The 103,653-nt window shown below is 40.9% G+C and overlaps 11 protein-coding genes across 15 annotated transcripts; 5 read left to right on the top strand and 6 right to left on the bottom strand.

Annotated features, from left to right (window-relative positions):
* Nucleotides 1-276: 276 nt before the first annotated feature.
* plat (plasminogen activator, tissue) lies at nt 277-14,489 on the bottom strand. Of its 4 annotated transcripts, none has more exons than XM_083783174.1 (15): nt 14,351-14,489; nt 8,743-8,817; nt 8,480-8,606; nt 8,090-8,224; nt 7,093-7,203; nt 5,809-5,983; nt 5,604-5,695; nt 5,275-5,452; nt 4,972-5,057; nt 4,691-4,765; nt 4,034-4,238; nt 3,794-3,930; nt 3,243-3,383; nt 2,324-2,472; nt 277-2,221 (listed from the first exon to the last, which is right to left on the bottom strand). In XM_083783174.1, exons 2-15 carry the CDS (start codon nt 8,803-8,805, stop codon nt 2,051-2,053), a joined length of 1,845 nt encoding a protein of 614 aa, XP_083639300.1. In that variant the 5' UTR covers nt 8,806-8,817; nt 14,351-14,489; the 3' UTR covers nt 277-2,050. The 4 variants fall into 4 exon arrangements, with proteins under 4 accessions (XP_083639300.1, XP_083639302.1, XP_083639301.1 ...); XM_083783176.1 differs by having other exon boundaries at nt 8,564-8,606; XM_083783175.1 differs by lacking the exon at nt 14,351-14,489 and adding an exon at nt 10,688-10,920.
* A 7,411-nt stretch (nt 14,490-21,900) lies between these two features.
* On the top strand, nt 21,901-44,925 carry ikbkb (inhibitor of nuclear factor kappa B kinase subunit beta). Its single transcript, XM_083783889.1, has 21 exons — nt 21,901-22,084; nt 22,652-22,790; nt 26,594-26,688; nt 29,043-29,163; nt 29,327-29,396; nt 31,228-31,316; nt 31,990-32,079; nt 32,679-32,803; nt 34,155-34,262; nt 36,524-36,653; nt 36,751-36,945; nt 37,567-37,681; nt 37,800-37,923; nt 38,635-38,786; nt 38,926-38,990; nt 39,480-39,580; nt 39,965-40,014; nt 40,185-40,284; nt 40,421-40,568; nt 41,693-41,863; nt 43,676-44,925. The coding sequence occupies exons 2-21, from the start codon at nt 22,686-22,688 to the stop codon at nt 43,733-43,735; spliced, it is 2,214 nt and encodes a 737-aa protein (XP_083640015.1). The 5' UTR covers nt 21,901-22,084; nt 22,652-22,685; the 3' UTR covers nt 43,736-44,925.
* A 2,746-nt stretch (nt 44,926-47,671) lies between these two features.
* Nucleotides 47,672-57,249, bottom strand: vdac3 (voltage-dependent anion channel 3). Of its 2 annotated transcripts, XM_083784901.1 has the most exons (10): nt 57,163-57,241; nt 54,196-54,360; nt 52,906-52,977; nt 52,560-52,609; nt 50,702-50,854; nt 50,216-50,268; nt 49,880-50,107; nt 49,567-49,717; nt 49,190-49,247; nt 47,672-48,786 (listed from the first exon to the last, which is right to left on the bottom strand). In XM_083784901.1, the coding sequence occupies exons 2-10, from the start codon at nt 54,353-54,355 to the stop codon at nt 48,695-48,697; spliced, it is 1,017 nt and encodes a 338-aa protein (XP_083641027.1). In that variant the 5' UTR covers nt 54,356-54,360; nt 57,163-57,241; the 3' UTR covers nt 47,672-48,694. The 2 variants fall into 2 exon arrangements, with proteins under 2 accessions (XP_083641027.1, XP_083641028.1); XM_083784902.1 differs by lacking the exon at nt 54,196-54,360 and having other exon boundaries at nt 57,163-57,249.
* A 2,507-nt stretch (nt 57,250-59,756) lies between these two features.
* On the top strand, nt 59,757-62,380 carry enkd1 (enkurin domain containing 1; the record flags this gene model as incomplete). Its single annotated transcript, XM_083783822.1, has 7 exons — nt 59,757-59,846; nt 60,163-60,390; nt 60,761-60,924; nt 61,016-61,171; nt 61,275-61,411; nt 61,557-61,693; nt 62,220-62,380. Exons 1-7 carry the CDS (start codon nt 59,762-59,764, stop codon nt 62,378-62,380), a joined length of 1,068 nt encoding a protein of 355 aa, XP_083639948.1. The 5' UTR covers nt 59,757-59,761.
* Nucleotides 62,381-62,904: 524 nt separating this feature from the next.
* On the top strand, nt 62,905-70,239 carry polb (polymerase (DNA directed), beta). The gene is made up of 14 exons (XM_083785000.1): nt 62,905-63,081; nt 63,409-63,466; nt 63,828-63,894; nt 64,426-64,500; nt 64,597-64,655; nt 65,001-65,050; nt 65,664-65,715; nt 65,843-65,897; nt 65,986-66,058; nt 66,143-66,213; nt 66,301-66,387; nt 68,155-68,231; nt 68,367-68,506; nt 68,649-70,239. The coding sequence occupies exons 1-14, from the start codon at nt 63,021-63,023 to the stop codon at nt 68,741-68,743; spliced, it is 1,020 nt and encodes a 339-aa protein (XP_083641126.1). The 5' UTR covers nt 62,905-63,020; the 3' UTR covers nt 68,744-70,239.
* A 448-nt stretch (nt 70,240-70,687) lies between these two features.
* dynll1 (dynein, light chain, LC8-type 1) lies at nt 70,688-73,205 on the top strand. The gene is made up of 3 exons (XM_083783631.1): nt 70,688-70,796; nt 71,874-72,016; nt 72,812-73,205. The coding sequence occupies exons 2-3, from the start codon at nt 71,885-71,887 to the stop codon at nt 72,947-72,949; spliced, it is 270 nt and encodes an 89-aa protein (XP_083639757.1). The 5' UTR covers nt 70,688-70,796; nt 71,874-71,884; the 3' UTR covers nt 72,950-73,205.
* A 1,795-nt stretch (nt 73,206-75,000) lies between these two features.
* On the bottom strand, nt 75,001-78,043 carry rpl6 (ribosomal protein L6). The gene is made up of 6 exons (XM_083784071.1): nt 77,872-78,043; nt 77,652-77,750; nt 77,099-77,242; nt 75,589-75,637; nt 75,288-75,472; nt 75,001-75,186 (listed from the first exon to the last, which is right to left on the bottom strand). The coding sequence occupies exons 1-6, from the start codon at nt 78,019-78,021 to the stop codon at nt 75,034-75,036; spliced, it is 780 nt and encodes a 259-aa protein (XP_083640197.1). The 5' UTR covers nt 78,022-78,043; the 3' UTR covers nt 75,001-75,033.
* Nucleotides 78,044-81,059: 3,016 nt separating this feature from the next.
* acaa2 (acetyl-CoA acyltransferase 2) lies at nt 81,060-89,160 on the bottom strand. The gene is made up of 10 exons (XM_083783809.1): nt 89,005-89,160; nt 86,229-86,395; nt 85,764-85,892; nt 84,540-84,656; nt 84,180-84,327; nt 83,638-83,813; nt 82,589-82,718; nt 81,765-81,835; nt 81,523-81,677; nt 81,060-81,401 (listed from the first exon to the last, which is right to left on the bottom strand). Exons 1-10 carry the CDS (start codon nt 89,018-89,020, stop codon nt 81,317-81,319), a joined length of 1,194 nt encoding a protein of 397 aa, XP_083639935.1. The 5' UTR covers nt 89,021-89,160; the 3' UTR covers nt 81,060-81,316.
* A 205-nt stretch (nt 89,161-89,365) lies between these two features.
* mrpl40 (mitochondrial ribosomal protein L40) lies at nt 89,366-91,555 on the top strand. The gene is made up of 5 exons (XM_083783299.1): nt 89,366-89,571; nt 89,751-89,834; nt 89,971-90,126; nt 90,230-90,311; nt 90,531-91,555. The coding sequence occupies exons 1-5, from the start codon at nt 89,510-89,512 to the stop codon at nt 90,756-90,758; spliced, it is 612 nt and encodes a 203-aa protein (XP_083639425.1). The 5' UTR covers nt 89,366-89,509; the 3' UTR covers nt 90,759-91,555.
* Nucleotides 91,556-91,685: 130 nt separating this feature from the next.
* cUnh22orf39 (chromosome Un C22orf39 homolog) lies at nt 91,686-95,082 on the bottom strand. The gene is made up of 3 exons (XM_083783300.1): nt 95,037-95,082; nt 94,254-94,421; nt 91,686-94,067 (listed from the first exon to the last, which is right to left on the bottom strand). The coding sequence occupies exons 1-3, from the start codon at nt 95,064-95,066 to the stop codon at nt 93,936-93,938; spliced, it is 330 nt and encodes a 109-aa protein (XP_083639426.1). The 5' UTR covers nt 95,067-95,082; the 3' UTR covers nt 91,686-93,935.
* A 394-nt stretch (nt 95,083-95,476) lies between these two features.
* Nucleotides 95,477-101,521, bottom strand: ufd1l (ubiquitin recognition factor in ER associated degradation 1). Its single transcript, XM_083783237.1, has 12 exons — nt 101,397-101,521; nt 101,047-101,179; nt 100,808-100,840; nt 100,590-100,711; nt 99,561-99,691; nt 99,299-99,371; nt 99,132-99,200; nt 98,926-98,997; nt 98,762-98,812; nt 98,474-98,562; nt 96,621-96,705; nt 95,477-96,529 (listed from the first exon to the last, which is right to left on the bottom strand). Exons 1-12 carry the CDS (start codon nt 101,397-101,399, stop codon nt 96,458-96,460), a joined length of 933 nt encoding a protein of 310 aa, XP_083639363.1. The 5' UTR covers nt 101,400-101,521; the 3' UTR covers nt 95,477-96,457.
* Nucleotides 101,522-103,653: the final 2,132 nt, after the last annotated feature.

The raw sequence follows: 103,653 nt of genomic DNA, 5'->3' as shown, positions 1-103,653 counted from the left end.
ATAGTTGATACGTTTTTGTCTTCACTTTCCAATGTCTAATAAATTGCTATAGCAGGCATACAAGCTGGAATAATCCAGATGGTCAATGATTTAACAGTTCCTCCTCCAATTAAACATTTTATATGTGGTCACTTGTGATGTTTTGGTGTGGTCAATCCAATATATTAGTAACCAGTTTAAGCAAATGGAAACAATCCTTTAATGTTCAGAAGAAAGAAAGAAAGAAAGAAAGAAAGAAAGGGAATAAAAATAGGAATAATTACGGACAAACTTAAACATTCATTCCAAACATAATTTATTAAAAAATAAGGTACATTTATGAAATGTGGTTAATATAGCAGTAATAATAAATTAATAAACTAAATACATTGTATCATACATTCAAGTTGCTACAAAATCATACAAAATACACATAAATATGAACTGAATACAAAACCTCAATCACCTGCAACCCAAGAAAAGGTGAAGCATTGAAACTGAAGTATACAACAATGGAGGCTGGATTTACCGTCAACAAGCATTTTGTTGTAGTATACAATAAATCCTCTGTTAATTTGATGTCTGAGAGTGTACACGTGACCAATAGGCACACGTAGTTGTCCATTTGGTTACATTTGTATACCCTCTGAGTTGCAAATGGATAAATGAATACTTAGGATTTTATTGTGAGAACATGTCCAAGTCATTTAAAATCAACATTGAAACAATATAGACCTACTTGCCTGGGCTCAACCCAGGCGTTAAGTGGTGCACGGTAATGAGCATCAAAAAGTTGATCCATGCTCTCCCTTTCCAACTTGTGTAGTGGATCTGAAAGGGCAGGACATACAGTACTGCAGCAAGCTAGAATGAAATGTACTCCATGGTTTTCTCCCTACAGCTGTCGGAACTATTCACATCTACCAGAGGACAGAGAGGGACCACAGTGAGTTTAAAGGGGAAAACCACTCATTCTCAACATTGATGTCATTAATATACCTTTGTTGTTGTGTAGATGCAATAAAAAGTCCCCCCCCCCCTTCTGTGTAGCCTAGAACTGTCTAGAACTACGTCTAGGTCTAGAACTTTGGGTCATGTGATCAGTGACATCACAAAGATGTACTCTGCAAGCCAAAAAGTACATCTTGAGTGGTTTTCCCCTTTAAGTGCATGGAAGATGCACGGCAAAATATTAATTAATTCAATAGTATTAATTCAACTCTGAGAGTGTATAAGAGTTGACCCGTCATGGACTATTTCTTATTTAGGATTTAGCAGTGTGTAATCTCAATTGACTCTGAACCAGCAGATAGTCTTATGATTAACATTACATGACAGAACCTCACAAGTTATTCTTTAAAGAAAATACAATATATAAGCCCTTTTGGGTAGCTAACTCATTCTTATATGAATTGTTGTGCAGGATAAAAAACAAATGTTTAAAGTAATGAGTGGAGATGTTATCTGATTTGCTACTGACTTAAAAGAAAATCTACATTCCACCAAACTAATATGAAGCCATTGGGAATGTGTCTGTGTCGCGTATATGCTGTAAATCCACATCTAACACACATTTTAGATGACATGTCTATTATTTCCCTGCTGGTTCTTTAAATGAACCTACAGTACACTGATAATCTACTCTCCAAACTGTGTGTCACTTAGGCTAGTGAAACGCAGGTGACCAAGAATGAAGTAGAGATGTGTAAAAAGAACAATACCAATAGACCCGTCTAGATGGCACAGGAGGAGTGTCAGGTAGTATATCTAGTTTCCTGTCCAAAACTCCAAATGTACAAAAGCATCCCTTAGGCAATGACCTAGCAAACCTGGAATTACAGAGGGGCAAACATATGAAAACATACGTATGACTGAGGCCCCTTCTTCTGTCTCTGTAGAAGAGGTTTCAAAGCTACATCTGATGTGACATGTATCCACTTAGTCAATGGATGTTTAGACAACAGGTAAGCAGGTCCGTGGAACAGATTCAGAGTCACATTTCACTCTGTCTGTTTCGTGCGATATGTATGGGGGTATATTCATCCCACACAGCATCCCTCACTCCCTCAATCTAGATATCAGGGTGTGCCCTCCTTTTGCCGTTTATCCAGTCAATGTAGCGGGTGACTCGGGTATACACCCCAGGCTTGCCCTTCTTGCCACAGCCGTCGCCCCAGCTGATCACACCCATCAGAGTCATCTTGCCATCCTTTGGACAGACAAGAGGACCGCCAGAGTCGCCCTGAGCACGATCAGTGAGAGAGAAAGACACGGTTAGAACTCAATTTGTACAAGCAAACAAACAGGAATCCCTGGACTGTTAAATATGAGTTCTGGTCCTCACCTTGCAGGCATCATCCTTCTCCCGGGTGTCCCCTGCACACAGCATGTTGGCGGTAACGGGGCGTCCGGACAACACCTCTGGGATACAACGCTCCTGTGGCCACAGGCGAACGAAACCTCTCTTAATGCGCGCTGAGTACTCTGCAGAGACTGTGGAGACAATATGTTTAGAGAGCTGCCATGTGTTCGTTCATAATGTAACACATTATTACATTATTAAATTACAGAAAGATCTGTTATTATTATTGTTCATGTTTTTAGTACGTTATGAGCTGATTACATTATGAGTTTTTATTACATTTAAATTATTACATTATGAGCCCTTATTACATTATGAGCACTTATTACATTATGAGTTGCTACATGTATGCTGTTTAGATGTTGTTTTTAGTGATTCTAAAAACGCCTTCTAAATCCTAACCTGCAATACTTCAAATATTTATATAGCAGAATATATTTTTTGTAAGTTTTGAATACTGTACTTATACTGTACAGAACCCCAAGAGGGGTTCCCGTCCAGAAGGGTTAGAACATCAAAAGGGGTTCCCGCCCAAAATGGGTAAAAGTACTTTGAGCTACATTTTGTGTGAGTGCAAAAATCTGCCTGCAAATTTGTCAACCAGAGGGTGGTGCACATTTTTCTCTTGTTAATAGTAGTATTAGTATCATATCAATGTTCATAGCCCAACCTTCCATACAGTACAAGACATAACTAAAGTTAGAGATAATACCATAGCTGATAAGAAACTACATGCTGTCCATACAGGTGCTTTTCAAATACAGAACAAAAGTTCAATTGGTTTATGAAAAAAAACAACTAAAATAGGCCTATCATGCTTATGTATGCCACATCATCGGACATAAAAAAGACAATAATGGAAAAGGTAATGGAATTTCAAATAATAAAGACATTTCCATACACTCTGTAGCTTTCCCATATCCAGAGATCTCGCACTCGGTCCAATCAGGCAGCACGAGCCCTGCTTCAGGTAGACATGCTGGCAAAACCTCTGGAGAGTTCACCGCACACATGCCAATGTCACTCTTCAACTTTAGAAGGGCTAGAAAGGGAAAAGAAGTAGAAGTGGAATACATTAAGGAAGAGGGGTAACACATTGTGGAGAATGTGGGATATGGACAAAGTGATTGATTTTACATTTTACAAGCTTAAAGCATACAGCACAACTGATTTGGTGGTGCTTTTAGTACAAAATATAGGTGATATTTCAACAGCAGAATGAACTAGAATGCACTCTGTCGAGGTGCCAACTTGCGCCTTGCGCAAGCAGAGCGCACAAGTACTGCTACTAACTAATGCCTATTACAACTGCTGATTGGCCGACGGACAACACCGACATACGACATACGACCGACATACGCAGCCGATTACAGTACTTGCGCGCTCTGCTTGCGCAAGTAATTACAGCTTAATTACAGAATTGATTACCTTGTTAATTAATGTTTTACTCACCAATATCATTGTCAAAGGTGTCCGGATCAAAATTCTCATGAAGCCAGAACTTCTCAACCTCAAAGATCTGCTCACTGCTTGAGTTCTGCTTGCGGAATGTTCTTCCCAGAACAACCTGCAGTTGCGATGCTTCATTCCTGAAATGAACATGGAATGCATTTGTACAGTATACAGTATGATTCATGGGAAACGTGTGTGTGTGGATGTCTTTGCATGATTGCGTGATTGAGTGATACCTACTTCTCCTCAAAGCAGTGTGCGGCGGTTAAGACCCAGCAGGAGTCAATGAGGATTCCACCACACAGCAGAAAGTGTTCCTTGTGCCGGGGCCGGTACGCATTGATGGCCGCCTGCCATGGCTGTTCGGTGATATCACTCTCCTGGCCTCCAAACATACGGAAGGAGGGACGACTCAGAGAGTTGTCTAAACGCTGGCCACATGTTGCTGCAGAGGTTGTAGTATGGAGGTTAGAACGAATGGACATCTTCATCTTTACTGTACGTATGACAGGGGTACTTGAACGGGTCCCCAGAAAAATGAACAAATGCATCAACCCTCTTTTATACTTTTGAAAAATAGCCTATTTACAAGCTCTAAACATTGCGACCCGTTGTGAGCTTGTAGATCGGCCAAATTCAAACAATGCTGAAAATCTGTTAAAAATGTGAAATAATGTTGGAAACACAAATCTTCTCTTATGACGGCCCTGTCACAGAACCTTTGTACATTGGGGTTAGTACATATCAATTTGGGTGTACTTGACATGAAAATGTTTGAGAACCACACAGTGCATGACATCGCCAATCAGTGGATGGATAGACATAACAAACATGCATAGGAAATCATGGAAATACTAAAGAAACATTCCACTAATGATTAATGTTAATGTGTACTACCTCTATTATTATTGTTAGTGGTGGGTCCGCGGGGGCCCAGAGGGCCCAGAGTGGTAATGATGATTGGACGCCTCGCTGAAAAAGAAAGATTATTTTTAAATCATTCCACATCTGACATCATTTATCGTAACACAGTTAGTTAATATGATCATTTCTATGTTAGTAAGTACCGCTAAATTTTTCTCTGTTGCCTTCATATTCTTATGATATTTTGGTGACATTTCCCATACTGTTTTGGCAACATTCTTTTTTGCAAGTCATGGACACATGAGGATACTCACAGCATTTCTTGATATTGCACTGCTCCCAGTTCAACTTCATGTTCTTGTAGACGTAGCACCATGGACTCGCGTCACCATCTGGGTTCCTGGGGGGTGAAGAAATGGGGATTATAAGTTTGTTGTTTAGGACACTTGATCCACACAAACAGTAATGAAGTAATGTGTGTGTGTGTGTGTGTGTGTGTGTGTGTGTGTGTGTGTGTGTGTGTGTGTGTGTGTGTGTGTGTGTGTGTGTGTGTGTGTGTGTGTGTGCAAGTCAGTGTACATTTTCTATTTATATAAAATATACGATTGTGTGTTTACCTGCAAAAGCTATGGCTGCCAAGCCCCACTTCCAGTGCGTTAGGTTTCCATGCGTTGTAGAAGTTGTTGCGTCTGATGAGGGGGGAGTCCCAGGGAAGACAGCGAGTGCCGGTCCTAGTGGCAGCTGTGGTGCCTCTGTAGGACTTGCCAGAGCCCTGCATGCACTCCCGGTTCTTATCTGCACCGTAACATGCACAGAATGAAGCGGTTATGTCAAATGACAAATAGGGGGATGTCTATGCAATGAATTTTACTATCAGGCACAATAGGGCAGGGGTGTAATGGGGACTGCATTTAAAAACTAAATCATGAAAAGTGAAATTGTGTACCTTCTGGACACTTGGGCAAGGTACAGAACTGCCAGTCGACCTGAGTGTTTTTGTAGACGTAGCACCAAGGAGTAGTGTCATTGTCTGGGTTTCTGAAAGTTAAGAGGAAACAAGGTTGACAGTGTGAAGAAGCCATCATTTGTCCTTCATCAGGAAAATCTCTAGCTAAATGATGCATCAAAGCTGATAGGTTGGCACTGCATACCGGCAGAAGTTGTGATTGCCCAGTGCTAGGCTGCTGGCGTCAGGTCTCTTGGCTGTAAACTTCCTCCCCCTCAGAGATGTAGAGTTCCAGTTGATGCACTCTGCTCCTGTGTGGCTGATACTCCATGTGCCCCGGTAGTCTACACCACGTCCTGCAATGCACTTCTCATTGGTGTCTATGGGGTAAGTAAAGACACAAGTTATTCTTCAGTTCATAAAGTAGACATTGGATAATTGAGATATGGCACCGGCCAAGCCCAAGACTTATAGGGTGATAAATGCCAGTGTGTAAATTGCAATTACTTTTAGATGAAGTCAACATTTGTGTTACTCAAAGAAATGTTAATTCAATTAAATGTATTTTCATTTGTTGTGACTTTGTCTTTTTCTAATAGTTGCACAATAGTTTGAGCAATTTGTGGTTTTAAGCAATGACCTAACAGACTATGATGATCATAAATGATATTGGATAATCTGGGTCTGGCATCTGAAAACTCATTATTCTTTATTTGCAATAATTTGGCCATGAATAGATGTTGTCAGCCACTTCTTGAGCCGTTGAGAGGGTGGAGTGACCGACGGCCTAAAAAAATGGAGCCCACAGAAACAAAAACTCTTATATGCCAACAATTCATTTTCTTTCCATAGTTTATTATCCTTTCTCTTTTCCATCCAGTCCTTGATGCCTATGAGTCACACAACAAGTCTGTTAGCCCTAACTATAGCCACTAACAAGGTCATGGAAGGGAAACTCTAATTAGGGTCGTGTCACACTTAACCGTACTATGGAGATGGATGACGTCAGGATTACAGAGTCAAAATTAGACCCAGAGAAACGTGGGACATAGTTGTTGTTTTTTATGGGGTTTTTTTCGCCTTTATTTTCTATTTTTTATGGAGGGACAGACAGTATAGGCTGACAGGAAATGGGGAGAGAGGTGAGGGGAAGACATGCAGTAAAGGCCGTCGGGATCGGGAGTCGAACCCGCGGCACACTGCCAGACTGGATTACCAGCCAAGGTGCCTGGACCACTGAGCCATGGCCCAGCGTGGGGCATAGTTTTATCAAAAGGATGAGCCATATACAGTAGGCTATTGCACAGCAAACCAGATGCACAACAAGAATTATGATCAGAATCACTTTACATAATTGCCAAGTTGTTTCCAATTTATGGCAAGTCTGACATTAGTCACTCACGCAGAGTCCAATATGCATATGCATGACAATTAAACACGAGTTACACACAAAAATCAAGTACTGTAATACATGATTGTTGATACTTACTGATCTCACACTGAGTCCCAGTGAAGCCTGGGGGACACTGGCATAGGTAGTCTGCAGAGTACAGAGCCTTCTTACACGTTCCTCCATTATAGCACCTCGAATCGTCACAATCTGTGGGAGACACATGAGGCGTTCATTTACTTTGTGGGTATGATTTAATTCCTATTTTATTAGCACAAATATGACCCAAAATAGATGTTTGCTAATAAGCCACAAGTGTTTTAGAAAGCCTCCATTAATTTGACCTTAAGACATCATGTCATGTAAGGTTAATTAAAACCGTGTTGTTTTGTTGTTATAAAGCTGCAGCAACATTGCCAATCCGCAATTGTCTTTATTGTTTAATAATTCCTAAAGGCCACATAACATCCTGATCACTGCTGGCATTCTGGTCTCACAGGCGGTTTGGCAGACTGAAATGTGGTTGTAATTTGTCAGAGGGAGGGGTCTGTAATGCGTCATAGAGTTCGTCAATAGGGGCCCGGGGGTGAATGCGTGTATGAGCTGCTCTGATGAGAGTACTCCTAACAGTCCCAGACTAAACTAGCTTTTTATTCTGACATCCCAACAGCATCTAGGAGGAATACAAGTAAGACAAACGTGGAAGAAAATCGAAAGATAATCGATAACATTGATTGACATACTGAGGTCTAATTCATGACTTTGTTGTATGACTTTGTCGCTTGTCAGGATGACTGCGTCACATGTAATATCTTGTATGCCAACATGTCATACGAGATACTACAAATTAGCCATGACCGACCGACCGACCGACAGACAGACCGACAGACCGACAGACCGACAGACCGACAGACAAATCAAAGTTCTGTTCAATGGGAATAAAGACCACACACAGAACGAAAATCTGACAGTAAAAATAAATACATTATCAGCTCATCAGGTCAGCTGCTTGTGTGATTGCATGAGCGTGTGTGTGTGTGTGTGTGTGTGTGTGTGTGTGTGTGTGTGTGTGTGTGTCTTGTCTGTGTCCACTCACTGATAACAGGCACAAAATGACAGCGTTCTCTCCCCCACTTTTCACAGAAGCAGTACTCCACACGCTGTTCCTTCCATCTCAGCCACGTGTCCCCATAACTACGCAAGGCTGATGTCTGACTATCCTCACAATACGCTACAGGTACACAAATATTCACACACGGGACAAAGACAGATGGACAAATGGACACATTTAAACTACAGTCATAAAAAATACAAACATGGAAAGGCAATCATTATCACATGTAAAAGAAGGAACATGCAAAAAAAGCGTTGAGGGACCACAAGAGAGTGGAGACAACTTAAGACACATGACAGACAACAGAGACAATCTAATTATGGTGATGGTGGTGGTGTTAATGAAGACAAAATAAATAGTGATGGAGCTCACAAGTGGGGTGAAAAGAGGGTGAAGGTGACTTGTGGACACGTATAATCACAAGGGTCCGCCTGGGTGGCTGCAGCACAATCTCACCTCTGAAAAAGCGTGTTCCTCTCTTAGCACGTTTGAGCTCGACCTGGAAGGGAAGGCAGATATTTTAGACTAAGCCATGTGGGTGTCAAATACTACTGATATTGTGTTATTAATATGTGCAAGCAAGTCACAGGTGAGCAGACAGCTTAAGATCCCATTTGAGTGGGTGTAGTACTTACATTGTCTGCTAGGCTGCAGCAGATAGCAGAGAGCAATATCAAAAGCGCCAATGTTCTGGCCATGATGACTTGTATCTGCATGGAATGGGAAAAAAGCACAATGACACACAAGTAAAAAAAAATAGATCTTTTTGAGTGGCGCCCCTCCTATGTCCATCTTTTAGTGTGCATATAAACACTAAATTAAATGCTATTGATAATGAATGGCCAGTTTTGAGTGCACAAACATTAAAAGCTGGACATAGGATGTGATTGGCCGGAATGAGTTGATGCATGATGATGTATGATGATAAGAGCGCCCTTCACTTCACACGGGTGTGATTTTTATAAAGCACTGCAGTATAACAGGACAATGCCTGAAATCCAAGAGGAGATTTCCTGGCGTTTTTTCCCCGGCAATGGAAATGTTCTATCGTTAATCTGTCATCCATACCAAGGACATAAGCTACTGTACAAAGAATAAGGAATAAAAAGTCCAACAGGGGACACCAATGCTACACTCTTTTCACTTCCTTCCTGAATTCCACCTTAGCCTAAGTCTTCCCTTGAGCAGGAGGAACCACGAGGGAGGAAAGGGTGGATAATATGTGGCACTAGTGGGAAACAGAGTCATTTCAAGTTCACTGAAGTTGCGTTGATTTCCTTTTCCTGAAGTAGTAGATAAGGAGTCATAATAGCCATTGGATTGGATCGTCCATGCGAATACATTTGTGTTTATGTTTGGAGGATGTTTGAAGATGCTAAACAAAGGTCCTCTCATGCAGTGATGCGCACACAGGTTACAGGCTGAGACAAATGGGTTACCAACTATCTATAGCACTGGTTGTTACAACAATGGGACAATACCCTGATAGTATGACAATGTGTGCAGTGGATGGAGTTTCACTGCACCTGCATGACATATTTGTAATCTTTATCATATTTACAGTTTCTCTTTACCACAGGGACAAAGTTGTGAGGAAACTTTCTGAAAACTTAAACACTGACCACCACAACGAAGGCAAAGCCATAACAAAACAAGTGTCCAAAGTCTGGACAACTGAACAGAAACCACAGCAGACATAACGTTTCTGTTCTGCACAATCTTGCTACAGTATGCAACAGATGTGAATGGATAAAGTGACTCAATAAAAAGGAGGGGAAAATTAAGGAAAATGAAGGAGGAAAATGAAGGAGTCCTCTTTGACTTTTCAGTCAAAGAGGACATTTAGGTTTCCTGTAGTCTCTAGTCTGTCTGGACACTGACCAGTTTGTGGAGATGAGAAACGTGGAAGATAAGCCCCGTTCACTCCTCAGTCAAGTGTGAGTAACCGTGAGTCACGAACTGAGGTTTGAGTGGGATGGGGGGTGGGGTGGGGGGTAATGGAAAAGGAAGGAAAAGGGGTGTAAAAGGGAAGAAAGACTAGAAGGGAAAATGGGAAAGAAAATGGGAAAGCAGTACACACAAATAACGAGTAGAGCCAGAAGAGGACTAAAACAAAGTTGCATGCAAACCAGCGTAAGAGCTTTTTTGATACACAGACACCTAACACACAATTGCATACACATACATGAGGTGCTGCACGCTTGTGTTGTTAGACACCTTTTTACAGACTGCTGCTTCTCCATTGACTCACTACCCTGTGGGTGACTGAGCTAACAGAAAACACTGTAGTGTTTTGATACACACACACACACACACACACACACACACACACACACACACACACACACACACACACACACACACACACGCACACACAGGCACACACAGGCACACACAGGCACACATGTACACACATGCAGAGCTCAGGAACGTAGAGGTAGTCTAAGCTCCCTGGCAACAAAGCTATACACAGTTCACTATGTTCATTGTCCCAGGAACTAGACCCTCCCCGAGCTTTAACAGTGAATGCCGTATAGGATTTCACCATTAAAACACACGCGCAAACGTGCACACACTCACCGTAATGAACACAGGCGTCTGGAGACTGGCCCTCGGTCAGGCAGAGGAATGATCTGTCACTCTGTTGTATGTTGTTTCGACCCCCTAACTGAACCTCACAGGCAGCTGATCAATAACAGCCGCCGTTCTGTTTCGTTTCCTTTTTTGTTTCCTTTGTGCAGCTGTTGAGCTGTGTCCCGTCGCCCCTCTCTCCACCACTGTCAGCTGAAAACATGTGTTTCCTGCTGCAGTACTGTCAGTTTTGTGTCCAGTGCCCTTGACGTTGACAAACATATATATATCCGCTCGCACACTCAAACCCATCAGGCGTTAACATATGTTTATCCCACCCATTCTAAGGTCTGTGGTATCCGTCACGCAGGGGCCCTTCTGGGGCGCCACCATGACCACCACAGGATTATCAGCAGCTTTTTGACAGCCCCACCATCCAGTTTGCCTCAATTTCAGCTGCATTTGTGGTCTGTCTTACAAGATAGACACAGGAATTTATATTATATAACGTACAGGCGGGCGGAAAAACGTCGGCATAGTAGAAAGGGGATTTCTTGTGCACTCAGATGTTTTTTTTATTGTATACAACATGCAGTTTAACTAATTTCCTACAGGGCATTAGGGCTGTCTGTCCCACCCAATGGTGGCTTTTGACTGTATTCTGTGTGACGCGTGTCAGTGGCTCCCTGGGGAGGTACAGAATTGCTGTGGGTTTCTTAGTAGGTCAAACATGACTGGATCATACGAAAACAACAGCAATGTGGGAGAGTTAAACTAGAGCTAGACTGTGAGTCAGCATCCACTTTGTTGCTTCAATTTAAAACACGTTTGAGTAGGATAATGCCAATAGACAGATAAACAAACAGCTGCATGTGCACACAATATAGTCTGCGTGCGCACACACATACGTACGCACGCACGCGCACACACACACACACACACACACACACACACACACACACACACACACACACACACACACACACACACACACACACACACACACACACACACACACACACACACAGAGAGAGAGAGTTCCTACTTCCTCCACATACTGAATTTACTCCATATCTTTGAACCTTTGTAATGGGCAACTCCCTAACATTATTCACTTCCAGTATTGTGCAGCTGCACAAAATGAATGGAATTGGCTTTGGGTGCCCCTGATCCTCGACTCTCTTGTGAGATGAGTTCAACAGCACATTACCAAGAATGTGTGATGATGATGCTGTACTGAGTTTGTATAGGTTGGTAGTGAGACATTCTTCTCACTTCCAGTAACATGGCCAGAATGTCAAGTCAGGGTTTGTGGGGTGAATAGAGAAATGAATGCCAAAACTGTTACACGATAAAGTTAATATTATAGAATATGCAATTGTGGCTTGATTTGGCTGAATTTGCACGGCCCATGGGGTCAGTAGAAATATGGCTACAGCAAAAACCAACTTGAGTTGAGATATTACCTTCAAATATCTCTCCACTTTCTATCCTGTCTCTCTTCACTTCACCGCTAGAATCAACTGATGTTCCTTTTGAAGTCTGCCCATTTACTCACTCTCTCACTGTCCACTCTCTGTTGAAGCCTTTCAGTTTAGCATTCTTAATCCTAATTTTACTTTGTTGTAGCAACATGGTGCAACCATTTTCGGAACACAAAGTTTAATAGACAATTAGAATATGGTTTTCTTTGGCAACAATCAGTACTTCATACATAGCATTGATAGCAATAGCGAACATAATATTATTTGCTAATCTGAACCCCATGATGCTGTTATGAACATAGAGAATAGAATAATACTGCTTCTCCCGACCTTTAATTACCTCTACCAATTAAAGGCTTATCGCTTGAAGCCTGTATGACAGTAGCTAAAACTAAACATGCAGGTAATATGTTTAGATATGAAGTTATGAAATATAACTTCAGTGGGTATGGTAAGCTGCTTGACAGGCCTTATCTTTGCCCCACTGGGAGCTTTCCATAATCCTTCATTGCAGTACCCTTCGCCCTTCGGAACAGAGAGCTGCATTGTAGCCCTTTGATTGTCATTCTACGCTCATGCACCCTTCATTAGGAACGCTGAAAGCAGCTATAGAACATACTGAAGACTCAGAGAGAGGACCACAAGAGGGGTGTACGTGGAAGGAGCAGGTGATGACATCAGGCACAAATAGCAGAAACTGGAGGAGATAATAAGCCGTGTGGAACAATGGGAGCAAATGAAAGAGAGCATACTGTACATCAGGCAAACAGAACGGGGAGAACAGAGCAGGGAGAAGAGTGATGCTTAATGTATGCTCCGCCGTACTGTTGAATCATGCCATCTCACAGGAATACAGAGACAGGGAGGGAAGTGAGAAGGTACTGTACATGGAATGACCATCCAACTGAAGGTCATACAATTAGTTGGCTTGTTCAGTCCTATACAGTAGATGTAAGGCCGGATGAGAAAGAAACGTTATTCAGATACACTTGTAGCAGCCATTCTAAAAACTCACCAAATAGTCAGTCATTGTCAAGAAATCTGACTCCATCATCCTCTCATCTTTCACACACATAGTGTATTCAGTACACTGCAAGCTTCTGTTCAATCTACACCGCTTTGACCTATGAGCTGCGTGGCTGTCTGTCCATGTAGGCCTGATCCCCTGAGTCACAGAAATCAGTCTGACCCCCCCACAATGCCCTGAGCCTGAGAGACTCACAAAGCCTATACTGACTGACCACACTGTAAAGAATGAAGATAATTAATGGCATGCTAATTACTTCCTCCCTGCTTAAAAAACCCTCAGACACAGCATCAGTGAGTGTAGTGTTGAAAAACTCACGTCATGATACATGCTGTGGAGTGGAATTCCAAGAACATGGCTAAGACAAGACGTAAGTAGGTCTAACCCAAGACTGTACCTCCCTGATATGTCGGCCAATGATCCTGTGCAGGGTTAGTCAAGTTCTGGCACTGGATGGACACACAATCGCCCGCCCGCGCCCGCGCCCGCGCCCGCGCACACACACACACACACACACACACACACACACACACACACACACACACACACACACACAGAGAGGTCTCTTATCAGTTTCTCCCTTTCACACACCCACACAAGCTCTGAATAGCGTGAAATTGAATTGAATAGCAGTGCATGTCACAGGCCTCCTCCTTTACTGCAATAATAGCAATGTGTTATTTTTTTAAAATAATGAAGCATCCAAAAAACAGTGCGAGACTCCAGAAAACTGGATGTCCTTCAGTTCAGCTAGATCTCACTTGTGCTGTCATTTTCTAATACAGCCTTCAATTCCACAAATCTGATCCCCCATCATCACCAGTATTAAAACGACTAAAAGTAAAATATGTTTGCATTATTTTTTATACAATTTGAAGATAAAATGAAAATAAAAAGAACTAAACTATCCAAATAATATGATAGTTGAGATATATATGACCACAAAAGTAACGATAGGAATTGTTAATTATTTATTATAACTGATGAACGCCGTTTTATGTGCATCTCCAATTACAATGCAAATTGCCAATCCCAACGCTATAAAAAGCATTAAGACAATAATGATCCGATCCCAGTCCACAGCTGATAAACAATCCAAATAAGTTCCGCTGCGCTAAAGAGGCTATTCCGTTATCGGTAGAAAGTAGAAACAGGTCTTACCGGACAATAATGTGCCGTTCAATTCTCGATATCCCTCAAGAATAGCAAAAGGTTCTGGAGTCTGAAATGGTCAATTGTCGCTCGGACTATGTTTGCTCTCCTCGTTCCCCCGTTTTTATTCGCCCGCTCCACGCATTCCGTCCGGATGATGATGGTGATGATGATGATGTAGCTCATGGGCGGTGTCAGTCACCACGGGACTGTCCCACACCACCACACCAGGTGGATTCTGAAATCAAGAATAGATGACGTCATTGTATCTATTTATTTTAGATATCATCTATCTATCTATCTATCTATCTCAAAATGTTACATGTTAAATGTTCTCTAGAATAACTATCACTTAGAACTAAAAAAACAGGTACATATAGGCCTATATATTGTTACTATTAATAATAATAATAATAATTGATAATAATTAATTATTACATTGCTATTGTGTTGAATCCATTCGGATTAGGAAGGAAAGTAGCTAAGTACATTTACTGAAGTACTGTAAGTCTACTACAATGTATTTTATGTACTTACTTTTATTTTCACTATAGAATATCTTCCCTGTCCATGACCACATCATAAATCACAAACACTACGCGCGTGCGCGCGCGCGCACACACACACACACACACACACACACACGCACGCACGCACGCACGCACGCACGCACGCACACGCACACACACACACACACACACACACACACACACACACACACACACACACACACACACACACACACACACACACACACACACACACACACACACACACACACACACACACACAGTATATGACATGGCTTCATGTGAATCATGTTCAGTCAGTTGGATGTTGCTACAAATTCAGCCTCAAACTCTCAAAGCTTCAGAGGGGGGATGCCTATCCCTATTCCAGCATGCTTTCAAGCATTTCAGTAAGTTCAAGATGAAATTCAGTAACAGTAATTGCAATGAATACTGTTGGCTACTATTGCAAGGGGAAAAAACAGTCTAAATTCTCCAAAACAACATCTTAGTAAAAATGATTACAGTGATAAAAAATATGTTATTGCCTTTGGATCCGTTCTGTTATCCTTCCTATTCAACTTTTTAGAACTTTCAGCTGTACTAATTGCTCTCTAGCAATCAATAAAGTGTATCATGTCCATCAGTCCAGTCTCTGAAGCTTGTTTAAAATCAACTGCCAATATTTGCAAATGTTCCCAGATGCCCTCCCTCAAGGAGTTGAAACACTGCATGTATCATCACTGTTAACCATGGACTTAAACCCTAGGCTACTACAAACAGACCTGAGTTATCTGCTATTTTTGGCTACGGTATGTTCCTCACAGAACATGAATGCTGGGGTTCAAGTGGTTAAAGACATTCCCTTCGCTTGAGAAGACAAAATGCCGCTTATGTTTTAGGCTGCAAATGCTGGTTGTGAGTTTGAATCCCGATCCTGACATTTGCTGCGTGTCACTCCCCATCTCTCCTGTAAGTCTACTGTCGTATAATAAAGACATAAAGCCCCAAAACAAATCTTTAAAAAGAAAAAGAAAACTAGATAAGACAAAAGGCTGGTGATACTTCCCAAAGCTTAGAGCAACATGAGATGCTGAGATTCCAGGTGACCATATATGGTAACTGTCTATAAACAAAGTGTTTCCTAGAAAATGACCTAAACAACTAATCTGATTGGGCCTTCCTCACACAAGTCACGTCAAGGAAACGTCACACGTAGAAGAGAACCGTGTACTTTATTCAAATGGTCTGTTTGTAAACATAGATTACGTTGTGGCATCAGAGGTGCTTTCCAGTATTCTTCAGTTTAAGGTGGTGTTTATGTGTTAGGCAACAAGCAGCCTGTGGGCCAGAACTGGCCCACGGCCCGTCAGAGTTTATATCTGGTTGGCAAATCATTTAGTAAATAGTTTACAATATGGGACAGTCTTATACTAGTAGACTCAAAGTGTGGTCTGGGGACTCCCAGGGTTCCTTCAAGGGCTCCAAGGTCCCTATAGGTAAATTACTGATTGAAACTAAATTGATCGTGAAAGGGCTACTAGTTACAGAGTGTGGTTGCCGCAGTGGCTTACATATGCCCCTCCCACTAATATTGACAGCCAATTACAATGTCGCGTCACCCCTGTGATCATGCGTAAGTAATTGGGAGGGGATTTAACCCCCAAAATTCATGTTTTTGCGACAAACGGTTACATTTCTCGCATTTGCGGCGCCCCCTATGGATGAAAAAAACAAAATTTATTGTGAAAGGGCTACTAGTTACAGAGTGTACAAGAATGTATTGTATGGGCCCAGGCCGTAGCGTAACGGTCTGGGCACCGGACTGGTAATCCAGTCGCAGTGTGCCGCGGGTTCGACTCCCGGACCCGACACGGCCTTTACTGCATGTCATCCCCCCATCTCTCTCCCGTTTCCTGTCAGCCTACTGTCTGTCCCTTCAAAAATCAATAAAAGGCGTAAGCCGCAAAAAAAATATCTTAAAAAAAAAAAAAGAATGTATTGTATGGTACACAGTTGTATACTCAACTAGAAAATTCACAATAAAAAAAAATTGCAGAGTGTGGTTGCTGCAGTGGCTTACATATGCCCCTCCCACTAATATTGACAGCCAATTACAATGTCGCGTCACCCCTGTGATCATGCGTAAGTAATTGGGAGGGGATTTAACCCCCAAAATTCATGTTTTTGCCACAAACGGTTACATTTCTCGCATTTGCGGCGCCCCCTATGGATGAAAATGGAATTGCTTTTGGTTGATTGAACCACCCCAGACATCTGATTTAAATTTGGGATGGATTGGACATTCCGTTGGTGATTTGCGGCATTTTTTGTAAAATGGGCCTCTCCCACTAACTTCGGATGACGATTACGGCCGAACGATCAAAATTCCGCCGTTCGAGTTTTCATCGGAAAGGTCCAGAGATCACGTGTACAGATTTTTGTGAGATTTGGAGAAAATATATTTTGCAAAAAGCAAAAAGTGTCAAATTCAAAATGGCCGAAAATCTATCATGGCGGAAATGGGCGTGGCCTATATGGGGAGATGCGTCATGACCCAAGGAATCCAGGGAAAAAACATTTTGATTTTACGACCTACGGTTCAAGAGTTATACCCCAAAACGTAAAGTTGGCTGTTATAGCGCCACCATGAGGCCGACCGGTATACTTCTAAGGTAATTAATTTTAGTAATTATTATGAATCTCTCCTCCAAGTCTTGTACGTATATCCCTTACGGTCTCAGAGGAAAAAATACTTGAAAGTGAGTTTTCGCATTTTCCCATTCATGTCTATGGGGAAATTTAATGCACTAATTAATTCATATCAATTAAACTATCCAACAAATGTCTTAGCAAAATACGAGCACACGATTCCCGATGTAGCCCGTCGTTTTGACATATGGCTCGACCACCCTCGACATGTGATTCAAATTTGGGATGGATCGGACATTCCGTGTGTGAATTATGGCGTTTTTTGTAAAATAGGCCCCTCCCACTAACTTGGGAAGACGATTACGACCGAACGATACAGAAGATCTAAATTCTGACTGTGCTGTTTTAATCGGATAGGTTGGCTGATATAGGCCCCTCCCAGTAATTATACCAGCCAATTACAATGTCAAGTCATCCTTTGTGATCATGCATAAGTCATTCAAAGAGGATTTCCCCCCCAAAATCATGTTTTTGCAACAAACGGGTATAGGCCCCTCCCAGTAATTTTGCCAGCCAATTACAATGTCAAGTCACCCTTTGTGATCATGCGTAAGTCATTCAAAGGTGATTTCCCCCCCAAAATCGTGTTTTTGCAACAAACGGGTAATTGTTTTTGCAATTGTAGCGCCCCCTATGGATGGAAATGGAATTGCTTTTGGCTCTGTGTTGATTAGGCCATCCTCAACATGTGATTCAAATTTGGGGAGGATTGGACTTTCCGTTCGTGATTTGTGCAATTTTTTGTGCAATAATAATAAATAAAAGGGTAGAAAAGCAATAGTATGGTTGCCCTTAGGGCAACCACACTAATAATAATACGGAAAGTGTTACAGTTACAAGAGTCTGGTTGCCCTTTCGGGCAACCACACTAATTATGGGGCTCCATGAATGACCTAAATTTGCAAACAAACTGGGGTTTCTTGAATTTAAAAATGTTGAGAACCCCTGGGCCATAACGTCCAAATAGAGAATCTACACCACCTGAATAATTCCTTTATCCATGTTCAGAGTGAATTGATTGATTGATTGATTGATTGAATACTTTATTATGTACAGTCAGAGTCAGACATTCAGCACAAACACAAAAAAGTCATGGGGACTGTAACAGTAACAGCTTTTTCATACAGTTTCTCTCCGCATCTAAGAGACCTTGAGCTGCTATACTATGAAAGAGCTTGTTTATCTCCAAAAGGGAGTCTGTCTCTGTCTGTCTCCAGATGTTCTTTTTTAACTTTTTAATTAACTAAATATCCCACAACATTCAAGGATGAGCCTCGAGCAGGGCCAAATTATCCATTGGGGCCGTGGCCCAGGGGCCCTTGGCTCTCAGGGGCCCTTCAAGGAAACTGGATCGCGCAGAACTGGGTTTGAGGCCCTGAAATTGGCCATTGATTTAGTTAAATTCAGTTAAACGTGTATGTTTCTCTGTCGCAAATAATTATACAACACTATTAAAAATTGAAAACTATTATTTAAACTTGGGTGATCCATTTAGATGCGTATTGTCAGGCTTTGGAGACTGAACTAGGCATATGAATTAATTTGGAGCATATTCTGCAGGCACACGCCGTTGTCTCTTGCTGCTGCTGGCTGTACAGGCTGCTAGTAGCGCTGGCCCGTCCCCGCAGTGCAGCGGTGGTACACGGAGACTCGACACGAATCACGATACATTATATACATTGATTCTGTGCGTGGTTCAATGATTGTGTGTTTCAGCCGCGGTTGGTTTGAACTTTGAATCGAGTGACGTGCGAACATTGCAAACGTGTCAAATAACTGTAGTATGCACGTTGCTCTGCAACCTGCTTTGCTGCCATGGATATTTGCCCCTCCCCTTCCCATTGGCTAGAGGCAGCATTGCCGTTGCTTGTCATCCCATTGGCTAGAAGCAGCCAAACGCGTCAGTAGGGGTCGATCTTGTCGTCTAACTTTCAGTAGTAAACACTAGTTAGGTTTCACCAACACTTGGTACACTGGTACAAATCTTAAGAGTTAAGACATTCTCAAGTTCTGAAATTCAGTAACATGCCGGGCATCATGGAGTGTAAGGCACTATATAAAATCACACCAGTGTGAACCAAGTGGTGCAACTCCCGTCTATTGGTTCTCTGTATCGTTTCAATTTGTATCATTCCAATTTCTTCTCTGTATCGTTCCAATTTCTTCTCTGTATCGTTTGCGTCCAGCAGGTGGCAGCCATGTCACATACTTCTCTCGTTCCAATTTCACGCATGCGCACACCACTCGTGCTCACACAGGTACATCACAAACAGGTACACGGACATTGTTTGCTGGATGTAGAAGTGGTTGCACCACTTAAAAATATATGTATACGTGGTACACTTCCATAATGACATCCTCCACCAATCATGAGACTGTAAATTGTCACATATAGCAATAATAACTATTAAGAATATAATATTGTAGCCTACATATAGAATAAAATAAAAGTAGTGCATGCGCTCTTGACTTAAGGGCAAGGCTTACTGAAACTAAAGCCAGACTGTGCGAGAAGCCAGTATTGAAGTCCACAAAAACAGAAGAGCGTGACAAATCAAGAAATTAGGCTCATTATAGGAGGATAAAAATAATATCAGTGCTGATATAGTGCATGAGTATATACCAAAATGTCCACACTTGTTCATTATGTAAATGTTTTCCCATCATGTAGGGTCATTAAAATTCTCATATTTTGATTTGTCAGTGTGCGAGCCTATATAGAGAAATCTAGCAAATTCTCTCTAAAAAGATTGTTTTGGAAGAAAACAATATTTTATCTGGTAGTATTCCATGAACAGGCTCAATTTCCATAGTGCTGAAAGATCTACATCTGGATGATGAGAGCAATATTGACAAATGACCTTTGAGAGATTGATTATGCTTATTACATTCAAATATAGGATGAATAAAAACACATCACATGTACTACATATTCAGGGGGGTCTCAACAGGGGGGACTCAACACTTGAAAGAGCATCTGCCCCCTTTTTTTCCTTTGTGTAATTGTTTATTTCTTTCCTACTTTCCTCCATACTTTACTACTTTATTCACAACAATTACCGAAACCATTCACAGTCAATATCGCAAATATCACACAGTGAGATTATAAGGCTTTTTACAAAAGTTGTGGGGCATTTTATAAATTAATATTATAATGATGTTAATAACATCTACAAAAGTAAAAATTGTACTGTAAATAAAAGGTAAAATGTTGGTTTAGGTCATGGAACACAATACTGATAGGCCTAAATCAAAATGTCAATCAAAGAACAAGATTCCTTTACAGGATCTCCTCACTGGTCAGCAAAAACACCTTGAAGACCTTAACAGGAGCCCTCGTACAAGGTTTCTTTGACTATGCATCCACCTCTTGGTACCACAGCACCTCAAAGGCCCTTAAAACAAGGCTCCAGACCTCCCAAAACAAACTGGTCAGGCTCCTACTTGGCCTCACCCCCCGAACCCACCTCACCCCTGCCCACTTTGACAGGCTGGGATGGCTTAGGGTCGACGACAGAGTACAGCATCTTGCAATGGGTCTGGTCCACAAGATTCGATACACCACCAAGATACCCATGTACCTGTCTAAATACTTCCTTAATGTAAACGAAGTCCACACCCACAACACCAGAGGGAGTGCAACAAACCATGTACAACCCAGATTCGGCACAAACAAGGGACTAAATTCTTTTCGCTCCTATGCCACCAAAATGTGGAACGCCCTACCAACAGTCATTAAGACATGTGAATCCCTTGACTCCTTCAAAACCGCTCTCAAAGGGCACCTACGGATGGCTGCAATTCGAAACTGGCCTCTGTAAAATCAAAATCCCCCCCCCCCACCCCATTTCCCCTCACTGTATATGTATCTTTTCCCTTTTTGCTTCCTATATGATGAATTCCTGTTCTGTTCTTTAGCTACATAGAAGTGTCTATTTGTATGTCTCTAAATGTTTTGATGAATTGAACAATGTGGACCCTGTTGTAAACAAGTGTAATGCTTAATTGGGTCGTCCACTCACAGTTAACAGTCTTTGTATTGAGTTTGTGCTTAAAATGTACTGTAAATTCTACAAACTGTTAATAAATATTTCAATTAAAAAAAAACCTTTTATTTACAGTAAACATTTTACTTTTGTAGAAGTTAACATCATTATAATATGAATTTATAAGATGCCCCACAACTTTAGTGAAACAAAATCTCACATGTGTGAAACCCACAAACTTTCAATACTTCTATTTCTTGATTCAGTAATCTGTAGAGCTATAGCCTGCTATGAAGCAGCTGTACTGTGCCTTTGGGGGCGGGTTCAGCGCGAATACAGGTTTACAGGAAATCTGACTTTCAGGAAGTAACAAAGTTTTGAGAGGTTTTGTCGCTAAACATTACTAAAGTAGGCTATTCGAGACCTTTAGCTCGTGTTAAAGCCAATATTGTGATCAATGCGTCATTTAAGTATAGCTGGGGATTTCTTCTTTTACACACAGTATATTCTAGACTCTGTGCAATCTACATTTCCAGGTAGGATTTAGTTAACACTACTGTATGTAAGAAATAAGATGATGTTCGTTCGCAATGGGATTTAGGCGCAAGGTATTTCTACCTTAACTAGTAAGTCATTTAGGCACGACAAAACGACAGCTTCAAGGAATGCATATTGGAATTGTGTAAAACGTGAAACCAACGCTATAATAGCACAGTAGTAGCTCATTCATTAGACAATTGTAATCCCGCATCATCCTGCAAACTGTTTCATGCATAGTTGTACGAATTTGTTGTTTGTGTGGAGGTATTTTACTTAATTTGACACGGCAACTGACATGATCTCATTGGAATCGTTAGATTTATTTTGTCAGTAGCCTAGTGTCGTGTATTAAAGTCCACGTGGGCTGGGCATCATGGGGTGTAATAATAAGGGGACAAAACATGCCCCCATCAGTCGTGATACTGGGCCGGGGGACGATCACCCCATCTGGTAAGGTTAGTCAGTGAAATCAATTTATTGGGGGGAGGGGGTTGGCGGGTTGTCACCTAACTCTCCTTGTGCAATTACATTATATACTGTAGCCTATTGTGTATCTGTGCTAGCCTTTATCAGGTTTAGGAAGCAGCAAGGCGAACCATGAACAGAGTACCCCTGCAGCAACAGCAGAGCTGTGGGTCTTGGGAGCTGAAAGAACGACTAGGGACTGGAGGCTTTGGAAATGTCACACGGTGGCAGAATAAGGTATACTGAGTTTAAACTCTAAATTAGAGTTTAATGCACTTATTAAACACTTGAATCCCTCAATCATTGTAAGGCTTACAATGATTCTTGCCGGCTGCATGCATTTTATACACTGGTGATTTTGGCCTTGTATCAGTCCAGGATGTTGTCATATTTATACACCTGGTCCAACAGAAAGGATGCTTGATGCTTCATCATCTTTAATGATGTCATGCTAAGTCACACAGTGATAGCACTGTACAGTGATAGCACTTCAAAACACCACACAGCTTTGTTCAACCTTTTCAGGCCGCAACCCCCCAAAAATAATATTTGAACTGAGGTGTTAAAAGTCCTTAAATTGTCACTTGGCCCATAGCTATAATGCCTTTGCATGATTAGAGCTATGCTACTCTCGTTTTCCTGCACTCGGCTTACTGTTATTAGGAAGCCTACTTTCCACGGTGGACGCACTCTGAGCCCCTACTACACGTATAAAATGCACTTTTTGGCCAGAAAGGGATTTTTAAGTGGTGCAAACCACTTCTACGTCCAGCTTACAATGCCTTGCACGTGTTTGTTTGTGTGTGTGTCTGTCTGTGTGAGCATGGAACGAGAGAAGTATGTGACATGGCTGCCACCTGCTGGACGCACGGGAGTTGCACCACTTGGTTCACACTGGTGTGATTTTTTATTCACCGGAAGAAAAATACTTTTAGTTAATACTGCCAAGAGAAAATCCCATAGACAAGACTTTTCCTTCCAGTGAAAAAAATCATCATCATACATCACATTCGTGCTCGGCCAATCAAATCATCACAAATGTCATTCCGGCCAATCACTTTTGGTGTCTTCACTTTTCTGCCCTCACTTTTTATCCTCAATATGTACTTTGCTCAACCAATCAAATCATCTCTATGGGGTGATCAGCCAATCAAATCATCGTGTTTGTGTTCACACAAACAGACAAAGCTGGGCATAGAAGGGGCTAGCGCCCTCAAAAAAAGATATACAAAATAAATGAAAAAAAAAGTAATCACGGCCCCCTCTTGCATTATAATTTGATATGACAATAATCACAATATCAGTCACTAGAACGGTGGTGTTTTCCATCATGGTTAAAATGGAGTTTGAAGTTACAAACATATTTGAAAGTGAAATATAATTTAATTTTGAGCATACTTATGTTAATAGTAATTAAATAAAGTCTAAAAAGTATGCTGAATTATGCTGCATAGTGCTTTAAAAGTAATTTTCATGACTAATCTTCACCGGAAAATACCTTCTCATCAGTAGGAAGGAAATGAATGGTTGTGTGCTCCCATTTCACACACCCATGTAAAATGTCAAAGGTCCAATCTGTAATTGCAGTTACAAAAGTTATAATGAAATTTTGATTTCTGTTATGATCTATTCTATTGGATTGTTGCCAATGTATTGGACACATTAAATATAAAGGTATGATGAAATAAAATGTAACTTTACAATCACCAAGCCAGACACTTAAACCAAGTATATGTTATTCTATTCTAAGTCGATTGCTTAAACCCCAGTGTTAATTTAACCTGAGTGCCAGGTAAATTATTCTGCTCTGCAACTGTTTAATTACAGTGATGCATTGATAATAATCATTGCCCCCAGACCAGACTGTTGGGAATGGGAAATGGGAGTGACAGGGAGGAAGTTGCACAAGGGGAGGGTCGTAGTAGAGTACCACTCCTGGTATTATGATGATTTCACTTCCTCTTCAGGAAGTGATTCCCAATCTTCCTGTATCAATGGTGATGTCATTACTTGTTTCTCCCTTAGTTATTGTCGGTCTGTTTTACCGTATAACATTATGTGAAATAGGAGTATATGGGAGGCCTGCTGCGGATGATTCTATCAATCAAGATCAAAGTAATCATTGCCAAAGGATGGGAAATTTAAACACCTCCCATTCGACGGTGGTGGCTAGAACAAAGGTTCCAAAATGTTTTACCCAAAAGAGAGATTAGACGTTTATCCAGGACCCAAACTAGTGAAAATAGCAGAACTAAATTGAGGCTTTGAATCCACCTCATGGATATGTCATGCCAACCAACCTCTTTTTCTTGATGGAGTCGTTTTTTGTATAATTCAATTTAGAATAAATGCCTTGATGTAATGACACCTATATTTCTCCATACCTTATTTAAAGTTGATTGCAAAAGATCTTTACTTTTACTGCTCCTAGTATTGATGATTTCTTGTATAGTATTCTATTTCTTTATGTCTTGATGAATTGATTACACAGGACCACAATGGAAACAAGTCATCAGGGCATTTTACGTTATCCTTTCAGCATTATTGTACAATTATTGTTTTGCATACTATTAAAGTATTCAATCAATCAATCAATCGATAGATGCGTAGATAGATAATAACAAAAAACATGTGTGTGATTGCATTTGCATGCATAATGTGCTTTTGTGTGTGTATGTGCGTGAAAGAAGGATTCACTTGAATGAGTTAACAAGTTGAAACCTATTGTCCCTATTTTGGGGTGAACATTCCATGGAAAAAGCAGATCTACAAGCTCACAACGTGTCACTTTGTGACGCTAGCCTGAAGCTTCAGTCTGACATTGTCTCCTGTCTGAGCGATTTAAAGGGGGAGGGGATTAGAATTTCCCTCAACCAATAGCCATTGTTGTTGTTTTTCCCTCCTTCCTCATATGTGTTGCGCTGTGTGATGACGCTGAAAACGGGCCTCTGCGCTGATTGGTTGTTCGTTAGACCCACCCCCACCACCGATTCTCATTGGATAATACATTTTTGTACAGAAGAAATTATAGGTTCACAGTGCAACACCAGACCTAGAGATGCAGTCCACTCAGAGAGTGGGCGGGGTCTTTGGGCTGGATCCAGGCTAATGTGACGCATTGTCGGCAAAGAGATTTGGTGTAGAGGGGGAAAAGAGCACTATATAAGAGCACTATAGGTTTAATTACTTGCGCAAGCAGCGAGTGCAAGTAATGTTATCAGTCAGATGCGTATGTCCCTTAGCAGCATATGATATGACTTCACATGCTGGCACGAAGCAGACCGTGCAGTTATGTTTTCCGTCATGCTACGAAGCGTATGTCCCATGACGTGATGAAGATATGTACCAATGTCCCTTAGCAGCAAAATATATGACGTCATATGCTGGGCTGGCACGGGACATACGGAAGCAGACCGTGCAGGTATGTTTTCCACGTATGTCCCATGACGTGATGAAGATATGTACCAATGCCAGGGTATAATTGGTTTACGATGGTGACGTAATGATGATATGTTTCAGTGTCAGGTGGATTTAAAAAAAGGGACATACGCATCAAACCACCCGAGTAACCACATTATACCACTAATCAACTCAGAAATTACATATATACATACATATATAGACATATGAGCATATGACGTGATGAATATATGTACCAATGCCAGGGTATAATTGGTTATCGATGGTGACGTAACGATGACATGTTTCAGTGTCGGCGGGTGGACTAAAGGTAATGCCCCTATGTATACATGTATGTAATCTGACACCACTGCCATAACAGGCAATGGCATAAGTAATCATTACCATACTTCAAAATACTCTCCTCCAAAAGCAAGGTACGTAGCAAATAGCTAAACCTAATAATTCAATATAGCAAACGTTCTTTCACAGAGAGGCTGAGATTTGAAAGTTTGTAGCGGTCTACAGTACTTGCACACTCTGCTTGCGCACTAGTAGGCCAAGTGTGCAACAAGAAAGTAGGCACTCAACAGAGTGCAGTTCTAGTTGGTTAACTGAACACTCTGGATTTCACTGTGTAGGACACCGAGGAGCAAATCGCCATCAAGCAATGCCGCCAGGAGCTCAGTGAGAGGAACAAAGAGAGATGGTGTCTGGAGATCCAGATTATGAAGAGGTGAGTTTGATTTTAGCTGGATTTATAAGCAGTTAGTTGCACATCTCATCTCATCTGTGTAGCCGATCACCATGCGCAACAAAGCATATCAAGCCCTTTTCACATGCATGATGTCAAATCAGTCAACAGAGATTTTGTTCTTCATTTGTTTTCTGTCTTGCCTAAGCATGCCTTAGATTGGGTACCCACCAATCTGGGAATTCATTAGCAAAACAATGGAAAGACAGCGCCTCTAAGTAACCACAGATTCTCAAAATGCAGTTTATTTAACTAATCTCCATGGATTATCAAAGAGATATATTGAAATGAGACATCTGAAGTTTGACTTGCAAAGACCTGCATTGGAAGAGGCATTTGAGGCCATCATGAGTACAGCTTTCTTTCCCTGGCAGTGGCATGCGAGGCAAGCAACCATTGGTTGACATGTCATGACTCAACATGGTACATTCCATAACAAACTGAGAGCTAATGGCTTTGACGTGCTTCATCTTCCCATCTGTTTTCCAAGTTTTCTCAAAATAGTCTAATTTTGGATCCTACCATAGTAAAAATAAAAATAAAACTAAATTAACCCGTGACATTTAAAGATTATGAGCATAGGCCAGTTTGGGTTATTTTGGTCTAATAGCGGTCTATTTTAGCCAGGGTCATATATGCCACCTCCTCCTCATTTTGCTCCACATTGGTGTACAGTATTAGTGTTGGCTTCAACCAAGCCTTTGTTGTGGAGGTTTGGTTGGTTGGACAATGGAGGTTTGGTTGTGTCACCTCGGCAGTGGGATGGTAATTGTGTTTTGGCATTTGTTAGTGTGGAAATGGGTGTAAAAATGGCTTGTTTTTGGGTCACGGTTTAACAAGTGTGTTGTTTTCAGGCAGACATGGTCTCGACCACAACCCTTCCCTGCACCCACGCACAACTAGTGGAACAACCACAGGGCAGGGGACTCATACATGGAAACCTATTATATTGTTATAGCTACTTAACACACACACATTCTCACACATGCTTGGGACTGACAAACACACACATACATAATATCCAATATACATTTGTGAATCCATTACTACTTATTTTAGGCTGCACTGCCATGATTTCTTATTGATTAATTGTTATACAAGTCAAACATTACGTTAACTCTCATTTAATCCAGCCAGTCATACATGCATATTTATTATTTAACCACTTTAGCCCTACATGTACTTTGTAAACAAGACATTCTGAACAATTTGAAAAGGGTTACATTCTTTGGAAAATGTTCCCAATATTCCCACGTACTGTATGATCAAAATAAGGACGGCAGGCTGAAAGTGGTTCATCTCTTATTCACTCTCCCATCCCATGTCCTAGCTGTCCTTATTCACTCTCCCATCCCATGTCCTAGCTGTCCTTATTCACTCTCCCATCCCATGTCCTAGCTGTCCTTATTCACTCTCCCATCCCATGTCCTAGCTGTCCTTATTCACTCTCCCATCCCATGTCCTAGCTGTCCTTATTCACTCTCCCATCCCATGTCCTAGCTGTCTAGCCAAATACATAATCGGATAACCGCACAGAAAACACAAAAGAGTTGAGAGATGACCATTTCCACATTAAGTAACAAAAAATGTGTCTCTGCGTCAGAAAGGGTCATGATACCAGCATGGGATGTTCTGATCATGTTTGGGTTAGCAAGCCGTACCTGTCTCCTGGTTCTCTGTGTACTTAAGTTGTACTTTAAATGCAGCCAAAAACTATTGTCGTAATGGTGAAAAAAACACTTGACTGATGATGACTTCATGACTGCTTATTATTCTAGTGATGGCTATCCTGTGTAATATCTACCTTTCACTGCCCTGTGGTTACATGTTGTACAATGTTATGATTTGAGTGTAAAAACATTTGCCTGTGGAAGTCTGGTATCAATAAGTACTTGTTATCTTCACATTCTCTCCTCAGCTTTTTATTGCCTTTTTTTTTTAGGTGGAACTGACCCAGTGACAATGAGAAACACATTGTTTCAATCAGTGTTATACAATGAGGAGGGCAAGGGTGAGAGAGGTGCTAAAAGGTTACAAAAGCACGCACATCCAAATGATAAAATAGGTGCTGGACAGAAGAGCTTGGGTAAAATGTATGCATGTGTGTATGTAAGACAGAGTGCTCTGAGCAAAATAATTTTCATTGTATTTATACTCTGTATCTATACACATGACAAATAAACCTGAACCTGAACCTGAAATGGGTGTCAAAGCTCTTCCTTGGGGTGAGACCACAAAGGATAAATCACCGTAGAACGGTTTTGTCTCGTTGTGAATCTTTGGTCTGAACTAGGCTTACGTATCAGTAGGTGAACATCTTTTCCTGTGTTCGTCAGGTTGGACCATGTTAATGTGGTTGCAGCCAGGGAGGTTCCCGAGGGGATGCAGAGAATGGTGGGCACCAATGACCTACCACTGCTGGCCATGGAATTCTGTCAAGGAGGGGATCTGAGAAAGGTGCGTGTGTACTGTGTAGGTGTGTGAGACACCGTGCAGGCACTCATGCTTATATTTACAAATGGGGGCTTTGTGCTTGCATGGTGTAGGTCTCTGTTATTCCATTGTCTCATCGTTAATCATGGCGCACAAGTATCAAGTGTCTGTTTTTGTGGGTCTTCAGTATCTCAACGTGCTGGAAAACTGCTGTGGAATGAGAGAGGGTTCAGTCCTGATTTTGCTGCGTGACATATGTGAGTATTCCATATAACCCTATTCTCCCATGTGACCCTCTAGTGACTAGAGGGTAGTAGTTAGACTAGAGTCTAGTCTAATGTTTTGTCTATGTAAATTATATGCATACGTGTGTGTGACGTGTGTGTGTGTGAAAGACAGAGATTGAGAGAGCAAAAGAGTGTGAGCTGGCAGTGTGATCAGTTTCCTTCATCATAAGGACATTGGTCACTCACAGTGACCGGTTTCATGATGTCAGCCTGAGTCACTAAGGATAAAACTCACACTAATGCGGAAGCATACGTCAACATCCAGAGGTGCTCAACACACAGCACACATGCGCACACACACACACACACACACACACACACACACACACAATGTAAACCATGTATTTATACAAGCATTGTCTAAACAGATTGGAGAGAAGACCCATATGGTACAAAGATAATATGTACTGTAGCTTTAAAACTGTTTTACCTAACCCCATTAGACGCGCACGGGCGTGCACACACACGCACACGCGCGCGCGCACACACACACACACACACACACACACACACACACACACACACACACACACACACACACACACACACACACACACACACACACACACACACACACACACACACACACACACACACACACACACACACACACACACACACACACACACACACACACACACACACACACACACACACACACACACACACACACACACACACACCTTTTCCTGTTAGCCATTGGTGGGCAGTGGGCACTTCCTCATATTGAGTGAACCATGTAAAGTGCCCCAGTGTCAAGGGTAAAGGTCTGTGTGTGTGTGCGAGTGTGTGTGTGTGTGTGTGTGTGTGTGTGTGTGTGTGTGTGTGTGTGTACACATACAGTACAGTATGCACTTAAAACTGACTCAGGGACCAAAAGGTATGAGTTCTGTATGTATGTATGTATGTCTGTCCGTTTCAGTATGGACACAGTGTTGCTTGACCACCAAGTGTCACTGTTGAGCAGCCTAACACACACACACGGGCACACACACACAAAACCACTCAGTTCAGACGAGTCAGACTTTTACTTACCCTTTGACGCAATACTGTTTCAACTGTAAAAACAAAAAGAAAAGGCCTTCTGTCACAATACATCACACATTCCAATATGGGCATATCATCATCATTTTTTGACCGTGGTCGAGATCATGGATTTCACAATGCCATGCCAGACTTCCCGGTCCTTCATTGCCATCCCCAGTTCCTGCTAACTGATGCATGTGTCCCTAGCGATGACATTAGGGAACGACAGTTTTCTACCTCTGCTCGTCTGCTTTGAGGCAGGACTCCAGAGAAGAAGGGAAGATATAACCTCATTGTCAGCTCTGTAGCAGTGGCCGGCAAAATGTGTTCTTCTGGATCGGACTAGTGAAGAAACATGGGGAAGGTTGCCGTATATTAGATCAGTCGATGGGTGGCTCTTCCAAGAGAGATTTTGCTCTCTCATTAGAAGGCGGGTGTAAGTGCCATCCAACTGTTTCTCTAGGTTTTTTTTTTAAGTGTCCATGTCTCGGAGCCATAGAGTAGAATCGGCTCTACGGTCATCCTAAATATTTGTCTTACTAAGCTGGGATGACCAGCTCTTATGCATGTCATTGCAGGCTGACCAGGCCATACCCTTCCTAGTTTGAATATAATAATATAATATATGGGCATATACTGATGACATCAGGGATCTCATGGGCACAAAAGGGACACAGACTGGAACAATCTAGTACAACCATCTGATTGTCCATGTTGTGTAGCATTTCATAAATGGCTGCCTCCTCTCTCCTCTCATCTCCTCCGTTTCCTGTAGCCTCGGCTCTGACTTACCTCCATAAAAAGAGGATCATCCACAGAGATCTGAAGCCAGAGAACATTGTCCTGCAGCAGGGCGAGAAGAGAGTGAGTCGCCTCTAACCTCTGCATGTTATCACAGACACACCCCACCCAGCCGAACAGCCGGTCACATACAGGCCAACTGATATCATTTGATCTATGTGGAATAGGTACAGGAAAGCGCCGCTACAGTAAGCATTTCTCACACCTTCCCTCATCAAGGGAGCGTTGAGCAATGTCTCTGGAGAGGGACATCTTCAAGTCCATCGTCATATCCCCGCAATTATCACATGCTTTTAGGATTGCATTGTTTGACCTTCTTTTGTGTGTTTATTGGGTGCATTATGTAACCTACCAACCCATCCCCAGGCCTTCAACAGGCTTTGTAGAAATGATAGAAATGTTGCATAACTATGGCCAGACATATTAAAGATGTTGGTTCATGTTTATATTGCACATTCGGCACAACAATGTATTTTTAGAAGTACACCAAGCAAAAGTATGTACATTTTTAAATGGACTTGTTTTGAATGTTTCCTTTTCTTTTTTTTTAACCATACAGCGCAGTAAAGCCTAAATGCTGGTTTGATTGTTGGTTTAGGTTGGGGAGAGTAAAATATGCAGATGAATAAAAACTGTATACAGGTGTGTTGTTGTGATGTCAGACAGTAATTATGTATAATGAATATATAAACACTGTCTGATCATCTCCTTCCCTGTCCCTCTTCCCTCCTCTCAGTTGATCCATAAGATTATAGATCTGGGCTATGCCAAGGAGCTTGATCAGAGCAGTTTGTGTACGTCCTTCGTGGGAACTCTGCAGTACCTGGTAAGTGACAGTTCTGGGAAAAGTACTCACATTTGTTTACTTAAATAAAAGTATCAATACTCCAATATAGAAATACTTTGTTACAAGTAAAAGTCCGGAATTCAAAATTTAAGTAAAAGTACAAAACTATTGGTATCAAAAGGTAGAATGTACTCATTATGCAAAATATCCCATTTTTCCCAAGTTTTCAAATGTATAAAATGTATACAAATCTTTTGAAAATAGCAGATCTACAAGTAGATCGGCTATTTTCAAATGGCCGAAATGTATATACCGGTAAGGCTGAAGTGGTTAATGTATGTTTTGTAATGATAATCAAAATCTACAAAGTAACTAAGTTTAGTGAAAGAAATTAAAGGATAATATTTGTCTGTGAGATGTAGTGGAGTAGAAGTAAAAGTATTGAAAATTGGCAACACTCAGTAAAGTAAAAGAAAATACCTAAAAACTGTACTTAAGTACAGTACTTGAGTAAATGTTACTTTACACTACTCAGTCATAAAACTTCACACAGGGGCTCCATTGTGTATTCCAGACAGTAATAATAACCAGACCCATTTTAATTGTCTTTCGTGTAATGTCCTCCTCCCGCCTCGTAGGCTCCAGAGCTCATTGAAAGGCAGAAGTACACGGTCACTGTGGACTACTGGAGTTTTGGAACGCTGGTGTTTGAGTGCATCACAGGATTTCGGCCCTTCTTACCAACCTGGCAACCGGTTCCCTGGTACGGCTACCCTTCCTGCTAACTGTCCATGTGTGACGAGTCATACTGTAACTCTCGCTGAAATGAAAGGTCTTAACTTCCCTAAAGTCACATACAGCAGAGGTTCCCAAACTGGGCGGTCAAAATAATTTTGTGGGGTCTTTTTAAATGCCAAATTGGCCAAATTGTAAAATATTATGTAAGAAAGAGTTAAACATTGTGAAAATAGATGCAAATACAAGCTCACAATGTCTCACAGTGTGAGGCGTTCGAGCTTGTAGTTACAAGCACTTGGAATTCCAAGTGAATGGCTACGTTTACCTGAAGGGTGATCATTCCGAATAAATACTTCCGAATAAAATACATCCGATGTAATGTTTTTTCCCGCTTGTTTACATGGGAAATGGTCATTCCGAATGAGTGTTTATATGGAGAAGTGATAGAAGACATGATACATGTTAATTCACGTGAAACTACGCCATCTGTTGGACACATAAAATATAGGCAGTTCATTCATTGTGACTTTCAGACGAAAGACGACACTTTGAAATCCCATCATTTCATTCCGCAGTAGTTTTGAGGCTGCTGCTTGGATAGGGATGGACATACATATTATGTTTACCGTCTTTTTTTCCCCGCCTGCTGCGGCTCCCCTTCTCCGCTGGGAAGGTGATCATCTCGTTTTTATGTGTAGCCTACTTTATTATCTACAGCACGGCCAGGGCACGCAACACACCGATTATTATTGTATCGGGTCGCTCGTTATTTTTGAGAGAGAGAGAGAGAGTGAGAGAGAAACAGGTTTAGGCCTAAAGTATACAAAAACGTATACAACAGTAATAGTGAGGCAAAGTTTGCTTTCTCTCATTAGTTCCCTTAATAAATAGGTGCACTTCATAATCTGGCCAAACGTTCTCAAATCCCAAGTCTTATTCTTTGTGACCTTTCTTGTTCTCAGAGCCAAGTAAATTACAAACAATGCCCCCATTGTCACCTTTCCCTCTCACAGCAGCAGCCTTGACTGTGATAATAAACCGAATGGTCAGTTTGTCAGGAATTGGATGTGTGATGAATGATACTGATAGGCTTATATCCAAAAGAGACAAAACATATTAGGATTTGATTTCAACACAAAAAGGGCGTTAACCTGACCAAATAATTCCAGGAAAAGGCTTTCTGTGCCCACGTCAATGACACTTGACGTTGGTAATACAAACGATGATAGATGTACCATTGAAATGCCCACATTTATACTTAGCCGCATACCTGTGTCGCACACCGAGATACACCGTGGGTTGATATTTTCGGTGCATGACACTGTACGCCACAAAGCATATTATTAAGCAAGTTCCCTTCCTTCTCTCCTTTTTAGGCATAATAAACTGAAGATGAAGCAGGATGATGACATTGTGGTTTATGAGGACCTCACTGGGGAGGTTCGCTTCTCTAAGCATGTACCCCAGCCCAATCACCTCAACAGGTAATAGTAGCAGACAATCCATGTCAGCCAGTCATGTTCATTCACTACATAGCTGATGATTTACTATTCTCTGCCTATTGGGTCGCAACTCGAACGGGGCTGAGTCGGCTACGCGAACTTCGACATGGCAACTTGCATGCTCGGTTGTCTCTCTCATGGCTGAAGTTCGCTTGAGACGGCGCCCCTCGGTCGCTGTCTAAAACTGTACTTTATCCCCTACTACTAGTAGGAGGGGGGCGTGGCCATTGATGCAAATCCACAACCATTTCCATGCTCGCCAAACACCCCAGGCACCTAAAAAAAAACATGAGCTGGAATCACAGACCGGGCAGGTACCAGCCACCCAGAGCGTAAAATGAAACCAAATGAACCCTTACTGGTCCATGTGGTTTCATTTTACGCTCTCAAGAGTTAAAGATCTATAAGGGTACCAACTCTTCACCACCTGGAAACCCCTCAAGGACCAAATGTGGGTCCAGGGAAGACACCCACCTACCAACACCTGGCTGACTGACTGACTGACTTCCATCCATCCAATATTTTTGTTTCAGCATCCATTGCCACTCCCTTTCTCTCCCCACTACTCCTGCTTGTAAAGGGAAGACAAACTTATCGCCATAAGCCAATTCCCTGTTCTTTTTATCCAAAGCTCTTATATTTCCCTTTGTTTTTCTTGCCCGTCACTCCCACACAGGTAATCGCGCTTAATAATGTCAACGAGTGTGTCAACACTTCAACGACAACTCTGTAACTGTGTAGGCGACCACACTTGGTAATTCTTAAGCTTTTATTGTTGCCATTGTGAACGCAGAAATAGACGGGCATGCCAGGATGATACTTGCCCACAAAATTAACTATGGGAATTGTAGGAACACATACTGTAGAATGACTGAAATAAGCAGGAAGCAGTAATACTCTGTCAGTATGATTTCATCGTAAATGGTTGTTTTATAACAATCAGAACCATAAAAGTGTATGTCTGAGTTAGATTAAATAACTAAATAAAGGTCCTGTACCTGCATCAGTAATTCTTTATACTGTAACAAAGTGTAATGCAGACCAAAAAGAAACACAAAACTGTTGCTTTTGAAATTAAATTGAAATATGAGTATCAAAAAGGTTTTCCCAAAAGTAAATAGTAAACTTGTAAGTAATCAAGCCAAAGATTGTAGATAGATATTCTATTTTCCGGAAATCAAGTAAAAGTCATCAAATAAAAAGGGGGGAAAAAGTATATTCCTCACCCAACCTTCAAGTCAGGAGGCCAACAGCAGGTTCCCCTTTGTCCAAAAGCTCTGAATGGATTCAGAGCCAATTGTACTTTTATAACTGTTCCTGATGCGTGAATCTCGTTTGCGTCCAAGCATAGGCATGGTAACGCCCCGCCTGCCTGTGATTGGCCTACCGACACTGCCCGTCTTGACTGTCCTCCGAGGTGGATATAATGCTGGATAGTCAGATGCGAGGTTACTCTGTGGTACAAGTAGTACGGTATGATACAAGAGAACTATAACTTTGTGTAATTTGTTTGCATGTGTAAACTTGAAACATTATTGTACTATAAAAAAGGTCTATTTTCCCTTAGATTCCTTTTCAGTGTAATAGTATTCGTTAACTATAATTAGATTATAAGTAATGATAATCAACACTAACACTTCATTTAGAACACACCCAAATGAAATTATAGTACAACGTACGTGTTCAATCAATTATTCAATCAAAGCAAACGGCATAAACAATATTAGTTTTGTTACAAGTTAGTTACAAGGCTGCATTCTGTCGCATGTGCTAAGCTGTCATTCTCTTTTTGTATTATTTATTTCTCAATCTCACCACAGAGTAAACTCGCGTCTTGGAGAAGACAGTCAAGACGGGCAGTGTCGGTAAGCCAATCACAGGCAGTGCGGGTCGTTACCATGCCTATGCTCGGACGCAAACGAGATTCACGTGTACCTCACTACCTTGAATTATTGCGAACATGCTTTTTAACCACAGCTCCCCCTATGATTCAAAGAAAATTAATGACCATGGTTTAACAACAAACAAAACATATTTTCCGTACAACCATGTTTTAACCAATATATTCCCTTCTTATCACCCAGTATGTTATGTTTAATTTTCTTTCAATACTCATACCAGGACAGGAGATACATTTCTTCACACATTTATGTGGCAGTGTCACAGTTTCTATCGACTATGACGATAATCATCAACGGTGAACTGCAATGTACATCAACACAGTGTGATGATTTGTTGTGTAGCTTGTTGATAGAGAGGCTGGAGAGGTGGCTGCAGCTGATGCTGAAGTGGTCTCCTCAAGAGAGAGGCAAGGACCCCCAGGCCACCCCCAGTGACTGCTTCTCCCAGCTAGAGAATATTCTACAGCTCAAGGTTCATTCATCCATCCATCCATCCATTTCCCCATACTCTTTATCTGGTTTTGTCCCAAACACAGATCTTTTATTTTACTCACATTCTATCCCCACAGCTGGTTCATGTTCTGAACATGGTGTCTGCCAAGATCCTGACGTACTCCGTCTCAGCCAATGAGACCATGGGCGACTTGCAGTTGCGAATAGAAAAGGACACCAACATCCCTCCAGTCAATCAGGAGCTGCTGCTGGAGGCGGGACTGGCCTTGGAGCCCCACGGAGAGGCCGTGCAGTGTGCTGTAGATTATGTGGTACTATACAACACAACACAAACACAAACACACGTACACAATGTTCAAACGAGTATACATTGTGGCTGTATGCTGTGTTACAGCATATAGAAAAACTATTAGTCACTTTCTTCAATATTTACAATGTTCAATACTCCTTTCTTCTCCACAAAACATGAATTAACCACTTCAGCCCTATTTATTTGGTGCAGTATTGACACTTTTACTCAAGTAAAACATGCAAGTACTTCTTCCATCACTGGCTGTGTTACAGTGCGTGAGGGAGAGAGTTGTGGCGTGGAGTAGAGAGAGGAAGTTGAGTTCCATCACATCACATTTTCTATGCAAAACCACAGAAAACACACGCCATTGCTGTGATTTATGCTTGCTTTGGTTCACACGACAACCTATACACCATGGCATGTCAACTTGGATGGCACGCTCTTTGACGCATGAGTCCGTCGGTTGCTCCGCGCAGGCACTCGCTCACCTGGCGGCTCACTCGGGTGCACCTCACAAGCCTGAAGACACAAGGCCTCATTGTCGGCGTGCCTGCCTTATACATACGCAGACATCAGAGTGAACCAAACAATCACTCCTCACAAAAATTGTCTTTGGAATGACTGTTTTATCTGTGTGTAGGAGATAGATGGTCGTCGGACGGATCTGCCTCTCGTCTTTCTATTCGATCGCTCCTCTCGCAGTTATGAGCCCCAGTTCAGCCCTCGCTCCCTGCCCGAGAACATACGCTTTGTCCGTGAGTACATAACTGGGGATTGGGTCCCCTGTCTCAGATGTAGCTACAAAGTTCTAGGTTTGTATCTGGCATCTTGTTGATTTTGTGCATCTCTTTCTGTCCCTGGTCTTTCACCTAGAGACGGACCCTAAGCAATTCTTGCAGTACAGTCACCTGAGGAGAACCTGTGGTCAGGCATGGCACACCATCCGTACCCTGAAGGAAGACTGGCAAAGACTGCAACAGGGACAGAAAGCTGCCATGTAAGGGATACGCATGTACACACGCACGCACACTCTTGTGTCACTTACGAGGATACTAGTACAACAGAGCAAAACTACCAGTAAGACACCTGAGGGCGAGAAGCGAGGTCGCGTGCACGCATCCGCCTGGGTGACAGCAGACTGCTGGGCAAGCACTGGCACTTTGAAATGGGGGTCAGATCAACATATCCGCCTGGGTGACAGCAGACTGCTGGGCGAGTGCTGGCGCTTTGGCATGGGGGGTCAGATCAATATATGGAATTAATTCTGTACTGGCCATATATGGAGCGTGTCTTGAGTGTTCAGTGTACACGGTTTGATGAGGTCAGATCAACATATGGAATGTCAGAACAGGTCAGATCCATATATGGAGATCTAAGGTTCTAAGGAGATCTAAGGGTTTGAGGTCGGATGTAGAGTTGCTGGCCAATATGACATCAGGGATCTCCATATATGGGCTTAATATGATGACATCAGGGATCTCCATCCCTGATGACGTCACGTGATGTCACGAGGCATGCATATATGCTTACAGTCTATGCATATATGCCTGTCGTGTCATGCCTGGGGTGACCAACCAACCAAACAACTGACTGACGGGAAATGCACGATTTCATAGTAAATGCGACCTGTGGACGCAAATAAATACATACCAGTATTGGTAAGTGACCATAGAAAACACCCAACGATTCTGTTTCGTCTCTCTTTCAGTATGAGCCTGCTGAGACACAACTCTTCACTGTCCAAACAGAAGAATGAGATGGTGTCCATGTACCAGAGACTGATAGCCAAGCAGGACTTCTTCATCACCAGCCTTCACATAGACATGGACAAGTACCAGGAGCAGAGATCAACAGGGATCGGTACAAAGACACCCTAATCATGTTAATTAATAGAAATACTTCATGGTTGGTCTCCGTCTGCATTAGACTGCTTTTATGCTTTTACCATACCATGTGTTGTGCCATTAACTAATAACAGTCTGGTGGAATGTTGTTCTAGCATCAGAGAAACTTCTGGGTGTGTGGAGAGAAATGGAGGAAATGGCAGCAGCCAGTTGCAGTCAGGTACTGTGAGTGAGTGAGTGAGTGAGAGAGATACTACTACACTTCTATTACTGTAGCAACCTCTTGACATATCCTTTATCTTGATTTAACTTAACCGGTATGTCTCCTTTCTATTATTTAACTATTTCTCAGTATACTTTTTTTACGGCTTTGTAATATGACTTGTATGTTACTTTGTGCACCCCAGGAAGATTAGCAGCCTGTTGTGGCAGAAACTCCTTAATTGTAACAAGAAATAAATGACTGCTACTCCTAGTAATGATAATTATTATAACCTGTATATAACAACTACACAGTAGATTAAAAAAAACACTTTAAATTATGAACAGTAAAATACATGATAACTTCAAAGGTGTGTGTGTGTGTGTGTGTGTGTGTGTGTGTGTATGAATGAATGAATGTACCATTGTAAAGCGCTTTGAGTAAGCGCTCTGTGCATAGAACAGCGCTATAGGAATGCAATCCATTATTATTATTCATGTGTGTCAGGCCAGGGTGAGTGAACTGGAGGAGGAAATGATGCTGTTACAGACAGATATAGTGGATCTACAGAGACAGCCATGGAGGAGCGGAGAGGCTCTGGACACACTGTAAGAAAAGACAAGCACAAACCCACACCGAGTGTTCAATTTACGAAATTTAAAAAATGTCTTTAATTATTTTTTTTAAACCTCATGTTTCTATATCAGTGGCTCTCAATATTTCATGTCAAGGACGCCCAAAAATAAATGAAATTGGCCGCTGACCCCCATCTGAAAATGTGTTGTTTCAGGGACCACCTCCCAAAGCAAAGATTTGAGTTAAAAATGTTCGCTCTGAAAGAGTATATATTCAAAGCTTTGCACCACAAAAAATTTAAAGTGAAGAGAACCGCATGCATTTGTAGAATCGGCCTCAGGTCTTAATGGATTAGTACGGTGTATCATTCATGTCCTTCACTATAATCCCTCTCTCTGTGTCTTTCTGTCCATCAGGGAGGGTAAAGCAATGGAGCTGTTCCGCAAACTCAGAGAAAAACCCAGAGGTGTGTCTTTGACATGCAGCATCACACTCATCATTCCGGACAAAGAATAACATTTAGGATACAACATAAAGGGTCCTGACCCACTGTTTGGGAAACAGTAATGTACAGTATTTAGGGTTTAAGTGGCTTAAATTAACATTTTTCTTTCCCTCCCTCCTTCCCTGGCTCAGACCAGAGGTGCTCCGGGGACAGTCAAGAGGTGGTTCGTCTGGTGGTTCAGGCCGTGCAGTTCTACGAGAAGAAACTCAGAGACTTTTACACACACCTCAGGTAGGGGCGCCACAGCCCCCCCCCCCCCCCCCCCCCCCCCACACACACACACACACACACACACACAGTGAGTGAAGCTTTCACAATTAGCCTGTAAACTACTTACTTGTGTTTGTGTGTTGTGTGTGTTTGGCAGTAAGACGGTGGTGTGTCGTCAGCGTGTGATGGAGTTGTTGCCCAAGGTGGAGGGAGTGTTGCAGCGGATGGCAGAGAGCGAACAGGTCCTCATGAGTCTACAGGAGAAAAGGCAGAGGGAGCTTTGGAACCTTCTCAAAGTAGCCTGCGTCAGTGCATCTTTGTCTCTTCCATCTTTGTCTCTTCTTATGAGGACCTTTGACTAATATCCATGAAATATGAAATGGATTCACCACCTAATCCCTAACCCTTCTCTACTACACGACTGGTTATCTTTTTACCAATATCATTTCATCCCAATTTAGTCTTTATGCCAAAGGGTTTATATAGGAAGGGGCAGGAAACACTCATGTAAAAGTAGATTCACCATTTATTGCAACAAATGGTATACAGTTAAACTCTGCATTAAAGGCTCCGCGCTCTGGGAGATATTCTCTGAATTTTGTCTAAGCGGCATGCTAAGCAAAAATCAGAGCATCATCAAAACCCCCCATGGGTATACAAGAATAAGCGTATATCAAGATCGTTAATGAGATTAACTTGAGTCAAGCAGACTTGAAGCATACAACTTGAATGCATTTTAACATTAAAGCCATAGAACATTGAATTAGATTATAGAACATGAATCTAGTTTACTTCAGAGCCATGCACACGAGAATTCCAGTTCAACATTTGGTTTACACATAAAGCAATACATAATACATTGATATTTAGCTTGAATCAGCAGAAGTCAATTATGTCAGACTCTGATCAAAAGGTGGAGTCTGGGGGGTGGAGGCAAGTTCAGAAGCAGCAGCGTCTGAGAAGCACTAGAAGCAGAGCTATTGTGAAGCAGTGAGCCAAATGTAAAGTGTCCGCCTTGTTGAGGGAAGGAGGCACGATTGGAGTATGGAAGTGTGACGTAATGATCAGCTGAGATGTGAATGACGAATATGAAGCTAGGCTGATTGATACAATCAGCTGAGTGACAGCTGATTTCAGCTCAGTCAACTCACGTGTCCCTGTATAAACTAACGCTGTGCTTGATTTACTGAATCAAGCAACTTAAAAAACTGTCTGGGGTGTTCACGAAAAGTAGACTTATAAAATGACCCAAAACATTTTTGAAAGTGAAATATCCCTTCAATGCAGCAAAAGCCCTCCCCGGCTTCCCATTTGTATTTGTTGGAACAATAGATAGAAAATAGCAGACCTACAACAAGCTCACAACGCTTGTAGATCGGCTACTTTTGCCACAATGCGACAATGTATGAACCAAACGTTTCTCTTACAGAGCAAGGTGCGAAGCCCGGTGAGTGGGAGTCCTGACGGCATACGGACCCCGTCCTCTGTTCCGCCTCTGCTGACCCCCAACCAGTCCCTGGTGGAGGAGAGCCGGACGTTTGAGTCTCGACTCCAGAGCCTTCTGCACGACACCATCCAAGAGTCTGAGAACAACATGGAGGTACAGTGTTGATTTTAAATTTAGTTTTAGTCACTTGTCTTTAAAATGAAACGTCGTTTAGTTATAGTCATATTTTAGTAATCTGAAAAGTGTTTAGTGTGTCTAGTGTTAGTCAACTAGATATCATACAAAATCTAGAGTTCATTTTGTTGACAAAAAACGAAAACACTGAGGCGCACACACACACACACACACACATATATATTATTGGTCTTTTCAGTGCTGAGGTCTGCAGCTTGTAGATCAGTGCATTTACTCAGGGCCACCTGTTGGCGTAGACCAGGGGTTTTCAACTGATTATGAACCAGGGACCACCACCCTGACTGAGAATTAACCTGGGGACCACTGTTGTGTTGGGAGGGTGGAAATGGTCGTGGTGTGGGAAAGAAATTAACCTTCAATATTAAACTCATGTTTATTGTAACATATTCTATTCTAAGCACTAAGCACTAAGCAGACACTTACGATTGATTATGGGCACATTTCCTTATAATGGTGACTCAACCAGGAGATTCTAACTCACTTTTCTGTGGAAGTTCTTGACATCCGACTACCCAGTAACTGACAACATCGACACGTCATCATTTGTCACCAGATCATTTACTGCATTGTTTCTCAACTTGTGGTCAATACAATAAATTCAAATATGAATCTTCACTTTCCTACCTTACTAAATGCATGGTCAGGGACCACATGCATCACCCTCACGGACCACCAGTGGTCCACTGACCACCTGTTGAAAACCCATGGCGTAGACTGTACAGTGTACACAATGCCTCAAATACTACAGCCCGTTAGTAACAAATACAAATACAAATACATTAACCTAGCCGCAATTTGCAACTCTAGATTTTTTTACAATGGGCTGAATCTAGAGTTGCAACAACCTCCATCCACTTCCTATTCATCTTTTTTGGTTTGTGATCTGCTTGTCTTAAATGACGTTAAATTCACCAACATTGCAGCTGCAGTCCAAGCTTGAATTATCCTCTTTCAATCTGCCGAGCTTGTTTTTCATAAAAATCCCCCGTAGACATGTTATGAGCTACTTTCTGTCCAAAATATTCCACAAGTATTATTCCGAGCCTCCATTTTGTATTTTTGCAACGTGCCGTAAAACAAGACGTGAGGGGGAGCGATTGTTTAATAGAAGGCTGTGCGTGACAGGGCGTCGCGCTGCATCGGCCTCTTCTTTGGGTGTCTTACCTGCGCAGGTAAGATTCTATTAAACAAGCGCTCCCCCTCACGTCTTGTTTTACGGCACGTTGCAAAAATACAAAATGGCAGCTCGGAATAATACTTGTGGAATATTTTGGACAGAAAGTAGCTCATAACATGTCTATGGGGGATTTTTATGAAAAACAAGCTTGGCAGATTGAAAGAGGATAATTCAAGCTTGGACTGCAGCTGCAATGTTGGTGAGTTTAACGTCATTTAAGACAAGCAGATCACAAACCAAAAAAGATGAATAGGAAGTGGATGGAGGTTGTTGCAACTCTAGATTCAGCCCATTGTAAAGAAATCTAGAGTTGCAAATTGCGGCTAACATTAACCCATTTTGGGCGGGAACCCCTTTTGGTGTTAGCATTACGTTATGCTTTAGCTATTGAAAAATAGCAGATCGCTACGAGCTTTTAGGTCTGCTATTTTTGAAAAGTCGAAGAACCACTGACACAGAAACATAGCTTTTTCAGAAAACTGTCAGGATGTAGAAGACATTTTTAGAATCTGATCTAAGGTCAGAATGGGTTAAAACCTTCATCAACATTCATGTAAACTGATGCAATTGCAACGCTTTCCGTCCATCTCTAGATGCTGAGAGAATGGACATGGCTGAATGGAGGGCAGAGTTTCTCCAGTGATCTCTCCTGAATGTATCTTTGGCTTGGTGCTGGCCACTCTCTACTGCCACTTTGTGGACGTGATAGCAAACTGCTTTAAAATGCCCCTGTTAGATTTTAAGGTTTTAAAGTTCAACTAGAGCCACAAACCACCAGAAAACAAGGATTTGTAATCAATTATTCACTTTATTTGTCTAGATAATGAATAATAATGGGCATTGCGTTTCACAAGATGATTGCCATGGTTCTACAATGTAAACAAAGAAAGATATAAGTTAAGTTAAGTTATAATATCAATATAAAACATCAAATTCAATTTGCAAGTCAAAATATCCATTCAAATCAAATTAATCTATTCTTAAACATAATCCACATCACTGGAAGTAAAACACTGGAACTTACATTAAACCAAGTTCAACAGACACATAGCAAACACACAGGCCTGCTGTGCATGTGTTTGGAGACAGGATGATGGGAATCCAGGCATGTTTGTGGTGGGAGGAAGTGAGAGGGAGGCACTACCACATGTACCCCCTGAACCATTGTGGAGTCTCCTTGTGGAGCGGAGGGGAAATGAACCTTGTATATTGGGTTATATAGTTATGTTATGGCATCATGAGATTTGTTTTCCAGTTGATTTGTCATTTAAATCAAACACAGTGTTGTAGTGTTTTCTTTTACCAGAAAACATAAAAAACTAAATGTATTTACCATAGCAAATCCTATTTATTCACTCAGGTACCAGTATTCATTTTAATTAAGCAATTACAAGCCATTCTTGTAATTAAATTGCACTGTTTCTTGGCCAGAAAACAAAAAAAAGTAAAGAGTGACTTTTACAGAAATAATTTTGAACCATGCATTTTGTTTAAATGGCTGTCATGAATTGTAGCAGTTTGATTCCTCACAGAAAATGTGAGCTGTTGAAAAAACAAACAATATATTCAGAGCATTCCTATGTTATGGAATGCACACTGCTTGAAATTCCACATCTTTTCAAATTTAAATGAGATGAATATATTGGCACATTTTATGCTCATTCATGGACACAAACAAAGATTGAATATAGCAGAAAAGTGGTGATTCAGAGGTTGAAGCCAACACGTGTTTAAATCTGTGACAGAGAGTAGGGTAGACTGTTTTTGAGTGGTGCAACCACTCCAAGGAACAGCAATGTCCGTCCTAACCTATGTGCCTATGTTTAGAGTACCAGTCGGGGCAAAAGTGGCGCTGCCAGAAACAGAGATATAGTGTTGCACTGTTGCCTGCTAATTAAACACCTATGCGAACACAATTGGCCTGTGTTCGGGTGAGGGAAGCTGTGCAGGGAGGGTGATATTTGTCACTGCATGTATTGCTGCTGTCAGCAGGGAGTGTTGGTCGGAAGGAGTAGTATGAAGGTCCTACTTCCTCCCGGTGGGGGCTCCTTACTGGTAGGTGAGTCAGGATATATATACCGGTAGTATAGTGACAACAATGTTTGTGAGGAGGATTAATTAACGACTAAATTGGGGAGAAAAAGGGGGTAAAAAAGGTATTGGCTACTCTAAAGTAAAACATCATTGGCCAAAACATTCATGGCCACATTGGCCATGAGTGTTTGCAACTGATGGTGCCTTATACCGTATATGGTGGTTTCAAAATAATTTTACACACTTTCAAATGTTTTATAATGCTTTGACAATTTTTTTTAAGTATGATTTGTGTTCTTTTAAGCACCCTTTTGTTGTGGATTTAAATATACCTTCATGGTATGTTTCTGATATTTATGTACAGTACATTATATATCCTGCAAGGTTGCTGACTTTGGTCTATGTAGTATGTGCCAAGTCATACCCCTTTGAAGTTTATTCATAAATATCTTCAAAACTAAAGATAACGTTGTTTGTCAATTCTCCACAAAGATTTCTGTAGCATTCAGACTAAAGGTCCCTGCACACTGCTGCGTTTTTCGTATTTTTAGCAGCGTTTTTCAGCCGGTTTTCCGAAAAACATGACCAGTCTGCAAGGACCTTTACAGTACATTTTAGGAGATAGAAAATTTGTAATGGAAAATCTAGCCTGACCAATTTTACTTATTGAGTGAGGCTAGATGTAGGTGCAGGAGTTATGCATTTATAATGAATTCCAATTCCATTGTTTTGCAATGCTTCCTATCGTTGGTGAAAATGTCATGTGAAACTGTGCAAACCTGCAGCAGAAGAAAAGCCTGTAGGGCTAGAACCCATGTCAATTTGTTTTATACATTTACTGTATGTATGTTATCTCTCAATGTTATTTATTGAGAAATTAAGCAAAAAAGGTCACCCTTTCCTGTATTTTTCTTTTAACTGGAATATGGTATGATTGTGAGTAAAGCTACACTGTGGAGGTACATATGTCTAAAGCATTTGCTATGTACATTCTGTGTGTAAATGTATAATCTGTAAATATACATTAGCAAATGCACAAATTATTTGTAAACTCGCAAAACACATAAAACAGATCTGCAAATACAAGAAAGTCCACAAATAAAAACACAGAATCTGTGAATACATTAAATTAATTTACAAATAAGTAATTTGTTAATTTGTTTTTTTATTTGGGAATTGAAAAGGAATTTGTTCTAGACTTTTTCAGAGCAAAGCCGTGTTTAGGGAAGTAAAAAGTAGTTACTCCCTTGTCTAATGGTCAGACTCTCAGCACAGAGATTCCATGTTCAAATCCCAGTTCCTTTAATGCTGGAGTATTTCAACTTCCCTTTACTAACTGAAGGCTAACATACAAAAGAATGCTTCAACAGTTTGAGACATTTGCAGAGGGACTGAATGACAGTGTAGTTGACTAATGATCAGACTCTCAGCACAGATATTTCATGTTCAAATCCCAGACCTTTTACAGTTCATTGCTTTATAACTTTGGCTAATTGAACTGCTAAAATACAAAAGAATGCTTCAACAATACAATAAAGTGCAGACTACAGAGTGAGAGATGGTGTACTGGTCTGATCATCAGGCTCTCATCCCAAAAGTTCTGTGTTCAAGTCCCACATTTCCTTGTTCAATTCTGGAGTAGCCTGTTTCATTCTTGCAATATATTTCTAGTAAAGTGCATGAGCCGAATAAACATTGAGCAGATTAATTAAACATTGCACAAAGATGTTTTCTCACAACCTCCATACAACGTCCAAGTCAGCTCACTTTAAAGTCTAATTAAATGAATTATGATTAATTAAATGTAAAATGGTGGTTGGGCACTTTGTGTGCACTGTGCAGGACACAAAAATAAAATAATCAAAAGGAGTTGAAAGTGAACAGGTGACACGCCGTCCAATTAACTTCATCCTAAAGAATACAATGTTTACGTATATGCTATAATTACAAAAAGCTTCTGAAACATTCTAATTACTTTGGACTGCGGTAAGTATATTAGAGTACAATACAGCAGCGTAAATGTTTACTTATGTAGCAACTCCTATATTTATACACTATATATTTAGCAATATAAGAATGCTATAACAACTGCTATTGAGAACGGTTGTTATTGTGAAATGGCAACTGCCAATCAATTGGGACATGACACTGGCTGTGCGCCAATCGATCAGAAAACACTTTTGGGGTGATAATTTATGACTATTGTTGTGTTCTTAAAGTATGTATCTGGGTAGCTCAATCAGTAGAGCATTTTGAGCCTAAGGTTGTTTGATCCAAGGCACCGCCACATCAGCGTATGAGTAGCGCAGTAAATCGTGCAGTAAGCACTGGGAGCTGATGACAGGTGTTGCTCATCCATCCTCCAGGGTTTAGTGCATTGAAACGTAGCTTCATGCATTCTCAACTGATACAGACAATAAGCCTCTCCAACCCTATAATATTGAATGGCTGAAAGATTGTCACAACAACAACTATTAATACATTTCCATAATGATTCAAAATATATTGTATTCTTAAAAATTCAAAGTGGAAAGACAGAACTCAATGGACACCAATGAGTTTGACATTCTTTATTCCATAAATTCATTAAAATCCGTTTTAGCTCCTAACTACTGACAACCATCCCTAACCGAAGCACAGCAAAAGTGGTTGCGGTAAAGTTTAAATGGGTACAGGACACAAAGAGACACAAAGAGAGACATGACAAAGAGATGACAGAGAATTCCACAGTTGCCTTGACCCTCAAAAAGATTCTTCACCACAGGACCAGAATTAAAATAGAGGTTTTTAGGCAGCAGTGTTCAAGGGATTGAACACTGTGCTTTAATTCACCTCTTTGTTTTTCTGGTTAGTTCTTGTCCTTTAATTGTGTCCTTTTACAATCACTGTAGTGTAGCTACTTGTCAATGTGACAATAAAACTCCCTTTGTCTGGGAAGGTGCAGGAATTGACTTGGAAAGAACGTACAACAAACACACCATAAACACAACAAATTTATCTTCCACCCTCATTATCAACAATCAAAATGTAGACTCAATATGTGATCTGAGGCTGATGATGGTCACAAATCAAGCACAACGAAGGTAAAGAATAGAAGATGAGATAGGTAGCAGGACAAATTTTAAATTACACTCTTCTACCAAAGTAACACAATTTGCCTGGCCAGACTGGTAAAACATTTTGCAATAATTTGAGGAGTTAAGTTAAGACACTACTTAACCTTTTTTGTCACGTTCTTCGGAAAAATGCGACAAAAATATCCTTTAAATGTTAACTAACCCTGTTCTGTTCCCATACTGTAATAAATAATTGGAAACAGGTATTGCTGTATTATTGGTAAAAGAACAGAAAAGAAAATCTCAACAGTCAGTAATTACAGTCCTGGAGGTCTTGGGTGGTGCTAAGAGGTTGTAGGGTTAAGGCCAAACAATGTGTGAGTGTCAGTCAGAGTGTGTCTGTGTAGCATTCAGAAGGGAGACTTCTCAAGGTGATTCTGTGTGGTTGTTTGAGGTTTCCTCACATATGGGCTCTTTACTTTTTCTTTTCTCCACCTTGCTGTCCCCATGTCATCTTGGGGCTTATGCTTCCAGCTCAAAGCCCATGCCCACTTTGTGCCCGCCAGCGTTGAAGTTCTTTCCATCAATTAGAGCTGAGAGAGTAAGCTTCACACCTGTGGGGAAGTGTGTCAATCAGTTCCAGAAAGTAAGTGTACCGTTCTTGTGCAACAGAGCAATGTTTGAGATAAGGCCTTTCTGTGCAAATTGGGCTGAGGGAAAGCATTCTCCAGGGATTCAAAATATATTGGTAAAGCCCTTCTAGCTCATCTTAACCACATGAATCCAAGCACTCCTATTCTGACACAAACATTCAGCAAAAAATAACTACTTGTAGATCGGCTATTTTTGGCAAATACATTTCATGTAGAGATAAAAAAGGAGCAGGCCTAGTATAGACTCCTGGGGGACTCTGGTGAACTACAGTAAGTATAAAGTATTTAAATAGTTAGTAGAATTCGGTGATTATAAGTAATTATTAATTTGAAACGATAGGATGAGAGACAGTGATGCACTTACCTGGCCTCAGGGTTTGTGTGTAACCAACGCCAACGAGGCAAGCATTGTTGACTTTGGTCTGTGAGAAGCAGACACATGAAATAGTAAAATAATCATGTATTTGATAACAATATACTTGTATGCACAGTAAAAGCATGCAAGCAAAATAATATTATTTTAACTTGCTAATTAAAATGACAATAATAACACTCCAGAATGTACTGTGGTCATGGCTATAACACCCAGATACGTTTGTATCAATGCATTAATCACTATAAGTATGCATAATGTATTGTATAAGTCCAGTCAAATACACTTTAGCTTATTATTGTACATCCCCTTTTGTTCTTGTGACAGTGTAACTCTTCCCCCGACCGCATGCTGAAACCAGTACTCACAGCCAATGAGGTGTCCTTATCTAGCTGGTATTTGGCTCCAATTCCAAAGCGCGTGTTGTTGCTGCCGGCTGTCCACGCCAGGTTGATGGCGGTCTCCAGGTTGCCGTTCACCTTCTGGTAAATGGAGCCGCCAAACTCAGTGCCGTCGTTACTGAAACACAACACCACATGAGCACTAGTGTAGTAGAGAGGAAACAATCCATGTCTGTGTCACTGGGGTTTATCATGAAGTTCATTCCCCTTGAGCAGAGTTTCTCTAATGGTCACTCTTGCTCCATTTATCACTTGACGGTGCCCTGACAGTAGTACTCACACACTGGTGTGGAGCTGGAAATCTCCGGCTTTGTATCCCAGGGCGAAGTTGTTCTGGGCCAGCTTGGACTTAGCAGTGTCAAAGGCCATCTGGTAGCCAGCCAGCCAGCCCTCGTAGCCCAGCACGGCAGCTGCGTGGACCGTGGGACCGGCCATGTCGAAGTCAAGGTCACAGCCCACGTTGACGAAGTCACGCTTGTAAGCCGTCTTCAGTTTGCCGCTCTTCTTTCTGCCGAAATAATGTCAAGGGTGAAGATGAGAGGGCGATAAAAATCTAATCAAATCAAATCAGGTGTGAATTAAATAATTGTCTAATGAATAATGGGATGGGTCTTACCCAGTGTTGGGCACAAATGATGTGTCCAATGACAGCTTCAATCCATTAGCCAGCTATGCACAGACACAGCGCAAAAAGGGAAAAACCAACATGAGCTTGCATGAATGTATAAAAAAGGCTAAAAGATAGATATGCTTATTTTTCATTGATCTGCTAAGCTGGTTTCTGTAAAAGTAATAATGCTATTATTTGAGAGGTCAATCAAGCTTTCTGGATAACAGACTGCTGTTCTGCCTCAGTTTACGCTTACAAGCGGAAACTGAGGAAGCTTGTAAGCTAATACAATCATTGATATATTTCATGTGAAATTATTTATTTCGTTTGGAAGTAAAGCAGGAAAATGTACAGTGAGATGGTCATCATTTGTCATTACTGGACAATAAACCTGTCACCCCTACCTAAATGTGTAATAACTATAGCTTATCTCATCTATTCTTCATCAATATAATTTCTAGACCATATCCCTTAAATAATCATATTACTCACCTGGTCCTCCATTGTGACTTCCGTTGTCAGTGTGTTGTCCGTGTTCCATTTCTGGTTGAAGCTGAGGCCCAGCTCCTTCACTTTGTACTTGGTCTCCAGGTGGCCACCTGATTTCCCTGTATCTGTGTTGTTGGTGCCAGAGGTGTTAAACTCCTGAAAGAGAGAGGGAAGTTATTTAGTTTTATTTAGTAGTTAACTCTATAACATTATAAAACCACACAGCAGGTAGGCTAAATACAGGTGAGAGAAAAAGGAGTAGAGGGGAAAACAAAGATTTGAAAGAAACCCCACCAGCATCACTTCAACACATCTCCTCTGCCACACAATCCCTTTCCTTTCAAATCTGTATGACTAGGTTATAGAGGGTATGTGCATGCATAAAGTGAATGGCAGATGAGTGGCAAAGTGAGTGACAAAGGGAATTTAATGTTGTTTAAAGTAATTTCATGCACTCAAATAGGACTTTTCTGTTTGGATGTATGGGCTGTCAAGGCCAGAAAGTATTTTTTTGCCACTCAGTAGGCTTTCCTGCATAACTTCCTGGTATGATGATGATGTCACGCGCATACCCTCTATTGTGGGGAGCTACAAAGTGTGGTTGCACTAGAGCAGGGCTATTCAACTGGCGGCCCGCGGGCCAAATGCGGCCCGCCGAGCACCCCTAGTGGCCCTTGGAAAAATAATTGGAAAAAAAAAAAGAGAGAAAGTTACAGGTATGATGTGCGCGATATATAAAGTGCTAGATTATCATAATGACAGTAATCAGCCATAGTTGTTTCTAGGGGTGGGGGGCGAGGCCGCGACCCGCAATTTTATTTGCGCGCGCATGATACTGGACCATGGTCTTATTCAAAACTTATTTATTATTACTTATTATTTGTGGACCTTCAGCATTTCTAGTTGAGGACCCCTGGCCTACATAGATATTTGTGTTTGAACACAAAATGCATTTGTAGAATCCAAAAAAATCCGCGCTTCGCGCGCACGCTGTGCGGCCCTCCACACACAATCATTCTACAGTTGTGGCCCCCGACCTAATCTAGTTGAATACCCCTGCACTAGGGAGTCTTCTGAGGAACAGAGGATTTGTGGAGAGTTGAGTGGGGAAGGAAACTAGGTAGAGCTGGTTTCTAAGTGTATCTGAGGTCACTGCCAGAACAGTTTTAGCAGCAGAGGATATTGTATCAGCTGAAGGTGCTACTGCAGCAAAGAAGTATTTATTTACTCAGAAGTATGTCCACCTCACACACTCAAGCCACAATCACTATCGCTGCTTTACCTTTGAATGCACCTGTATTTAATCACACACTTGCACACAGAAAGACTGACAAACATTCTTACCATCTGACAAGGAATGTCCAAAGAGAAAGCGGAAAAAGACAGAGAAAAGATAGCATTAGAGAGAACTAAGATTTACTAAGATTTACATTAGCCAGTTTATCTGCTTTCTGAAGGAAAATGAAGCAGAGACCTATGAGGGGGAGGAAGACGCATGCAGTGATTTTTGGCATTGATGGAATACATTTACAGACGTTTTGAAAGCAGTGTATTGGGGCAATGTAGGGTCATTCTTATGGCTAATTACCATGGCGTCATAACAGAAATAGACTTCTAGTTTGGAGGTAACTAAACATTTGATCAAATGCTTATTTTCTTCAGTGCTACAGCATAGCATACCACCTGATGGAAAAGAGCGTAAAACTGGTTGGACACTCTGTGTGTTAGAGTTAAACTGACTGTTTGGCATGGCTATAATTCTGAGTCAGCCATCTGAGCTACACCGTAGACTAGAGCTCCAAGACAAAGGTCTGGACATAAAGCTCAAAATGTTCACGCTTCCAATGACTTTTGTACTTACAACTCCACTCTGGGACTTGGTCTTCACGTCCAGTTTCACGGCCCCAAAGCCTGGAAAGATAATAACAAAAACGGAAAAAAGGTCAAAAATGTTCAAGTCTGCTGTAAGTCCAGCATTTATTCGAACAAAATTGGCTCGTGTTTCGGGGGAGAGACTCCTATACGGGCGGCACCTGTCAGCAGGGAGTGTTTGGCTGGAGGAATAGTAGAGAGCCCAGTGGGGGCTCCTCACTGGCAGGTGAGCCAAAAGGTTCAAACAGCAGTGACAACACAGAAATGTGTGTGTGGAGGAATTAATAAGCGTAACGACGAAAAAGGGGTAAAAAGCTGTAAGTCTAATTACTTACCATAGCCCTTGTTGAAGATGTCTTTGGCAGATTTGCCCAGGTCTGCGTATGTGGGTGGGACAGCCATTATGCCTGTGGAAACAGGTTAATGGTTTCAAAATCTCTCTCGCTAATGAAAACATTGATACAAATACACAGATACATCTCACCTGTTTCAAATTCAAGCTAGATAATGCATAATAACATCGAAAAGGCTTCTGGAAAATATGGAAAGAGGCACTAAAAACAAAAAAGCGGCAAAAGGAAAGGGTCCACATTTCAGTTCACAGTTCAAACAGGACTACAGAGCTCAGTAACCACACAAACCACAGCACTTCATCACAGCAGCATCTATGATCTATGCAGACAAACAAAGCAATAACATCCATCTATCCTGGTGTTTCTACCAGCATTTGCAAGCCAACAGATGACCAAAGCTAAAAGCTGAAGCGGGATGTAAAGATGGATGGGTCAGTTTAATTGGAAAAGCACTGACCCTCTCGAAGTGGCCATACATTGACATTGACGGCTGTGAGATATATACAGCCCAACCCTATTGATTCCTTGGCCTCAGTCCATTAAAAAGCAGCAGACGTTATTTAGCTAACAGGATCCATTCTGGACTATGATAACCCATAGCAGCCATCCAGAAAAAGAATGTTAACAGCATAAGAGATAAAGCGATAAAACTAAACAGGCCATAGCAACAATAGCACTACAATATGTGTGCTGCAATGCCTATGTTGAAGCAGATTTGGTTAGTCAGCAGCTAACACTACTGCACACCGTCATCAGGGTCCCCTGGGTCAGCTACACAGAGCTCTGTCAGTGTGTGTGTGTGTGTGTGTGTGTTAAAATCTATTTTCCTTTATGTTATGTGTGGGCAGGAATACTTTGAGGACATTTTCTGCTTTTTATCATTCCTTTTAAAATGTATTTTCATCTTAGCATGGCACTGACACTGCTCTCCCCTGTCAGTTCCTCTTGGGTAGAGAGATGGATGGATGCAGATTGCTGAGGATCACCCGACCATTCCCGGGACCGCATTGGGACCGATTGAAGTGTACCCGGATACGGATCGCTGCAATGTGAAAGCATTGAATGAAGTGTACTCGGATGCGGAAGAAACAAGGCCAATGTGAATCATGAATCACATGGCCAGCGGGGACCAGGAAATCGTATTCGGGAACAGTTCGAATCAATCGGACTCAGTGTGAATCTGCCCTATAGGACAGCTCGACTCATGGGACCCCGATGGCAGGTCCTCGCCTTTCTCTCTCTGGTCTCACCGGGCTCCGTCCCGCAACTCACCGTGTTCCTTGAGCACGTGGTGCTTGCATGTCCCACAGTGCTCTTTGTTCTCTGTCTGCTTGCCCTTTCCTGTACTGGCCTCATGCTGCTGCGGCTCTTGCTGCGGCTGCTGCTCCTCCACCTTGCTCTCCACCTTGCTCTCCTCGCTTGTCTCTGCCATGCTTTCTTGAGAAGAGGGGCGTGCAAGAACACATTTTTGGCACGCGCATTTACACTGTTGTCACAACTGACTGTGTACAGTACTGGTTCTTGTTGTGCTTTTCTAATTCTCTGTGATGTATATTATGAATTAACCACTTCCACTTCAGATTGGTCTGATTTTTAAACATGCCGGAAAAAGGTCGAAAGTATAGTTAAGCGAAATGTATTCCTGCGTCACTCGCCGAAGATTTTCAAGTAAATTTGCAACATACAAAGTATAAATTAAACTTCATTGCACATTTCACAGGACCTCAGCTTCAGATTTTCTAGTCAGAGATAGTCTCCTATCTAAACAGGTGTAACTTTAGCAAACTATTGCATCATGATTCATGTATAGGGGACAGTAGTTAATGAACACACTATGTACTTTGTGTGCTACACAAAATAGGATTGGTTGATAGTGTGTATAGCCACTTTATGGCCTTTAAGTGCACAGGCTATTGATATAAGCGACCCGCATGTAAAACACAATGTAACACCTAAGCTTAGCTAAGCTTTTAATCACTTTCAACCTGTTTGTTTTTTTTCAAACCTAGATGAGCTTGTAGCTATTTTTTCTATTTTAAAGTTGAAAGAGTTAAAAACAGTAACAAAAACATTGGTCCACAGGTCTTATTTTGTTTTAAGAAAGTCACTCTCTTCCTCTGTTACCGCTTGGATGGTAGAGCAGACCATAGACAGACTGCAGAGCACATGTTGCTCCTATAATGATTTTAAGTGTCTTATTTGTGTTCAGAGGTGGTGTAGATATATTACAACAGGAGTCGGGCCCTCATGTCCTCTGTGGCATAGAGGGCATAATGGCCTGACTTGCTCTAGGGCAGATAGAGCCCATGCTGTCTTAGCACTGTTGTTCAGTTTCTGAGGGACTTTGCATCTGTCTGCTAGCTGATCCCACCAGGCATTCTGCTGAGTTTGTGCAATTCATGGACAGTCTTTGTCAGTTAACTCCGCCCTCTCCACACACACACACACACACACACACACACACACACACACACACACACACAAACAGGCCAGCACGCACGCACATGCACATGCACACACTCAAACAGGCCAGCATGCACGCACGCGCATGCACACACACACACACACACACACACACACACACACACACACACACACACACACACACACACACACACACACACACACACACACACACACACACACACACACACACACACACACACACACACACACACACACACACACACACACACACACACACACACACACTCTTCCTTACCACCATCTTTTAGTCTGTTTTCAATGCTTTAAATCCTGTCTTCCCTCCCTCCCCAAATCCTGCTCTAAATTTAGCCTAGGTGAATTTGACACTATACAACACGTGACCACACGGATTCAAAATGGGTGCCTTGTCCCCACTGGGCTTATTAAAACATCTGAACTGAGTAACATCCTGTATCCCAAACAAACAAGCAAAAATGAGATCCACATAGGCTACATACTCAGCAACCCAAACTAAAAGCATTCCCAATGTTAAAGACAGAGGGGCCACAGTGACTCCCATTAATCACCCAATCACAAGACAGCAATGCAACTAGCACACAAAACATGCGTAAGGAGAATGAAAGTGTGACAAACAGTGAGATAAGCCATCAAGATACACCATGATATGAATGTATAGCCTGAATGTACAGTGCATTGGCCCATACTTGCACTATCATATTCTGATCTCATGAACATGATATTCACAGTTTCACACACAGGAGGGCTTTAGGGTTCATGGGGACAACACACTACTGGGCCCAGATCTGGCCTGCACAGTGCACATCAATAAAGATGAATTAATGTGATTTCAGTACTTTGGATAGCGACTTTCCACAAGGAGCCTATAGGCCTGCCGCCTAGCCTAGTGCTACTGCCTAACCCTAATGCATATCCACAGAAAAAGCTCACCACGAGCAACTTAATTCACGAATAAAACCCCTGCCTTTCTTGTCGTCATTTATTCGTTGACCTTGTCCTTTATAGTTGCTAATACCACCGGCGACCAGATAAACCAATATCCGCTGACATCACAGCCATGGTTTGCGACTTTGCGTACAATTTGCCAAAGATGACCAGAACACCTTGTCATGTGGACCTTGCTTCTCCACAAATAACTATACGTACCAGCTTTTAACCAGATTTATGGCATCGAGGTGAACTTTGCTTGTAAACGCTGACGCTCGTCTACTTGTGAACAGAAAGGGCTTAGATGTTCCCTATGGGATTGGGACAGCCACCTTCAATTGGTTCGCATTGTTCATGCGTCAGTACTACTAGGCCTCTTTCTCTGTATGGTCGTGTCCCACACCACACAAAACATATCCTCACGAAAAATAACCCGTAGGTCCTACTATTAAATTATGGAATGCAACTTCGTAGGCTATTGTTTTAAAATAAATAACATGGACTCGTTTTCTTTAGGCCTGGTGTAAAAGAAGACTGGCGCCTGGCGGACAAGAAAACAATTATATAATCATTATTCAGTCATTGTTTACATGAATTATGATTACTTTACTATTCCGTTATGTTAATAATGGGATGTGATCTTGTCAGGTTGCTGTACCCTGACATAGGCTACTGCAGACTGCACTACTCCCACCCTGCTGTATGCGTAGCGTACCTCCTCCCATCTCATTACAAAACCAAATGACCGGAGTCAGCTCATATGTGTCATTGCCATGCAGTTAGAGCTCTATGAAAAAATAGCTTACGATACGATATGCAGTATGGCAAAAGTTTCATATCCCCTACCTTTATTAATGGACCGATGCGCCTATAGTTTCACAAACCTCTGCTCGCGCTATGGGGCACAGTGAAGGAGAAAGCTCACACAAGGACTGCGCACGCGCCGCCAATGCACGCCGAGGGCGGGGCAGTTGTGCAACTGTCATTGAGATGTATGGTCCAATGCCCCCCCCCCCCCCCCCCTATGGTCCAATGTTTGTATTGACAACATTTTACATTTTGTTGTTTGTCGTCATCATCAAGTAGGCATGACCACCATACAAAAATGTGCAATTTGTTTTAATAGCCGGGGAGCCACATACCCAAAAGCTCAACGGTTAAGGATTAACCTGTGATGTCATGTCGTACTTTTTATTTGTGTTTCTCTATTCACTTGGTCATTAAGGCCCACAGAATCGCGGAAAAAAAGTTATGGACATTTTTATATACCACACCATAGACAACCAATATAAGACAAAATGTCCCAAATTTCATCATGCTTTAAGTAGCATGTGACCAGTGTTGGGCAAGTTACTTTGAAAGCGTAGCTTGTAAAGCTACAAGTAGCTCACCATGGCAGTAGCTTGATCAAGCTACATAGCTACCCCTGGAGAGATGTAGCTTGTAAAGCTACAGCTACATGGAAAAAGTAGCTCAAAGTAGCTCAGCTACTTTTTATTTTTCAGTGTTAAATTGAGAATGTACATGCGGGAGACCCCTCCTCCCCTCTGGGAGACCCCTCCCCTCTGGGAGACCCCTCCTCCCCTCTGGGAGACCCCTCCCACCCTGCTCCCCTCGGGGAGACCCCTCCTCCCCCTGCTCCCCTCTGGGAGACCCCCCCACCCTGCTCCCCTCTGGGAGACCCCCCCACCCTGCTCCCCTCTGGGAGACCCCTCCTCCCCCTGCTCCCCTCTGGGAGACCCCCCCACCCTGCTCCCCTCTGGGAGACCCCTCCTCCCCCTGCTCCCCTCTGGGAGACCCCTCCTCCCCTCTAGGAGACCCCTGCTCCCCCCTGGGAGACCCCTCCCACCCTGTGATACCAGGGCCAATCAGAGGCCAATTAGAGGCAGCTGTCAAGTGCTGATATGCCCTCAAAGCAATCAGAAAAAGGAACAGTCCTTGATTTTTCAAAGGGGGTTCTAGTACAAGAATTAACACAGCAACCAATGGTCAAAATTAATATATTTCTTTCATGTTATTGCCCAAAATTGTAGCTTGTAACTTGAGTAGCTAAGCTACAAAAATGACCCAAAAGGTAGCTGAGCTACTTGACGAGGTACACAAATATGAATGTAGCTAAAATACCACAAGCTACAGCAAAATGTAGCTCAGCTACGTAGCTCAGCTACATGTAGCTTAATACTCCCCAACACTGCATGTGACGGGGGGTTTTCATGATTCTGAATCCACACTGAAAACACTCCTTGGCCTAAAAACGGCCATAGCCGTCATCACAAATGTGATGAGGTCAGCACAAATGTGATGAGGTCAGCACATTTGGAGTGGCAAATGGCCATAACTTTTTTTCACAATGTTTTCGGTAGAGCAGGCCTCTCATTCTGGGGACCATAATGACCAAATGAATATTTTCTATTCATTTTTCTATTCAACACAAATAAAAAGTCACAGGTCCTGTCCAATTTTGGGCCTGTGGCTCCCCAGCTATAATGCATAGTGAAGTGTAGCTTAGGCCTACAAACAGAATTAATTAGGACTGGTAGTGGTAGTGGTAGGTAGGAATACTTATATATATATATATATATATATATATAGGTTGGTTGTGGTTATATAATTATTGTCCATACATTAGTGTGGCTCCTGACTGTGTCGCATTTATTTTGGTGGTGTAATGAAAGCATTCCTCCCGCAGAGGGCAGTGGTGTCACGCTGGTACCCTGAATGACTGAATGGGACAGTAAAGCTAAACCACCTACCTATTATGAGCATGTGACCGTCCACAAAGCTGTCTAATGCGGCCGCACCAAATGTGCGTATCATGGCCAAATTACAAAAAATCTAGATGACCAAAGTATGCCGCCTACAAAAAAAACATACTCCAGGTAATGGACAATTTTAATGAAAATAACTTTCCATTCATTAGCCATTTCATGATGTGTACGTTTGTACCGTACGGTTGCCATGGTGACGATCGTGTCAAGTGTTGTTGATACTACTGCGTCATCAATCTGCGAGAACAAAATCGTCAGTTGGTCAACAAGACATTCCAAAAGGTATCTTATTTATTTATTTATCCTAACGCAAACTTAAATAACTTGTTCCAATATTTTACAAATTGATTGTAGAAAATAAGATTGATAAATAGTTTTTATTTATTCCAACGTTTTCCAAATACGATTATGGCATGAATGGCATGCAAAGCAAAGCTAATTTATCCATGCAGGCTGCAGAAACGTTGATTATTTGGGTTTCCAAACATACCGGTAGATTTAATGTGCTATAATGTATTTATAATATTTTTGTATAGTCTCATAGTAGGCTATTAAGTGATATCAAGCAATATTATAAGCTCAGTGTGAAAACCTTCCTCTAATCCAGTAGATATTTTGTATGCCTGATTATTGCCTGTAAATGTGAACGTCCACTTTATTAATTCCAGCATCTTCTGATGTGTGAGGGTCCTTCGATGATATCTGGGCCAATTCCCCCAGATCCTTCTCTTTTTCCAGAGTACTACAAACGTCCCAGCTCTGGTAAGGTCATGCCAGTCTGAAATCACCTCAATAATTGTAATTGCAATTCAATGTGAGAACATGGCTGTTTTCTGTACTGTTTGCATGTGTGTGTGTGTGTGTGTGTGTGTGTGTGTGTGTGTGTGTGTGTGTGTGTGTGTGTGTGTACGTGTGTGTCTGTGTGTACGTGTGTACGTGCGTGCGTGCGTGTTTGTGGGTGCATGCGAGTGAACATTTCAAATGCAAATTATTTGCAAGTAGGCTACCTCAATCAGGCAATGTATCTGCAATATTAGAATTGTAAAAGATACAGTATGCGTCTCTTTCCTTCCTGCAGCTCGAGGACGTTTAGAGGGAAACTCTGGTGGGACTTTGTCTTTAATCTCAGGCCCCCTGGCCCCGGACCCTGTGTTGTACCCTGGCTGCTACAGTGCTCGAACCCCTCCTCGTCGCCCTCGCATTGGCCCTAATGCCACCCATATTCTGGAGAGAGGACAGAGGGGCGTTGTCGGGGCACTACTCAAACTGGATGGTGTCCCCTTCACTCCAAATGTCCCTAAAGAAAGTATGTCAAGCTCTCTTGTTATACAGAGCTTTGTATTGTATTTCCGTGAAGTTGGGCATATACATTTTGTTATAGGTGATGATTTGTAGCAACCTCAGGATTTATAGTTGGAAAATTAAGCTTGTCTAAAAATGAGTGCATCTCTGTAGAGTCGGATGGATAAAGATGAATAAAATGTGGATCAGTATGTAATACTCCTGTTGAATCTGTTTACATAGACTTAAAATATCACAGCCCAACTGTGTTACTAGTAGTAGTCCTTGACTCCTCAGTCCTCACCTATAACAAGTATTTTCTTTTAAACTCTGTTCAAATAGCCTGTAAAGGAAACCAACAACTTTTCTTACAATTTATGTTTGTTCCATTTCAGAGCTGTTGGTACGTGACCACAGAAAAGACAATGTGCGTAGACTCAGGGAGATCCAAAGGCGCTGCAAAGAGCAGGAGGCTGAAAGAGCATGCTCCCGCCCTGTTCCTGTCAAAGCACTCTGGACCTCCAACAAATACAAGGATGTCCCATCCAGGGTCCAACAGGTAAGGAAGTCTAATTGTGGTAAATGAAAATCCTAGATTGAGTTATACTTGCTCATGTTTTATAATTCAGTCCTCCTGCTTCTTAATACAGGAGACCAGCCCAACTACCAAGCCACAATGTCAACATTTCCTTAGGGCCCACTCTAAATGTGGGTCACCGTGTCCCCCTAGACCACATAACAGCTCCTCACCCTCTGCTCTGCAACGTCCAGCCTCTTGTAATTCTTCAGTGAACCAAAACCTGCAGGTGAGACTAGCCAGTAGCCACTAGCCAGACTCTTTCTTATTGTAGATACCCTCTGTCAGGAGCTGCACATGTTTTTTGTTGCTACAGTTGTTCTCATTTGCAGGTTCAGGGGAAGGCCGTGGACTTTATAAACTATAATGCTCGGACTGCGGGAAAGACAGTGCTGCGTCGGTCTCAGTCACTGACAAACCTCAGAGATAGATCTGTACCCAGTGCAGTAAAGGGACAGGTTCCACAGTAGTGAGTATTCTTCTTTCACTCATATTAAGCTGCAAAATATCTGATTTACATTCCATACATTTAATTGGTAAATCTCTCTGATTTGTATTTCTGACTGGCTTTTCTCTTTGTTGATATTTATTCCTTCTGTCTCTCTTACATGCAGTCTTGAGGAGAGGAAGGAACAGTGGCGTAGAGCAGAGGAGGAAAGGAGACGGAATACACCTGATCCCAGCGTCCCTACTGGTCACACCCTGATGCCAGAGCAAGAGAGACAGGAAACCCTGCAGTCACTTAAAGAGGGTAAAGTTTCAATTATGCTCCACCGCACAATGGTGTTGCTTGCTCACATTGCAGTATCAATACCGCAATGTGGAAATACACTGTTACAAGTAATAGTCTGGGTTAAAAATGTAATGTATAAAAATCATTTGAAAATAGCAGATCTACAAGCTCATTGTGATCTTGTAGATCGTCTATTTTCAAATGGCCGAAGGGCTTTAGTGGGTAATGTATGTTTTGAAATAATAAACAAAATATACAAAGTAACTATAGTAAAGTTTTCAAATAATTGTAGTGTAGTAAAAGTATAATACTTTTACTTCTACTCCACTACATCTCAGAGGCAACTCTGAGATGTAGTGGAGTAGAAGTAAAAGTACAGAAATTTGGAAATACTCCAGAAAGTAAAAAATACCTCCAAATTGTACTTACACAACTGGACTCCGCCGTGCTATGGACTACAGTGTATATTCTGCATCTATACATCTCATCACGAATCTGTTCATTTTATGGAATATTCTGTGACTCTGTGTCTGTTTGTCCACAGCCCACCAGTCCATGGTGAGTGAGCTGCTCTCTCTTCCTGTCAGGACAGACACACTGAGCATCCGTTCCCGCCGCGCTCAGCTGGATAGCAAGCTGTCTGAAATGGAGGAGGCCATCAAGATATTCTCCAGGGACAAAGTATTCATCAAAATAGATTCATAACACAGACCAAAAAATAAAGATTCCTCTCGGTTTTGTATTTACTTTATATATTTTAGTTTTATTGTGGGTTTAAGTTTTATTTTTGTGATTTTTTATGATTAGGAATCGATGATTGAATGATTTATTCACCTGTGTGTGTGTGCGTGTGTGCATGTGTGTGTGTGTGTGTGTGTGTGTGTGTGTGTGCGTGTGTGTGTTAACTCTAGATTTGAAATTGCACCATTAAAACGTGTCATGTTTAAAGAATAATGGAATCAGATGTGTTTCTATCAATCTCTCTCTCAATCTCTCTCTCTCTCTCACACACACACACACACACACACACACACACACACACACACACACACACACACACACACACACGAAGCATGATGTGCCGAAGTGTCACACTCTATATAAGGACACACAGAGTCCCCCCAGACTAGAGTAATAAAAGGGGTCCCACCGGGTCCCACCCTTAGGTCCCACCCCCATACGTGGTGACGTATAGTCATTGTTAGCTTCCTTTGACGTGCTGCTGCTAACGTGCTAGCAGCTAAAGACTTGCAGGACATTTGCTTCCTAATTCGACTGGTCAACCACACAATATATAGCAACAACATATTTACCATTATACGATCAAGTGAAGGACTAATCAACTATGAGCAAAAGGAAAGCACCTCAGGAATCCCTGAACGAAGGGATAACAGACTTTCTAACCGGTACGGGGAGCATACTTTGGTCGGACGTATTCATGTCTAATGTCTGCTAGCTCTCTGCTGTTCACCAGATTGTTACTTAAGTTGCGAATTGCAACACAGAACAAAGATAGATTTATTAAAAGATAGTATTTTAGGGTACAATGTTATGTTTTCAGAAATGAAGAAACTTTAAGTAGAAACTGAAATTTTCAGGCTTGGGGAGATATTGAAACCCCATTTGGTCTTGTAATTTACCCCCCTCCCCCCCCCAGCAGTACCTAGTGGCAATCAACCGAAACTAACAGAAAAAAAAGATGTTGGACTGATGATGAGGTTTTTCACTTACAGAACTGGCCAATTATGAGAAGAATGTCAACAGAGCCATACACAAATACAATGCATACAGGTACAGTCATCCAATATGTGTTTTAATATTGTCCAGAGGTTAGCCTATCTATCTTGATTCTTAATACACATTTTAGTTTTGGGTTGTGGTCATTTCTCAGAGTTTATTAAGCAGGAACAATAATGAAATTGCTTATTACTAGTCTATTCACAATTCCTTTCTTTGATGAATTGAGTATGAAAGAGAAGGACCCCAATGGAAACAAGCCATAGTGCTTTTTTGGTTCTAAATCATGTATTAACAGACCTTGTATAACTGTACTCTCCCGTGCCTGTCTCTGCAAACTGTTAAGTATTCAATCAATCGATCAATCTTTGTTTTGAAATTAAATATAATATGGTATCTTGTGTCCTGTGTTTAGGAAAGCTGCCTCTACCATTTCCAAATATCCCCAGAAGATCAAAAGTGGTACAGAGGCTAAGAAACTGGTGTGTACAAATACAGACTGACTTCAGCCTGCTGTGATTTGTAGTTGGTTCATGATTACACTACCATCTCAGCACAGGTGGCACAGTAGACTATACAGTATAATTGATGCATTCAATGATGCAGTGCACTACAATGTTATACCATGAGAATGATAATTATAGTGAATTGGGATGGCATGCCTGAAGAATGGATGGGATTCCTAAGGAGCTGTAGAGTCGACATTCTGCATATCCAGTGTCATGCGTCATAGAGGGAGGTCAGTGGGGTCACTAGGTGACTGACCAGAGACTCTGTATTGATGTACTGGGATTGTTAAGCTTTTCTAATGAAGGTTGACGCGAGTCCACCAAGATTCCTCCATTTAACCAGAGACATAGCTTGACAAGGATGCCCTTCTGAGAATGTGATACCCTCTACTGTAGTGTGAAGACAAGACAGTATGCCAAATGACATCGATATGTTTGTCAGCAGAGTGAAGATGGAGGTGTGCCATGTTTAGAGTCATCACTCAAATTGTCATGTTTCCACAGGAAGGTGTGGGAGCTAAAATTGCAGAAAAGATTGATGAATTCTTGCAAACTGGCAAGTTAAGGAAACTGGAGAAGGTGTGTCTGGGGAAGCATTCATCAGTTTTTTTCTTGTGCATTACATTTTTGATTGTGGCTTAACATTTATGGCTGATGCGTATATTTTTCCTCTAGATTCGTAATGATGACACAAGCTCCTCCATCAATTTCCTCACCAGAGTTACTGGAATTGGGTATGAATTCCCAGTCCAATATCGAAACTCTTCATACATTGTGACCAATTAAAATGCTGTTCATTTTATCCATTTTATTGAAGATTTTCAAAAATGAAATGCAGTGATAAAGACTGTAAACCAGACAATGTAACTGTCTTTCTTGATAAACAAGATACAAATAAGCACAGTATCACATACAGTACAAATGCAATAAAGGATTCAAACAACACACAACATAGAATGTTTTCTATCTGGAACACTGAGGGTGTGGAGGCAGGGACGTGTTGCATTTAAGATGGTCATTTAAATATATCCCTTAGTTTCTTGCAACTAACTACTTTTTCGATTCTACTTTTTTCTCAGTCCTGCGGCAGCCAGGAAGTTCTTTGATGACGGGGTGAAGACACTAGAAGGTTTGTTCTGCAGCTGTTTTCAGTTCACATTGGCATCACAGTAATTTGATGAAAAGGCTATTATGGTTTGACGGAATCGACGCACGCAATTTTGTGAACAAGGCTGCCGTAATAAAACATGTTCTTAGCCTGTGATATGTAAAAACATTGAAAAATGTATTTTGCCTACTTTGAAGTATATGTCTTCCACTTGCAAAAACAAGATATAGCTAATATCTGGAAGTAATCATTTATTGTACAAATAAGACGGGGTCTAATAACGGATGTTGTATGAGTTACTTGTCTCTGCAGTGACTACATAAGTATAAAATTAAAGTTAATAAATGTAAAATATTTATAAAATCCACGATTGCTATAGGCAGCATAAAGATGCAACAGTTATCGTAAAGTTGTACAATTCCAATATTCGTTGCAATGATGAGTTATGCTGACAAATGCAAAACTATAGCTCTGGGACTAATACGTTCTACAACGCATCTTTCACTTTTGTTTCATTATTAACTTTAGTTAATAATGAAAAATGTAATTATGCTGGCCTCTCTAGCATAGTTTTTTATGCATCATATGTTATGAGAATAGAAATGTATATAGTCTATCTTTTTTTCTATTTTAGATTTGAAAAACATTGAACACAAGCTAAACCATCATCAACAGATAGGACTCAGGTAAAAATGGAAGGTCTTCTACATCAAATACTATATAGGCGTGTACAGGCTTGAGCTCTGTAGTATGTCCTTTATTTCCTTATGTGAATATAGAAAGTGTGACAGAGCTTCCTTTTACCTCTGTCAGGTACTTTGAGGAATTTGAGAAGCGGATTCCACGATCTGAAATGCAGAAGATGGAAGTGAGTCATTTAATTGTTTACGTATTTCTGGGTGACTGTTCATAGTTTTACATAAAGTGGCCTTACATTTGTGCTTGTGCTTGTTTAGGTTCTCATTATGAAGGAGTTGGAAAAGGTAGCCCCAGAATACATCGGAACCATTTGTGGAAGCTACAGGAGAGGTGAGAACATTCCATTTAAAGATATTGCAGTTTGCTTCTGTCTGGTATTGTCTTTCTTCTTACATCCATGTTGATGATACCTAGGTGCTGAATCCAGTGGTGATATTGATATCTTACTGACCCACCCAGACTTCACCTCTGAGTCTGAGAAGCAGGTGAGGGCAATTTCTACAGTGGCTTGAATGTATTTCATACCAACACTCAAATTCCTTTAATTCCAAACTTCCATTTGTTTGTTTCAGCCCAAACTCATCAATGCTGTTGTGGAACACTTTGAATCCATTGGATTTGTGACAGACACTCTGTCCAAAGGAGACACCAAGTTCATGGTGAGGCCTCTGCTTAATCAGCTTACATGTGGGCAAAACCCAAATGCGTTTGATAGTGTAATTGGTAATGCAATTAGTGCTGTAATGAAGTCGATATGCCCTCACTCCACTAAGCACACGAGCCTCATGACCGTGTTCACTATGTGATGGTTTATTGCTTTCATAGCAGGAGTGGGCAACTATTTGTCATTGGGGACTACATGAGAAATTCAGATTGCTGTTGAGGGCAAAACTAATTCATATCCTAACCACACCCTATCATTACATTAGCAATATACCGTATGAGCTGTATACATTGTTTAATATGTATAATATTTAACAAAAATACAAAATGTATATAATATACTACAATAACATGAAAGTAATTATACAACAGTTGGACACTTCAATATCACATCTTGTATCTATTTGTACATTTAAGTCGGTGTAATTAACACAAGGAAGATTGCTTCTTCTGCATGTTTTGTCTCAAAATGACGACCCAGGTTTTAGTCTCTACAGGGACAGGATTCTTACAAAGTAGGCCCTGAGCATGGCTGACAATCGCTGTAGTCATTGTGGTGCGTCTACAGTCTTCACACTTTTTCACACTTTCTTCAGCTCTCAGCCAAACAAAGTGAGCAGCAAATCAATTGTCCCATCGCAGCGATGGGACAATTGCGATCTGATCAGGTCAGTCGCTGTATCTGCTGTTCTTGCAAATCAGGGCCTTTATTGCGTATGAGTGGGTGAAGGCCCACACCATCAGTGAAAAGATACTTCAAAGTCCATTACTTATGAAAGACCTTACATTTACTGTCAAATATTCTCCTTTTAGCACTCACTTGGACAGTGATTTTACTTTATTTGGACAGGACAATGCATATTAATGGACGTCACATGGACGTAAATATGCCAGATATAGCACAGTTTCTAATTTTCATCAGGAAAACACAAAACGGAAAAACAGACAGTCAAACAGTGGAATACATTTACATAACATTACATAGGGAACACAGCATAAAAAAAGAAATACACCTAAAATAATCATGAATGGTTGCAGCTTTGGTTTTCAAGCAACCATTTAAATACCAAGATGCTGAGTTGCATTAGCCTCGGTACCAGGCTTTCATTTTTGTTGGTGCAAAAATTGAAAGCCTGGAGGAACGCATTGGCCGCTCTGGTCTAAAAGTGGGAGTCAACCCTTCCGGGTTGGGCGTCGCTCCAAATGATGTGACGTAGCACTGCACTATGGGGGAGAGGAGGGGCCGGGGGTGACGGACAGATCGATGAAGATCCAATCAGGGCGTGCGCAAATCTCAGCCGCGACCCGCCCCACTAGACCAGAAACCTAACACGTTAGCTCAGGCTAGAGTTGCATGAACAAACATGAGTGATACACGTTATGTCCCCAGGACAAGGCTTGTAACAGAAGGCAAAGGTGCATTTGCCGCAAGGGCTGCCTCAGTGGCCACTTTAAAAAATCTCTTTTAAAGACTAATTTCTACTTCTCCCGTATTTCCTTTGCTTGTTGCCTGTTGTTTTCTGTTCTGTTGTCTGCAAAACACTTTGTAAACTTGTTTTTGAAAAGTGCTATACAAAATAATGTATTTATTATTACATTGGATCAGTGCTTTTCAGATGTGTGATGGTGGTACACACAAATGCACGCATTCATGCACAATGCATAAACCTGTGCCTTCAAAATAAAATGAATTTAGACCTATTCTCTGATTAACAGGCTGGTTCTGGCCTGCGGGCCGTTTAATGCGCATGTCTGTTCTATAGGGTGTTTGCCAGGTGCAGAGAAATAATGAAGATGAAGATGAGGAGGAGGAGTACCTTCACAGGCGTATTGACATCAGGTGGGTACTCGCCTCCTTTTATATTTTGGTATTAAACTTCAAAGATTTAGTAAACATGTTTATAAATCATGGGTGTCTATAGTTTCTTGTTAAATCTGTACCCATTTATCCCTGTGCTCTCCTGGCTGTCCCAAGGATAATTCCCAAGGACCAGTACTACTGTGGTGTTCTGTATTTTACTGGGAGTGATATCTTTAATAAGAACATGAGAACTCATGCTCTGGAGAAAGGCTTCACCCTCAACGAGTACACCGTACGGCCACTCGGGGTCACCGGTGAGTCACTGTCAATTTTCAACAGACAGCAATTTGGACCCTGTTTCAATTTGATGCAACTCCTACCTGTCAATCAAGAATCAATGTCTCTTTCTAATTTTGATTTGTTATTTCTACTCTGTTATTGCTGTCTGTTGTGTAGGAGTGGCAGGCGAGCCTCTGATGGTGGACAGTGAAAGGGACATCTTTGAGTATATCCATTACAGATACAGAGAGCCAAAGGACCGCAGCGAGTGAAACAAAAAAGCAAATTTATCTGCTGGAGAAAATGTTAACAAAACAACTGATTACCTGTAAACAAAAAGTGTAAAGCATGTTCATGAATGCATATGTGTTGGTGTGTTAGTATTCCTTGGAATATTTTTTATTTACTTAATGTTGGAAAGAAAGGAGCTGTGATGGTTTTTTATTTATATTTTATTGGTTTTGGGTCAAACCTTAATATAATTTTACTTAAAAAAAGAAGTAAATGCTCAAATTGTCGTCTTTAACACTATTAAAGCAGTTTCCCTGTTTTTTTTTGCCAGAGGTTAATTGAGCATTACCGTGACAAATAGTTTTCCATGTACACAAAAGCATTTTTATTCATGGTGTCCCTGCAACACCGCTTTATCATATACCAATTTGACTGTGAAATAACCTACATAATACACTGTCTTGGTTTAGCCACACATCTCATTATTGTGAAATATTTAGCTGTTGCCTTGTTTGTTTATCTTAGCAACAGTCGGTGCTTCTGAGACGACTGGGCTGGAACTCCTTTTGGTGTTAGCACTATGTTATGCTTTAGCTATTGAAAAATAGCAGATCTACAAGCTCATAGCGCCACAGAGTGGCGCGCTACGAGCTTGTCTGCTATTTTTGAAAAATCGAAGAACGACTGACATAGAAACATAGCTTTTTCAGAAAACTTCAGAAGACATTTTTAGAATCTGATCTCAGGTCATAATGAGCGTCACATATTGTATAGCTCTGTGACATTTGCATGGGGTAACCTCATCATTGGGCTCGGTGTGCCTCAACAGTTTTCAGTGTCATTATTTCATAATGAAGTATAGGTCAGATGGATATCAACCACTGGCTGCCTTCATTGACTGAGGTTCCCCAGGGCTCTATCCTTGGCTTGGCCATGTTGGCCAGGTACTTTTTTTTCAAGATGAGGTAGAAAGCTTCTATTTTTTCTAATGGTTTGCCTCATGTGACGTGCCCAAAATACACACTGGTAATCCCGCCAGACTGATACTGTATTGTTTCTGTTAAATCCAGGTAAATGAGAGAAACTTGAGATTAATAGTGTTTCCCTGTTCCATGATTAATTTTAATGTAATGTCTTATACACTCACATGGTAATACTGGAACTTGTAAGTCTTGTGTGTTTTATGCCAGTCATTGACATGTGGAATACCTTGCATGTGCCATTTCCCTTATGCTTTATAGACATTTGTTCCATATTTGCGAATATATTGGTGTTTATTTTAGTATTTTTATAATGTTGGGTGATGTTATAGGAGTTGTGTTTTTGTGTGCTTTTGGTCAGCATATTTGTATTTTGGTAAAGGGTTATTGTTGAGATATATCCTGTTTCCCAACTTTAATCTTTCAAGTGACACCTTTAACTTGATGGCTGGAATCATAAAGCGCTGTGCTTGCATGTGGCAATCTTTATGTCCAAGAAATAGCAATACATGAAAGTGTATGAGTGAAATAAATACATGATGAAAAGGTTTTAATACTGTTTTCCCCAATCTCAATTCAATAATACATTTTGTTCAAAAAGTAATGTCCATGACCAATAACTCATTTGTGAAAAGCTACTTTCTTCAATTAGCTGGTGGAAATACTGTACAAATAAAGCATCAACAGTAAATCACAGTTTACCCTAAACTGTCACAATCTTCAGTGAAACGAAAAGGCACCTTTAAAAAGTGTAATATTATGGAATTTAATCTTTGCTTCTGTACAGTATCAGAAGCGGCCAGCGTTTGACTTTGACGCTATAGCTATAGGCGTGAACATTGTTATTTACTAAGGTTGTCAGGGTAACGAGGCTATAGACGCAAGGCATGATGGTTGGAAACAAAATGCTGACAGAAATACCAGGGAAGACAGTCCTAAATGGACCAATGGCAGTGCGAAGTGCATTAATAGCAGCCAATGGGATATGTTCAACACAGCATTCTACGGCAGTCACACACCCACATTACTTTTGTGTCAACCACTTCGCGGGAGTTGTCGCTTAGAGAAGAATCGCCTCTTTAAAGAAGTCAAGCAATCTACGAGGATATAATAGGTAAATCAAAAATCTATATGCATCTAAATAGCAGTTTGTTTCAGCTATAAATGATATACATTTGAATACATAACAGTCAAGTCCGTAGATGTGGTCAGTGAATTGATGGCCTTTTTTCTTTGCTCAAGCTAGCGTTTCGCGTTCATATTTGCGTCCATTCATTGCTGTGTGTGTGCACGGTGGCGTGGTTCTCTGTTATATCCCCAGCTCAGGGTCTTAAGCCATTTTAAAAGTCTATAAATAATAAAGTCTTTATTTGTTGCATTATTTGAGCAGAGACGCGGTTAAACACGCGTGTTTGCTTATTTTTTAGTTTTGCCGAGTTGCAGTGCAATCTGCAATACAGCCTGGTGTGAGGACTGTGCGCGTTTTATTTTACACCTAAAGAAAATATACGATTGATCAAGTGTCCTCCTGCGTATCCATAGAAACTACGGAGCATCGTAGAGATGCTGTGATGCAGATGGAAACTGTTATGCAACACGAGTATATGGCCAGTTTCATTGGATATCATGTGTTGCTTATTATGTAACATTAACTATAGCTTACTCTGTGCATGAAATGGCATTTCTTAAAGCTGTGATTCGTGACTTGAATTGAACTGCGGTCTCGCGCATGAGACCAAATTTCCACTGTTGTTCTACTACGGCAACACCCGCTTTACTTAGTCAGGGGAGATGAGCTATGAGTTTCATGCTTTACTAGTTGTCAACCAGTAGGTGTCATACCTACACGACAGACGCAGTCTAAAATTCTCAACAGAACAGAAGAGTAGGGAGAACGCCTCAAATGTATCCGTTTTTATTCTGTAGTTTTTCTACCCTTCCATTTACTGAAAACTACAATTTATGTGAATGATTGTTCCGATTCAACTGATAACATAACATAACATAACATACCAGTCCAAGGTAACACGTTAACAACCCTACCATGCATGTTGGCTAAATTTACGCTTTTATGGTGGCAGCTTTAAAATCCCCAGCTCAGAAATGTATCGTGAAGAACTAGTGTCTAGTGAGTAGCATGTCTGCACTAATGTGAAGTTTAATGCCCCCTACTGTTTTTGGTTTCTCACAGCAACAACAACCATGTCTGACAGAAAGGCAGTGATCAAAAATGCAGATATGTCTGAGGACATGCAGCAAGATGCAGTGGAGTGTGCCACACAGGCTCTGGAGAAGTACAACATCGAAAAAGACATTGCTGCATACATCAAAAAGGTAACGACTATTCACTCACACTCCTGCACAGTAAAAGGCCAAATGTACCCATACATGTGCAATTTGTACTCAATTACAAATGGATAAATTAACACTTAACACAGATTTTAGATTCAATATTTTTTACACTTTGTTACATGTTATATACGAGTACACGATAAATATTTTGTGTTTAAGTGTTTAAACAATAAATTAAGATTTCTATTATGCCTGCTTATTTAAATTGTGAAATACTAATTATATGCACATAACTAACCAGTGTATTGCATTAGTCAAAACATCCAATTGTGGCCCAGGCCGTAGCGTAACGGTCTGGGCACCGGACTAGTAATCCAGTCGCAGTGTGCCGCGGGTTCGGCTCCCGGACCCGACACGGCCTTTACTGCATGTCATCCCCCCATCTCTCTCCCGTTTCCTGGCAGCCTACTGTCTGTCCCTTCAAAAATCAATAAAAGGCGTAAGCCGCAAAAAAATATCTAAAAAAAACAAACAAAAAAAAACATCCAATTGTCATTCACCTCTTATTTGCAGTTCTGTTATGGCAATGGTAGTTCATTAATGTCATATACACAAGGGCACCACTCTCTGTACATATGCTGGCAATTATAATAAAATGAAGGCTATTTGAGAGCCTTGATTTATATTTTTGTCATAGCCTTAAACCTGACATCCCTATTTTGAGAACATCTATGCGAACATTTCAGAAATGGCAAAAAATACCCAAGCTAACAAAATATTTTGCATGGAACTTGGGCTACAGGTGATTGACTGGTATTGTTGGTCTCCCCCTCACAGGAGTTTGATAAGAAGTACAACCCCACCTGGCATTGCATCGTTGGGAGGAACTTCGGCAGCTACGTTACCCACGAGACAAAGCATTTCATCTACTTCTACTTGGGCCAGGTTGCCATTCTGCTGTTCAAGTCCGGCTAAGAGAAATGCACTCCTATAACACCAACTGACCATTATTTACTGACTGATTTTGACAGAAAGGCTCTATCATTCCTGATAAAGGGGCACTGCCTTTTTCTGTGCTGCTTTCCTACTTTGAACTACTTTGTTTTTGGAGGAGAAAAAAAAGAAAAACCCCATGGCCATATGAGAAATGAAACATGTATTTATTTTTTGTCTTTGTTTCATTAGGTGTGACCAATTTTTTTTCTAATTAAAGCATTATGGTTTGGCTGTCTAGGAGCATTATGTAGTGGTCGTTCTTTTAATCACTGTTGTACACCACACATTCAATTGAGATTTGAAGTTAGCCCGGTTAACCCTTTAAAACAGGGAAATAATTAGTGGTGCATTGAATATTCGGCCGAAAATGGCAAATGTAGCTTCGGCCTATTCGGCTTCGGCCCCAAAAAGCCGAAAATATATCACCGAATAGTGTATGCAATTAATGCATTCAAAAGTACTGAAAATGTTTTATGACCCATAGTGATTATTCTTTAACCCATACTGGGCAGGAACCCCTTTTGGTGTTTAAGCACGTTATGCTTTAGCTATTGAAATAGCAGATCTACAAGCTCATAGCGTGGCAGTGCTGCACTACAAGCTTGTAGATCTATTTTAGAAAATCTTAAATTTGGTGCAACTTTCACGTTAAACAAACCTTTGCTTCTGGAGTTCCTGGAACTACATATACATTTTGGGGTCCTTGACATGAAATATTGAGCACCACTGTGGTGCCACCACTGATACAGAAACAGGTTTTTCAGAAAACTCACGTCCGGCATAAATGGGTGACTTAAGTTTTGCAATCATGTCTTTTGCCATAATCGGGTAGCTTTATGACCAATGGTATAGGAAAAATATCATTTGGTTTTCGGCCAACTGTTTCCTATATTTGGTATTCCCTTTCGGTGCATCCTTAGAAATAATGTAATTTTACCTGGTGTATATAGCAACTTTTTCAGAACTTGGATTTAAGTGGTTCTAAATTAAAAGGCACTTTCAGATGGGTCCATGACCAAATACATATTTTGGGGGTCCTTGGTACAAAAGCTTTAGAACTATTGGGCATTTATAAAATGCAACACTGGTAAAGAAACTCTGCTCCAATGGTTTGATTAAACGTTTTGATCAATTGAAACATTGAATAAACAGTGGAGCTTTACCATGGATTGTTTTCAGTCCTGTATTTGTCCAGCACCTCAGTGGATGTGCATGTAAAATCTACCCCAGATCTTAATGGGTTAATTTGTAAAATGCCTGAACCAAGAAAGCCAATGGATATCTGTAATAACCACTACAGTTTATTTCAACTAGGTTAATAAAAGCAATGAATTCAAACACTGCCATTACATAACTTAATAGCTTAATTTCTAGCAAATTAAACATTGCCACCGTCTTCCAGTGACATCGATGGGGAATACAAGCTAATAAAAACTGCAGGCTTTGTAGTCCTGAAAAGTTGCAATGCGAAAATGGAAGCCATCGTTCTCACGATAATGAAAATCTAAACATTTTTGTAAAAAAATATGTTTAAATAATAATCTGCCTAATGATTAGGTCACTGGAATACAGTTTCTAAACTGCCCACAGCCCTCCTATGAGACAGACTGAGTAGAAAAAAATCTTGCCATTTTATCATGATTATTAGTGAGGACCCATTATATGAAGAAGGTTAAAAAGTGGTGAAGTGGTCCTTCAAGTTATTCAAACCAAGCGTCAGACAACTTCACAATCACCTGACCGAATACAGTGAGTCGAAATACATCTAAAAGCCGAGAAAGGAATCTGCCATTTCTTGACAAGTGATAGGCTTTGATTTAGCCATACTGTGCAACTGTAATTATGAAACTGAAGCGGGGAGGAGGCAGCACATCAGCTTTATCCCACTGATCATATTCTTTCTGGGTCCAGGCTGACTGACATATTTGAAAATTGTGGGAGGCAGTGGCTCATGAGACTATTCAAACTCAAAGCCTGCAGTAAGTGGCCAACTCAAAAGTTATGGGTAAAAAAATAAATAGCCACCAATATAACTTAACGGTAGTACTCTTTATTTATAACTTTTAGAAAACCAGCTTGTGTGCGTAGACACCATTAGACAGGCAGAAGCTAGAGCGCAGGTAATCCTTCAGGTGAGGGATTTTCCTAATGGCAGGCAGGAGCTGAGAGTCCACAGCTTTCTGGTCCTCCTTCCTCTGCTCTGTCAGCTGGTACTTCTGTAGTCAGAGATAGGAAATGGGAAATTAGTAATGTTTCAATACACTATGTAAACATAAACAATGGTACAAATGGGTATTTCAAGATGTGGATAATTCACCTCTTTCTCTGTATCAAAGAGATCTCCCTCCTGATGACGGGGCTTCCTCAGCCTCTTCTTCTTGAAGTAGGCGTCAGTCAGAGTTCTGGGTATCTTCACACCAGAGATGTCAACTTTGGTGTTTGTAGCAATGACAAATTTCTGGTGCGCCCTACGCAGGGGAACTCTGTTCACGGCAAGGGGTCCTGAGGATGTTAAAAATGTAAACATGTCAAGAGTGGCAGCATTAACCACCTAAACCCTTTGACTATAAACATTTGCACACAAATAATTTAGATACTGAAAATGTAGTTGTCCTCACCACTGACAAGCAGGAGACCACTTGCGAGCATCTGCAGGAACACAACACGCTGAAATGTAGGAGACAGCAGACAGTTAATACCGGTACATCATTACATACTCTACTAAGACCTGTATTTTACCAATCAATAGTCAAGGTTTGTGACGTTGGATTCTTAAGTGCCTCTACTGTACAGATCACTTCCCTAAACATCAAACCAAACTGGAATTAATGCCTCACAAAATTATAAGAGCTCGACATAGGATAGCAATATGGTGTATAGAATACAATTAAATGTATTTTAGGAAGAAACTCTACGTCACATGCAAAATATCTAAAGGGTTCTCTTCATTTCAGAGCAGACACAATTTATGTTGTTTATAGCAGTTGAACTCGGATTCAGTGTGTGGGCTCAGTTGTGTATGCCTCCATAATTGTCCCACACATTTGTGAGAGGCACTCTAGGGAGAAATAGCATGTGTATCACAACTGTTTCACAATGTCAGATTCAGCCAAATCCATTTGATGTACTGTAGTTTAATTAAGATTTATTTAATGTACACGACACTAAGGTTAAAAGTATTGTCCTGGCCCAGGCCGTAGCGTAACGGTCTGGGCACCGGACTGGTAATCCAGTCGCAGTGTGCCGCGGGTTCGACTCCCGGACCCGACACGGCCTTTACTGCATGTCATCCCCCCATCTCTCTCCCGTTTCCTGTCAGCCTACTGTGTCCCTTCAAAAATCAATAAAAGGCGTAAGCCGCAAAAAAAAAAAATCTAAAAAAAAAAAAAAAAGTATTGTCCTTTCAAGTCATGACATCAGCTTTTTAGCTGTGTGATCGTTCACTCCTACCTGCTATACAAGTGGCCCTAACCTAACCCAATGCCGTCCTCAATACTGCTGATACTCTAATTGGAGGATAATAGTTTCTGCATCTCTCAGCACATATTGCAACATCAAATCAAAATGTCATGCAATTCTGTTAACAGTTGCCATCAGGTAGAAACACTGAATGTCCAAAACTTACTATTCTTTAAATGGGGGGGGGGATCCAGTGTAGATAGTCGCAATCTTGTTAGATTTATACCTACAGACTAGTGATGCACTGAATATTTGGCCGCAGAAAATATTCGGCAGAAAATGTCTAAAAATGCATTCGACCCATTCGGTTTCGGTCCGAATAAGCAGAAAATAAGTTTTGCCATAACCATTTATTTTTCCATAAATCAGGTAGCAAGGTACGGACATGACCGCAATGGTAGGAAAAATATATATAATAATCATTATCGGTATTCTGCCAAGAATTTCCCTTTCGGTGCATCCCTACTACAGACTGACTTAAACCACTTACCCCAAATATAAATGGACAATCTCACACAGCATTGCAATGTTATGAGCTTGCAGATAAGACTGTGGAATTGGTCATCTTTGCTACTTTAGTGACAAACAAAAACTATTTTTTTTGCTCGACAGCAACGACATCCCAGAAATATGTCGACAGCACCAACAGTATACCCAAGGAGTCCTTACCTTTCCACGGTGGCGACCGGTGAGCAAAATGAGGACAGTTCCTGGGGTGATGGTGGCACGCAGTCTCCTCACATGCTGGCAGAAGGGCTTTTTGCCATGGCTCTTAAGCTTGCGGGGAACATCCTCTGTTGGGTAGTAACGGGGCTACAGTAGAACACATACAGAAGTCGTTTTAAGGGCCAATTAGCACATATATACAAACAAGTTGACATCCCTAGGTGAGAATAATGCTGAACTACTCATGGTTCACATGTTCAATCCAAGAAAATATGCTGTATATTGCAATTATGTTTCAAATTGATTGAGGGGTCCACTTCAGAGTGTGATCAAAGTGCTCTGTAGCTTATTTTCAAACTTGTAATCCAAAACAAGCACATTGTTTCGGTGCATGCTCAATGACAAACATGTTTCATTGTTTTGATGCCAATATTTCAGAGATTATTATATTAATTAACTCCTCACATTACAACAATTGGATTTACATTTTAAATTTAGACGTTGGAACTTGTCATGTCAAGTACAGATGAATTACTTGGAACTGAAAAAACCTCACCATTTTACGCAGCTTGACAACACGCGTGCCTCCATTCTTGTCTCCTCCAACAGTCTTGACAACGGTAGCTTGTGGCCTCACCCTCAGCTTCTTCTCGGGCTGCATAAAACCAAGATGCTAATTTAATAAAGATACTACACACATATGTAGCAAATGTGGAAATGTAACTCATGAAGTATTTTGCATGTATGATATACATTAAATTTTGTGTCACACACACCTTGGTCTCTGTGGTCTTGGTCTTCCTCTTGTACATAGCCCTGCGGGCGAACATGGCAGACCGAGAGTAGCGGCCAATACCACGGGCCAGAACCGGGTTCCGGCTGCAGTGCGGCCTCTTGGCAACCTTCTTCTTGTCGCCCTCTGCCATCTGGGGGAGGGTAATCACAATACAACATTAGCTTTAAGTTTGAAAGGTCAGTTTGCAAACACATTTTCAGTCAATTATGTTTAAGATAATGATCAATAACCATTTGTATTTAATAACCAAGTGCTGAACAACAGTTTAGATAGCATAGCATCATAACATAAAAGTAAGGTAGATATCAAAAACAGATAAACATAATGCAACAGTTATGGCAATTGATAATATGGATAACCAAATTAACCCTAGCGTCAGCATGCAAACAGTACAGACCGATTTCTCATATTTAGTGTACCAACACTGACACGTAGTAGCACGGTAGCATTGTATTATTAGAGTTCACCTAACAGCTTAAAGTATTTAAGACCGACCACTAGCACGTACCATTTTACGGTCGGCGTTCAGTTTTAATAACAAAACCACATGTACACCTAGCCCTCCAAGCAGAACCCAAATGCTACTGAAGTTTCTGACATTTGTTCGACCCAGTGCATTGGGTCCTGTTCCTCGTCGTCCATGCCACCTGATTAAAACATTTACTGGCTCGTGTTTACATGTTAAAACGCCTCCCCGCGGCATGTGACGCCATTATTTTCCTTGAGTTATTCTGAATTCGGTAACTTTAAGTAGCTATACATCCCGGTGCGAATATCTCCTGTGGCGCGGAAGCCGTTAAGTATTTTTAATATATGTTTGCCCGATTTGGAAGCTTGGATTCTTCTTGTTTATTGACACCTCATTGTACCGCCTATCTGGCTAGCTAGTGGCGCTATAGCTATGACACAGCAGATCAGAGGCAGGGACGTAGCCTCACAAGCCAACCGCACACCGGGAGGCGGTACAATAAACGGTAAACAAACAAGAAGAAATAAAGCGACCAAATCGGTCAAACAAAGATTAAAAATACTTAACGGCTTCCGCGCCACAGGAGATATTCGCACCGGGATGTATAGCTACTTAAAGTTACCGAATTCAGAATAACTCAAGGAAAATAATGGCGTCACATGCCGCGGGTCCTATTTTAGAGAGAATCTCCACATCCGCATTTAGGAATTTCCATACGAAAATACACTAGCGAGCAGGGACCCAACGTAAAACTAAACAAAATATCAAAAAAGTTTTACGTAGGGTCCCGAAAGGGGCTAATGTACACCTAATGCTGAGGCTGGTATGACACAGGCACGCGTTAACTAGTACCTTAGTGCCACTGCCATATTAGCTAGCCGCTACTTGAGCGTCATGCAGCCCATAATTATACAACATTGAATCATTACTTTAAATAGCCAAACACTGAATATAAAGTTGACCGTTAGTAGATCACAGCTTTCATACTTAGCAAACCCGTTGACAAAAACCGAGTTTAATGTTACAAAGCGTCCTGATAGCAAGAATGCTAGCGGTGGGTCGCGAGCGATTGAATGCTAGCCGGCAGGCCTAGCGATAAACTTAACGTTTATTATAGTCATAATGTGATAAAATCACACAATAATCACTTTAAATGGATCCTAAGGACATATACTTTAGGTTACCAGTGTTGGGATACAGTGATGATACTATAAAATCTGAGATGCAAACAGATTTGTTTTCCTTCAATGGTGTGGAAATGGGTCATTCTTACCTTTGCTAGTAAAAAAGAAAGACTTCCGGGGAAGTTACGTATATAAGGACGCGTTGACGTAAACAGGTTTTCATGGTCTTTGTAGTCCAATATAAACCACGTTTGAAGGCGCACACAAAACCTTCATGTCCATTATTTATAACGTAGTAGTTTTTAGTTAGTTTGTTTTTTGCATTGTTTATATTATTTTTAAATCATGCACAGCAGGGACAACGGCCCCTGCCTACTCTACAAAAAATATTAAAGTAAACAAAAAATGCATTGACTGTTTTGCAGCTTTCTTATTTATTTGAGTTATTTTGAAATACTCAGAATGAAAATGAAACTGCATAATTCTAAAATGAACTTACCATATTTGATTGGTAATTGATATATAAAATAGCTCAAGGCTCTGGATTACTTAGATTAGGACCCGCCGCAGTGGTGTCCAATTAGAACTTAAATCAGGATGCTTTGACTTCTGCTTTCTCCCTGAAGCAGACCCTTGTTATATATTCTCCGACTATGCTTGTCACGAAGACTAAACCAGTTAGATCTATCCATATATGGTTCTACCACATCTATCTGATATCTATTCTGCACTAGGTCAGTTCGGGCCAAATATAGGGATTGTCATACTAGACATGTCATATGTCATATAGCCCAACGTCCTAGTTGGATATCCCCATATATGGGGACTAAATATCCAATGAGCAACTACTCAGATCCAACAACATGACATGACTGGAAGTGAGAGTCTTCGTTACAGATAAGATATCATGCTCATGGAGAACTAAACCTGCATACATTCAGATCATTCGGCAGTTACTGTTAAGATTATTCATGCTATTGATAATAATTAGGCCTTAAAAACATATTTTGCAGCAACATCAAGGCAGAATAACTAACAATACAACATATTTAAATATACTGAAAGCTATTCTTTAAAGGCAATTGGCTATTTATAGTGTATGCACAGTACTGCACAGTCCTTGACATGGTAGTATAGTTAACTGAACATTATGTTTAACACAGTAAATTCGATTTAAAACATTCCAGTTTTTTAATTTTATTTTACAGAGATAGATATTACAGATAGTCATTTACTGGCATCTTACTGGTTGTTGTTAACAGAGTAGCGTTATAAACAAGTCTAAGGCAAAGATGAAATCAAGAGGCATTTTAACCTCTGACACAAAACATACAGTTTCCCCCTCAACATCAGTTAAAAAAAAAACATGCTACTCAAGACCCTGATGCTAAATACCTGTAGGTACAGTAGGTACTACATTAGATAGTTCAGTGTGGAGGGAAGCGATTCAGGAGTCCTGAGTTGGTGTTGGCTAGACGCTAGACCACTCTCGCTTTGCAAAAAACATAACCTATACGCAACATGGTGTAAGGTTACGTTTATCATATAGAAAAAAACATACAGATCCAGGCAATATGAACAAGTTAGCCCTTTACACAGTATGTTCATAGCTCTTCTGAGCAAAATGGAGTGAGTAATTTTCAAAATAAATACAGCCAGCACTCTTCACAAATGTATCAATAGGAGGTAATACTAGAAGGAGTTTGAATGTATCACTGTTGTTATTTAGTATGGGTCAACTGCATATAATGTTCTTCTGTGAGTGGACGGTGTAGTCTTGGTCTTCTCTCTGATGTACATCTTCAAGGCACATGCAGTAGTAGTTTGTAGTTTCACTGAGTGTTTTCCAGGATGATGGCAATGCCCTGGCCACCACCAATGCAAGCAGAACCAACAGCATACTTTCCCCCTCGTCGCCTGTAGGAAAGGGGAAAAAACTGATATTACTATGAGCCGTTGCATGCATGAGTGAAACGTTTTACACGTTGGGATGTACTACAGTACAGGGTACAATATGTGAAGGGAACAACAAGGACACCTGAGCTCATGAGCCAGGTGGGCAGTGATGCGTGCTCCAGATGCTCCGAGAGGATGTCCAATGGCAATAGCTCCACCATTGACATTGGTTTTCTCTGGGTCCAGTCCAAGGACTTTTGAAACGGCGAGGAATTGGGCAGCAAATGCCTCATTCACCTGTACAAAGCAAAAGGAGATTCTGATGACCTTCACAATCACAACCACTTCCAGAACATTAATGTATGTAAATGAGGTGAGATTAACCTCCACAAGATCCATGTCGTTGATAGAAAGGCCAGCTTTTTTAAGAGCTTCTGTGATGGCTGGAACTGGACCTATTTATAAAAGATTAGAGCGAGTTACACACACAGAGCAGTAATAAAAATACATTTTTCATTCAGATCAATACATTTATTTACAAGCTCTGAATCTGGTCATTTAAGGTCACCAATGTCATTGGCCTATCTTGACCTTAAACACACCAAACCCATGCCTAACCATCTCTAAATGAATGCCTAAACATAAGCATTTCAGTGGTATACCTCTAATCAGGTCAGCGTCAAGCTGTTGCCACACTTACCAAAGAGCCACGGACGTTTTCTCTGTCGGCCAGCTTCTTTTCCGTTTTTTTAGACAGCTGGTGGATGGAAATTAAGCTCCACCTCCACGGCTGACTGCCGTGGAGGCAAGCGTTTCCGGGAATCTGGCCGTTGCGGCAACCTGCCGCGTGGGCGGAGCTTCTTTTCCAACCACCAGCTGTCTAAAAACCCTGAAAAGAAGCTGGCCGACAGAGAAAACGTCCGCGGCTGTCGGCTCAGGTGTGGAAACCCTGTCACTCAGCTCTGGTGCAATGCATTATGGGTATGATGTTACATGTTCAGAAGCCACTACCTTTCTTTTTAAAGATACATTTTTTAGGCTTTTCAGCCTTTATTGATAGTGAACAGTAGACTGACAGGAAATGGGGAGAGAGAGATGAGGAGTGACACTGGTCGTCGGGATCGGGAGTCAAACCCACGATAGATTCCCAGACCGGTACACTATCCGCCACTACCTTTCTTGAACACTATAGCAAACGAGAGACTCACCAATTCCCATGATGCTTGGGTCACATCCTGACACGTGATAGGCCACTATTCTGGCTAATGGAGTGAGTTTATGTTCTTTCACAGCATCCTCACTGGCAATCACCACAGCAGCAGCCCCATCGGATACTCCCTGGAGACGTGGAAGAAGAATTTGTGTTTTCCAGATATACTGTATATCATCATGCAAAAGTGCATTTAAGATCTTATACACATAGCAGTGTGAAAGTCAAACATTCTAATTCCTTAATATAAGTTAGGCAAGTCAACTTTTTGTTCATTATGGAAGACAGTATGTGACAGCCTTGGTGAAAAAATATAACAATATTTTATTGTCTCCACCAGGCCGAAGGCATGGGGGGAGAGTATGTTTTGCACTCCGTCCGTCCGTCCGTCCGTGTGTCCGTCCGTCCGTGTGTGTGTCCGTGAGCAGCTAATCTCTGGCACCGTTAACCCGGTCAATGCCAAATTTTGCACACACACTCCCTGGATGCCAACGATGAACCTCTGCCCCAAAACTTCCAGAACGGCCTGTTATAGCGCCACCAGGAGGCCGCTTTGTGCAAAACAAGTTTTTGCACAGTACACCTACAGATTTTGTCCGCAAATTGGTACACAGTCTCTCTAGAGCCATTCAACAAAACGGGTCTTTCAGATTTCTCAGACTCCATCCTGATTGGTTAAGATTGGCTTCCAAAGTTCACAGGAGTGCTCAGTTTCAAACAAAATGCTGCAAATCATGAACACATTGCGTGATTTCCGTGAAATTGTGCACGCACATTCCCACTAGGCCGAGGAAGAAATGCCACATGAACAATTTCAACTCAGCCTCAAGGTGGCGCTATAACTGGCCGAAAAGTGTTTTTACCTCTAACTGCACGGATCTGTGGATAATTTACTTTTGTTGCCCTTTTATCCAACCACCAGATGAAGGCAAGCTGCAATGTCCTACATTCCTATCCTGGTGGAGACCTGTGCCCAGAAGGGCACTTTTTCTAGTTAAAGTTCTGTTGGGATGAGAAAGTTCACAACATTTAGTGTTCTGTGCTCACTGATGCGTTTGCAGCTGTAACAGTTCCTCCCTTCTTGAAGACTGGAGCAAGCTTAGCCATCTGTTCCAATGTGGTTTGGGGACGAGGGTGTTCATCATGTGTCATAGGCACCTTGCCCTTCTTGGCTTTCACATCGATGGGTGCAATTTCTGCAGTATAATGACCTGCCTCATGAGCTGCCGATAGACAAGATAAAAACAAAAATAAAATAAATAATGTAGAGCAGATACGGTAATAGTCTGTGTGCGCACATGTAGTATGTACAGTATGTATATATATATACAGTATGTATGTATATTTCCACAGCTTCTTATTTCCATTGTTGCTATCGGGAAGAAACTTTTAATGATTCTTTTGTAAACGAAAGCCTTGCTACAGCAGCGTCAGACAAAAGAGCTTCATTGTGAATTTGTGAGTACTAACTACATTGGATTAATCTTTTTCCATTTCCTGAAAATAACAGTTTTGGACACTAGACCTGACAGCGATGATATGTGTATGTAATCTGACAACAGAACTATTAGTAACGTAGCTGCACTGACCAGCCTTCCACCTTTGCTGGGTCTGGTGTGCAAACTTGTCACACTCTTCTCGGGTGATCTGGTATTTCTCTGCCAGGTTTTCTGCTGTAATGCCCATGGGGATCTTGATGTGCAGGTCCGTGAGACCTGCCCACAGTGTGTCCTCTAGCTGTGAATGAGACAGAAACGTTTAAATACAAATACATTTCTATTGCCTGGTAGACATCTGTCTCAGCCAAGGTCTGAAACAGACATGCTTCATTACAATGTTAAGAGTTGGAGTTAAATAATACATATACACCACGTATTACCTAAAAGCGAGTCAATTATAGTGGAGATTAAGGAAATCTGCCAAAAACAACAAACAAAAAAATCACAAACCTTTAGGTCAAATCCAAAACGGGTGCCAAATCTTATGTTGCGAACCGCGTAGGGTGCCTGGCTCATACTCTCTGATCCACCACACAAGACAACCTCTGATTCCTTTAGGCAGATCTCCTACAGAAAACGTATCATAATAAACAGAACTTTGGTTTTACTCTATAACAGGAAGACACACCACATACACCACATCACCTTGGTAGTAGTATCCTCTGCTTTTACTGATATGTATTGTATGTATATCTTACTGATGAATTCAGTACAATGTACAATCCAGTACAATCCTTTTAGCATTATAACCTTTGACTGTACTACTTGTACTGTCTGTTACCAAACTTGTTAATAGTGTTCAATCAATATAGGTAAAGCAATAGTATACAGTAAAAGCCTTCATGCACACTCTTGAGCATGCACACCATAATACTTTTGATAGTATGATACACTACATCTTCTGCAAAGTTACCTGAAAATAACACTTTTTATCACTACTCCTGTAGTGTACTTGTACTGTCTCTGGAATGTGGAATAAATCTGTTTGTTTTAATAATCTTTTGATAATCTTTGTTTTTGTTTATCTCTCCCCAAGGTTCAAGGTTGTACTTTATTGTGTACAGGTACATAAAAGAGTAAAACTTATTTTTGTTTTGGCTTCCTGTTATGCTATCTATGCAGCAGCATAGATAGCATAACATTCAAAACAACAAAACGGTTTAAAAAGGTTATGTATGTTATGTTATATACAACCCAATTTAGTTTAATGTGTAGTCACTGCCAATTCCCCCATGTACATGTTGTTCTCTGGAAGGGTGTAGTCAACCACATCTCCTCTTAGGCCAGTCAATCTAATAATTGACCCAAAATATTCAATATTCATGAGTGACACCACTCATCTATGACGTACAATATCTATTATGTATAACTCCATATTTAGGCAAGATTTCAGCCCGAATCGACAGTCATTCACTTCCTTATAGACAGCATGGCTTTAAAATAGTCTAACTGATGACATATCTGTGCCCCTTTAACTTTCCATATAAAACCTAAAAAGTGATTTAAAAAAAAACTAAAGTAGAAAACATGTCCAAGTATTAGTGTGATTACACCTTAACTTATTGACAGTGAGTTCAGGAATTGACGTTGACAGACACACAGACCGACAACAATCTCTTTCGGAGCCACAGCGTTATCAATGTTCCTGTAGAATCTGTTAATGGCGAAGCTTACCTGAGCACCATTGATTATTGACTGAAAACCAGATCCACATAGCCTATTCACAGTAAGAGCAGGTACCGGGATTGGCACGCCACACCTGAGACCCACATGGCGTGCAATGTAAGGTGCATCTGATGAGCTCTGAAACAGAACGATAAGCACAACATAAATCCAGGAGTAACAACATGAGACCAAAACATCAGAACACATGCATAGATTTTTAAATGCATTTAAATAAAACAGTGGAGAGAGACAGGAGAGGCGGTGTCACAGTTAGTCTACAAATCTAACCTGGACGACGGCAGGTTTCCGTTATATAATCGTATTGGTTGAGCCACCAAGACTATTTATATTGATTACCGGTATATTCATTTTAACCTAAAACTAGACCGGACCTAGACTGGATCTCATTCTATAGCAGTTACATTTTAAGGATATCAAGTGGAATTTGATACTTGACTGTTGGATTTACTGTACCTGCATGACATTCCCCATAATGACACTGTTGACGAGTTCTGGGGCCACACCCCCTGCTGCCAGGGCAGCCTTGGCAGCATGCTCAGCCATATCAGTGGCACTGTGGTCCTTCAGCACACCACCATACGTACCGAAAGGAGTGCGCTTGGCAGATACAATAAATACACCTGATGAGAGACAGAGACAGCATCTGAAGAAATGTGTGTATGTTGTTTAACCACATTCAATCTGGTGTCCACCGCGTCCCTATTTTGAGCTCGTCATGAAATGATCATCGGTTTTTCAAGAATTTCCAAAAATAGCAGAAACCGCAGATCTACAAGCTCACAATGCATAGTTTGGTTGACACTTTCATATGAAGTTACAGCTATTTGTGTGTTGCTATTTTTCTTATTCCTATTTTAACAATTTTTCTTATTGCGGACTCGCTCCACATACTTTGTGCTAGAACTCTAGTTCAAACTTCAAAATGTTCAGCTTTATGCTGTTATTTATGCTTGTATTTGTCACACCTAGAGTATGTTGCTCCACCTATCCGACCAATTTGTCTCAGTTATAGTGCCGGGGCTTCGTTAGTATCCGTTGTGCCCGTCTGTCTGAGTGCCTTTTATGCACATACATGGAGATCCTATCGTCGAATACCGGAGAACTCGCCGGTATATCAACTCGCCGCAGCGAACTTTTTCAAGTTCAATGTCTTCATCTATGCTAACATTCTATATATTCATATTTTTCTTCAGCTTTAATACAATTTCTACTGTACATGATATACATTGCAGGTTTTCAGTGAGCACACACAGTTTCAGCAGGAACTGCTTTTCTAGTTATTATTTTGAATTGTTATCAATATCCACACTGTTTAAACACTTTGTTGACCGCACATATACTTTGATTAGTTTGATTCATTCACGTTTTGTTTGCTCACTGTTTTGATTGTTATTTATTGGATTCTTTGCACATATTTATTGCATATATATATATTTATTGTATTGTAATATTTGGTGCACTGAGCTATATAAACATTTTAAACTTTGAGCTTGTTTGGATATGAATCATTTTATCAGTTTTATTGCGCGTCATTACAGCTTGTTTTATCTCCCAGGTTTAGCCTGCCGGCATGAGTAATGTCTGAGTGCCTTTTATGCACATACATGGAGATCCTATCGTCGAATACCGGAGAACTCGCCGGTATATCAACTCGCCGCAGCGAACTTTTTCAAGTTCAATGTCTTCATCTATGCTAACATTCTATATATTCATATTTTTCTTCAGCTTTACTACAATTTCTACTGTACATGATATACATTGCAGGTTTTCAGTGAGCACACACAGTTTCAGCAGGAACTTCTTTTTTAGTTATTATTTTGAATTGTTATCAATATCCACACTGTTTAAGAGGAATTTACAGCTACCACTCATAGCTACCACTAGTGTAATGGAAAATATGAATGTCCATTCAGGGTGAAGTGTTGGGAGAATGTATTATGAAGACTGAAGGCCTATTCATAGTCTGGATTTTCGGTGGTGAGGTGACCACCGGAGCTGAAATAACGTTGAGCGGTGGTGAGTAAAAACAGAGAGAAGGGCTGGGACGGTGGCGGTGGTTTGCTCTTCACCGCGGCTTGTGACGTCATGTTGTAGTTCGGTGGTCACTCCACCACCAAAAATCCAGACTATGAATGAGCCTTCAGGCAGAAGAACAACATGTGAGATCATAGGCACAAGCCTCCTGGCCTCACATCCCAATCTCAGACCGTTCTTATAGTCCTCTCTAACAGAGATGCTGTTCATATAATATAATGTTCATAGAAGGATCTGCACTAAAGATAAGGGCAACACACAAATAGTAGTAGTATACATTCGCTGACAGAGTGATAGTAAGCATGGAGAAGTCAGATCAGCTGTTAGATTGACAGCTGCAGTCAAGTTAGAATTAGTGCATGGATGCTGTGAAAAGTGGCTGAATAGCATTGAATGAGAAATACACAATAATAAATATATTCAATCAATTTGGCATTCTAAAACATCCATTACACCAGCTGCAGTTGTAGTGTATATGTAACAATAAACACGCTTGAAGCTTGAACCTTGAATATAGCTTAGTGTGCAAACAATTGGCAGCTAGTGCATATTAGCACTCAGATTTAATGATATACCATGTATGTGAGATACAACAACCAACCAGCTCATAAATGTAACTGGTTTGATGATCAGATATACCATGTATGTGTAAGAAATCATCATCATCTCATAAAAGTTACAAATGTTACATTATTTAGTTGTTGCTGTGCTATATGAACATGCTAGTAGTTTGTTAGCTCTCCATAGCATTAGGACCAGAGCTGTAGTTTGTCAAACTGACAATTCCAAACAAGAGACAAAAACCCCATCCACTGTGTCTTTTAAGTAAAATAAGGAACAGGGAGATTAATAATAACTAATTTAACTGGAAAGTTGACAGATCTTTCTCAGAAACATGGATTCAAAGGGGTTTATGATCAGAGTTCATTCAGATCAGAATTCAGAAGGGTAAAAAGAAAAGTCACCTTTACCCTATTTCCAAAATCATACATCATGCTAGCCCTGAAACATAACTGAAGTACGAGCGTCATGTGAACCATCATGGCTAACATCATGCAGATAATGTTTAGATTTGAATATAATGTTGGCATCAGGTCTCTGGTTTTGTATTATAAATGTAATTATGCATTGATAAATGAATGCACAAAGAAATCATCACATTATGTCGGGATCCTGTAAAAAAAATTAAGTTTACCTCTGAGAAGCGACATGATGTTGATTCCAGTCTATGAATGTATAATAAAGTAGACTTTAGACTTAAAAATGAAGTGTAGGCTACGTTAAACAGGGTCGACTCGACGACTAGTAAATACGCCTTCACCTTTCGCCTAAATAAAGTTGAAGTGTATTTTTACAGACTGAAAATAAGATTCGACAAAAAACGTTTTTCCGTCTGCTAAATAAAGTAATTTCTATGAAGGAAATAAGCTACACAACTAAATCTAGGTTAAAGGTAAAAGTGGTTAATATTTATTACAAGTCTTTTTTTATTAAATAGTCGAAAGTAGCTACACGAAATGTGTGGATGACGTCATATTGACGCGCCAAGCCACCTATATCCTCGGTCGCAGCGCAAGTGAAGTGTCAAGTGTCAAAGGAGACAGGGGACATGATGTGACTTCCCCCGCATCAGAGACCCATCATTATTATATAGTAATAATTTACAATTTGTAGTGTTCCAGTGCGGTAAATAGGAAACCATGTCGTTTTCTTTATCACACGCTCTATGCAGGATATTATCCCGACATAGCGCTCCCTCAAGGTACGTATAGCAAGTTTATAGCAACATGGACATTGGGCAACTCATAGCCCTCCAAGCAGAACCCAATGCTACTGAAGTTATGAATTACTGTATTATTTTGTGTGGCCAGAGCTAAATGCAAAATAACCCTTCTTAAACATATTCTCCCAAACCACCATGCACCGATCTGTATTTTACAGGTTTCTAAAAGGAGAAACCTCCCATGTGATACAAAGTCCTTGGTTCGCATCGGTTCTGACACTGAAGACATCTGCTCCACTATGGTGTGTTCTGTGTTCTGGATAGTGAGTGAGCTGAGCTGAGCTGTAGTCAAATAATACGTTAGAAAATGTTTTCTCTTTCCATGGCGAATGCATGATGTGCTTGCCTTTCAAATAAAAATGCTTTCTCCATCATCAGGGGAGAGCCGCGCAAAAAGAAGAAAACAGATCCCAAAAGAGGATTGTTGATAAGAGATAGGTTGAAAAAGAAGCTGAAGAAAATGGAGAGAGTTCCACCTGAGCTTATCCCCATAGAAGACTTCATCATTACGATCAAATGCCAGGATGAAACGAGGTGAAGTTCCCTTTCTGTTATTTTTGTCATGCAAAACACATTTCATAATTTATTTGGCATACAAATCTCATATTTTTGGTTGTATTTTGTATCTATCCCAAAGGGTACGCTCTACACCCCTGCTCTCCTTTGAGGAGGCCGAGCGACGAGCTTTGCTACTTAAGGAGTGGTCGCGTTACAAACAGGTATGCTGACTTTGTACATTGTAGCTCTATCTTTGTTAGACAAGTGATTCTCAAACCTTTTCATTTAACTGGAGACCCCTTGGAACCCCCTCTAGGACCCCTGGTGGTCCCTAGACCACACTTCGAGAACCACTGTTGTAGACAATCATCGAATTGATTTCCATTCAGTACTGTTTCTAGATGACATTCAATGTGCCTGTCTGTCTCTATGCCTTGCAGATGCAGCACATGACTGAAATGGATGCTGTTGAGCTTGCTCTGGAAGCTCAGAGGGAGGCTCTGGATGAACTGAAGCTCGAGTCTGATGAGCTGTACCAGGAAGCTCTGAAGCCTGACCCCCTTCTTTTTCCATTTAGTCATGAGGGACCCAGCTACACGGCACCAAAGACCAAGCACGAAGCACCTGATGGCAAATACAATGACATTACAAGAGTCTACACTCAATGACAGGGCTCCCATGGTCATGACATTCCTGGAAATATTTTGAGGAACAAATTTAAAAAAAGTAAACATTTTCCAATCCTGGAAAGATTCTGGAAAAATAGTTGGATATGCATTGTTTTTGGCCATAATTTAATTAATAAACATTTTCCAAAACATGTATAACATTACACAAAATATACAGTCTTTGCAGAAAGGGCTGCGTGATTGCAGCCTAATGTGTACCGGACGTGACTTTGTTTTTTACATTACAAGCTCATGTGCTGCAGCGTGATCCTATGCCCTAGGACAGGTGGTATAGCAAAACTAAGTTGCCACGAAGATTGGAATGGAATTCTATTCTCTATGCTTTATTTTTGCTACACTGCTTGTCTTTGGGCATTGCACATAGGAGTAATTAGAGACTCATTATTGTGCTGAATGATTGTTATATAGGTCTGGAAATTGGGTTAAATATTCTGAAAACGTTTTGGAAATTCATTGGAAAAAATGTGATGGAACCCTGCAACGAGAACGGGGATTATACACTTCAATGAATCCTATATACTTTGATGGCCATACTGCCATAGTGGTCTCTGTACTATAGGCCAACTTTTTTCCCCTCTAGCTGAAAGTATGAAGCTCAATGTTACTCGTCTTGTCACACTCACAGATTTGCATCCAATGTGTGACTCACTGAAATGCTGAATGACAAGTTGTTTTTCCACATTCATACAGCTGTATAAAATCATTTGTTTTTATTAAGTTTTTCTTAAATGTAACATTTCATGCAACAATAAAAGGCAGCTTATTTTATGAGTCAATCTGCTTCTGTGCTTCCATTTACTTGATGTTTAGACAATACGGTAGAGGAAGAATAGCTTCAAACTATTAATCTTTTATATTTCCATTAACAGATGTAACATCACACCACCATTGACATCATCCTTGTGATTCAGAATCAGATGCCGTTTTGGTGCGGTAGAGTATAATCCATCGACTTCTTGACATGTCACATTGAAATGTCACTTTTCTGGGTTATGTCTTCATTATTTAGCTGGATTATGGTTGCACTTTTGAATATTGCGAATTGAATTATCTGTTTTCTCACTTCACAGCAAAATTGTGACATCACCTAATTTTATGTCATAAAAGGTGGCAAGTGCTCAGGGAAACTTGTATGTGATCTTTCACAACAGGAAGTTAAACCAAGTCAGCGCCACAGAAAATGAGGTCAGGTCATTGACATTCACACAACAGTCATTTTGCTATCCCTCCAATTGTAACAATTACTAGTGTCAAAATGACAAAGGACACCTGGTCTTGTATGTTTTGCTTCATGTATTATCAAGATTGTTTACATTGTGTACTTATACTTGAATATGTGCATGAATCTACAGATGGGTGAAAATGTTAAGCAAAGGCAGTATTGGCACGGTGTTGGGCTACCAGTAATGGTTCAATGCTTCTTGGTTTAGATTAGTATCTGGGACTCAATTAGAACACCATTCAACATGTATTTATTCCATTTCATATTTTGATAATGCATATGTCTAACACGTAGGTCCAAAATTTCCATAAGACGTTTAACTGGGTTGAGATCTGGTGACTAATGCTTTACACATACTATTTCATACTCAGACCATTCAGTGACACTTGGTACCCTGTGGATTGTCATCATGGAATAGCCTTCCCTTCAGGACAGAAGTGCTCTGAAGTGCATCATAGAATGAACGTGGTGATCACTCAAAATAACTTTGTATTGATTTACAGTGACTCTTTCCCTCTAAGCCAATTCCACTTATTTATTCAGGATTTTCATTTGTCACCTGATTGTACTCATTTCTTGATATGTTGACCGGAGATTGCCAAACATGTTTCTGGTGTGGAATGGAAAAACAGACCATCCTACACCTGATAAATTCATTATGCATTTGTGCATTTGTGAATATAACTCCTACAACACAAGAAAATACTCAGTCTTATTGAACAATGTCTACATGTCTTGTGAGCAAGAAACTTAACACCACGACACCACGTTCATCATGACAATCTGAGCAACAATCAGCTGTGTGAAGTGAGGGGCGTTCTTATCATTGTACATCATCATGTCTATTTAATACCGATTTGCTCAGACACATGACGTCAATTCTCCTTTCATTGTCAATGGGAATTTATGTTTGTGTATGACAAAAAATTACACTAACAGCTGAAAATCAAAAAAAGGAATACTGCCGAACTGCACAGTACAGGAGAAGCTGTTTATAATAGGTTTATAAGAAGTAATGTTTCAGTCACTGATGACCTTCAGGGTTCTGGCATGCTTTTTGCCTACATACCTGCTTTTAAAGTTTGTATTCAGGATTAATAAAAGAAGGGGGAAAAAGCTGTTACATAAATTGGATTAAATAAAATTGCTGCACATCTCATCTGCAAAGACTTCTACTGAATATACCATGAAGATGTATTGTACATACTGTAAGCATAATCCCACTGGCAACCTTAAATTGGAATCATGATTTGATCACCACAGTGCATACAGCATATAGGGCTCACTCAAAGATCTGTTATATCCATGTGTAGACAAAATGTGAAATGTTGATTGTTAGTCACTTTGTCCTGGCCACTATGGAGATGCTTTTCACTCACTCACTTTAGATATAACTGCAATTGGTATCCATGATTTTCCCCACATGGCTCAAGAAATGTCTATCTACTTAGCTGGTCATCATCACAGCAACGTCCAACCCTGGAGAACAATAACAACTTGTTTCTAAATCATCTCTTTTTCACCTATTACAGTGCACCAAAAAGGATTTCTGATTTCTTATATTTTAGGTTAGAAATAGGCTATGCAGATTCTCAATATCCAGTGATTCTCAAACTTTTTCATTTCAAGGACCCTCAGTTTGTATGCATTAGGTCCATGGATCCCTAGAACTGGGTGTGGTTACATGTAACCATATGGACCCGTAAGTTTACAGCTTGTTTAAAGATGAACAGTATTCAGGAGCTTCCATGCAGTATGGGGGAGTCAGTAGTCCTGATGCTAATGCTGATTCTGTCTGACCATCAATGTCTGCACCATCACCTTTTGGTATTGCCTCTAGGTTTGCGTGGAACCCCAACAGAGATCCCCAAAAAGTACCAGGTAGCAGAGTTGAGTCGAACTGAGCATTTACTGGAAAAGTGCCAATGGAGTATTCAGGAGTCCTGAGACTTTTCTTGGTTTAGGGGCATATGCCAGTCTCTGGGAGGCTCTTGTCTCAATTCCCAAATGGGGGAAATCTTTCTCTGCTCTTCCACCCTATGTCTTTCACTCTTCAGTAATGCCTCCTGCACAGAAACAAACAAAAAATATCTTGTAAATTACAAAATGCTTTTTTAGAACACACTCTAAAGAGCTGGCCAACAAAATAAAATATCTCTCCTTTTAAAACCTACTTGGTATTGAAGAGAATAAACTGTTCATTTATAATAATGATTTATGTTTTAGCAGACATCTGTATCTATTGACTGTACCTTGGCCTCTGTGCTTCTGTGTTTCTCCCATTCTCTGCAATTTATGTAGTCTTCTTTCCACTGTTGACAGTATGGTAATGTACCATACGCATAATAGTGGTGGAAACGGTTCAACAGGCTTTTACAATGACTGAACTCACTCCAGTAATCATCACAGGCACGGGGTGGCTGAAGACAACAAGAGACATAATTAAATGTATGTCGAGAACAGTAGAGAGAGAAATACAAACCCTCCTCCATGGCCTGTGTGTTAAACTGTGCAACAGTGACAATTGGTGAACAAACGCTATGACTTTGTGCTCAGACACAGACCCAGGGACACAGCCACACACATAGCTGTCTATAGGAGTGGTTGCAACACTCAAAAAGACAGGTGAGCCAACTGCAACAGGATTGAAGCCTTTAATTTATTAAATACAAATTTAAAAACCTATATGTTTATTGTAGTGTTTCTATTTTAAACATTCATTCAGACAATCGGTGCTACATCCGATTAACTTTCACATTGCAATTACTAAGATATGGTTGATTGATTTGATTCCCAGATCAAAATCAGGCTGGGTTTAGTTTTGGCCACTGTTCTTGTATTCTTGGGCTGTCAAGTTACATTAGCCAATTAGCATAGTTAGCTAGACATGATTGACAATTTGACATCAAGCTGCTGTTTACACAAGTTCTCTTCTTTGCAACTCTATTCAAAATTAGCAAACACTTGGCTCAAGTCTGGTAGAGATGAACTGTCCAATGTCACATTGCAGTTTTATATTTTAATGTAATACTTGCCCTCCAGATTGCTCTTTCGCTCCCCTCCATTGCTGCCGTATGGATGACGTAGTCACGTAACGTAGAGACGTGTGAAGGCTACGTGACATTCCAATTTCCCATCGATTCCCATGGATATTATTCTGGCAGCTGCTGGCAAGAATGTGGAGTGCAGAGGCACTTTGAGATAATCTGTGATGGGATGGAAGGAACGACACCCGATACGGTTGTAGCCTACTGGTTTTAAGATGTGCTGCTGACACTCATGTTTCATGATGTCACTTGACTTGACTAATGTCAGCTGAATATACCCAAATATGGCGGTGGATTTAAGTCATGACGGGTACTTTGATACATCTCCATCCACATTCATTGAAAATACACATTGGGTAACCATAGCAAACAGCACGCACACACACACAGTCTCATACATCAGTGAAAGAAAGAGGACCACACAAGTATTTAAAATCAAAACATTTTATTTAATCTATAAATAAACCAAGCAAAGGTAATGTAACAATATTCCCGATTTGGGAGAACAATCAGGCCCTGAATCTAAAAAAAAAGGGGGGGGGGGATTTCCATCACTTAGAAAACAAAAGAACAGGGCTATCATTACTCAAGTGGAAAGGGCATTAGGATTAATTTAGGATAATTATCAATAAAAGGCATTCGCAAATTAACAAAATATACCGGTACGGTATTTACCCTTTAGAGAATAAGAAAAACTAATCACAATTTGTTTGAGGTGCAAAACTGTAAAATTAATTCAAATTCAGCTGCAAAAAGATCCAAGGTTAACAGATTTGTGGTGGTGGTAGATTTATTCTGGTCAATTATAAATCAATGCTTGCTGGCTGCACTTTGCATTCTTTCCCAGTACTTTATACATGTTTGAAGAATTAAGTGTATAATATAATCCCAGCAGGATCGCAAAACCGCAACATCCAAGGGACAGAAAAATATAATCCCAGCTCTTTCAAGGACACCTTCACCACTTTTCAATGTATCTTCATATAATCGGTCCTTCTCACTCAAAATAATACTGTAGGCAGTTCAGAAACCCATCCACCAGTGACATCATCGTTAGGCAGATTTTATTTTTTAAACTAGATTTAAAAAATATATATATTTAGATTTGTATTATTGTGAGAACGATGGCTTCCATTATTGCATTGCAACTTTTCAGGAATAGAAAGCCTGCAGTTTCTATTAGCTTGGATTCCCCATCGATGATGTCACTGGGTTTCTGAACTGCCCACAGCCCTCCTATGAGAGACAGACTGAGTAGGAAAGAATTTGCCATTTTATCATGAACATTAGTGAGGACCAATTATATTAAAAGGTAGGTTGAAAAGTGGTCCTAGTTTATTTTTGATACAGTGGATGTAGGACAGATATAGCGAGCTTGTGTAAACCAGTCTCTTCTGCTGATTCATTCTTCAAGGTTTTCTACCCTTTTTACGTAGTGACTGTCCTTCACCAGAGAAGGCAATGAATCTGTCAGCGTCATCCTGAAAGTAACAAGGAAATAGAAATGTAGACATATCCTGCATACAGAATGCTAAATAGAATTGTTGTTCCATTATTCATTTCAGTACTTACATCATCTAGAAGTTTCTTGGGCAGGGGCCTAGAGTTTCTGATGAAGGTGATCCGGCCCACTTTGTATTCATAGTTAGGAATTCCTCTGTGTTGAAGAAGTTAGTAAGCCGATTTAGAGCAGAGATTACATGTGTAATGACTCAATGTTAACAGATGTGTAGTACACAAAGAGAGAACTGCGGGTAATATGCTGAGATAATATCTAAGATGCAAAGTCCAAAATAGATGCTAGGATATCGTCGCTGATGGACAGAAACCAGCTATCTCCATTTTTCACATTGACAATGTATAAAGTCAAGATACCAAGTTTGATGAGGCCAACATTTGGCTTTCGGAAATTCTGTCTGTGGACTTTCTAATGTCATGTGGCAGCCAAGTCTGTGGACAAGTGTGATTTTTTCCCTCTTTTTCATTTCCTGAAAATTTAAAGGTGATAGACAAGTTTTCAGCCAAAATCTAAAATATATATAAATGTATTTGTTTGGCCTTTTCCACCTCTATCTTTCCCTATATTATGATGCTGAGGTGTTCTCCTGCAACAGCACACTCCCCCTTTGCCCCCCCTGTGGCTGAATGCGCTGTTTATATCCACTACAGTTTACTACTCGGGACGTCGGAGGGGATTTAAACTTTTAGCCAATTGCAGCGCGAGGCAGTGAGGGCGTGTTCAACCCAGTAGTATTATAATGAAAACGCAATGCGATTTCAATGTATAATATTATCCCCATATCTTAATTTCACTAACATTGTTCATGTGAAATAGTATGTTTATGATTTAATATGTAAGCCTATTGAAATGATGAGAATCGCTATGTATAGTGCATGGTTGGGTGGTGTGAAACTGAACAACACCAGCAGCAAGCACCCCTTAGAACTCGGATGATCCTTAAGGCCTATTCATAGTCTGGATTTTCGGTGGTGAGGTGACCACCGCTCCGGTGGTGAGCTGACCACCGGAGCTGAAATAACGTTGAGCGGTGGTGAGTAAGTCACAGAACGACTCGGACCCCAATAAAATCTCCTGGTTAGGCCTACATCAATATCGTTCTCGTTCATGTGGAGTGGGTTGTATGTGCTTATTTGTTGAAATGGTGGAAGTGGACTGTGGAAGTGAGTAATAGTATTTCACCAGCCACTACCGCGGCGACTGCCTGCCGGCCGGCTTGAAGCGTGCATTCAACCCGTGCTCGCCAACGGGGACAGGCTAGCCGTCACGGATCATCATAGCGATTTTTTCATTGCAATAACCGTGGACAGAGAAGTTCACATGAACGATGCTGTAGTGGCTGGAGCATTTGAGGGGCAATATGTTTTATATGCACGATTACAAATAAAATAATTGAATTGAGAGCCAGTGAGTCTCCTCTACTTCCTACTTCCTCATTTGCGGGACTCGGTGTGATATTGCGATTATGCTACAGTTACCCTTAAAAAAACATGTCAACTCAATGTCATTGTTGTAACTATGATATCGATAGAAATGTATAATTTTTTAATGTCATATTTAGCCATACGAGCACAATATCCATAGCGTCCCTCCCAGCAGCAACAACAATCCCATAGCCTGAAGTGACCTGGCTCAGCCAATAGAATGAGGGGGGGAGGGGGGTGGAGCTATATGTGCATTTGTTTGGAAACACTCACTCACTTCTGTGTACAAACACTGGAAACTTGTCTCTATCACCTTTAATATTTTGGACATAGGTGGTTTCTGCCCGACAGCTGAGATATGTTACTAGTCCCAGCAATTTAGTTCCTTTACTCCCATACCGCTATGTTTTGCACTTGCTGAATTAACATGCTGAAATAAATAAATAACAAAACAAAAATGTACAGTTGAAATGCATGCTAACCTTTTAATATCACTTGGGTCAATAGGTGCAGGGCTGGGCTCAATGCCCTTCAATTTGCCATCCAACCGATTACCATTGCCAGTGAAAGCCTGAGGGAAAGAAAAGTAATTAATTATCACTAACATCAGCTAATTCTGCTCATAATTAAAAACACACATTTTTGCAATGTATACAGATGAAACCAGGTGCGTCTGACCAACACTGTTCTTTCATGTAAATCTGTGCTTTTCAGGAACAGCAGAAAAGAAAACATTGCTAAAATACATTAGTACAAAAAGATATACTCACTCTGAATCCAATATCCATGTCTGCATAACTGCTGGGATCTCCTTCTTCCTCCTGTCAAAAGAATGAATGTTCTTTATGAAGGTCCACAGCAAAGCTCTTCTAATTCAGGTTCAGGTACTTTTAATGCAACTGTTTCCTAGACAAATAATCCATTTTGTCCTTACTGTGGGTTCCTCATGGTGCTGGGGCCGTCTAAATTCAGGTTCTTTATAACCCAGTGGAGCATCAAAGTCCACCTGAAAAACAATAAGACTCAAGACTTTGAGACAAAGTAATGTAAAGCTATAGACAAAGTAAAATAATCACCTATGAATTCAGCATTTGTTTGTAGTGTTGCATTTAGTAATGAGCAGTGTATGGTGAATCTTACATTCATGTCACACTCAATGATGGATACAGCCTTATCTGGCTTGGTCTCCATTACCCGCAGTTCATAGATCTGAAACAAGTAGTTCTGCTTAACTGAACAGGCTACGGTAGAATTAAACATTGGACCTGGACTATAAGTAGAATACAACAAACAGATTTTAAAATGACCTTTTCGTTGTAGTTGATTGCGACGACATCGCCTGTTGTCAGGCAGGCAAAGTTTCGCAGCGCGTTTTCCAACCTGGAAAAAATAACACAAGTTAAACCCTGCTTATAAGAGAGGATTGATTGATAAAGAAACAAACCGATGATAGTTATATTTACAGTAAGTTAACGGTAACTTTTTAATCCTGCTGAAGTTACTAACATAATTGTCTGAAAGGGTAATAAGGTAGAAAAAATGAATAAGGTGATCTTGAATATTTCATACACTGCTTTTGGGTTTGTAATGTCCAGGAAGTCTGGGCTCTGTGGCTGGAATTTGGAGTAAGTGGCCACCATGAGGTTAACACTTTCTACCTGGACCAGACCACCTTCCTCCAGCAGGAGATTCTGCATCATCTGCAAGGAAAAACATTAACTACGTGTTTATTGCATGCTATTTAACAAGTAACCGTACCCGTCTGTAAATCCCACTATAAACAAAATTGTTGATATACCAGTTCAAAATACAGGTCAACAACACAGTGCTGTAGACCTGCAGCCTAGGTTTTTCACTTTTTCAGATGGAATACTATAATTATTGCGCCCGCACGTGGTCGACCACGTGCAAGGAAGAATAAGAAAGAAAATAATTTAAACTCGTTCAGAACCGCCATCATATTTTAACAATATGAGCTCACACGAGCTACAGCCTGACATATCAATGGACAAAGGGCACACAAACACCTTGATGTTTATTATCTGCTCACATAATGTGCAAGTATTGTGATTGCTTCAGTGAAATAGTGAATCAGTTCAGCAAAGTGGCCCATTTCACCGGTAACAAGAAGACTCACCCCGGTGCGTGCCCGTTTTTCCTCCCGGAATTTTCCCCAGTGAGGGGGATAACTTTGTAATATGCTATTGGCTGTTTGTATTCTTTTTGGAAGAATATAAAAAGATACTCCTGTGGAAAGGCTATATTATATTACTTATATTGACCCTATAAACAATTTTGTATTATTTAGTATATGTAAGGTTTTGCCCCCTCAAATGATACCTTGTCAGATAATCCCCACATAGCCTACAACAACTTCTGTGAACAGACTTCACTGTAGTAGCTTTTCATAAATTATATTTGTACTTAGGCTGTCTGCTGTCATGAAAGTTTATAGTTAGAGAAATTCAAAATCCAGCCGTCTGCTGTTCAGCCTCTCCCACCCCTCACTGGTGAAAATTCTGGGAGGAAAACAGAAACGGGGTGAGTATTCTTGTATTAATTTCACCCACACCTACTCTAAGCTGTTTTATTTCTTACCCAGTGTGGTAAGTAGCAGATCCCCTCGTCTGCAACAAACTCCAGAACACCACAGTGTGTCAATCGGTCTGAGTTCTTGTTGGTTAATTTGAACAACATTGGATATGTGATGTTAAGTCTGCCTGTAGGGCAAAGGAAGAGTAGAACGGTGAGACACCGATATGACTTTTGCATCAAGTATGGTACTGCAGGAGGGTGGTTAAATAAAATGTACTTACTGAGCTGATCAAGAGCAGAGGGTGGCATTATAACTGCAAAACAAAAAAACAAATAATTCCGACTCTGGCTAGAACAATGATTATATATGTATACAATTTCATAATTGAAGGTTCTGTTTACACAGTATATCCTTCTCATCCATCATTTGTAAGTCCGAGAGTGTACAAATTTAACCAAATGATTATGGCCTACTATGGTTCCATTTGGTTTTATACAGTATATTAATTCAGTCAATTACTTTTTCCTCCTTTCTCCACATCGGAGCGATCGTTTGGACCTGCCAGCATGGACACAGAGAAGCAGCGGTACTGGGTGGAAAAGCGGTTCTGGAAAGCCCGTGGGATCGGGTGGTCGAACATGTTGAAGGAAAACTGTGAACAAAAAACAGAACTGGCCGCATGAGCAAAACCGCTCATGTACCTATGACAGAACCATGAACGTCTTGTTTAGCCTGCATTGTCATGACGGGGCATCTTTGTTGACTATAGCTAGTCGACAAACTGTACTGTTCAGGTACGCTCTGCAATAACTGTCATGACAACAATTTGTCATTAACTGTCACCTAAATGTCTTTGCGTGTTTACTCACCATATTCACACAGTGAAGTTAATGTTTTCGATACAGATACTCAAAGCTTGGACAGTTTCTCCAAACAGAAAATTCTAGTGTTGTTGTCTTCCGCTTCGTCCCGGAAGTGCATCGGCTCATTGGGGCTGACTGCAGGAAGTTACGACATAGAGGACTGTGCTTTGGAGCAGCGGGGGCGGGGTTTGCCTGGAACTGTGGCGGCATCATAGACTGTAAAAGGGTGGCATCCATAATTAATAACGCAACCCCGTCCCTATAATTTAACCATAACCTCGCAAAAACCATGCCCTAACCTCACAAACTCTATGCATAACCCATAACCCTAAATTTAACCTCACAGAATAATAACATAAAAACCACGCCCATCGGGTAGATTGTGTAGAATGTTCTCCCACTCATTCAGCATCTCCCTCTTCTGTCTTCTCCCTGTACTCCTCAAGCTTGCCAAAAGTCAAGTGTCTTTCTTTAAGCTCTCTCCTCCTGTCTCTCCTGTCTGAAGGATCATTAAAAAAAAAAAAACTTTTGATCAAGTTAGGTGGCTGTGCAATAAGACTACACCAATTAGATCCAGTGCTATGCAGTCCAACATGTAGCCATAGCCCAGACATAGAATACAAATTGAGCATCTTGGTGTCTAACAGTTTGAGATAATAGTCTTGTGGAGCTCCTACTCATTCATCTATGTGCTGTCTTGCAGCTCTTTGTAGGCCACCGTTTGGTATGTTGTCACCATGGCCACATAGGGCGTGGCTTGGGCCAGGTCAACTTTCTATTGATGAGGTTCTGATTATAGAACATTAACATGTACATTCTCTATTAGTTCTTGAAGGAAGGCAAAGGTGGAGGAGCCGCTATGTGTGAAGGGCCAGGCTACTTGCAATACATAGCTATGGAAGCTGATTCCCAGGTCTACCACTCTCCAGAGTTTATGTTTTGATCTTGTTGAGGACGAGGGTATCACTCATGCTCGTGACCACTTGACAAAGGAGTAGAATTAATGAATTTCTTTATTTTTGTTTCCATTGAGTCGGATTGGCCGGGCCTCGTGTGGCACACTCATGTTCTCAACTTCATCCATATTGTCTAATGCCACCTCACGATTCTTTGATTGCAGAAGATCTTCGTGCAGATTGTTGATATAACTGAATAAACTGTCTATATTGTCAACTGCCTTGCTATAAATTTCCCAGTACCTTAGGTACGTCTGTAAAGTGTTCTCATTTGATTCCACAACATTCATGGACAACTGCTGGACATGATGCTTCAGAAACCCCTTTGTCTGTGTGTATAACTTCTCTGGGTATGCATCACACAAGTCGTAAATGTCATGGATGCTGTCATTCCATGCAACTCTGTCCACATTATCAAGCATCAGAACTGCCTTGATTGTCGTCTGTAGCTTGCTCCATGTTTCATCGAAATCCACTGTCCGTGGTCTCAAGGACATTGTATGCCTATCTTTTACTGGAATATAATTCACTTTGTAGCCTCCGCTGTCACTGCTGGTGTTTCCTAATTTGTACTCTCTACTCTCTTACGTACTACTAACAACCTAGGGCAGCACACCTTGCCTTATAGCCTACACACCAACCAGCAGTGACGTATGTTTGCTATACATCACAGGTAAGGAACATCAGAGCAGCATATTGAATATCACACCCCATTTTGGGGGGAAATTACTGAAAAACAATGAAGAGAACACACACACACACACACACACACACACACACACAGCGATCCTCTTCTAGACATCTTGCTACTAAAGTCATCTATTACATCTATATCTGCTATCGGGAAGAAACCATCTAACTCCAAAACGTAACATCTTTTTACTTTTTACTACTTTTCATTGGTTCAACTAGACCAGCCGTAGAGCTCCGAGTCAGTAACAATGGAAGTTGGAGATCCATGCCCCCATCCATGCTATGCAATACCCGTTGTACCCGTGTCAGAGTACCCGTTCCACCCATCTGTCTGTGTCCCTTTTATGTAAAGAAGGAAAATACGGTGCTGGACCCAAATAATTACTGAATGAAGAAAAAAGTGCAATGTCCACACACGCTAGGGGTGCCCGGAGGGGCGAAACGTTGTTGTATTTAGGTTGAAATAAAAAAGACGGGGAGCAGAACTATATATCGTGTGCGGACATTCCACTTTTTTCTTCATTGTGTCCCTTTTATGCCCATATATGGAGATTTCTGGAGTTCTGTCAGAGTGATTGTCAGAGGCACGTCTGAAGCCTGTCCTGGATGGGGTA

The sequence above is a fragment of the Protomyctophum parallelum genome (genome assembly GCF_964188405.1).
Source record: "Protomyctophum parallelum genome assembly, chromosome: 15".
NCBI classification, from domain to species: Eukaryota; Metazoa; Chordata; class Actinopteri; order Myctophiformes; family Myctophidae; genus Protomyctophum; species Protomyctophum parallelum.
The sequence above is the reverse complement of the archived record's forward strand: the minus strand, read 5'-3'. Positions and strand labels throughout refer to the sequence as shown.

Coding starts and splice junctions, on each gene's coding strand:
- ikbkb (XM_083783889.1), top strand. CDS start 22,686: ATGAACAGAGTACCCCTGCAGCAACAGCAGAGCTGTGGGTCTTGGGAG. Junction 32,804..34,154: donor ACCTGGCAACCGGTTCCCTG/GTACGGCTACCC, acceptor TCTCCTTTTTAG/GCATAATAAACTGAAGATGA. Junction 40,569..41,692: donor ACCTTCTCAAAGTAGCCTGC/GTCAGTGCATCT, acceptor TTTCTCTTACAG/AGCAAGGTGCGAAGCCCGGT.
- mrpl40 (XM_083783299.1), top strand. CDS start 89,510: ATGTCGTTTTCTTTATCACACGCTCTATGCAGGATATTATCCCGACAT. Junction 89,572..89,750: donor CGACATAGCGCTCCCTCAAG/GTACGTATAGCA, acceptor TGTATTTTACAG/GTTTCTAAAAGGAGAAACCT. Junction 90,127..90,229: donor AAATGCCAGGATGAAACGAG/GTGAAGTTCCCT, acceptor TCTATCCCAAAG/GGTACGCTCTACACCCCTGC.
- plat (XM_083783174.1), bottom strand. CDS start 8,805: ATGGCCAGAACATTGGCGCTTTTGATATTGCTCTCTGCTATCTGCTGC. Junction 8,225..8,479: donor ACCCTCTTTTCACCCCACTT/GTGAGCTCCATC, acceptor GTGTACCTGTAG/CGTATTGTGAGGATAGTCAG. Junction 2,222..2,323: donor AGAAGGATGATGCCTGCAAG/GTGAGGACCAGA, acceptor GATCGTGCTCAG/GGCGACTCTGGCGGTCCTCT.
- acaa2 (XM_083783809.1), bottom strand. Junction 85,893..86,228: donor TTATGGGGAATGTCATGCAG/GTACAGTAAATC, acceptor GTTCTGTTTCAG/AGCTCATCAGATGCACCTTA. Junction 84,657..85,763: donor CAATAATCAATGGTGCTCAG/GTAAGCTTCGCC, acceptor CGTTTTCTGTAG/GAGATCTGCCTAAAGGAATC.
- rpl6 (XM_083784071.1), bottom strand. CDS start 78,021: ATGGCAGAGGGCGACAAGAAGAAGGTTGCCAAGAGGCCGCACTGCAGC. Junction 77,243..77,651: donor TTGTCAAGCTGCGTAAAATG/GTGAGGTTTTTT, acceptor GTTCTACTGTAG/CCCCGTTACTACCCAACAGA. Junction 75,473..75,588: donor TGGTCTCCTGCTTGTCAGTG/GTGAGGACAACT, acceptor TAACATCCTCAG/GACCCCTTGCCGTGAACAGA.
- dynll1 (XM_083783631.1), top strand. CDS start 71,885: ATGTCTGACAGAAAGGCAGTGATCAAAAATGCAGATATGTCTGAGGAC. Junction 72,017..72,811: donor TTGCTGCATACATCAAAAAG/GTAACGACTATT, acceptor TCCCCCTCACAG/GAGTTTGATAAGAAGTACAA.
- ufd1l (XM_083783237.1), bottom strand. Junction 99,692..100,589: donor TCTGCTACTTACCACACTGG/GTAAGAAATAAA, acceptor TTTTCCTTGCAG/ATGATGCAGAATCTCCTGCT. Junction 98,563..98,761: donor ACATGGATATTGGATTCAGA/GTGAGTATATCT, acceptor TCTTTCCCTCAG/GCTTTCACTGGCAATGGTAA.
- vdac3 (XM_083784901.1), bottom strand. CDS start 54,355: ATGGCAGAGACAAGCGAGGAGAGCAAGGTGGAGAGCAAGGTGGAGGAG. Junction 50,855..52,559: donor CCAAGTCCCAGAGTGGAGTT/GTAAGTACAAAA, acceptor TCTCTCTTTCAG/GAGTTTAACACCTCTGGCAC. Junction 48,787..49,189: donor CACACAAACCCTGAGGCCAG/GTAAGTGCATCA, acceptor ACTTCCCCACAG/GTGTGAAGCTTACTCTCTCA.
- polb (XM_083785000.1), top strand. CDS start 63,021: ATGAGCAAAAGGAAAGCACCTCAGGAATCCCTGAACGAAGGGATAACA. Junction 65,716..65,842: donor CATCAACAGATAGGACTCAG/GTAAAAATGGAA, acceptor TACCTCTGTCAG/GTACTTTGAGGAATTTGAGA. Junction 65,898..65,985: donor CTGAAATGCAGAAGATGGAA/GTGAGTCATTTA, acceptor GTGCTTGTTTAG/GTTCTCATTATGAAGGAGTT.
- cUnh22orf39 (XM_083783300.1), bottom strand. CDS start 95,066: ATGGAGGGGAGCGAAAGAGCAATCTGGAGG. Junction 94,422..95,036: donor GCGAAAGAGCAATCTGGAGG/GCAAGTATTACA, acceptor TGTTGTCTTCAG/CCACCCCGTGCCTGTGATGA. Junction 94,068..94,253: donor ACAGAAGCACAGAGGCCAAG/GTACAGTCAATA, acceptor GTTTCTGTGCAG/GAGGCATTACTGAAGAGTGA.